The sequence below is a fragment of the Sarcophilus harrisii genome, chromosome 4 (genome assembly GCF_902635505.1).
Source record: "Sarcophilus harrisii chromosome 4, mSarHar1.11, whole genome shotgun sequence".
NCBI lineage: Eukaryota > Metazoa > Chordata > Mammalia > Dasyuromorphia > Dasyuridae > Sarcophilus > Sarcophilus harrisii.
The window spans coordinates 228,606,750-228,750,928 of record NC_045429.1 but is presented as its reverse complement, the minus strand read 5'-3'; the positions used below and the strand labels follow the sequence as shown (position 1 = coordinate 228,750,928).

General features: G+C 34.1%; 1 protein-coding gene and 1 long non-coding RNA gene across 8 annotated transcripts; one reads left to right on the top strand and one right to left on the bottom strand.

Annotated features, from left to right (window-relative positions):
* Nucleotides 1–31,474: 31,474 nt before the first annotated feature.
* LCA5 (lebercilin LCA5) lies at nucleotides 31,475–108,910 on the bottom strand. Of its 7 annotated transcripts, none has more exons than XR_004233657.1 (11): nucleotides 108,665–108,910; nucleotides 97,873–98,095; nucleotides 83,572–84,095; nucleotides 78,126–78,263; nucleotides 77,259–77,355; nucleotides 75,896–76,035; nucleotides 70,972–71,028; nucleotides 64,732–64,846; nucleotides 56,483–57,302; nucleotides 54,748–54,861; nucleotides 31,475–31,774 (listed from the first exon to the last, which is right to left on the bottom strand). XR_004233657.1 is itself a non-coding variant. In XM_031964597.1 (10 exons), the coding sequence occupies exons 2-9, from the start codon at nucleotides 98,033–98,035 to the stop codon at nucleotides 56,503–56,505; spliced, it is 2,076 nt and encodes a 691-aa protein (XP_031820457.1). In that variant the 5' UTR covers nucleotides 98,036–98,095; nucleotides 108,665–108,909; the 3' UTR covers nucleotides 53,981–54,861; nucleotides 56,483–56,502. The 7 variants fall into 7 exon arrangements, 1 of the variants encoding a protein (XP_031820457.1); XR_004233656.1 differs by having other exon boundaries at nucleotides 97,831–98,095; nucleotides 108,665–108,909; XR_004233659.1 differs by lacking the exon at nucleotides 108,665–108,910 and adding an exon at nucleotides 90,556–90,641 and having other exon boundaries at nucleotides 97,831–98,027.
* Nucleotides 84,923–128,775, top strand: LOC116423171. Its single transcript, XR_004233662.1, has 3 exons — nucleotides 84,923–85,089; nucleotides 85,363–85,446; nucleotides 127,851–128,775. It is a non-coding gene; the product is annotated as an uncharacterized LOC116423171 (long non-coding RNA).
* Nucleotides 128,776–144,179: the final 15,404 nt, after the last annotated feature.

Sequence of the window (144,179 nt, the reverse complement as noted above, 5' to 3'; positions counted from 1 at the left end):
TTCCAAATTGCTTTCCAGAATGATTGGAACAGGTCACAACACCACCAACAATGGATTAGCATATTTTTCCATATCTTCTTCAACATTTTTCATTTTTAGTTTCCTTAATTAATACTGATTTGGAGCACTTTTCTGTATAATGATAGATAACTTTGATTTCCAGAACAGGGAAATTTCAAGGAGTATTGCTATGTCATAGCCATGATAGAAATTAAGGGAAACTGAGATAATAAAGTTTCAAATGTTTTCCTTATTAGCAAGGTCAGCCAATAAAAGAGGGCAAAGACTCCTCAGTAGTCAAAATTCTCAAATGAGGGATTATAGAATCTTTTACAATGTTTAGCAATATGACTTGGCAAAATTTTGAGCAATATATTGTTATTCAGTCATTTCAGTCATATCTCACTTTTTTATGATCCCATTTGAGATTTTCTTGGCAAAGATGTTGCAGAGACAAGCCATTTCCTTCTCCAGTTCATGTGAGACAAACATTGGTCAAGTGACTTACCAAGAATCCAGAGCTATTAGGTATCTGAAGCCTCATTTTAATTCCTTTAATTAATTAATTATTTTTTTTTAAATTAAAGTTTTTTGTTCTTCAAAACATATGCATGGATGATTTTTTTTAACATTAACCCTTGCAAAACCCTGTGTTCCAGTCCTCCCCTTCTTTCACCCCCTCCCCTAGATGGCAAGTACACACTAATTTAATTCCTACAGATGAATCTTTCTGACTTCAGGTCCATCCCTCTCTCCACTGGGCTGTGTAACTGTTCCTACTTTTACATATCCTTGAACAAGCTAAGTATGTCTTCTTCAGATGGACTAGATGTTTGTTTCAATGAGTTTCAAGATGGGATAAGTGTCTTCTTTGCTCTTCCCCATTATATCATTTGGAAATGAGTCAGTTCTCAAGTGATGAGATTAGTCCTCAGGTGCTGAGATTAATCTGCAGGTGATGGCATTGCTAACAGAGAAGGTAAGCACTCCTCATCTAGACTCTGCTTAAGCAATTTCTTTAAAATGAAGTAATACTGAAAAAATTTTGCAGTGGTTGAGATTCCCTTTTAAGTCTGATTGAGAAATCTCAATAGTCAATTAGAAACACCCAGTAGAAGTAATTTGATAGTGTACTTATACTCTTTAGAGCTCTGTTTTTTAATAGCTCTCACTAGAGAGTTTACAGACCCACCAGCTCTTTCTAAAAAAACTTATAGATTCCAAATATGGATTCTAGAGATGAATAACATTTTCCTCCTCTGGCTTGGATCATTGTGTTGATCAGAGGAACTGTCTTTCATAGTTGATCATCCTTGCAATATTGCTGTTATAACATATAATTTTTTGGTATATTGAAACTCTTTCTATAAAGAGCTACAGTCTCTTGGCTCAGAAGAAATTAGTTGAGAACCAAGAAAGACTCTGTTCTTAGAGTGGCCCTCGGTAAAAAAAAAAAAAAAAAAAAAAAAAAATTTCTTGGTAGAAATCCACCAGAGTGTCCCAAAAAACTTTGAGGGCATTGTTCCCAGGATCCCTGCATGGTTGCTGTCATTCTACAAATTAAGATAAGCCAAGGCAATAAACTTCTGAGCAGTCACAAAAGAAGTTTGGTAGATGTTTCATTGAGGAGATGGGATAAATATTACCTGAACTCCTTTTTATTATATCAGTAGGAGATGAGATTATTTCTCAAACAGAATTAGCCTGCAACTATGGGAACTGCAGCATACACTGATGAAATCAATCTTTAGACAAATTTCTCCAGAATGGGTTCTAAGTGACAAGGATAGAATTCTGATTCAAGTGACCTGAGGTTACCTAAGTACACTTGCAGGGGTATAGTATTTAGATTCACACAGGAAGGAGAATGTTAAATCTATGCTGATTTTATTAAATCTTGACAAATAAAATTAAAAATCAAATTTCAATTTTATATCCCATATAGGAAATCATAAAATGAGGGAATGGGACATCTTAGAACAGTGTATTTTCAAACAAATATTAAATATTTCTTAATTTTTTTGTTATATTTTTGTTTTTGGTCAAGGAATTTATCTACTTTCGTATTTTTTAGGTAGGGGAGAGGTATATATATATATATATATATATATATATATATATATATATATAACATTTTCTCTTATGCATTTTTATTATTTTTCTTCATCATTTCTGATGTCAAAGCACAAAAAGGAAACTTGATTGTAATGTTTCTTGGTTATAAAACTGAGAGACAAGCAGAATCAGACAGGTTTCTTTCATAGCAATGAACAGAACAACATACAAGCCAAGAGCTAGCACATCTATGGTGCAATCTTTCAAAGCATGAATTAATTCTGTTACAAACCAAAAACAAAGGCATTGTATTTTGAATTTTTCCTTGCAAATCAATAGCTGTGCGTGTTGGAGACAGTGACTGTTACTCATTAGGAATTCTTGCAGCCACACAGCAAGGAGAATTTAGGAGCTTAGGCACTGAGCTCTGCAATACACACCCCTGCTGCATGTACCTCCATTCTCACCCCCTTACTCCATTCTCATCATCCCCCTTTGCCTGCCTCCAATTAGCATATATATACACACACACACAAACCAATACCTGCACTCTAAACAAGACAGTTATCTGCAAAGCAGAGAGCCTTTAAAAAGCTGGAAGAGGGACTGCCTCCTCTAATGGAAGAGTACCCTAGTCAGTCATAAACCACAGAAGCAGGCTCAGCTTCTCCTCTGCCGACAAGCAGCGGATGGCTGCAGGGTGAGCTCTGCTGCTCCCACTGACTGCTGCTCACATTGATTTGCTGCACAGATTGATTCCTTCTGCCATTTGCAACTCTCCTGGAGGAAAAAAGAATTCCAATGGATAAATAAGCCAAATCTCCCCATGATGAATGAATATGAGAAATGAGATTGGAGTCACACTGACTTTGTACAGATAATAGCACAATAGTAATAATAGCTAGATAAAATCTTTGGAAACCTGGGTTGCAGTTTATTGCATACACCTGGACTATAACAGGGGAATTATGACAACATGACGTTAAATTTCAATTCGGTTCACAGGGTCTTAAATTTAAAGCTAGAAGGAACCTTAGGGATCATTTAGTCTAACCCTTTAAGTAAAGAAAACAAGTCCTAGGGATGTGACTTGCTCAGAATCACACAGGTAGTGAGTGATAAATGTAATATTTGGCATTTCTCACACCCCTAATCCAAATAACCTTTCCACTATCCTATACTGTACTCTTCAGACAAAATGTCTTCCAGTTTTTATTCTAATGGGGGGTATAAGATAAATATGAGCTCAATTCAATAGTACTAATATCTAACTGGAGCACAAGCTTGATTTCAAACAATTTAGTATTTGTGGTATGTCAAGAATTCTTGAAAACACACACACACACACACACAGAGGAATGTTTTATTGTCCTTTGTAAACTGGAATGTCAAATGAAAAAGTATATTTACAAACTTTCAAATATTTCCTAACTTATTTTTTGTTAAGAAATTTGCCTGTGTTTGTGTGTTTTGGGTAGGTGTACATATGGAGGTAAATTAACATTTCTTCTTATGCATCCAAATTATTTTTCTTCATTTTTATGTAGACCACAATAAAGAATTTTATTTCAATGTGGGATATATTATGAATATTATATCATACTATAAAAGTACCCATGCATATACATGCATACACATATGTATACATATACATGTATATAATGCACATAAATGTGTATACATATATACCCATATGCACATGTATATACATAGAGAGCCAGTCAAGCAGGCAAACAGACAGACGCACAGATATACACAAGGGGTATCTTGACACTCATCTGCTTTGAAACTCATCACATTCTATCCACAGATTTCAATGAGAAAAAAATGCTTCTGCACTTGCTCAGCACTCGTAGCACTTGTTTGCTGTCTGGATGGACAGTAAGGATGTGAGGATGGCCATCACAGACATTGCAATTGCCTTTGGCTGAGAGCGGCTCCTCCTCAGCGAAGGGGCACTGTGCAGAACTGTCAGGTTGGAGCCCCCAGTGCTGAGGTTGTGCACGTGGAGGGCAGTTCCTTCAGGGCAAGTAACTGCAGTTTATAGTTTACCAGCTCCCAAAACAGTACTGGAAGGGGCACTGAGCAGCCAGCATGCTCAGCAGGAGGAGAAGCAGCTGTGTTGGTACAAGCAGCAGCCACAGAACTTCAGGTGGCAGCAACACTGGCAGCAACTGAGAACCCAGGACTCCTGGTAGCCCCAAATCCCTGGCTGGAGGAAGAGCCCGGGGCAGAAGAAGGCTCAGGACCACAGCTTCCATCTCCACATCCAGATCTCATCCACTCCCATCCCCCCAAGGAACTTGGGCAGAATGGGATGGATGGATGGATGGTGGAAGAATGGATAGGTCCAGGTTCTTTTCAGAAAGTGAGTTGTGTCATGAAGGGAAGAATGTGGCTGGGCTGGCTGGCTTGTTTCTCCACAGCTCTTGTACTTACCTTTTGGAAATTGGTTGGAGAGGAATAGTTAAACTGTGGCTGGAAGTGTACTCCCTATGAGAAAAATCCATTTGGTACTCAGTTTTCCCCCTACTTATTGCGCCTTCTTGAATCAATTTATGATGATAGATTTATGTAGATAGATGACAGATAGATAAATAGAGATGAAGAGATAGAGAGATCTGTGTGTATTTGTATGTATGTTTTATATGTGTATTTATAGGTATTTCCACAAAACATTATTTGAAACTTTATCCAATTTCTAATGGAATGCTTGCTACTTAAAAAAGGTATCTCAAAATCTTGGATGCTATAGTATCATCATATTTGAACCCTGGACATATCTGTAAATGGACTTGGTCTCCTGAATATGACTTGGTAAATCTAATTTGCTTTTTTCCCCTAGGGAGTATTTCCTGAAGTCCAAGACAGAAATGTCAAGCTGAAGGTAATTCAATTCTCTCTTTATCTTCATTTCTCTGTCTTGTCTGTCTTTATCTCTCAGGTTCTTTTATCTCTATCTTTCATTATCTATATGTTTCTGTCTCTTTGTCTCTTTCCTTTTGACTAGGTGGCACATTTTTTTGGCTTTCAATTATTCATGCAATCATGTATCTAGATTTGAAAATGTAGCCCAAGCCCCTCATATTACAAATGAGGCAACTAAGCCACAGAAAAGTGAAAGGATTCCTCTAAGGTAGTGAATAGAAGAACTGGGTTTTGAACCCAGATTCTCTGGTTCCAGATCCAATACTCCTCCCATCACACTATGCTGATACCATCAGGTTAAGACCTGGAATTTGATAAGCTACATTCTTGTAGAAGTTGATTTCCTTGATCCCCTGTAGGATAATTATAAAATGATATTCTAACAAGAAAGCTGATCCTTCAAATCTTCAAAAAGCCATTTCCACATATCTATTGTGATTGGAAAAATAATGTTCTCTGTGTGACTTGAAGGCAGAAAACTAAAGGTTTGTCCCTTCTACTCCTACCCCATGGAAGCTCCTTGGTCAGGAAATGAGTGCCAACCAGTATGGTAACCAAGAGTAAGAGAGAAGGGAAGTCACTTTATCCTTGGCATTCTCATGACACTTGTCAAGAAGCAAATAAAAGGGTAAGCCTAAAACCATTTTCTCCACATCTCAAATAGATAAGATGGCTAACTAAACTCCTTTGCTCTTGGATTTTGTTTTTGTTTTGTTGTCATCTAAAGCTCAGCCACCCAAATCTTTGTATATAATCATCAAACAGATTCTTATTATTCTGACCTTGTATTTCTCAACATCTGCTAGAGCAACAAGCACCTGAAGGGATATTTGTCAAAAGTCAGCTGGAAAGAATTTTTATCTGAAATAGCCTTCTAATACTTCCCCTCAGGCTGCTGAAAATCGGATTTTTTTCTGATTATTTTCAACATTATCTAATAACTTTTATTTTCCATTCCTATACTGTATGTTTGTAGTAAAATAGGCTTTTTATTTTTTCTTTTCCTTTTTCTTTTTAAGCCTGAATGTTTTACCAATTTACATTCCTCAGTGCTTCTGCAACAATATCATTCCCCTGAAACATTGACAGCTACCTGATATTTAGCTATTCGTGCTATCTGATAATTAGCTATTGGTGAAATACACACAGGGAAAAGTTAAACAAGGCAGCTCTCCAAATTTAAACCAAATCATTCCTTAGCTTCTCTAAATGATGGACACTATATCTATATGAGAGATTCTCAACTTGTTGTCTGTGAACTTCTTGTTGTTTTTAATAATGAATTACTTACTTTCCTTTGTAATCCTATGTAGTTTAGTTTATGCATTTTAAAAAATGATTCTGAAAAGTGATCTTTTGGCCACACTGCCAAAATGGTAAAGAACACACAAAAATGGTTAAGATCTCCCTGTTTATATCAGGTAATTTATATCAAGAGCAAAGCATCAGATGATTTGATCAAACCCAATGGACTTCCTGAATATGTGGTTGCATTAAGACTAATATTTCTAGAAGCAAATCAGCACCCAGCTCTGCCTTACATATTTTTCAGTCCTGTCTGATTTACCTGCAATTACATAGATTTTCCCTTCATTTATCTTTGCCTTTTGAAAAACTATCCCTCATGAGTTTCTCAAGAGATATAAGATTTTCTTGGGTTCTGCTTTAGGAAACTCATAAACTCAATCTTAATGCTTTAACTGCTTGAACAAATCCAATTTCCCATAAAAAGGAAAAACTATAGTTTCCACTTTGGTTAACTCTGAGTAGAGTGCCACAATTGTAATATTCTACCTTCCTTTCAGAATCATAAGAAAATAGAATCTCAGATCCTTAGGGATCTATCCTTTAGTTCAACCCCTAAGCCAGTACATTGCACTAATTTTTTTTTTTTTTTTTTTTTTTAGTTCATACCTGTATATAGACAGATGATAATTAAGGGCGGAGCCAAGATGGTAGAATGAAGTACTCACCCAATTTCTTCTTCAAACTGCTGCAAATTCTTTTAAATGGTGACTCTAACCAAATTTTAGCGCATCAGAACATCCAAAAATATGAGTAAAAACATTTTCCAGCCAAAGGCAATTTAGAAGATCAGTAGGAAAAGTCTTTGAGAGATGGTGGTGAAGAAATTCCTTTTCCAAACTAACTGCAAATTAGAAAATTGCCTTGGGGACTAAGCATTTAAATGACTTACCCAGGATCAAATATCTATATGTCTATGTCTATGATTACATTTCTATCAGCAAGACTTGAATCCTCATCTTCATGACTCTAAATCTGGCTTTCTATGTACACGATTCTACCTCTTGTCACCTGGCACATTGTAAGAACTTAATACATGTCTGATGAATTAAATTGATTTGATTTTACAGTCAAGTCAAATAAAATCAAGAAATATTTATCAATGATTCCACTCTAAGGTCTGAAATTACAAAAACAGAATAAAACAAAACAACAACAAAAAAGCAGTCCCTGACTTGAAGGAGCTCACAATCTATTGGAGTGGAAGGAGAGAAGAAACAAACAACTATATACAAACAAAATAGATACAGAATAAATTGGAGATAATCTCAAAGGGAAGGCTAACATTAAGGAATACAGGATTGGTTTCACCTTATAGAAAGTGAGATGAAGACAATAAAGTTTTACAAAGAATTATTTGCAAAATATCCCATAGCTAGTGAGTGCCAAAGCCAGAAGGATGCAAGGTTCATTATCATTATCCCCAAGAACAGGAACTTTAACAGTTGTGTAGAAATTGGACAGAAGTTATGAGATCAATGACAAAAGGAATAGATGCTCCTATCTGGGATCTGTATGGGATTCTCATTAATTATGAAGAGGTAGGACAGAAAATGATGATGTTAAAGAAAGGTATGGTGATTATCCACATTGAACTAACCTTAGTTGATCCCAGTGCTTTTTCATTTTCTCTGAAATTGGTCTTTTGGGTTGCTTATAACACAGGCATAGAAATTATATATTATTCTATATAGAAATTACATTCCCATGTAAATAGAAATATATGTGTAATATAATCTCATTGCAATAGTTCCTAGAGCATATTGTGTACTTTCCCTCCAATTTTTATTAATGATATCCCCATGATGAACTGGTATACACAATGGCCTTGTATTGATTTAACAGATAATAAGTATTGTTATTCTAAACCCCAAAACTATCTCTGTTTGACTTAATTTATTGAGTGAACTTTATAATGCAGTATTATTTTTCTCTGAGTTTAGTTTTAAATTATTTTATTACTCATAATGGTCATAATGTATAAAATCAATATTTTCACAATAAAAAAAGGAAATGTTATGAACCAATTTAAATCACTAAAAAATAGATCGACTGGCTATTCATCATTGGTCATGAAAAAATTGGTGAGCCTGTATCATTCTGCTGTCATATTGGATCATGGGCAATATTGCAGTACTGCATTTAAAAAAATAGCATCACTAACTCCATTTTGCCTTTCATCCACCATTTTGTAAAATTAAGTTTCAATTTCATTAAACCACTTGAAGCCACAAGGTTACTCCCCCTTCCAATTATCAGCTAACTTAAGGAATGTTACAAAATTATCCCATTCTCTCTCACCTCAGTGTCTCCTGATCCCTTCCACCAATAAGAAACCAGGTGTTTCAGTCCTTACATCCTAATTTTCACTCCCTCTAAAATGAATAGTGACTATGGACTATGTAGAAGCCAAGTTTTTGAGTCGTTGACAACCAAAAGTCTTGGACCCAATTTGTTTCAGCACTCTATGCCCTGCTGAATAAATCATTTGTCAGAATAAAATTCAGTTTCTTAATTCCACCATAACTGTTGTGGTTGAGATTGAGACTTTGAATTTCTGTGTGACAAACAGACCTTTATCAAATGCAAACTGTAGGGCACTATTTCTTCCTATGGATCACTTATCCTCGGACTTCCATGTCCTCTGAAATCATACCCGGATGAATCTCCTTAGAGGTAGGCTAACCATCCAGAAATCCTAATAGATGATGTATTTACATTAGTGATCCTGTGAATTGAGAAGCTTAGGATCAAAGTGGGCAATTTTACATTTTTAAAATAGCATAAGTAATTCCATTTTGCCTTTTATGAAATCAATTCTCAGCTTAATCTAAGTTACCTGATTTTGGAGAAGTCACAAGGTTACTTTTGCTTCTATCACCTAATTTAAGGAATGCTACCTACCCCTCTTCCTCTCATTTTAGTGTCTCCTGATTCATTCTATGAACCCTTTCAATCTCACCTTAGTGTTTCTTAATACCCTTCACCAATGAGAAACTGGGTAGCACAATATCTATATCCTGTTTTTCCTGTTTTTCACTCCCTCCAAATTGTATAGAAACCAAGTTTCTGGGTCTTTAGTTACCTAGAACTTTGGGCACAATTTGTTTCTGCAATCACATGCCTTCCTAAATTAATAACTTGTCTGGATGAAATTTCTTTATTCCACTGTGACAGCAGCATAGAGATTAGGTATTAAATTTAGTTAAGAGAGGCTGGGCTTGAAACACAAAAATATACCAAGAAGATATTATGGACTCAGGAAATAAGCAGATCTGGAAGGTGAGTAGCATAATACTTGGTTAAGTATCCAGGAGTTAGGAAGTATATAGAAATCTAAGTTCAGATAGAAGTAGAAGGTCATGACAAGATAAACCTGGAAGAAAAAAGGAGCAGCAGAGATACCTCTCTGTTTTGACTATGAAGGGATGAGCATTTGCAGAGAAAAACAAGACACCCTAAAGACCCTCCTTCTGCAGATAACAGCTAAGGGATATAGGAATGGAAAAGAGAACATGAGCGAGCTTAAAATTATTGAAGGGAGTATGGGAGATTCTCTAGAATAATGTGTGGGACAATTGATAAAGTGGATGAATGCAGATTTAGGACCAACATATTCAAAGCGTTATTGAGGCAGCTAAATGGCACAATAGAGACTGAATTTGGAGTTAGAAAGATGTGAGTAAGAATCCTGCCTCAGATACTTACTACGGGATGACTCTAGACAAATCACTTAATTTCTAATTTCCTGATATATAAAATGGGGATAATAACAGTACCTACCTCCCAGGATAGATGTGAATATCAAATGAGATGATATTTGTAATGTGCTTTGCAAACCTTAGAACACTATGTAAATGCTAAATATTATTACTATTGGGGTGGGAATGGTAACTGGCTCTATGACATATCCAGCAGACAGAGCAGTGTTCTGTACCAGGAATACAAATTAGAATGAGACAAACTGAAACAAACTAGATAGAAGAACCAGGAAATTTGCAATGAGTTGATGTGGCAGAAATCTATAATAGGAATGGGAAATGAAACAGAAGTTGGGATGAAGTTAGAAACAACAGAGAAATGGTTGCCAGAATGGGGAAGATGGAGTTAGAAATAGTGCTTGGTAATTTGGAACTATGCCCAAAAATCTTATAAAACTGTGCACACCCTTTAATTCAGCAGTGTCTCTACTGAGTCTATCCTAAAGAGATTATAAAAAAGGGGAAAAAAGAACTCTTTTGTGTAAAAATATAGCAGCCTTTTTTTTTGTAATGGCAAAGAACTAGAAACTGAGTGGATGCTCATCAGTTGGGGAATGGCTGAATAAGTTATGGTATATGAATGTAAAGGAATTCAGAATGTAAAGAATTTCAGAAAAGCCTGGAAAGACTTAAATGAACTGATGCTAAATGAAGTGAGTTGAACCAAGAGAATATTGTACACAGCAACAGCAAGATTATAAAATGATCAATTGAGACAGACTTGGCTCTTTTCAACAATGAGGTGATTCAAGGAAGTTCCAATAGTCTTGTGATGGAAAGAGCTATCTGCATCCAGAGAGAGAACTATGGAGACTGAGTATGGATCACAGCATCTCTGATTTTTCTTGTGCAGCATGATAAATGTGGAAATATATTTAGAAGAAGTGTACATGTTTAACCTATATTGGATGACTTGCTAGGGAAGGGAGAAAAATTTGGAACACAAGGTTTTGCAAGAGTGAATACTGAAAACTATCTTTGCATGTATTTTGAAAAATAAAAAGCTATTATTATTTTTTTAAAAAAAGGAAAGAAAAAAGAATAATGCCAAGAATAATCTTGGCAATGATTGGCCCAGGTTAAAAGGTATATGACTAGAAGTATACAGGTAGGTGGTACAGTGGCTAAAGTGATGGACCTGCAATCAGGAAGATTTTCAAGTTCAAATCTAGCCATGTGATCCTGGACAAATCACATAACTTGTTTGCCTTAGTTTCCATACTGTAAAATGGAGATCATAATAGCACCGTTGAAGATTGTTGTGAGGATCAAATGAAATAATATTTGTGAAGTGCTTAGCACAGTACCTGGCAAATAGTAAGTGCTTGATAAATGACTAAGCAAACAGAGTAATGAACTTGGGAGTCAGGAAAATTTAAACTTAAATTCCAACTCTGATACTTACCAACTGTGTGGCCCTAGGCAAACACTTCTGTGTATCTATAAAATGGGGATAAAAATAATAAGGTTCAAATAAAATATATGTAAAATTCCCTTAAGTCTTAAATTTTATTATAAATAATATGTAAAGATTATAATAGTTATTACTAGAATCTGGGTTGGGAATCATGGCATAGTAACTATTAAAAAAGGGAGGGAGAAAGGGACCTACTCTTAACAGAAAAAGAAACAACGGAAATTTTACATTGATATAAGATCTGTTGTGGATAATAGGCCTTTTAGACTCTTCCTGTTATATCAGGATAATAATTAAGTTACTAGATTTCCAAAGTACACCTACCTAGAGTCAGAAGATTTAGGCTGAAATTATAACCCAACTTGTGACTCTGATGACCTTCAGAATCTTAGAAACAATAGGATTTAGAATGCTACAAGATCTTAGTTAATCAATAAATATATAAGCATTTATTAAACACCTTTTATGTTCCAAGCATCAGAATACAAAGATTTAAAGGAAACAGTCCCTGCCCTTAAGGAGTTTATATTTTATTAGAGAAGGCAGCATATAAGTATACATAAAATATTCAAGATAATAGGGAGAGGAAGAAGAGAAACACTGGGATATGAGAGCTCAGGAAAGACCTCATGTAGAAGGCTGAACTTGAGCTGAACTCAGACACTATTCTAAGGTAGTAACTGCAACAGATAGAGCCTGATTGATTATCTCTTTGTTGGAAGCTAGGTAGCCTAGCGGCTTAGAGCACTAGGCTTGGAATCAGGAAGACTCATCTCAAGTTTTGGGTTTCCAGCATTTACTGTCACTTAATCTTACTTGTCTCAGTTCCTTATCTGTAAAAATGAGCTGAAGAAGGAAAGGGCAAAAACACTCTTAATATCTTTATCAAGAAAATCCCCAAATGGGGTCATGAAGAGTTGGATATGACTGAACAACAACAATTCTCTCTGTTCCTTTTTTGTTCTCCAAATATACTGACATCTCCTAAAACCCTGCTATGTCATACCTAATCTACTATGATCTTTTTTCTAACATCTGGCAGCAGTCTGTTTAATAAAAATCAGTCCTTTGTAATATAGCAATTATCAATTTTGGGCAGCAAGGGAAGGATCCCAAATATCATATTATCCTAATCAACATAATCTTCAAATCTCTATTATATTAGTCCTGGGACATCAGTAGTGTGGGGAGCATCAGATGGAATAGATGCTTGTGGGTCAATTTGTAGTTCTTGGAAGTCAAAAGAAATAGGAAATCAAGGATTCCGAATGATACAATTTAAGCCACAATTTAAGAGATTTATAAGTTAGGTCAAAACATCATTATATAGTGGATGGCAAGTAAAGAGTTCCAGAATCAAATTCCAGCTCTCATTATTGCTAACTTTAAGCCTTCATCATTTAAGTCCTCATCTATAAAATGGGAATCATAATGATACCCTGTCTCACAGCATCATTAGCAGGAAATCTAATTTTAAGACAAGATCTATGTTAAGTATCATTTTTTAAAAATTCTTCCTACAAAGAAATTTAAATAGTTCTTAGAGATCATTTTGTTCAAGCTCTTCAGTTCCAATGATCTTGTGATGATGAGAGCCATCTACACCCAGAGAGAGGGACTGTGGGAACTGAGTGTGGTTCATAACATAGCATTTTCACTCTTTTTGTTGTTGTTCACTTGCATTTTATTTTCGTTCTCATTTTTTCATATTTAATTTTTCTTGTGCAGTAAGATAATTGTATAAATATGTATGCATATATTAGATTTAGCATATATTTCTACCATGTTTAACATATATTGGATTACTTGCCATCTAGGGGAGGAGTGGGGGAAGAGGAGGGAAAATTGGAATGCAAGATTTTGCAAGGGTTAATGTTGAAAAATTAGCCATGGTATGCTTTGAAAACAAAAAGCTTTAATAAAAAAAAATAAGGAATCCAATACTAAAAGGGATTCCATGAGATTTCCAGGTCATCCAAATAACTGCAGGCCAATTTTCTTTAAATCATCTTCTATTAAACACTTCCATAGATTCACTTTCCTGGGCTGATTGTATAAAATGATTTGGTTGGACTAGAAAATAGAATAGCAGAATCCTGATCTTAGACTAAGGATCTGCCCAAACTCTGTCTATGGTACTTATCATCTTGATCTTGGGCAAATGTCCTCAGTAATGTGGGTCTTACTTCCATCATCTATAAAATAAAGAAATTGGATTCCAGAAGTGTTAAACTTGCTGCCTGGGCCCCATTAAATCTCCCAAGTGCAGCCTGAACTGGCTTGAAATGTAAATAGAAATGCACAACAAAATAAAATTAATAAGGTTAATTTGTGGGTTTTTAAGTCAATAGGTCCCCTGAGGAAATCAGCTTCTATTTGAGTCTAACATCATTGGACTAGATGACTAGCAGTTTCTTCCTATTATATAGATCTAATGTCTATGATCTTGGGCAAAACACTTAACACATAGCTTAGACCTCCATTTTCCTCATCTGTAAAATCATAGGGGAGTCTAGATGATCTCTGAAGTATCTTCTAGATCTAAACATATTATGCCTTTGCATTCATCCATTTTAAAAAATTTTGGTTTCCTAATTGGAAGTATGGATAAAAGAGGAACCTGGAACTCAAAAGTTTTATAAACAAATGCAAAATAAATTGCTTTAACTGGGGAAAAATATTAAAGACTTATAAGCCCCTTCCCCAAATAAATAAAAAATAAAAAATTTCATCATCAAAGTAATTATTTCTCATCTCAATTTTCTCATCTATAAAGTGGAGATAATATTTATACCACTCATGTCATAGGTCTTTTGAAAGGAAAACACTTTGTAAATCTTTAAATACTATCTAAGTATGAGTTATTATTATTAAAATCACAATCTGTATGGAAAAGAGCAAAATGGAAGCAGTTGCCTGGATTTGCCAGTAGATGGTGGTCACAGGTATAGTGAATTAGCATATTTAACTGAGAAGTCTTAGAAAATTTCTCTAAGACTGCTCACTTACTAGGAGATACAAAAGAGACCAGATTTTCTTAACTTGACAAATCTCTTTATTAATAAAATATAATAATTCAGAGCCAAAGGAAGATGAGTTCGAATCCTGCTTTTGCTATTTGACTACTATAATTTCATCTCTCTGTACCTCAGTGTCCTTACCTGTACAATGTGGAGATTTGACTAGATGATCTCTATTATTTCTTCCAATACTAGATCTATGATCCTATGATGTTAGAATGTTATTTACAGTCTCTCAAATGTTTCCTTAGGATGAAATAATAATTTAAAGCACTAGACCTGAAAAATAATAACTTAAAGTACTAGTCTCTTCATCTCTCCAAATGATTTTCTCCTAGGCTAAGACTGGTTATTCAGCAAGTCTTGTTGAGACAGACCTAAGCCTAGGGGATAAAATGGCTTAGCATCAGGATAATAAGTCTTCCTGAGTTCAAATTCAGCTTTAGACACATACTAATTATATGACCCTGGGCAGATCACTTTAACCCTACTTACCTCAGTTTCCTCATCTGTAAAATTGGAGGAGGAAACAGCAAACCACTCTAAATGGAGTCATCAAAAGTAGAACATGACAGAAGGTCTCAGTCATGTTTGACGCGTCACTTAACTAATTGATATGGTATTCATATCAAATCCATGTCATAGTTTATTGACTTTTGCTAAGTATTTGGGCAAGGATCTGGAGTCCATTTCTTCTTAACCACTTTACTAAACAAATCATAAATCATAGCTGGTAATGCATTTTTTCCTTTTCCTACCTTATTTTCTAATTTAATAAGAAGCTCTATAAGTAGAGCCATAACTAGCAATTTTTGTGCCCTGGGCAAGCTCTACAAACTCCAAAGGTGACCAGCACAAACCATACCCTTAATTCAGCCTCTTAAAACTCAGTAGGGAGAGGGGAATATTCGGCCAAAGAGGTGAGGGAAAGGATGTACTACCAATATACCATCTGGTGGCTTCCAATTTTAACTCATCATTCCTACTAACTGATGCTAAGCTCTATTGTCTGGAGCGGGTATCAGGCTCTCTAAATTTGGTGCCCTGTGGCAAAGTCCGGATTATATATCCTTAGTTAAGATTCTGGCAATAAGAAAGCTTCTGGGGCAAGTACTGAATCTCACCAGCTGTTAGAAGGCTCTAAAAGCTGTTATATGTCTGAACAAATCATGGACAAATTTCAGTGGTTCTAAGAATGAATTACCAACCTTGTTCCCTACAGCTGACCCATGCCACTCAGCTAGAAATGGAATTGTTTATGATCAACACAGAACAAAGTCTTCTGATTCTTCTTTCTGTGGACTATAATGACATTGGAATGGATTTTGATTTTCCCCACACCAAACAAATGCTCCAAATGCTGGGTCCGGCTCCTCCCAAGTTCAACACCCTTTCTTCAACTGTTTCTGCACTTTTAGAGACAATATACCACCTCTAAGTAAAGTGACTGGCTTGCTGAGAATAACCTGACAGAGAAGTATGAGGGGAACTCAGGTAGGCACTAAGCTGCCTTCTTAACAATAATAATGGTAATAATAACAACTAACATTTATTTAGTATTTTAAGGTCTTCCAAATTCTTTATATTCATTATCTCATTTGATCCTCACAACCATCCCAGCAAAGTAGAGTCCATTGTTATTATTACTCTCATTTTACAAATGAGATTTACAGTTAACATTGTTAAAAACCTTTGACAGGTCAACATTTTATTGTGTTTCTAGCAGAAGATTGGGGGAGGGCAGTCTTAAATGACATTCCTACACCTTAATGTTTGTTTTTACAACATTTGTTAGTGATGTGAGCACAGAAGGCACCATCTGGGGGAAAAATGGAATGTAGCTATTTCTGGTATATTGGGGGTTTTATGGCTGGACTAACTGCTAATTATTTAAGCGAAAATGTTTTTAATATTGAGCAACATCAGCATGCTGTACACTTCCATGCACATAAAAACAGAAGCAGATTGCCTCATAATTAGGAGGACTTGTATTGAAGTCCTTGCTGGAAATTTGTTAGAGAATTCTGCTACAAATATTAATCTATAAATATTATTCTCACATATCAAATCATTAAAGCACTACCTGAGAACAATAAGGGGGAATACCTTAATTAACTAAATGATTTTAAGTGATATTTCAAATGATTATATAATTGTCTACCTCCCCCACTCCCACCCCCAATTCATTTCTAGATTAGAAATGCTACAGAGGCAAGAAATCTGGAGAAAAAGAGATGATTTCTTTTATCTATTCTTAAAAATGGAAAGATTGGCACCTATTAAGTCAGTTTGGAATAGTATTCAGGTAATATATGTACAGAGGAAAAAATAAATCTGTACTCAATAAATCCTGCAGTCTTTAACCAGATATTCAAGTACACTGACTGAATAAAATGGGTAACCTTGTTTTCATGTTCAGTTTCAGTCTCCAAATGGGAATCTTTCACAAGACATTCATGACTTGCCTAAGCAGAAGGAGTTTCATTAACCCTGCAGGAATATGATAATGAACTAGACATGAACTAATTGCCAGTAATAAATCAAAGGGCATGGATGCCTCCAAAAAAAAAAAAAATCAACCCAACAACATTTGATTATAAAATACAAAAAGGAAAGCAAAGGGGGAGGGTCAGGTGAGAGATAGGAAATGAGGTTAGTACCTGCCAGAATGAGAAGAGTAGAAAAAGTTTGGGGTGAAGGGAAGGGTATAACTGGGGAGGAAAGGATAGAGTGTGTGTGTGTGTGTGTGTGTGTGTGTGTGTGTTGTGCTGTGTTGTTTTTTTTTTTTTTAAGAAAACTTTTATTTAAGAGATTCAATGAATGGGCATTATTCTATATTCTCTCATAAACCAGGATTCTTAGACTTTTGATATCAGGGACTCCTTTTACAATTTGGGAAAGCTTATGGCCTCTTTTTAAGAATAATGTTTTTAAAAGCAGAAAAAAACCCAATTATATTGAAATAAAGATGTAATTTTTTTCCATCCAAGTTCAAGACCCCCTTGAAATTTATCCAACAACCCAACTCTATTGCAAATACTTGTCAACTCATATTATCATTTTCCTTTGGGGAGAGAGTGGGAGAAATTGTATTTTCCTTAAGCTTCTACTGAATTCTTACATTTTCTGTGTGCCCACAAACATTCTTTGATCTTTATTAGAATTTGAAATGGAGCATGAATAATTAATGTCACCTAACTCCTCACTTGTGGACCATAGCTCCTGCCTACAAGTCACTGAAGTTGCAGGCTGCTTCCAACAGGCTGATTTCTTCTTGCTGGTAGAGAGATGCTCTTTGATCTCTGTGAGCACTGATACAGTGAAGTGGACATACATCATTCCACATGGCCTGTGAGATTATTTAGAGTGTGATTTATCTCACCTCTGCTCCTGACAAGCCTGTCTTACTGTCTGATCAGTTTTGTTTAATCTACTGAAGAGAAATAATTTAGGAAACATGTCTTATGTGTGAGCTGAGAGATTTATAGGGCGGCTTCTGTAGGTAAGATAGCAATTGGGTTTAAACAGGAATTTATACTTTCTCCCCCAGGTTGGCATGAATGTTTTATTATCTGGAAGCCTCAAAGTTTTAATTTCCACCCCCCCTTCCACTTCCCTGTGGTTAAAAGAAAGATGATTCTATTATCTAAGTGGCTTAGCAATGAATGATGCATTTATGCCTTTGCAAGCAAGAACTAAATATTTAACAGCCAAAAACCTTTTTTTTTTCCTTTGTTATAAATTACTTCTCTTCCCAAATTACAAAAACCTATTTGATTGATATAAAGTAAACAGCCTCAATATTCAGTTTAAAAAGTCCACTATAAAATGTTAGTGGGCCTTTGGTTGTCTCCAAAGCTATTTTTTTATGTTTGGTTACTCTCTGGCTATTTCTGGAGATCAACCTCTTATGGATCTTGAGCATGAAATGGATTCTTGAATCAGCATGTTAGTCAAAAAGAGGGAACATCTGTTTTTGGAATCTGGTTCCTTTTGTAATCCTGTTTATAGGTGAAAGGATTACATTTGCCCAATGACTAACCTAACATTCAAAGAGCCTTCATATGAATAATATGACAACTGTTGGTGTTAACTTTACTGTTTCTTGATGGGGTGCTGTCTTTCTTGACATTGAGTTATGGTAGAAGGAACACCAGTTGCAAGTTCATAGGATCTGGGTTCAAATTCTAGATAATGCCATTTAAGAGCTCTGTGATTACAAGCAAGTCCTTGAATTTCTCTAGACCTAGTTTCTTATCTGTAAAATGATCGATTTAGACTAGAATCAGGGGACTCTAAACTTGCTTTTTAAAGATATTTTGATAACTTTCTTATAACTGTTTTCCTTTGAAATGTATGTATTTTCTTCAACAACAATACTATATGATGACCAGTTCTGATGGACCTGGCCATCCTCAGCAATGAGATCAACCAAATCATTTCCAATGGAGCAGTAATGAACTGAACCAGCTATGCCCAGAAAGAACTCTGGGAGATGACTAAAAACCATTACATTGAATTCCCAATCCCTATATTTATGCCCACCTGCATTTTTTATTTCCTTCACAAGCTAATTGTACAATATTTCAGAGTCTGATTCTTTTTGTACAGCAAAATAACGGTTTGGTCATGTATACTTATTGTGTATCTAATTTATATTTTAATATATTTAACATCTACTGGTCATCCTGCCATCTGGGGGAGAGGGTGGGGGGTAAGAGGTGAAAAATTGGAACAAGAGGTTTGGCAATTGTTAATGCTGTAAAGTTACCCATACATATAACCTGTAAATAAAAGGCTATTAAATAAAATTAAAAAAATAAAAATAAGGAAAAAAAAGAAATGTATGTATTTTATGCTATTCATTTAAAAATATTCTTTATGAAATTCATAGATTGTCAAAGAGATGTGTGATACAAAAGAGATTAAGAATCCTTAGATTGAGTGATCTAGAAGGTCTTTTTTTAGGTCTAAATCTGTGATCCTAAGATATTTGTATATATATTCACACAGAGATGTTACTTTTGGCCATAGCTTTGACTATGGGAAGCTCTCTTGATTATTTCCCATTTATATTTCCCATTTATCCTGTATGTATCTTATTTGTACATAGCTGTTTATATGTTATCTGCTCCATTAAATTGTGAGCTTCTTAAGATTAGAGACTGCCTTTTGCCTCTCTTTGTATCCTCAGAGTTTATAACACAGTTGACTGACACATAGTAGATGCTTAATATATGCTTGTTAATTTGACTAGGGAAGATGGTCATTTTTTGCCGTATTTGCAACACAGTGGGTTTTGAGGCCAGTTAATCTAAATCAGAAGATTGACAGGATCTCTTGGTTTCCATCATTTATTCACAGTATTTTCCCCAACAGATAAATCTGTTAATAATAAACTGTGGCATTTTGCTAAAAAAAATCAAACAAACAAAACACCCCCAGATATAACTTATGCTGGGAGATGGGGAGGTAGTACACATGAAAAAATAAATATACAGGGAGCATATGGGTGAAAAGAGTGATTCAGATAATAGAAAGCCAGAGGAGGGAATGATTAATTCCTGCTGGAGTGGTCAAAGCAGACTTCAAAGAAATGAGATTTGAACTGAACCCTGAAGGATATGTTGGATTTTGATAACAAGGAGGATATTCAAGCATAGGATTTTGCCTTTACTAAATCTGGCTATAATCAATCAATAAATCCAAAAGTGCTTATTAAGTTCCTCCTGTGTTATACATGTTAGGTGCTAAACATTCCAATATAAAAGTAAGATAGTCCCTGCTCTCAAGGAATTACATGTTTGGGGGTACGAGGTGAAGGAGATAATATGACCATTGAGAAGCAAATAAAGGCTAAAGTGATAAATATTGGACCTCTGATTTCATTGATAAATGGAATTCCAAAATGGAAATTCCTTTTATGAAGATCATCTAAGATGATTAGAGTTTAGAGACTGAGAGGTTAATTAACTTTCCAGGGTCACCCTGGCAATATGTGTCAAAGAAGTAGGACTTGAACTCAGGTCTTCCTAGCTCTGCGGCCAGAATTCTAACCACTATCTGCATTATCTCTCAAATATGAGGAATATACAAATACCACATATAGACAAAAGAAACACAAAGTCATTTCAGGATGATAAACCCTTTAATGAAAAGTTGTTGAGTGAATGAATGAACAATAAATAAATTAAAGCAGGTAAAATATTTTAAATAAAAGCATTAAAATAAGAATTGAAAGAGGAGTTCAGGAGACAGAGAACATTCTTGTTAAGCCATTAAAAAAAAGAATTCACTTAGGTTAGTGTTAGCAGATAGGGCTGGAAAGATAGCTAAGATTAGAAACTTCAGAAGAAAGATTTTGGGCTTTATTCAATAGACAGTATAAAATCACTGAAACTTTCTAAGCTAGGGAATGATTCATTATGACATGAAGAAAGGGTGCTTTCTTACTTAATTTATATCAGATTGCTTGCCATCTTTCTTGGGGAGAGAAAAGGTAAGGGAGGAAAGAGAAAAAAATTTGGAACACAAAGTTTTACAAAAATGAGTACTGAAAACCATCTTTACATATCTGGAAAAATAAAATACTTCTGAGGTGTAAAAAAAAAGGATGATTTAAAAAGATCACTCTGGCAATGATATGTAGAATAATAAGAGACTCATGGCTTGAAGTCCAGTTACTAAGTCATTATAACAGGCACTGAATCATAGTATTGTAGAAGTAAAAGGGATTTCAGAGAGTATTTATTGAAAAATGTCTACACTTTGCTTGAGATGCTCCAAAAAGAAGAAACCTCATACTTCCTAAAGCAGTTCAACTTTTGAATGGTTGTAAGGTAAGAAGTTTTTCCTTATGCAACAATGATTAGGGTGTGTATTTGTTTGGTTTAGAAAGAATACTAATTATTCCCACTTGGGTGATCTACAATTTCATGCGGGAGAATCACTCTCTCAGCTCCTTCCTTCAGGGTCCCAAGAGAGTAACTTTCCCTTAGCTAATGCCTTAATTCTGAGGTAAGAATGAGTTTCCTTGAACTTTCCCAGAAAATGGAAAATGCTAGTAATAAGTTGCCCATTGCTTCTGAGGAACTTAGCTTCTCCTTACCCTGCCTCTGGCCCCTAACACAACAATGACTCAATTTTTGCCCAGGACAATCTGAGGACAGTCTAGATTCATTTTTAACTTTTACCTTGAGAGAATTTATAATATACTTTCGATAAAAAATTCCTTTCACTTGTTTTGATTTCTTGGTCAAGAAACTCCCCAATGATTTCCCCAAAGGAAATTTCCTTCTACATCTCTATATCCCTGAGCAACTATAGCCTTTTGTTCCATTGTTTCTTTTAATTTCCCTCACTCCCAAGACAGTGATGTTGCACTGGATAGAACTTTGGACCTGAAGTCAGGAAAACTTGAGTTCAAATCTTCAAATACTTACTAGCTGTGTGATCCAGCCTCAGTTTCCTCAACTGCAAAATGGGGATTATAAATGTAGATATATCACCCAGAGTAATTTTGAGGATCATTTAAATCAATGTTTTTTTTTTTCACATGATGCTTGGCACATAGTACATACTTAATAAATTCTTGTGATCCTTCCCTTGTCGACACTTCCACACATATTAATATTTTTGAAATACTTTTTTGGAGAAAATTTGGCCAATACAGAAACTGTATAGACTTTTTTTTAAATTAAAGAAATTAATGATTTGAAATAGGTTCAGTGAAAGAACCAGTAGAAAGTAGCTATTACAATAATCCAGAAAAGAAGAGATTTAAATGAAAAAGTTTGGCAATTGTATCCCACAAGTGTAGAACACTCATATTTCCTATCTTTTTATAATGGATTTTTGGCAGATTTCACATGCCCTTAGGAAAATCTTAGGAATTGTTGAGTTTATTTGCTATTCAAGTAACACTCTCTTTCAATTACAGACCTATATAGGGCTTTTAATACAATATTTATTTTTCAGTTACCAAAAAAAAAAATTCTGTTCATAGTTTCTTGCATGTAACAGCTTCAAGGTAAAACCTGCTTTAAAAAAATTACTAGTAGGTGAAATTTTAGTATTTTCACTTTTCCAGCAAAGTAGAAAGTTATGGTAATCCCCCCTAAAAAAGCCTCCTTGATTAGAATCAGCAAGAAAGGAAATTTTTGAGAGAATTGGCATAGTATAATTCCATGGAATCATAGATTTAGACCTGGAAACAATCTCAAAAACCATCTAATCCAACCCTCTTGCTTTATGATTGAGGAAACTGAGGTCCAGGGAAGCTGTATGACTTGCCCAAGTTCATTATGGTGTTTTTCCATGACACTTTTCATTTGAAAGTGTTTGATGTTCTTGTATGTATCAATTTTATTGATGAAAAATCTGAGTTATAGAGAAATTAAGTTCTATATCCAAGGATAACTAGAAACAAAGTAGGGAACAAACTAATGTCATTTTAAAAAATTAAATTTTAGTAAAATTAGCATAAACTAGTCTTCTATTCTTCTCGTCACCTAGACCCCCAATTTTTGAGGGAAAAAACAAATATTCATTTTACAATAAAACCAAATTCCCACATTAGTCATGGCCTAAAAATACATGTCTCAGGCTGCATCCTGAGTCTATCACATTTTTTTTTTAGGAGGTAACATGTTTTATCAGTCTTCTAGCTGAAATTGATAATTGAGTTTATTAGAAATTAAGGTCTTCTTGGTTCATTTCAGAAAAGCCTGGAAATACTTATATGAATTTATGCTGGGTGAAGTGAGTAGAACCAAGAGAACATTGTATACAATAACAAGATTATGTGATGAAAGACTGGATGGACTTTGATCTTTTCAACAATGCAGTGATTCAAGGCAATTTCAATAGAGTCGAAATGGAAAATGATATTTGCATCCAGGGAGAGAACTATAAAGACTGAATGTGGATCAAAGCATATTATTTTCACCTTTTTATTTGTTTGTTTCTTTTCATGATTTTTTCCCTTTTGATCTGATTTTTCTTGTAAAACATGACAAATATGGAAATATATTTAGAAGAATTATGCCTATTTACCACATATTTAATCAGATTTCTTGCTGTCTTGGGGAGAATGGAAGGAAGGGAGGGAGGGAGAAAAAACTGGGGACACAAAGCTTACAAAAATGAATACTGAAAGCTTATCTTTACCTATATTTGGAAAAAATAAAATACTGAGAAAAAAGAAAGTAAGATCTTCTTCATGCTTCCTCAAGCAATCCTATCTTGTCTTTAGGAAGAGCTTGGTTTCTCATAAAATATTAACTGACTTTTTCTTCTGCTGATTATCAAAAATTGTCATGTCAAACCTCTAAGGGTCTGCCAACTGCTCATCAGGGATAGTACCTGTATTGACCTTAACATTTCTTCATATAAATAGAGACTACTCTTTGGGAAAAGAACACAACAAAGGCGTTTTTTAAGGTCACAAAGGCAAGTCAAGGCATGTAGACAAGAGGATGAGTAAAGGTGAAATCCAGAACACTAAATGCTGGATTACACTCATTAGGTATTTTGATTTTGAGCAGCCTGAAATCTTAGAGGACGAGAGAACTGATTAGTCTGCTTTCAAAAAGATTTTTGTAAAATTGATATTGAATAGAAGCCCTTTGTGGCTACATTATGAAATTCATGCATGTTTTCAGGGAAAGTGTGATGTTCTCTGGTTATAAGATCATGAATCTTGAGCTACTAGGGACCTCAGACAAGGGATTACAACCTCCTCACTTTAACCAAGGAAACTACAGGTACAGAACTAGAGGATACCACAGAGACCAATCTAATCTACAGCTTTTTTTGACCTGGGATTTATAAACTTGTTTCTTTTTAAATATGATGGTAACTGTATTTTAATAAAAATTGGTTTCTTTTACTTGTGTGTCTTATTTTATATTTGAATACATTCTGAGAAATGATCTACCAGCCTCAGCCTTCCCAGTAACTGGAATTAGAAGCCTGTATGACCATGATCAGCAATTTCTTTCAATTTAGGAGGTTATAGTTGACTATGAAGAACTTCTTTCTCCTATTATGGAGGCTGTAGACATCAACCCTTTTCTGCTTTTCCCCATTTGGAGATGTCAACCCTGTCTTCCATGAGTGAGTGTGTGTGTGTGGGGGGGGATGGAGGGCAGCGAATTGATTCTGGGTTTCATCAGTTTCAAAAGAATTTGTTGCTCTACCTGTGTATGATGTCCCTAGCTCTTCCATGGGACTTCTCTGGGAGTCTGAATGTCCTGACCTTCTCTTGAATGCACTGAATAAAAGGGCCCATTTGCTTTCAGCTATTAAGCCTCTCTTCTAATCCCTCTGTAAAGAAGATGAAGATACTTCTGGGTGTCTTCTCAGATAGTGTGATTCCTTAAAATAGACACTCAGAAAAAAATGTTGCATTATCAGAACAATGAGGAAATGTAAATAAAAGCAAACTTTCATTCAAAAATTTGCATATTTTTTTGAAAAAAAAAAAAGATAAATCTATGTGGATGAAAGTACTAGCAGTAAAGTAACTTCAGAAATTTTTTCAGGCAATGCAAATTGGTCTTTCTGGAGAGACACCAGGCAATATGCAATCACCTGGCTATTCTCTGACTCAATCATTCCACTTTGGAGAATATAATTCAAAGAAAAAAAAAACAAAAAGAAAACCTAGGTTTATAGCTCTGTTTTTATATATACATACACACATACATATATGTGTATCTTTGTAATTAAATGCACGTATACATGTATACATGCATATGAACATGGCTATAATTGTGAACAACACCAATGGAGAATTGTTAAGCAGACTGTAATACCTTTGCCCAATAATGTAAATATTCCATCACCAACAAGAACAATAAAAATGACAGAACTATAGGCAGAATTTTAATGCAGTCGAAATGAAAGAGAAAAAAAGGAATAATGTATATACAATTATGATAATTTGTGTTAAATATTATTTTTCCCTGACAATTTATGTAAAAAGATAGGTTCCTATAATTGAAAAAAATGGAAAAAAAGTTATAGAAGTCATTATTTTTTGTCTATCGCTAATGTTTAGCAGTATACATTTATTTTTTATTGTAAAGGTGATTAAATAGATAATCATTAAAAATCTGATTAGAGACTGCATGGGCTGACAAAAAGATTATAAACACTATCGTATCTTATTTGCAAATAAAGTGCTTTCTACAATTGCTTCCTCAACAAAATTATAAGGTACAGATATAAAAGGGTTCAATTCACCCATAGCACCATGGTGTTTCAATTGAAAGCCATCTGAAAAATGCCCCTCTCTGTCCACACCTATTTTTTCTGCTGAGCACATTAGTCCCCTTGAATCAAATGTTTTGCTTTGAGTGCACTTGTCTTAGAACTGAGAAAAATAGTGAAAAGAGAAAGTAAACAGTATTATTGTTTTTAAAAAATGCTCACTTTGTGTATACTGGGGGCACCAACCCCCATTTTATTGTTAGGTGGAACTGTAGTTAAAAGAAAGATTTCCCATTCTATATTTTTTCAGGTTAACCTCAGGCTTTCTCTAGCATATTTGGAAGTCTCCATTTTACGTTCATATTATCATTAACATTGATTATGTTAGTGTTCTGCTTTATGTATTTTAATTAAATGTTTTCTATGTTGTACTTGCACCCTGAGGCCATTTTACCCAGAAGGGCACAATTTTATAAATTGAAAAAAGCAAATAAAATGAACAGTGTCCTCGGTGCTATAAAGAACATTCAAAAACCACAGTGCTTGCCTCAAAGTGTTTACAAGATAAGTAGATGAAAGAAAAATGAAGAAATGATTTTTAAAATGTTAGGACTAAGTTATTTTTCTCATTTGTTTTTGCTATTTTCAATATTTTCATGTTTCCTCCATTTTTTTATATTAATCATTAATCTGTATGGTCCTAAGGCTAGACTTTTGGGGGGTGAAATGAAGCAGATTTTGGATATAAAATAGCTGACTTTCAGATATCACATTGAGCTTCACAACATTCCTCTTAGATAAATGAAATGATTATCCTTTTGCAAAGGAGATTGAGGCACAAAAACTTGGTTTGCTCAGGGTCATACAGATAGTAAGATAGTAAACTCTCCAGATTTTACTCCAGATGTCTCCTACTCAATCCCAAAAACTTCATCCCAAAACTTAATTGAATTCCCTAATAGAAAGTAAACTCATTGAGGGCAGGAACTATCTTTTCACTTGTATTTTTTTCCCAGAATTCAGGACTGTAGACTGACTGTTAGATTCTTCTCAAGTAAAGTTTTTTTTTTTTTTTTTGATTATGTAAAAAAGTATTCAAGAGTCCATGGTAATAGTGATTTTAGAGATTATTTTGTTAAACAATTTGCTGAAGATTAACCTTAAGTAAGGGATTAAATAGAGAGGCATTTTTTCCCACTAAAAATGTTGATAAAATTATGGAAAATTCTGGAGAGCAATTAGGAATTCTGTCCAAAGCACTATAAAGCTGTGCATGTCCTTTGATCCATGAGTACAGGATTTGTATCCCAAAGAGACCATAAAAAAGGAAGAAGAATACACATGTACAAAAATATTTATAGCAGCTCTTTTTGTGGTGGTAAAGAACTGGAAATTGAGGGGATACCCATCAATTGGGAGATAGCTGAGTAAGTTGTGGTTTATGAATGTAATGAAATACTACTTAATGAGCTGTAAGAAAAGGTGAGCAGGCGGATTTCAGTAAAATCTGGAAGGATTTGTATGAATTGATGCTGAATGAAGTGAGAAGAACTAGGAAAACATTGTACATAGTAACAGCATGTACTGTACATAGTAGCATAGTAACAGTAACAGCATAGTAACAACAACATTGTGTGATGAAAAGACCTAAACCAATAGTAATCCAAGACAATTCCAAAAGACTTGTGATGAAAAATGTCATCCACATCTAGAGAAAGAATGTAGTCTGAATGCAAATTAAAGCATATTATTTTACTTTTTAAATTTTTTTTTCTTTCCCATGGTTTTACTCTCTTAGTTTGATTCTTCTTTCACAACATGACTAATATGGCAATATATCTAACATGATTGTATGTGTACAGCTTATATCAGATTGCTTGGTGGAAGGAAAAAGATGAGAAAGAAAAATTTGGAACTCAAAATCTTATAAAAGTTAATGTTAAAAACTATTTTTACTTGTAATTAAAAAAATATTATGAAGTGCAAAAAAAGTAATTAAAAACAACGTACAAAAAAGTTCAAATGAAAGAATTTCTGGTTAGTTGTGAGCATTTCAAATGCTCCTACTTGCTGATGACAACATACTATTTGAATTAAGCTCTGAAACAGGATAAAATCCTCTTGGCAAAATATATATCAGGGTAAAAGGGACTGATCTAACCATTCATACTAGGTAACAAAATGGGTGAAAAGCACACGTTGCTCAGATCCTGACAAAGATGGATGAATCATCTGTCAAATTAATCCATCAGTAGGTGCTCCTTAGAAAATTAGCTGAGGACAATTGAGTAAACAAAAGGATCAGACAGTATTACCTATAAAAATCTGTACAATGCTTTCAATAATGCCCAATTATTAGATATTGCAAAGGCCCAATTCTTTAAATTCAGTATTCTTCTGATATTGCTATATGGAATATCAAAGTATAGAATACAATGATTTCAAAATTATTATAATTATATGCCAATTCTTCAAAATTATGAAGGCAGCTCTTATCTTCCCTAACTCTCCTCCAGGTAAAGAATCCCAGATTGCTTCAGTTATTGTTCATAAGATTTGGTCTCTAGCTCCTTCATTAATCCAATTGTTTTTAATCTTTCTAGACCACAAATTTAACTCTTAAATAGAAAATAGTCCAAATACGGTATGGATATTGGAGAATAAGGTGGGAACATTGATTCTTCAGTGAAGTGTTTTTATTAAGCATGTAACCCATGTCTACCTTGACTGCTGGTCAATAATCTTCCCAAGTCCAACTTGCTTCCATGCTTATAGCCCTTAAAGCTTCCTCAGTACATTGTCTTAACTGTCCTGGTCCTGGCTTAGCATTTCTTTCTAATTACTATTTACTAGGTTAGTAATGGTCCCGGAATCAGGAAAACTTGATTTCAAATTTGGCCTCAGATGTTTACTAGCCTTGTGACTCTGAGCAAGTCATTTCACCTCTGTCTGCCTCAATTTCCTCAACTGCAATATGTGCATTGTAATAACAACAATCTCTAGAGTTCATGTAAGGATCAAATAAGATAATATTTGTAAACCCTAGGAAAAAGTTACAGGTTCATTATTCTACTGAAGCTGTCCAGATTAGTATCTAGCATAGTAAAATATACATATGAATTATAATAAAAATGTTCACTGATGCTTATTATGATATAAAAAGGAATAGAATATATTTTCACTTCCGTTTTTTCTTGCCTAACAGACCTTTTGACTTAAAAATGTTTGTTGATTTAATGGAACAAAAAGAATTTTTGAGGGTTCACATTGGTTTCAGATCCTTATTATTTCGAGAGAAGACTTCAGCAATGAAGTTCCAATTTTCCCTCTTTATATGTCCAAATCTGTACCTGTTGATTTCAGAGAGTGGAATATTTAAAAGGGAAAACGATTTCCCTCAGACACCCCCAAAAGTTATGCTTATTTACATTTTCTGTATTGATAGCAACATTGAAATTTAGTATCAAATTTGGAAAGAACTCTCCTTGGAGAGAACATTTTAGACTTACTGTAAATATTTGGATGAAAACATCAAAAAGATGGTTCTTCCTACAGGATCTCACTCATTTTGTCTGTTGTAGAAAAAAGCCACTAAACAGACTCCAAAAGTGAGTTAAGTATTCCATTTAAACACAGAAAATAACAATTGAATCAGGTTCAATGTAAATCTTGGACCAACTCACAAAAGGAGTTTCCAACTTAATAAGACACCCAAGAACAAATGAATCAGGCATGTTCTTTACTCCTACAACTTTCCAGAAGAGCTTAAATAATTGAAGGCCAAAGTTAGTTTCTAATTCATTCTGTGCTTTCTGAAATGGTCAACTTTACCAAAAAAAGAAGAGCAGAGGTTTCCAGTGCTTCAGAGAAGCCAATAGTGCCCTCTAAAGGAAAGCTGCAAGAGGTATGTTTTGCGAGGGTTTATTACAGCATTTCTGCTGCCAAAATTCCACATACAGTAGGAAAAAAATTAAAAAATATATATATATATATGCATATATATATGTGTGTATGTATATGTATGTATATATATTTGTATGTATACATATCTATATGTATATCTATGTGTATGTATATACACACACACACACACACATATATATATATGTAAAATCTTATTGTTTGGGTCATGAATTATAAAAAGAAACAGAGGTGTTCCTAAGCATAGATGATATAAATGGCTGATTGTGTAGATCTCAAAGTCAGAAGAAGGCCCAGAAAACCACTAGAACCTCTGTCACCAGCTGCTCATAGAAAATTTGTTTTATATAATTAAGAGAGTAGGGAGTCCAGAGGGTTGGGAGACTGAGATCTTGACAAGAGAGTGACAGGAGATGGGAAACCGAGGCAGGCCCACCTGAGTGGTCAGCTTGTAGAAGGCTATTGCACTGATAGGAAGAGCATACCCAAGTGGATGTGAAGAGAATGGGAGTATGTGAGACGGAAAGTTAGGGCAAAATGTAGCCTGGTGTGTGTGTGTGTGTGTGGGGGGGAACCCAACCCTCTATATTGAGAAAGTTGCCTGAGCAGCTGTCTTATAAAGAGACAGACAGTAGATGAAAAACCAAAAGCAATATTTGATAAAATATATTCAGGGACTTTTATTTGTTTAATGAAAGCTCCATTTATTCTTCTGTTTTTCCATCTATCCACAGTGTGTGTGATACTTCTAGAGGTATCAACAAATTGCTTGATAACATTACAAGAAATATTTGGCACTCACAGGTATTGTTGTTATCGATCAGGCTCTGGGCAAGTCTTGGAGATTAATATCTGCCTTCAAGACACAAAAAGTCAATAACTACAGATGGCTGTTAATCCTGGATGTAAATTGCTGCAGTGAAGTTATTATTGTCATAATTAGATTATCAGTTACAAGTTTTAAAATATTTAATTACTTCTTTATTAATAATATTACATTCATAGTGTGTCAGTTTGTATATCTGTGTATATATAAGAGGAGGGGGAAGGGAGAGAATTTAAAGTAAAAGGGAAAGGAAAACAGAGGGAATGAGAGTAGAGAGACAGACTGAGGGAGAGAAAAGGATATAGACCCAAGAATTGAAGAGAGGCAGAGAGGGAGATTGAGAGACAGAGTTTTTGTTCTTAGAAACTCCTGATCTCTTAGAAGTATCTGTTTGGTTGGGTTCAATACAGTAAAATAATATGTAACATTTAATAGGATCAACATTTATAAGATCACCTATGAAAATTAAAATTTTTATATATCCATTTTACTATATAATTACTTGAATCTCATGATATCCTAAGATATTTCAGCTATATTAATGTAACTTGATAGGGTGGAATAGCATAGTTCCCAGTGATGCTCTGACATGATGGTCAGAAATAAGAAAGAGACACTGCATAGCCATCTTTAGAACATACTGACAATTTAGAAGTTTTTAAAAGAATAACTTGGTGATTGAACATAATACCCCTTTCAAGGCAGGAGAAGAAATTATGGTGATAACAAGTCTTTCATTCATTCATTTAAGAACCATTCATTAAATATTTCTTGTATGCAAAGCACTGTGCTAAGTGCTGGGAATACAAAAACTAGATCTCAAGGAGCTCAAATTTACACTTGTTTTCCTGACTATATAATAAAAACAATCTACTATGTCAGTAATTTTTTGTTTAAAACAAGGTAGCAATAAAATCAATTAGTAAATTATATTTGGGTTTCAAAAAGGGGGTTGCATTTTGCTCTATTGAATTTGATATTGAGAAGTCAGGTCTAAAAAATAATTTAATGTTCTCAAAAGACAAACGACTGTTTAAAATTCAATACTTTAATACCCCAAGTGACTGAGTTGTTGAAGTGGATACTCTCTTCACTAAGACATGGATTGTGACTTAATAGATGAACTTTGAAAGTTGTAAGGCTTGAAAAGTTGGTCACGCAGTGAACAATCTAGTGATAAACTTCTTTAGCTGATCCAGGTTTATCCTCAGATGGCACACATGGCTGGCCTTGTTCTCAGGCCCCGTCCAGCTTTGTAGACCTTTCCAGAGCTCACATGAGTTCACCTCCAGGAACCAAAGTAGGATGTCAGTGGAGGAAAGCTTTTCTTAAATAAACAACAAAAACAAAAAAATTCTTATCAATAGATTTGTAAACAAAAACACAATTCATCAGTTTCTCAGTATCCTTCCCTGCTGTGGTCACTGGCCACTCTTTTTTGTACTTTAGCTTTAAGATACTCAGACGAGCTTATCTTCATTTAAAAGCTACCCTCAAGTCATTAGCCAGACGTGTTGCCAGTGCATGCTATCCCACTGATATCACCCTCCTGAAGTTGAGCCATATTTTGGGGGAGCTGATTGCTTTCAAGTCTGTTAAAAATCCTTAAGGTAAGAGGTAAAACAAGTCTAACACCATAGTTAGATAATTCCTCCTGTTCTCTTCCTTAGGACAAAGCTATCTTTTGCAGTATGCAATTGCCAAACAACAGGTATGAGTTTTTCTTATAAGATCTGAAGAAATAAGACCCCCAAGCTGCCCAAGACATGCCAGAAAATATTATCTATTAAATACTTTCCACACCAGAAAATAGCAATCAGTATTCAGACCGACAGCTCAAAGGGCAAGTCCTACCATGGTTTAGGGGATATTAATTAAATTAGCAAAAAAATATCACGTGACAGAAACCAGAGTTTTCAATTGTGGTAGAAATTTGAAAATCAGATTTTTTTTTCTGCTTCTTATATATGTAGGTTAAAAGACACAAAGGAATGGTCTCTCTAAAATATAAACAAAGCCTAATTCTGGTCTGCTAAATTGATATTCAGCTCACATTCTTTGTGAATGTACCTCAACACATTTCTGCAATGCTAAATGCAGTTAAAGATGCATTGCGTTTAAGCTGCTTCTTGCTCTAAATTTATGTGCAAACCTGGACCATGTTTTTCCAAATTAATAAAAATGTTACTTAGGCAATCGAGGTTTTGCAGCTAATCAAGAGAATTGTGTCTTTAAAGGAGTATCCTAGCAACCTCTCAGCAGTCAGGAAAGGGCCGGGCTGACAATGTACACTGATTTCATTGTGCTCCTGGCCGCCATCAAACTTTGCAGTTAATCAAAAAGAGACTTAGAAACAGACACAGAAATTCAGCCTGAGCTCACAAAGGGACCAGCTTGTAAGCAGGGAGAAGAAGGAGTTTACAACCCAAATGACAGTTGCCTTTTCTTTGAACTTGCTTGTTTGCCTGGTAAATGAAAAAGGTGGGAAAGAATGGCAAAGGCAGAAGAGTTCAACGTGGGCATCAGAAGCAGGCTTCTCTCTTCTGCCAGGTCATAGTACACTCTCAGTGTTCACCATTTCTTCACCTTCCTCCTGTCCCCCATACCTCCCTTCCATCTTTGAAAGCTCAATTCAAATATCACCTCCTCCCTGAGTCCTTTCCTTATCTCCCCCGCTGGTAATAACATTCCCCTCTGGACTTCGTATAATTCACTTTTAAATAATTATATAATAATTGCACTTTTCTAATACCTTTTTCTGAAATCTGTAATATCAGTGAGAGGCTGGGCAAAGCTGCAGATAGACCTCTGGACTTGAGAGTCAAGAAGATCTAGACTGAAATCCTGCCTAAGATTTTCACTGGACTGGGTAACCTTTCAAAGACTCAATTTTCTCATTTATTGAACTCATTTTTATTAATAACAGCATAGATCTTACATAATCGTTGTGAGAATCAAACAAGATCGGGAATGTTTGTAAAGAGTTGCAAACCTTAAATATAATGTGAACTGGAGCTTTTATTGATAGGAATATTGTATGATTATAAGTGCGACTATGATTCTGTGCATTGAATGGACATAAGTACTTCCAATTCAACAAGTTTCTATTAAGTACTTAATATGGGCCAGGCACTGTGCCAAGTGTTGGGAATGCCAAAGATGAAAATTATTCAGAAGCTATCTTCAAAGAGTTTGCTAGTTTTCTTGTGCTTATGTCTCTTCCCTCTGCTAGTCTATGAGTACCATGGTAGCAGAGACTGTTTTATTAGAGCTTTGTATTTCCCATAGCATTTAGCATACAGCAGGATGTTTATAAATGTTTATTGTTTGAATGAATGAACTATATGAAATACTTATTTCAAAGGTTTATGTGGGAGTGTGGGGTTGGGGCACTCATGCACTTGGATATTTCATTTGAGCTTTTTACAGCTTAATATATATTATATATTATAATACTATTATATATATGTATACTAGTATATATTATAATACTATATATTATACTTATATAGTATATTATTATACTATATATTGTTTTCATTAGCCCAAAGAAAATTTCAGATTTTCTTTAATTGACCACTGAATGGATTGTGCCATTACTTTCAAGAACATCAAAATCTAGCCTGTTACCATTTTTTTTCCATCCCACATAGTTTGTAAAAATGTCTATGGCACGTATTGTCAAAAGGTAAAATGTCCCAAAAATTTTATGTAGTTGTAAGCTATTAAAGCTTAATATTGGAAGGTGAAAACCATATTAAAGCTTTTGGAATACCTTGTACAATGGGCAACATTGTTTGTATTTTCCAGATATAATGTAGGACTTTTGGAGGAAAGGAATAGTTTTGAGTCCCAGGTCTCTCACCTGTTAACTATATGTTTCAGACTAGAACATATAACTTCCCTTATCTTTATTTAAACATCCTCGTCTATAAAATGGAGATAATAACATTTGTTAATTCTGGCTCACAGGATCATTATGAGAATCAAATGAAATACATATGTAACAAAATAGATAATATATACATCACATATACATGATTTATATATACATATGTTTATGTATATATACACACATATAAACACAATGATATTAAAAACAATTGTTTTATTATAAGCATCATGTACGGGGTATCACATATTATATATACATACAGAACTCAGAGTTGAATGTGACCTTATAGTTCATCCAGTCCAATGCCTTCATTTTACAACTGAGGAAAATAAGGTTCAGAGAGCAATGACTTGCCCAAGCTCTCATGAGTTGAAATTTGAACTCTATTTCCCTGGTTCCAAATCTTTATGCACTATATCACCTTGCCTATCACAAAATCCTGTCCTTAAGGAATTTAATTTAATTTAAATTTTTGTAAACTGACAATAAAAGCAAGAAAACTTAGAGAAAAAATACACAGAGCTCTGCAGTGAACTGAAACACAGCAGTAAAAAATCTAGTCTCACTTGAAAAATCATCAGGAAACCAAGTTCCCTGAATTTTTCCTTTTCATATCTTTAATTCTTAGAATTAATTTATTGAATGGAAGGTGTGGTATTTGGTGGACTTCTCATTTTTTTATGTTGAATTTTTATTAACAGTTCCCATATCATTTGATTTTTCTTAGCAGAGAAATTTGTTCCTAGACGCTTAAAAAATGAGGCATTTCTTCAGTTTTAAAAATTCTTGAATTTGAAATTTTCTCCTAATTTTAAATGTAAAGGAACTGATTATTATAACAATACATTTGCTAGACCCTTAAACATAATTTAGCTGGATCGTATTGGTAATTTTTTAAGTATAATGTTTTTAATGCACTTCTGGAAGTTTGAAAGACAGTATTGTGATTTATATGGTGGGAATCTGTCTTCTTGCTTTGTGAAGGCACCCAGAGCTTCTAGAGGTAGTTAATTTTACCATTATTCTTAGAATGAAGATCTAGGTTAAATCCCAAATTCTGCTATTCACAAACTATCTGAGTCTGGAAAAGTCATTTAACCTTTCTGAGACAAAGATTTTCCTCTGGGGGAAAATGGAGTTACCATAATCCCTCCCCTGCCTCATCAACAGGCTAATTATGAAGATAAAAACAGATAACATATGGAAAAGGGCTTTGTTAATGGTAAAGAACTTTACTAATATAATTTCTGAATGAATGAAAATTGCATATTGAAGCACTTACTATGTGCCAAATATACTGTGTTAAGCCTTTATAATACTGAGAGGAAAGAGAGGGGAAGGAGGGAGAGAAGGAGACAGAGAGAGACAGAGTTAGTTCCAGCTCTCAAAGAGCCCATACTAATTTGAGCAGGCAACACACAAAAAAAGAAATTTTTTCTGCAGGTTGAATAAAATGGCCTAGAAGCCCTAAGCATTCATCTACATCTATATCTAAGACCCAGAGGGGATTTAGTTCACATTATAAGTCATATCATTAAAGAAGTTTGGGGGGCATAGAGGCAGGGCAATTTGTAATGTCTAGTGATTTTCTATCTCCCTGGAAGGAATAGAATGGATAATTCCCATTTTATATAAGTGATATGAAGAATCAAGAATCCTGATGGGTTCTGAGCAACCTTTGTCCAGAGGAGGAGCTGAAGAAATGAAGGAAGGAAAGGCATTTTTATGGGAACCCTACCCCCACCCAAGTAACCCTTTTATCCCCTGACCAGATAGGGTCTTAGGGTTGTTATTTTAACGTGCAATATTTTAAGCAACTTGGATATATGTTAATAGTAACAGAACAAAGTGGAATGCAGAGGGAATAGTAAAGACAAAGAGACTGTATAATGGAATGACATTGACTTGTTGAAAGCACAATCAGTCGCCTAAAATCTCAGTTTTGGAAGTTCATCTTGATTAAGCCATCTGGTCTAATCCATATTTCAACAAGAATGACTTTTATATGATAGCTGACAACAGCCATCATCCCACTGCTTGAAGATCTCTAGTGATGGGTTTGCATATCATTTTTCAAGTTCTTTCCTTATATGAAACCGAAATTGACTTTTCCCCTATCAGTGGTGCAAGTCATACCTTTTTGCATAATAAATACTTCAATCTAATACTTCAGGGAACCATGATTTCACCAGTATGGAATGTTTTTGATGGATACAGATCTCAAGACCTCTCAAACATACTTGTCATTCTACACCTCCATCCCTTAATTACTTATTGGTCACACTTTGGTACTAAGACTCTGATTTGACTAAGCTAGTTTAGGGTGCAGCTAGGTGGCTCAGTGGGTAGAGTATCAGGTCTGCAACAGGATGATTTCAGAAAGGCCTGGAGAGACTTACACAAACTGATGCTGAGTGAAATGAGCAGGACCAGGAAATCATTATATACTTCAACAACAATACTATATGATGACCAGTTCTGATGGACCAGGCCATCCTCAGCAACGAGATCAACCAAATCATTTCCAATGGAGCAGTAATGAACTGAACCAGCTATGCCCAGAAAAAGAACTCTGGGAGATGACTAAAAACCATTACATTGAATTCCCAATCCCTATATTTTTGCCCACCTGCATTTTTGATTTCCTTCACAAGCTAATTGTACAATATTTCAGAGTCTGATTCTTTTTGTACAGCAAAATAACGTTTTGGTCATGTATACTTATTGTGTATCTAATTTATATTTTTATATATTTAACATCTACTGGTCATCCTGCCATCTGGGGGAGGGGGTGGGGGGTAAGAGGTGAAAAATTGGAACAAGAGGTTTGGCAATTGTTAATGCTGTAAAGTTAGCCATGCATATATCCTGTAAATAAAAGGCTATTAAATAAAAAAAAAATAGAGTATCAGGTCTGGAATTAGGTAGACTCATCTTCTCAAGTTAAAATTTGGCCTTAGAACCTTATTAGCTGTGTGACTCTGAGTAAGTCCCTCAACCCTGTTTGCCACAGTTCCTAATGCATAAAATAAATGGAGAAGGAAATGGCAATTTGGGCTGTCCATCTATTATCATCATCTTCTTGCTACATAATCTGCCCATGTCTTTTTCTGATCATACATTTAATATCCCTTATGATACTTACTAATCAATGAAAATTTTCTACAGCATACCTGCACCCAGAACAGAACATAAAACAGAATATTTTATGTAGATAATAAATGTAGATTTACCTGTATTAATTTTCTGTTATAGAAACTTGGGTTGCTTGTACTTTTTCTCTCAAACTATCTTTTATTTAATTTCTTTGTACTTGTATCTTCTTTTATTAGCTCCATATATATTTATATATGTCCTTTTTTTTTTTTTTTGTCTTCCCCTAAGCTTTTTGTGAGGAGGGATCAGTTCACTGTGAGACAGGAGGTGTAGTGTAATGTTACAGTAAGTAAGCCAATATAACTGATTATCATAGCTGTTCAAGGTGTCTTTCAGAAAAAGACATTGTTATTTAGGATGGCAAAGCTGTGGCCCTGCTCAGATATCAAAGTCAAGAAGCTACTGATGATGTATCAGCACAGTCCCCCTATTCTCTCTAGTAGGTATCAAGACTGCTCCTGGACCATCTCATGTAACAAGTTGAATAGAAAGAATTTTCATGTTATAATCTTAGGAATTACAAGCCATAGAAAGAGAATAATCAATTGTAATACCCAGAAGCTCTCACACAGGAAGCTTTGATAGACAGATATGCCAGGATTGTTTGATAAGGATTTTTTACTGGAATTTAGATGTCCTTGTGGGTCACTAAGTAATCGTGGCCCAAACTTTTATCCTCCTATAGCAGGACACAACTGATGAATAAAAGCAAGGCGTGGAAACATCTCCCTTCTTGACTATATTCAAGGAAGCATTTGTAGCAGGTGAAGTTCTAGCACAAGATTTCATAAAGGCTGCTCTATAGGACAATATCATCAATCATTTGCACTTAACCTGCCCGGATGTCTGTGGAATTCCCTCTTCTGATCATTGAAGAGTTCCTAACCCTTTTGGACCCTGTGCTGCTCTGAAAAGTAGTCCTGCAATATAACATCATGGACCTGATGGTATCTAGATAATTTATGTCATAGAAGGCCAGGTTCCCAAACCTTTGGATCCTGAAACTGCCTAATAAAAAAGAATGGCGATGGCTGATGCTTGTATTGTGCCAACTTTAAGTACTTTGCTACTGAACTAAGCTAGTTGAGACCCCTCAAAGAAATTTCTATATGCCATTTTCATCTTTCAGGACAAATAAAATTTCTGCTCAATGGACTACAAGGCTCCCTGGTAAGCCTTGAACTGCCATTCTGCTATCAGAGACCTAATCCACCTGACTGAAGAGCCACCATAATATCCATCTCAGGAAAGTAAATTCTCAAATTAAGACTCCTGAAGGCAGTCTAGGATTCATTGACATAATTGACTGTGACAGAATTTAATCTTGAGAATATCTACTTTTTTGTGGCATGTAATTATGATAGAATACTGTTGTTCTATAAGAAATGACTATCAGAAAAACCTGGAAAGACTTACCTGAACTGATGCAAAATTAAATGAGCAGAACCAGAATATGTATATAATTTATATAATAATATAAATAACATATAATGTTTATAATAAGAGCAATAAATCATGATCAACTGTGAATGATTTAGCTTTTCTCAGCAATACAAAGATCCAAGACAATTCCAAAGGATTCATGATGAAAAATTCTATTTACCTCCAGAAAAAAAACTGATGGAATCTGAATGCAGATCAAAGGATACTATTTTTCCATTTCCTTTATTTTTCTGGGTTTTTAAGATTTGTTTTCTTTCACAGAATGACTAATATGGAAATGTTTTGCACATATACAACCTATATCAAATTGCTTGCCATCATCATCTGCTTAAGTGTTTTATATGTAATTGAGAAAAATGAAATGTTAGAGAGAGAAACAGAGAGACAGAGAGAGAGAGAGAGAGAGAGAGAGAGAAAGAGAGAGAGAGAAAGCATCTATTTTTATGACATCCTGCCCTCATCTTGTGACTGTACTAATTTTGAATGCAAGGGAGTCTGGAAGAAGTTGGTAAATGTAGGAAGGAGCCAGATTATAAAGAGCTTTAAATTACAAGCAAAGATCTTTGTATTTGTTCTTGGAGGTAATAGGGATTGACTGGAGCACATTAAGCAAGAGTGGGAAAGATGTGTGTGTGAGATATGACCTACATTTTAGTAAAATCATTTTGGCAGCTGAGTATTGGATACTTTTGGATTGGTGTTGGAAGAGATTTGAGACAAGACCACCAGTTAAGTAGGCTCTTGAAATGGTTCTGGTGAAAGATGACTAGGGTTGTAGCTGTGAGTGCATTAGTAAGAAGCATGGCTGAAGATAGGAAGAAAAGGATCTGGCAATGGATTAGTATGTGAGATGAATTAGAAAAAGGAGTCAAAGGTCATAGTGTGGTTGCTGGTGTGGGTGCCTGAAGATGAATGAATGGTGCCTTCAGAAGAGGGAGGTTTGGAAAGGGAGAATGTTTAAGGAGAACGTGTGTTCCGTTTGGGGTACGATGAGTTTGAGATTAGGGTTGGACATCTAGAAGTGAGAACCATCTGCATAAAAGTGATAAATGAATCCATGGGAGCTGATGAAATCATCAAATAAGATAGTATGGAAAAAAAAATAAGGGAGCCCAAGACAGAGCACTGGTGACATCCACAGTTAGAAAGCATGACATGGAGGGAGAACCAGTAAAAGGAGACTGAGAGGAAACAGTTAATCAGACAAGGAGAAAAGTAGGAAATAAGAATATAATGAAAATCTACAGGGGAAAGAAAAGCTAGGAGGTGATAAATAATGTCAAATTCTGCAGAAGAGAAGGATGAAGATTGAGAAAATACCATTTAATTTGGCAATAAAAAAAGTCACGGGCAAATTTGTAGAATATAGTTTCATCTGAATGGTAAAGTTGGAAGACAGATTACAGAGAGTTTAGAAGTGAGAAGAAAGATAGTAGAACCAGGATAGATGACTTTTATCAACTTTGAAAAAGCAGGGGGAGATTTAGGACAGCAATTTTGGATTAGGGTTGGATCAAATGAGGTTTTGTAAGGATGGGGAGATGTGGCTATATTTGTAGGCAGCAGACAAAGAAACAGTAGATGGGGAGAGGTTCAAGTTTTGGGGGGGGGAAGAGTGAAAGAATGGGGGAAACAAGAAAGGGCAGGAGAATGAAAAAGGTAGAAGTAGAATAGATTCAAAGGTACAGACACAGAGGCTGGCCTTGGCAAGGTATCGGACCATTTCTTCATTTGAAACCAGAGTGAAGAAGATAATGGAGAAAGACATCTCAGGGTTATGAGATGAGGAAGAAAAAATAAAAGTAAGTTCTTAAATGGTTTCAATTTTTTAATTATGACTTAACGGGTCTTGTAGCAGCCCTTTTTGTAGTGCCAAGGAACTGGAAACTGAGTGGATGCCCATCAGTTGGGGAATGGCTAAATAAGTTTATAAAAGTTATGGAATATTATTGTTCTATAAGAAACAATCAGCAGGATGATTACAGAAAGGCCTAGAGAGACTTACATGAACTGATGCTAAGTGAAGTGAGTAGAACCAAGGAAACATTGTACACAACAAGAAGATTATGTGATGATCAATTGTGATGGACATGGCTCTTTTCAACAATGAGATGATTCAGGCCAATAAAGAGAGCTATCTGCATCCAGAGTGAAGATTGTGGACACCGAATGTGGATCACAACATAGCATTTTCATTTTTTTTATTGTCATTTGCTTGCATTTTGTTTTCTTTTTCATTTCTTTTCCTTTTTGATCTGATTTTTCTTGTGCAAACGTGGTAATTGTGGAAATAAGTATAGAAGAACTGTACATGTTTAACATATTGGATTACTTGCCATTTAGGGGAGAAGATGGGGGGAGAGAGGAGAAGAAAATATGGAGCATAAGGTTTTGCAAAAGTGAATATTGAAAACTATGCATGTTTTGAAAGTAAAAAGCTTGAAAAACTGAAAAAAATGAATTAACTGTCAGGAACCAGCATTTATTAAGCACTTACTGTGTGCAGACACTATGCTAAATTTTGGAATAGAATACAAGCAAAAAGATATTCTTGCTCTCAAAGAATTTATGCCTTATGGAAGAAGACAACACATAAAAGGAAGCTGGGGAAAGGGAAAAAAACGAAAAGGTCTGTGGCTAAGAGTTGAGGGACAGAATGCTATAAGAGACTTGATGGGAGATGAAGTTTCAAACAGCTGCTGTAGAAGGTGGGATTGTGAGTCAATTAGAGAGGAATACAATGTTTGTCTGATACAGTGAGAGCCTGGATGAGATTATATAACATGAACTATACTACTCAGCAGAATTTAGTGATTTCCTCCAGCTACACAAACAGCTTCTCAATAAGAATGGTTGGCTCACTAGTCTGGTTAATTCTTTACTACTTCAGGTAGGTTGTTTTTTTCTACATTTAGGGGAAACAAAAGAGTTTAATATGTGTCTAGGCTAGCAACATAGTTAGCCATCAAATAGTTGAGCTCTGTGGGGCAGGAATGCTGACAATTGATATTCAGGTCAGTTAATCAGGAGCTTCCTTTAGCTATGTTAGCTGGATGTTTTTTTTTTTTTTTTTTTTTAATTCCTGCTGGCCCAGGAAGATTTTAAGAAGCTCCCTCCTGAATCCTAATGCATTGCCAAGCAATTAGACTGTCAGTTTGTTAGGAAACCCCCATAAAACAAAGCTATGGGATGTTTTAGGAAATTATAACCTACCTTAGACATAGTAAACCTTTTACAAAAGGTGGCAAATGAGGAACTGTGAGAACACTCCTCAGGTTTCAAAATTAATTCTTTTTGACAATTAAGTACTACATCTTTTTGTTGTTTTTCTTGGAAAAATGCCTATGAGTATGGATTGAAACTGAAAACAATCCATCATGTTTTTTAAGAGACAGGTCTCCTTCTGTTTAAACTTAAGGATGTGTGGACACTAGCTCCAGTTAGTTTGAGAGCCAATTGTTAAATTTTCAATGTTAGCAGTTATACCTCAGAAATACCTATTTATAGAAATAAATCAGGACTTGCTCTATTCTGTTGTCTGGTCTTAAGAAAGTGATAAAGAAAATGTTAATAATGCAGATTAAATTTAAGGATACACTTTCCTTTGGAGTTGCAGGTTGGTTCCCAGCACACACTTTCAAAATTCTGGTATTCTGGGTAGAAATACTAACTTTGGAATCAGAGAACTTGAGTTTACAATCCTAGCACTGACACCTGTTATCTTGGACAAGTCCTTTGATTTCCTTGGGCCTCAGTTTCCTTGTCTAAATAAGGGGATTGGTCTAGATGAGCCAGCTCTAGAGTCTTATGTATTATGAGGGCCTTATTCTATATTCTATTTTCTCTCTATGCTCCCTAACACAGTCAGTGTGATTGTCTTATGTTTTACTTGTTTTGTTTGTGCAATGGGGAATTCATACATTAAATATTATTGGGGGAGGGAAAAATAGTTATATAAACTCTATCTTCCTGAATCCCTAGCTTTCTTCAAAACTAAGATGAAGCACCACATTTTGAATGAGTCCTTTTCCTGGTCTGCTCCAGCAACTAATGCTTTACTTTTCTTTCAACAGGTTACTTTGCATGTTTTGTATGTGTTCTTAACACATGTATATATACCTGTAAATGTTTATGTTAACTCCCTTATTAGAATTTAAACTTCCTATGAGCTGGAACTGTTTCTTTTTGTCAGTGTCCAGCATCTAGCACAGTGCTTGGAACATAATAAATTCTTAAGTGGCATGTAATTATTATATTCCAATTTGTATTATATTTATCTACATACATCTCATAGTTCAAAGTAGGTTGCAAGATAGCTTATAATCAGAGAACAGTATTATTCTTGCTTCCCTCAGCATACAGCTTAATTCTTTGTAAATGATAGGTGCACCATAACTACTTGCTGAAAGAACAAATGAATGATTCTTTACATTATGCACAGACATGAGATCTTTTTCCAGACACGACATGTTAGTATGCATCCCTACTAAAAGTAAACAACTAATGTGTACATCTGCCAGAAAAATGTAGATTTGAACTTAAAACAAAGTGAATTATGGCTCTGTGCATGCCTTAACAAGTTTAGACATATGTTCCTCCTCCCTTGATGTTATTATTAAATTTCTTTTGTGCCCTCTTCCACTACAAATTCCCATTGGCAGTGAGCAGATGCAAATCAGCAGTCATGTGGATATCATGTGGAGTGTATAAGTTTAGTTCACTTTGAAATTTTATCCAATCACAGTCAACCTTTATAAGATGAAAAATAAACATTTAAAAAAAATCAGCTTCCCTTTTTCTTAGATGATTTATAATAAATTATTTCAAAAGCTCTCATAATTAAGGCAAACACACTTTTAGGGAAAAGTATTCTTTTGTACGTGATCTTTATATGCATGTAGTCATCAGTGTAGAGACTAATAGTTATTATTACGTTAAGACTTTAGTTTCTAAATTTAACAGTAAAGTGTATCAAGTTAAAAACCTAAAAAAATGTACATTTTAATCAAGATCTGAACATCTCCTTTTCCCTTCTGCCATAAACTTATGACATCACTGAATTTTTTTCCACAGATCATAGACTTGTAAAGCTGGAAAGAATCTTAGATCTAATCTAAATCAAACTTCCTCATTTTAATGCTACAAAAATTGAGGCCCACAGAGGCTAAATGACTTGCTCAAAGTTACATGGTCAGCTAGAAGTTACCCTGGAACTGGAACCTCAAATGGACTTTCTGCTAGACCACTGTGGCTCACTGGTGACACTTTATTTATCTGGTATCCAATACTCATTCAACAAATATTTAAGTCATTGCTCTGTGCCTTATTTCAGGTAATGTATAAGAACGAAAAAAAGAAAACAATGTCCACCCTCAAAAGGGGATTAAGTTCTATTGGGGGAAATACAAAATATACACAAAGGAAATACAAAGTAATTTCTGGAAGAACAAGAGCCTAGTAAAAAGAACATTCTAGCGAAACTCTTCAAATATTTCTCTCTAAACAATTTTAAAATAACACTTTCAAATCAAATTCTAAAGTGGCATAATCTACAAAAGGTCAGGGTGAGACATTTTTTCAATCCAGGACAATTTAAGTCAGAAGCTTAGGTTTGTGGCTCCGGGATAGGGAGCATGTCTAGGTAGCATGGCTGTGACGTACTGCAAACCCTGGAAATAGTGATGGTATTCGCAACTGCTGCTTTCAGCTGGAGCTTCCACCACCAGAGTGGTTAAGGGGACTTAACACCCCATTAGAGGGATTGCAAGGCTGGATGCCATTTGACAATTCCATTCCTCATTACCCTGTTCTAGGTAGCAATTCTAGAATGGAGAAAAGTGCTTGCAAGAGAAAGAGAGACCTAAGGAAGGACAGAGTGAAAAAAAAGTAAGAGAAAGAAAAACAGAAAAAAATATAACGGAGGGAAATAGTTAACAGTCATAATTATGTATGAAAATAGCCTATGAATACACCTATAAAATGGAAGCAGATAGCAGAATGGATTAGAAACCACAATCTAACCATATGTTATTTATAAGAAACACAAGTGAAATAGAAAAACACAGAGTTAATATAAAGGGCTAGAACAAAATCTATTGTTTTATCTGAAGTAAAAAAGGAGGTAACCATCATGATCTCATACAAAGCAAAAACAAAACTAGATCTAATTAAGAGAATCAAGGAAACTATATCTTGCTAAAATAATGAAATTAAGACAATGAAACAACGTCAATACTAAAAACAAATGTGCCAAATAGAGTCTGTTGCTGTTTTTTCAGTTGTTTTGGTTATTTCCAACTTTTCATGATCATATTTGGGTTTTCTTGGCAAAGATACTAAAGTGATTTGCTGTTTTCTTCTTTAAGCTCATTTTACAGATAAGAAACTGAGGAAAAGAGAATTAAGTGACTTGTCAGAGTCACACAGTTAGTTAGGAAGTATTTAAAACCAAATTTGAATATAGGTTTCTAATCCCAAAGCCAATCAAAAGACTAATGGGTTATTTTATAGAATTACATGTGATCACAAATATGTATGAATTAATCAGTATGAGTCAGGAAAACTCCAGGCTCAGCATTCTTATCTACTGAGTTACTTACCTGTCAAAACATCATAGCTTCCAAATTCTTCAATGAAAAGTTAAATAAATTACTGGAGGAAATAGTAAAACTATACTAATGGGGAACCTCAATTTACTGCTCAGAACTAAATAAATATAATTATTAAATGAATAAGAAAGATTAAAAATGAATATAGGGGCAGCAAGGTGGTGCAGTGGATAGAATACCAACCCTGAAGTCAGGAGGACCTGAGTTTAAATCTAGCCTCAGACACTTAACACTTCTTAGCTGTGTGATCCTGAGCAAGTCACTTAATCCCAATTGCCTCAGCAAAAGAAAAAAAAAATAAAAATACTATTTTAGAAAATTTAAACATGATAGATCTCAGAGAAAACTGAATGGGAATAGAAAGAGTATACCTTTTCTTCAAATATATAATGACATCTTCACAAAAACCGATTGCATATTAGGGCATAAAAACCTCACAACCAAGTGCAGAAAAGCAGAAATTTTAACGTACTTTTAAAGATCATAATACAATTAAATTACACTAAATTTAAGTCCATGGAAGAATGGATTAAAAATTGAAAATTAAATAATATAAATCTTAAAGAATGAGTGAATGAAAGAAGTAATCATTAGTACAATTGTTTCCTTAATGATAACAATGAGAAAATAGCAAAATCTGTGGAATTCAGTCAAAATAAAACTTAGGGGAATATTTATCTTTAAATATTTACATTAATAAAAGAAAGAACAATTCAATAAACTGTGAAGGTAAAAGAAAGACATAAAAACTAAGACAAACAAAATAAAAATGCAATCTCCAAAACACCAAAATAGGAATCCTAAAATTCAAAGAAAAGATTAATGATAGTGAAAGTTTTAAAAAATGAATTTATAAATAAAAGTAGGGATTTGTTTATGAAAAAGAAAAAGATAAATAACTGACTTAATTTAAAAAAAGAAAGAAGAAAACCAAATTACCATCAAAATGAAAAGAGTGACAAAACCAAATTACCATCAAAATGAAAAGAGTGACTGTGTACCACCAAAGGAAAAAAAAAAACAACAAAGCTATTATTGGGAGCTATTTTGTACAATTATATGCCAATAAAGTGACAATCTAAATGAAATGAATGAATATTTAGAAAAATATAAATTGCCCAGATTAACAGAAGAGGAATTAGGACATTCATATAATCCTAACTGAGAAAAAAAAATTCAACAAGTCATCAATGAACTCCCTAAGAAAAAATCCCTGAACTAGCAAATTCTACCAAACATTTAAGGAACAACTAGTTTCAATACTATATAATCTGAGGGATAAAAAAGTAAAAAAGCTCTCTCAAATTCTTTTTGTGACACAAATATAATTGTGATAAATAAACCAGGGAGAGTAAAAACAGAGAAATAAAACTTATCAATGTTGATGCCAAAAATTTAAATAAAATATTATCAAAAAGATTACAGCAATATATCACAAAGATAATATACTATGATGAGGTGGAACTTATACTAGGGATGCAGGACTGGTTTAATATTAGGAAAACTAAAAGCATGATTGATCATATCAATAACAAAAACAAAAATAAAAACAACACACTAAAACCATGATTAAATCAAAACATATACAGAAAACTATTTTGATAAATTTCAACATCTATTCCTATTTAAAAAAAAATTGGAAAGTACAGGAACAAATGGAACTATTCTTAAATTGATTAGGAGTATCTATCTAAAACCAAAAGCAAGCATTATTTGTAATAGGAATAAACTTAAAGACTTCCCAATAATAATGGGATAAAACAGAGATGTCCAATATTAACAGTATTATTCAATATTGTATTAGAAATGCTAACCTTAAAAATAAGATGAGAAAAAGAAATTTGAAAAAAAAAGGAAATGAGGAAACAAAACTATCAGCCTTTGCAAATAATATGATGGCCAATTTAGAGAATCTCAGAGAATGAATTAAAAAGTTGAAGCAATTAACAACTTTAGCAAAGTTGCAAGATATAAAATAAACCCAAATAAATAACCAGCATTTCTACATATTACCAATAAAACCTACCAGGAAGAGACAGAAAGAGAAATTCCATTTAAAATAATTATACACATATTTGGAAGTTTACTGCTTAGATGTACCTAGAACCATATGAACACAGTTACAAACATTTTCTACACAAATATTGAGCTAACCAACCGGAGAAATATTAATTACTCATGGATATAATTAGTCAACATAATAATGACAATTCTGGCTAAATTAACTTATTCATACAATGTAATACTAATCAAAAGAAAATAATAAAACAGAATAGAACAGAAAGTCAGAAAGATCAAGAAAATAAATGGGAAAAACAAATGAAAGTGGTTGGCCTAGCAGTTCTAGATTCCAAACAATACTATAAAGTGGTAATCATTGAAACAATATAGTTCTGAATAAGGAATAGAGTACTGTATCAATGGTACAGATTAGGTACGTATTAAATAAAAGTAAATGACCATAGTAATCTGATTATTTGACAAACCAAAAGATCCAAATTTTGGTAACAAGAAGTCACTTTCACAAAACTTAGTGGGAAAATTGAAAAGCAACCTGCTAGAAAATAGGCCTATACCAATAGCTCATAAAATTATAGTAAGATAAAGTCAAAATGGGTACATGGTTTAGACATAGAGGGTAATATCATAAGCAAATTAGGGGGACATGGAAAAAATTACCTGTCAGCTATGAAAAATTTATGAACACAAAATAAAGAGAGAGGACTACAGAGGATAAAATGGTTAATTTTTATTAGTTTTTGAACAAAGTAATTCAATACAGGTAAAATTATAAAGAAAGTAGGAGGCTGGGGGGAAAATTGTAGCAAATTTCTCTGATAAAGATCTCATTTCACAAATATTTAGGGAATTGAGCCAAAATTATAAAAATATGAGCTACTTCCTGTTTGACAAATGGTCAATGGATATTAATAAGTTTTCAGAAAAAGAAATCAAAGCAATCAATAATCATATGAAAAAATGCTCCACATCACTAATAATTATACCTATAAGATTGGCCAATATGACAGAAAAGGAAAAGACAAATGCTGAAGAGAATATGGGAAAAACTGGGACACTATTGCACATTGCACTGGTGAAATAGTAAATTGGTTTAACCATTCTGGAGTATGATTTGGAAATATACACAAAGGGCTATAAAACTGTGTGTACTCTTTGACCAAGCAACAGGACTAGTAGGTCTATATCCCAAAGATATCAAAGAAAAAGTACAGGATTCATATGTACAAAAATATTTAGAGCAGCTCTTTTTGTGGTAGCAAAGAACTGTTAATTGAAGAGATGCCCATCAATTGAGGGAGGGCTGAACAACTTTTGGCATATGACTATGATAGACTATCACTATGTTGTAAAAAATGACAAAGGAGATGGTTTCTGAACACCCTGGAAGACTTACATGAACTGGTATGAAGTGAAGTCAACCAAACTAGGAGAACATAGTACACAGTAACTGGAATATTGTAAAAATAAAAAAACTGAAACTTAGATTAACTGATTATTACAATGATTCATGACAATTCCAAATAACACATGATGAAAAATGCTATCCATCTTCAGAGAACTGATGACCTCAGAGCAGACTTAAGTATATTTTCACTTTATTTTTCTTGCTTTTTGTTTGGGGCAACCTGGTTAATATGGAAATGCACTTTGCATGACTTCATATGTATAATGGGTACCATATTGCTTGAATGGTTGGAGGGGAGGGAGGCAGGGAATTTCAAACTCAAAATTTTTAGAAATGTTAATAAATACTTTTAAAGATAAAAAAATAAAACTGAATAGGGAAAAACATTTTAAAACCCTAAGTAATTTCTAGAAGGGAAGAATATTAGCAATTAATGGAAGCAGGACAAATTTTCCATAGAAAGTGGAACCTGAGCTAAGCCTTAAAGAAACCCAAATATTCCATGAAGTGGAGGCGAGGCTGGAAAACAGTCTAGTGATGAGAGACAGTCTCTGCCAAAGCACAGAGATGAAAGATGGAATTCTCCATCTATTCAATATTTATTTTTCATGTACTGAGACACACATACATACACCCCATATTCTTTATTAATAAGAATGGAAGTTTGAAGGGCAGGATATATAGCATAGCAGTAAACACTTAATAATTGACTGATTTTTTAAAATTAGGAACAGAAAATAGGCCAGTATTGCTGACTTTTCGAGCTCATGAAGAATAATGTATAATAAGCCTGGAAAGATAGGTTGAACTCATATTTTGAGGACCTTTAAAAGCTAAAAGGGAATTTGTATCTTACTCTGTAAGCAAGATATGGAGTCACTACTTGTGAGTAGGAAGTCACTTGGTCAGATCTATGTTTTACAGAAGCTGCATGGAAACATTGGAGATGGGAATGACTGGTTGCAGAGAGACCAATTAGGAGGCTATTCCAACTGCACAAGTGTCAAGTGACAAGGACTTCAACAAATGAGAAGTTCAAATGGAAACATGGAAATATAAGGAAGAGATCTTCTAGAAGTAGAATACATGAGATGTGGTACCTAAATAGGAGATCATAAGAAGTCAAGAATAACTTGGAAGTTGGGAGGCTAAGAAAATAGATTTCTGATGTCCTCATTAGGAAGAAATAGGGGAAAATAATGTTTAAATATATTGAGTTAAAAGTGCTAATTGAGCATCCAAATAAACAAACAAAAAAAGCATTTGGTAATCCTACACGGGAGTTTAGGGGAGAAACTGGGAGCTGTCTGGATAGGTAGTAAGATTACAGAATGTACAGTATTTATAAAAAAAAAAAAAAAAAAAAAGGTCCAAAACAAAACCCTGGCCATGCATAATATGGGGGGAGGGGAAGAAACATGGATGATGCATCATTAAAGAGACTGAGAAGGGTCCAGACAGGTAAGAAGAGAGCCACAAAAACTTCCTCACAAATACTTGAGAAAGGAAGAATTATCTAAAAGAGACTCGTCAAGGTCTAATGCTGAAGAGCCCATCAGATTTAGCAAGTAAGACTTCATTAGGAGGAAAAAGAGACATCATTGGTATCCTTGGGGAGAGCAGATTTTGTGAATGATGAGTTCAGAAGCCAAAATGCAAAGGGTTGATAAATGATGCGAGAAATTAGAAGCAATAAGAATAGACTACATTTTCTATAATTTTAACTATGAAAGGGAAGAGATGCAGATGGATAAATGACCGTTTCCTGGCCATACAAACTGCAATGTGGCCATTATTTTTATCCGTTGACATCTTCCCTATCAGCACCTTGGATTCCACTCCAATGATATTGGGCTTTCATAAGTGGGGCACTGCCTTCTCTTGTCGGACCCAGGTCTAGGCTAGAACAAGGGAGGAGAATGTAGAAGACAATACATACAGAGAGATGGGGAGAAGAGTACATTAATGAAAGATAGCCTCAGTTATTTCCCCCATGATACAATTCTTTGCTATCAAATTTGTAGTGCACCCATTCAGAACATTTATATGATTTCCTCTAGCTGCTGGTTAGAAAAGAGAAAACTGATGGAAGGGGCAATTTGGGGTTGGGACTTTTAAAAAGAAATAGGTGGTAATACTAAAGAAAAAGTAAAGGATTCAAGTTCAGAGGTCAACATAAAAAAGTTGAATTGGTTAACTAAGGGGTAGAAATGTTGAAGGACTAAAAGTGGGACCAAGTGCAGGGTGGTCAAAGAAATATGAATTACGGGTAGTAGAGCTAGAGCACTTGTGAGTAACGATGACATCAGGAGTATGGCCATTTCTGGTATGAGTGAGATGAATGAAAAGTGCAGAGTATGGGAGGTGAGAATGCCCATTAACTGGAAAGCACGTGTATGTGAGGTGACATCATCCTGAACATGGAATACCCTAGAGTATAAGGATAGGGTTTGGGGCAGAATTAAGACTATGAGCCAGGAGGAAAGGAGAAAGAACTTTTACTAAGTAGTAAAGGGTGGCCACCAGACCTGGACTGGATGTTATCTGTATGGAGTGAGTGCCAAAGGAGAGGTCACTCCCATTAGGGAGAGGATCAGAAACAGCAAAAGGCAGAATGTAGACCTATTTCTCCCTTTGTCTAAAGAGGCCAGGGGGAATGACAAAATGCATCCAAGAGCAGAGGGCGGCCAATCTTTGTGTCTTCGAGGGAGGTCCGTTTTCTTTCAATGCAGGGAACTAAAAGGTACTTGATAGGAACCAGTCCAATATGAAGGGCAATTTGCTAAGAACAGAACAAGTTTCAGGAAGCACAATGGAAGGGAAAGGGGCAGAATGGATAGACTGAGGGAGCAGAGAGCAGTAATAGAAAGGGACAAATAGTGTAGGGTCAGAAACCTATGTATTACCTTTTGTAGTAGTAAAGGCACTGTTTGTTTGTCATTCCCCAAGAATGAAGTAGAAAACTTTGGGGTAGGAAAGAAGTTCCTTTCTGGGCATTTCTCTCTTCTGGTCTAGAGACAGCAATCTGGCGGGGTGGCTAAGCAGATGGTGAATACCTCACCCTGCCCTCCAAACAATAACAAGCCATCAGGAAGTGCCAGGAGCACAGAGAGTTTGAGTGACTTGCTTAAGGTTTCATAACATGTGGGAAGTAGAACATGAATCCAGGTCATCCAGAGTCAGAGACAAAACTGTCCATTTACTGTAACATTCAGCCTTTCGCACACCTTGGAGTGGATGCTTAATAAATTCCTATTGATTAATATATTCTACCTAAGTGAATTTTCCAGAAAATGGAACCTCCATTAAATGATAAAACTGAAAAAAATAACTTGCCCTGGGTCACAGTCAATTAGCATTTATCTGAGGCTTGAACTCAGGTCTCAGAATTCTATGACCAGTTCTCTTTCCATTGGACACCTGGATTACTTCAACAAAGGATATCAAGCATGCTGAAATTTAACCATTTCTTGATAAATACCTATTATGAACAATCATTCTTGTATTGTGTAGGTATGGTTTGGTATCTGTCAATCCTGTAGTTCTCCTGTCTCTCCCATTTCCTTCTACTTATCTCTTTCCAATTTGCTACTGGCCTTAAAAAATCAGATAATTAAACTCCTTGAAAATATTAGTTGAGTAAAATAGAGTCTTATGACTATAAAATGGGAGCTCACAGATTTCCCATCACTTTCAAAGGGGACAGCTATGGTTGGATGGACAAGTAGGTTCTTGCTCCATGAAAGAATTCACCCCTCCTATTTGTAACCTGAAGTTTCCTCATCTCTTTGGAACAGATAGTGCTACCAAATCAGGCACTACAACCTTGAAAAAATGTAGATGAAGAATAGGAAAGGGGGAGATAATCAGAAAAGTCAGGGATATAGGTAAAAAAGCATGAAATGTTTGTTTTTATTTTATGAATCACTTTAGTCATTCATTCTTTGCTATTAAAAGCAATATGTGCTATTAAGATAGCTCTTTAGGGTGAAAGGATTAATTAAAAGTGCAATTATCTGATAAGACTAGCATATGGTCTAACCTGTCTCTAGGCAAATCCTTCTATTTAAATTACAAAATTCTCTCAAGTATAAGAAAAATTAACTCTATGGCTTCTGGTTCAACAGTATATTTTCTGTGTAATTCTATGATACTATTAAATAAGGGACCATAACATTCTTTTAACTTTAGTAATAGGAATTCAGAGCATAAGAAAAACACTTGCTTCTTGGGGAAGGAACTAACTTGTCCATTCTCAATAGATCTGTTCATAAGATGTCTGTTCTTTAAAATTTCCTATCTGATTCTTAATATTTTCCTTTTTTAAGATCAAAAACTGAATTTTAGGGTTAATTTAAATAATTCTGCTGTCTTTGAAAACTCTTACAATGAGTAATTAGATAAGAAAATGTTAAAAATAAACTACTTTTACACAATAATGATCTAAGTATAAAATCTTTACTCAAATTCTTAAAAAAAAAAACCACCTTAAAAACTAAACAATAGTATAATTAGTACATTTGGGCAGAAAAATTAGCAGATATGCACAAAATTAACATTACATAATATTAGATTCATTATATACCAGAACTGTATTACAGTAATTATTTTACAAATGTTAAAAATGATTTGTAATATATTAAATGTTTATCTGTTAGACATCAATGTCTCTTTATTAAGAAAGTGAGGACTATTTAATGTAGGTCAGTGCTATTTTGCCCATTTTTAATATCTAAAGGATCACATTTCATAAGATGATAGGGAGAATATATATTAGAATCTCAACTAGTTAAGTCTTATCAAACTAAGTGAAGAGGTATTGTGCAGATCCAAAGTTAAAATATTAGTTTGAGGTCCCCTAGTATTCCTGTTATTGGAAACCAAACTTGTATAGCCAAATTCATGAATAATACTGATGGAAGAATAAATCATTTATCAATACATGTACAATACTTTCATTCCTTGTTATAACATTTTCCCTCATTCTTCATCCAGACTTGTTTCTTTTTTTTTTTTTTTTTAATCTAAAAAATCATGAGTACGCTCATTGTATATACAGGACATTCCTGCTACAGCTGATGGTCAATTACAACATTCACAGGGACACTATCTGAAAAAGATACCTCTTGTCCACATCAACTTGCCAAAGCAGAACTACTGTCTTAAAGAGCCCATACTATAACTCAGAGATTCAAGGCAACATTATACTGACGATATTCCCTTAATGTCTATTTGAATGTAGATTCAGATCTCTAATAGCATATTAAAATTTCAAAACTACATTAAACAATTTTGAAACAATTTTGAGCTGACAATTCTTTTCATTGAATGAGTCGAGAAATATACATGCCTGTAGGTATAGAAACATACATACGTTCCTTTTTCTGCGTCCTATAAATGAACTGCATTTAAATCTTCATCTATTGTTTACATTTCGGACGTTCAATATATTTTATTTGGCTATTTTACTTAAACTAATAATGCATCAAAAATTACATTATACAAATAAAATTTACTAATATAAACTAATAAATAAAACACTAAGTTAAAATGGAAACATTACTGTGCCTGCCAAAATTAAATGCACACCTCTCTTACTGGGGAGATATTTGTGTTGGCAGGTCTTTATTGGTGTAATGATAGTAATTTTGCTGGAGGGATTGTCCTTAGAACTGATCTGGAGTAGTTCTAATGTAAAGGCTCAGTATAAAATCTCACACCTGGTTAAAGAGTACATCAGTAAGGAAAAATTAAGGGATGGTGCTACATACAAGTCTCTGGGGTTGTGGCAGCAATGAGTTGTTTACATAGTGAAATATCTTCTGACTTCACCTCTGAATGTGCCAGGGATTTACAATCATCATGGTTGCAGAAGTCTTCAGAAGCTGTGTTAAGACAAGCCATAGCAATCAAATTTGCATGAGGAAACGAATGGAGAGAGTCTTCAGGTCAAGTAATTAGGGCTATTTCCTGCATTAAATCTAATAAAAGCAAAACTCTTGTGTTAAGGAGAAATGGAAACAATAAGAATCCAGTAGTTTTAAATTGTCATAAACTTTCTTTGTACTAATCTCTTTCAGAAACTTATGAAATAAGTTCTAATCATCAATAGGTAACATCACCAATTTCTGGAATTCCAGCATTATCAATCAATATTTCTTAAATCAAAGACAGTGGCACCTCACAAAAAGCTGACTAGGGCTGTTATTTTAAAATATTTCTCCATCACTAAGATTTTGAAACAGTTTTTAAAATATATGGCAATATATTTTATTCTAAAGTCTTACTGAAAACCAAAATAAGTCTGAACTACATGGATTTGGGGCATTATTAAGATCAGAATCTTATGCTGTAAAAGCATTTTCCTAAAATGCAAGTTCAAAACTTGACCTCAATGTGTGTAATACTATCATTATTATTTGCTAATCTATAATCTTGAGGCATATACATGGTGAGGGCACAAAAGTATCCTTCCCCAATAAAACTTAGATTTCCTAATCAGGATGAAACTCTACCATTATAAGGCTCATTAAAGCTAGGGCCTATGTACTCTTTCCCTGAATTTTTTCTCCCACTTTTAGTTCACACATTTTATCTGAACTTTGGTAGTCTAGCAAACAATGCTAATAAAGAAAACCAAAGATGGCTGACCTATTGAAAAAGCTCTTTCCTAATTAAAATTGATAGTGAACATGATTAAAGGGCTTACAAAGATTCTTCTTGGGGAAAAAAAAGTTTTGTTTAACTCTCTTTTCAACTAGCTCTAGGAAGGAACATCAGTAGATGTTCTTCAGAAAGTCATTCATTAACTTCTGATAACATATGGGCATAATGGAGGTTAACAATAAGGTGGATTGCACAAAATTAAGCATTCTCTCTGCTGCTCTGTTGGTTATAGTTCAGATGCTGAGGTTGCCTGACAAGACAGTTGAAGAGAAGGGCATCCTGACGTTGCCCCTACTTACTGAAGCAATCTTGCCTGTCTACCTCAAAGTGGGAATCCTGACAAAGTGCTATTTAGAAGCCTCATCACTTAGTTTGATCAGTAGAAAGGACTCCTTTCACCAATTATTCCTTTCCTTCATAAAGGAAAACTGACTATGTTAAGTATTATGATGATGACAGATGTCAAGATGGTAGAAGGCTAACAAAGTGGAACCTGAATAGATGAATGAAGTCTCCAAAGCCATAAAATTTGAGCTAATTTAAGAGACTATATATATATATATATATATATATATATATATTTATCAGTTAAGGAGGGGGAAAAAAGAAAAAATCAAGAAGAAAAAATTTAAGCCTATTTCATTCAAAATAAACTTTACTCTTGGCAAATTTTAAAATGACATCACATAGCTATTTTGTATAAATTACTTTTGCTTGGGCTAACTATTTCCACTGTTATTTGACTACTTAGATAACTCCTAAATAAGGAATTTCTGAATATCTCAATTGGGTAAATTCTTTATAATAAATACTATATTTAGGTGTTTTAGTAATATTTACAATTTGAAAAATATGTATAGTCATCTCAGCAGTACTTCTTCAATTTCTTCTTCCAAAGAATCAACTGCCTTTACTGCTGGTCGGTTGTTTGTGTGTTTTAACCGGTGTCTGGGGTTAAAATTTCGCTCTTCACTGAAGAAAAAATCATCATCTTCATCTTGTCCTTTGCCTCTGCTACCTTTTTCATTGAGGAGTACATTTAGATGGTCAAAGTCTCCTTTATTATTAGTCAGAAATTCAGAGGTAGTATTTTTAGTAGAAATGGCGCTGTTGGCACGAGCACCAAATAGTTGCTCCATGAGATTAGTTTTTTTCTCCTCTTTTATACTTAAATCTCCACTATCTTTAGTGCTTCTTGACAAATCTACAATGCCACCTTTCTGATTAAACACACTCGATCTCCCTGACGTTTTCCCAAAAGAAGGCACATAACTACCAAATGTGAAATCAGTGGTTGGGCTCCAAATATTTCTTTTTTTCTGATCATCATTAAATGTGGTTGTGTAATCTCCATCTTGACGCCCACTGAATAATAATCTGTCAGTGGCTTCTGAGAACCTGAAACTTTGGGATCTTTTCTCTGGAGAGAGTAATTTTGGGTGTGACCCTCTTAAGTTCAGGGAGGTTTGTATTTCTCTATCAATTTCATCCAATTTAGCAAGTAAAATCTCTCTCTTAAGTCTGTCTTCTTCTTCATCTTCAGACTTCTGATCCTTTAAATTTTCAATCTCGAAAATTGATGTTTCCATTATAGGTTTTTCTTCTTTCTTTGTTAAAAGCATATTTTCTGTTTGATTTTTAAGGTACTCTTTTGCCCAATCTACATGGAATCAAATGATAAAACAAAAACGAGAATAAGTTTCAAAGAGTTATAAACTATTAACAAATAGGCTCAAATATCATTATTTTAATCTGTAACTAACTTCTTTCAGCTTCACCACATCTACCATTATTTCTCAACTCAGTATTATGGTTTGAAATAATATTCTCTAACAAATAAACTAAAAAAGTCATTTTAACATCTAGAATTTCAGTGCTGTAGATGTTGTGTCACAGTTCTCTTTTTATATCCTGACCCAGTTTTCCCAATTGTCCTATTTAGTTACTCTGCCTCAGATTATAACCATTCCCTCTTAATGTTTGATAGGATAAAGGTCTTATATCTTAGACCATAGGCTATACTTATTCCTTCTTAATGTTTGATGGGATAAAGGTCTATAAAGACCATTTTAGATGTCATTAGAATATCAGGAGTCTCTCTAGTACCTCCCATTATATCATCCTAGGTGCTTCCCCCCATTAGGTCATCCCCATCCAGGTACCTCCCCATTATGTCATTGTTTTTGTTACCCTATAAAAGAATCTTCTATCTGACATTCACTGCTGGACTCTTTGAGATGATAGTCTCATTCAGTCCTGGGACCAACCATAGATCCATTTGGTCTCAGTAAATCTCTCCATTAAATAAATTATTAAATTGTTCTCAAATCTCTATCTTGCTCAGTTTCTCAGGCACTACATTTTAGAGCTCCCCAACTAGATGTTAGAAAATGAGCAGGATTAGAGATAAGAGACTTTTGGGTCTCTGCCTTGGGCATCAGGGTGGCTGCAGATCTGAATTCTTGCCCTGGAGAGGCTGGGGGCCCCCAGAGCCTCCAGGAAAGAGAGCAGTTTCTAGCCACAACAGCCTGATGATGGTAAACATCCCCATTTTGGCCACAGGAGAGTAAGGCTGTTGGGGTACCTTTTGGGGTACCATCTTAAGACCTGTTCTCTTCTGTCTGTATAAGACTTATTCCGTTCTGCATGCTAGCATCTGGATTCCAAGAATTATGAAATGCTGACGGGCATAAATTCTGGGAGTAGGGTCTTCTGGACGCAGGGGACCCTACCTGGTGCCCCAAGACACATCTGTGCCAATTGGCCCAACTCTGGGCATTCCAGAGTATAAATCTGGGTGTCTTTTTTAAGACACCATCTGGCTTAAAAAAAAAAAAAAAAAAAAAAAGGCTCCATTTGAATTATGGGAGGGAAGATTGGAACCGCCATCTTCCCTCAAGGGCTATTTTTTCCAGATAGCCCCTGGTCTGTGTTAAATGTTTTGATTGCGCAGTCTATGTGTGTTCTGTGTTCTGTGTGATTTGTTTGTCTGTTTTGTTAATTTAAGAGCTCTGTTAAGTTTAAGAACAATGGTCAAATTTGGGAATTAGTTATTTCAATGTACTTAGTATAATTCTGAACTCCAGCTGGAGAAAACATTTGATTAGGAATTTTAGGATGATTCTAAATTTGGGAAAGAATTTTACTAGTTTGCTTTTGCATGCCAGGTTTGTTCTGAGTATTCTTTTGGGCAGTTTTAAAATTGTGGGAAATAATTTTACTGTTGCCTATGCTGGCTAGATTGAGTTATCTTTAAGTATAAGATCTTAAAAGAACAATAGCTTGTTAAAGAAGTTCTGTTAACTTGCCTCTAAGGGGTCATGTGTCTCTAATTAGGTAAACTATGTAGCAAAAAAGATCTGACTTTTTTGAGGGCTTCAACTCTGCCCAAGTTAGAGCTTGGGAAAAGTCCATTGGGAATAATGGCCACATGGGGCCAGAGGGAGAGAAAGAAAAACTATGCTGTTTAGTAAAATTCATTATTTGAAATATGATAGGAAAAGCAGTTTTGTATTATTGGGAATTTAAAGCTGTATTTTGGATCAGAGTTTGTTACCTATATAATAACATTGTAAGTTATGCTTTAAATCCAACCCTGCTGGACATATATATGGGTTTTATGGAATCTTCCCCCTCTCCTCCCAATGATTTCTGCTACTTTAAAGGTTGGGTGGGGTAAGGATCTTTTGTCTTCAAAGGTGAAGATTAAACTCACCCCTCACTGCTCTCTGCTACTTCAGCTATGGAGTACCTAGTTAATCTGGGTTCCAGTTTAGTTCGATTTCCCTCCCCACCTCTTTAGAGGTAGAGTCGGGGAAAGGGCAGTCATGTGGAATCCTCTCCTCCCCCCTCCCTCTAAACTGTTCCAGACGTTTTTGGTTCTTGGCTAAAAGGAGCAAACTGATTTGTATAAATATAAGATTATGGTAAATATCTGTTTAAGATTTATCTGAAACTTTGGTTAATGGGAATTGTTATTGGAGGTAAAAGTTCTTGAGTTTGTAGTTAATGTCACTGCATTTTTTCCTCCTGTAACTGATTTCTATAATCAGAACAATGGTCAATAAGAAACTGTTAATGCAATTCAATTATGTCATACCTTGCTGTTTTCAATCTGATTATCTGCAATCATTATACCCTAAAGACTTGAGCAAATAAGTATTTAGTCTGATCATCTATCTGTTACTAGATATTGTGTCTGGATATTCAAGTTTTTTTTAAGGTTTATAACTAATGGGAGGCCACATCTTGTAGCACTCCTTGGGGACCAGTCTTTCTATCTCAGACTCTGTTACTCTTTGTTACTCTCAGACTTTCTATCTCTTCTTTGTTATATTTGTTTTTGTTTCTAGATTTGGTCTAATTACAGATATACTGACTTACTCCTGGGACCTAGAGCCGAGCTTTGATTGTCAAGCATGCCATACCATACCCATCCCCCTCCCTGGAGTGAGCATCTCCGTCCATCTTCAGCAGGAAGCAGTTTGAGAAAACCATCGCCCCTGTTCCTGATGTAATTTGGGCTGATATGGGGGAGTGGGAAAGTGGCTGAATTGTTAGAATTGTTATGGGCTGAATTGTTTTAACTGTATTACTATGTTTAAGACTTGGGATAACTATTGCTGTTATGTTTGAGGGAATTTTAGTCTGTTATGTCTATGATTTATAGTGGGATGGTTATTTGCTAATTCCTTTCAGGGAGGAAGAAATAGGAAATCGGGGAAACTGGTATGTTTTCTTAGGTACTTCTGTCCCACCCCCTATCTTACTAGTTCAGATTTAATTGGAAGTCCTTTAAACAGTCCTTTTCATTTTTTACTTCTTGCTTAAATTTACTGGACTATGATTTGCTGGTTATGTTTTAACTTTGAAATCCCTTATTCAGTTGGAATTGCGCTGGCAGACTCAGTTTTTGGGATTATTTTTTAGAAACAATAAGAAATCAAATACCTGTCTTGGGACTGGCAGTCTCTCTCATCTGTTTCTCCATTCCTGTTACCCCAGGTCCTTAATTAGTATTTCAGCATTCTTAAAAGGACATTACAGTTTGGTATTGAGTCTCTAAAAAGTTTGGGATTTGTCTGCCTTAATTGTCTGCATAATCTGCTCAGAAATCCGATCCTTTCAGCAGCCCTGTCAGTTCCTCTGGGCAGGGACAGGTGGAGCTACTCCAAGTCTCACCCTTCTCTCCTAGAGCGGGTTGCCCTTCTGAATGGGCAGCATAACTGTCTTGAGCCCTTCTGCTCTGTAAGCAGAGGCTGAATCATAAATGACCACAGACCTAACTCACAGTGAACTGTCCATATACTCCCCAACTGCAGAGGATCTGACATGATTGCAATAAGGACCTTTGTGTATTGCTGATTAACTCTGGGGTTATCAGGGAGAGACTTGTCCTTGCCATAAGTCCTTGCATTGTCCCAGCTTTATTTTGATTTTTATTTGCTCTATTTACTTCACATAGTTCACATACTTCAAAATTATGGTGCTAAGACCTTCTAGAGGAAGGTAATTTTCAAAGATTTGAATAGTTAGAAGAGAGAGAGAGTGTGTGGAATGTTTTGCCACAGTTCTCTTTTAATGTCCTGACCAAGTTTCCCCAATTGTCCTATTTAGTTACTCTGCCTCAGGTTATAACCATTCCCTCTTACTGTTTGATAGGATAAATTATATCTTAGACCTTAGACTATACTTATTCCCTCTTAATGTTTGATGGGATAAAGGTCTTTATCCATTTTAGATGTCATTAGAATATCAGGAAAGTCTCCAGTACCTCCGATTATGTCATCCTAGATGACTGCCTCCATTATGTCATCCTCATCCTAGGTTCCTCCCACTCCATTAGGTCATCCCCATCCAGGTACCTCCCCATTATGTCATTGTTCTTATCACCCTATAAAAGAATCTTCTATCTGACATTCACTGCTGGATTCTTTAAGATGATAGTCTCATTCAGTCCTGGGACCAACCATAGATCCATTTGGTCCCAGTAAATCTCTCCATTAAATAAATTATTAAATTGTTCTCAAATTTCTATCTTGCTCAGTTTCTCTGGTATTACATGGGCAAATTAAACAAAATAACAATTGATGTGTCAGTGAAGAGATTTTTCCAAACATGGAAACAAACTCAAGAGTACTATAAATTTTCATGTTATCACTCCATTAAGGTATTCCCCAATTTTAGCCCATTTACATTTTACACGACAGTAACTTCTGACATCAGAAAATCATTCTACAGACAAGCTTGAGGACAAGAAGTGAGTAATTTTTGGTTTATTCTCTTGAAATATGCTTTTCCTCATATTCTAGTTGGATAAGATAGGGACAGGGATTGAACTTGTGATTTCATTGGAATAAGGAACTTCCATTTGAAAAATCTTTCTTTACCAGTGAAGACTAGCACCTTCTCTATAACCTGTAGTCTTAGATAATTGCCTAGAGTAGGATCCAACATGTGGGCTGCCTATGACATTCCCATGAAGCCCACACCAGCTTAAAATAAAATATTTAACCGAACAAATAAAAGTATAATATACAATATAGATAACATTATATTTTAAAATTAAGTCAATATGAATCACATTAGGATCCTTATATAGACCAGTGGCTCTTGCTTCTGAGTTTGACAATACTTGCTTACAGCACTAAGAGATTAAATGATTTGCTCAGGATCACAGAACCAGTATCTGTTGGAACTTGAATATATGGGACTTGAATTTATTTTTCCTGGTTTCAAGGCTGGATTCCTTTCCACTAAGATACTACCTATGCAATTTACTATTAGTTTCACTTATTAGTTTACCATGTGACAGTATCTATGTGTGTGTCAAAAGCTCTAGAAGCAGAGTTTTTATTTCAATACCTTATTTTTAAAATGGGTAGAGAAATGTTAGCATAAATAGGATCTAACTCTGCATAGTTTTTTTATCTCAAAAAAAGGATTTTTTTAAAAAATAAAACTCTTTTTACAAAAAAGCAAAAATAACAGGATATTAAAGGTTTTTCTTCTCTGCGTTCCATCTCCAAGTCATTTTTTTTTACAAAGAAATTAGAATGCAAATTTTAAAATTACCCTTGATTTTCATGTCTTAGTATTTGAAATTTTACTTATTAAATTAGCAAGTTAAATAATTAACACTGTTACAGGTGTCAGTTTAAGAAAGAAATAGGAACAGAAATTGCAGGACTACAAAGACCTACTGTCTCAGCAAATTTAATGCATTACATCAGTGGTCTCTAATCTCTGGCTCTAGGACTTCTGGTGATCATAGAACTACTATAATGGGTTCATGAATCGATGTGTAAACAAAAAATTTTCATTTGGCTCTTTTTTTAGTTCCAAGAATTTATATATAGCATGACTTTGAATAATAAATACACAAACTTACTTTCTGTGGATTGGTTAAAATATATTTTCCATAAATGTATAACTATTTTCAAATATATTTTCAAACATATTTTCAAATATGCTATAATTATTGTTAAAATATTAATTTATTAAAAAACATTACTGAATCGAAGTTTTTTGATGTGTTTTCTTAACTAGCAGATAATATAAAAAAGTACTGGAAAGATCTATAAATAACTAAATTTTAAAAAGGAGTACTCAAAAAAATTGGGAATTACTGCTTTAGATATTTGTTAGCACATCATTTAATAGTACAGAAAACAAGGACTAATGCTTGTTTGAGACATAGTGTTAAGGTAATAAATATAGCATTAACTCCTAAATAATGAGTTTTAGTGAACATATGTAGGATAGGACTCATAAACAGATACAAATATCGCTTCCATTCATCTTTTTCTCAAGGTGACATTCATATACAGTGAATTTTATCACCTTTCTGAGGATGGGATGTGTGTGTGTCTGTGAGATACTGAATTCAAAGGTACTCTGATCCTTTACAGTAAGGCATGATTACATTCAAACCAACCAAGAGGATGTTTTTTTTTTTTAAACAATTTATTTTGTGCTAATGTTTTATAACTCTCAAAAAGCTCCTGAATAACATACATCTAATTCTACCTATTCTATTCCTCGTTTTGTCCTCTTATAATAGAGAAAAAAAAAAAAAAACACTTTCCTGCAGTATCCTTTCATTTATATTTTTTTAAAAAAGCTTTTCTTTAGGTTTCTTTCTAATACAACCAGATTTAAGTTTCTTTAACCTTTCTTTTCAAAGGAATGACTTTCTAAAATTTTCATTATTTTCATTCCTTCCCTCTGCTTCTAATACTGTGCTTCTATTACAGCCCTCAATATTGAAAATGGATATTGAATTAAAATTCTAACTAGTGATGTATATATAGGGCAGAAATACATGTATGACATATAATTAGAAAAACCCTAATTTCTACCTTCAAATTCAGTTCCTTGATTTTCTTTCACTTTAGTTTCTACCCTAGTCCACTTAGAGTTTAATTTCTAGTTCACTAGAAACTTTAAACTTTGAATTTAGTTCAGTACTTCACTAATTAACACAGTTGTACTTCTTTTCAGCTGTGGTTCTTGGGGTTTCTACAAAATGGATAAGATTGGGAGCATCCTAAAAAGCTGCTAATAAGATTACTTAATAGGTGTTTGCTGATATCAATAATGAGTGAACTTTTAAGGAGCAAATGTACTGCTGCACTTAAGTCTGACCATATTCCAAACAACTGTTAATAGCTTTAAGTTTTGAGTTACTTCTAAAATCATTTTAATCCTGGGGCTAGAGCATTTATATTTTGAAAAATTACCATTCAAAATGACCATAACCATGCATGATTTATCTGATGTTTCTACAGTTCTGACTTTTTGGCTCAGAGCTGTTCACTTAAGCATCATGGATTAGTTCTTTATATTGAACAACATTTCAGCTTCCTTTTTTCTTTTTTTTTTTCTCTCCATATTACAAGTAGTTACTAAAGAAATGATTTTAATTTCTACTTTCTTTATATTGTTCCTACTATTCATATTAGCTATAAATTAATATTATCTTCCCTTCATTCCGATTTTGTAAAACCTTATATAAAAAAAGAAAGATATAGAAAATAAAAATTTCCATAAGGAATATTCTTCTTTTTTAAGTAGTTTAATTTTCTTACCCTCTTTAAGATTGTCAGTTCTTTTATTTAAAAGATATAGTTCTTCATCTTTTGTAAGTTTTTCTTCTCTTTCTGAACTTGGAGACTCAGCTTCTCTTTCATCCTTTAGGTCTCCCTGTTTCAATTAATCAATAACAAATAGTTATTTAAAAAAAAAATAAAGCCTACTAAAAATGTGGAAAATCTTTCCTTATGATAACAAATATAATTTCTGCTATTATCATAGGAAATATTAAAATCTAACATATCTAAATACATAATTAAGGAGACCAAATCTCATAAATGACTTCTACTGCTCTAAGCAAGTTAAAAATTAGTAAAATTTCTAATTATACAGAAAGAATACCTAGAGGCATTTAATAAGAAAGCTTAGCAGATTTCAACAGCAGAAGACATATGTACTAGAGTGTTTCAAAATTAGATTAGTAGCTGAACATGTGAAGGAATAAATAATAAAAATTCCAGAACTAGGCTTTAAATCAAAACCAATCTGATTTTAATTGGTTATCTAAGTCCTAGGCCAAGCCCATTTGCTCATTGTTCCAGTCCTGACTGATTCAAATTGAGGTCATTTCTGCTTTGGCCAGAAACTCTGAGGGTCTTCCTCTCCCAGATTCATTTATTTATTTAGATGGCTTTTTGGACTAGGTTAAAGAAAAAGATTCTTCATCTCAATTGCTACCAACCTCAATTACTGAATGGGCATTGCCTCAGTCAAACTAAGACCTGATGAAGACCTTAGTTTAAAAAGGCCAATATCTCCCACTGCATCCTGGGCCATCTCTAATCATCTTCTAATCTAATCTAATCTAATCTAATCTAATCTAATCTAATCTAATCTAATCTAATCTAATCTGTGTCTGACCACTGAATCAAGACAGCTCTGGACGGGAAAGTGAGGCAGGAGACCTTGCACAGCTCTCTCTCATAAAAATCCAATTCACTTGCCTGTAATGGCATCACTCCCTGAAGTCATGGTCCTCTTCCAAAATGAAGGACAAACTACTACAATATTCCACTTAACCTGCACTCAGGCATATATAGAGGCAGCGGAAAATATAGCTTCCCTAAGCACTCTTTAGGTTTAAAGAAAACCTAAAGGCCTGTCATTCTAAAGCATTCAGACATTACTTACACCAAATCCCTCATCCCCCAACCAAACAACTTAGAGAAGTCACACTGACAAGGTGGGTCTAATTTTACTTCATTAGTTGTGTGATCTAAAAGGCAACTAAGATTTATATTTTTACCAAGCTTTAAAGGTGGTTAATTTAACAATTTAGCAAAAGTTCAATTGATTTTAACAAGCACCTCTAGTTTCTAACTTTATGAATTGATTTTTAAAATATGTATGTATATTCCATGTGGCCTTCTTAAGTTTTCTGCTTCCTAGATTCACTATGGAGGAAAGATTTTTTTTCCCCTTTAGAATTTATATTCTTTAGCTTAAAGCTAGTGATAAATTTAGCCTCTGTATTCATTTTGAAGCATCCCTTAGTATGTTGAGCATTAGGTGATGATATCAATTAAAGATATTTAGTTGGAAAAGCAAATTCTCAAGATTTCGAGAGCAATGATTAAGGAGTTTAGCAATTAGTCATTTTAAGATAAAAATTCTAAGACATTGGAGATAATATCAGAAACTTACTCCATTCTGAAAGGGAGTGAAAAAAAAATTAGAAAAATTAGGTAAATAGCAAATTTTTGCTAATTCTTCCTTGTCTCCTATTTGTCTGGAATTCCCTTCTGCTGAAATGGGAAAGCACCCCAGAAGGTCCTAAGGGCATCTCAGTTGTGGGGATTGCTAACAAGATTGACATTGTCAAGTTTCCTGTTTGCTAATCCCTCTCATCTCAGATCAGATTAAGAAAGGAGAATGTTAAAGAATGTAAGGAAACTTAAATTCTGCCTCACCTGTAAAAGTGGAGGAAGCAGGAACAATTGTGGGGACACCACACACCTTGCCCAAACACCCCACCAACCCAACTTTGGGGAATGGGGATGGAGTGGGGACAGGCTCCATGGTCAGCATTCCCTGAGCCCTGGCACTTGAAACAGTCATCAAAAGGAAATCTTGGCACCAGTCACCTTCAGTCAGCCTTCGTCAGGTTCTGTCCAACAACTGCCTGGGAAGAATCTGGGTGACCCTAACAGCACTCAGCATGGCAGTGTGAGGTGAGAAAGCCAGTCAGCCTCTGCATTTGGGTAGCCCACCATTCTCTGTTTCAGCCGTGGATGCGTATTAGCTATGTAATTTGTGGCAAATTATTTTATCTCTGCCCAGTTTTATGATTTGTAAAGAGAAATCACAATGACTGTTGTTATGAAGATCACATGATTGCAAAAGTGCATAGCATAAAACAAATGCTATATGAATGTTAACTGCTTTATTGGATGTTTAATAACTTTATATGGGTTTTTAGATATGATTAACATACAGTATCAATGCTGAAATAAATGATTTCTCTGTGTGTGCATGTAGAATAATTTGGAAGCACATTTGACTAAATTATGTCCTCCCCAGGACTAGGAGGATAGTGCATAGAGGAAAGAGAGTCTTTTTCTTCCCCTTTCCCTCCCTTCCCAGACTGCAGCAGGGATACACAGACGAAGGGGTGAAAGGGAGAAAAAGAAAATATGCTCAAGTTCAATAAAATTTGTTATTTAAGCTATGATAATAAAAACAGTTTTAAAGAAATTCTAATCAAAATCCACTAAAGAGATAAGTAAATTGTAATTTATTTGCATGGATAGTGTTAATAGAAGATTTAAGCAGCTCACTTCTGCTTTTGAGTTATCAGTCAGATTTCTGAGACTGTCAGTAAAAACTGGTAACCTTAACCCTTTCTTGCCTCACAAAAGAGAAATGGTTTAAAAACCAAATGGCAATTCAGTTTGTCTGCAACATTTAATTAGAATGTAGAGAATCTCAGGAACTAAAGTTAACTCCATTTTAAAATCTTCTTTCTATCTCAATTTTAATAATTCTTATTTTCTCACTAAAATAAAAGGGAAACTTATTTAAGGGAATAGAAATCCTCCCTGAGAACTTTCAAAACTACAATAACTTGGGGACAGAATAAACTAAACAATTAACAGAACGGGGAAAGTTTATTTAGTCTTGCTAATTCCACTTTGTAATGTTTTATAAATGTAATTTGTGTGGGATGAACTGAATGAAGACCCTCTCATGGGAATATGACCTAATTATGAGCTGAGACTTTATAATAACAAGTTGACTTACAGCTAAAAAGCTGCAAGGGTTCAATTCCCATTTCTCACCACCTCTAGATAAGCATTTAAATACTTCCTTTAAAGGTAATGATGGATTTGAATTCTCTCACCTAGGATATCTGCTTGCATAGCAGTTTTCTAGGGAAATTTAAATTTAGAGTTTACTATTGACTTGTATTCTTTTGTTTCTGGGATAGATTTCTGGATTTAGGGTATAAACCTAGACTCCTCCAAACAATGGGAGAAAAAGTCAAAGTGTTCCATTTAATTTTGTTTTAGAGGTTTTTTTTTTTTTTTGCATTCCTTTTACTGACAAACATCTTGTCAGAAGGGAGATGCCCTTTCTTGCAAGATCATAATAAACCCCTTTTTATTTTTTCTTACTCTGAGAGTTTCTGATTTTTGTGAATGATAATGTCCCCCACACAGTTTGGGGGCTTATTCTGGGTTATTTCCTGTTCATGAGGAGTCTCTCAGGTACCGAATCCTTGGGCAGACCTGCTTTTCTCCAATGGTTCTTAAATTTGGCTCAGGAACTTCTGCTCCAATCAAGTAAACTCCAGAAGAGAGACCCTCGGAGAAAGCAAAAACTGAAGTAGGCTAGCAAAGACAGAGGATTAATTGGGGCCAGGAGATAAACCAGCTGAGAGAAGTTTGAAGTCAGTCAGTTAAGTTATGCAGCAGAGCCTAGATGAGCAAGAACCTGAGTGACTGGGAACGGGAGAATTAGGTGGTTAGAGTCTGTAAAAGACTCCCAATTCCGTTTGCTATTGGGAAAATCCTAGACGGGTTGAGTCTGTAAGGAGTCTCCCAATTTTTTTTTGCTAAGAACGGGTGAGTCCTCCATTAAAAAAAGAATAAGACACTGTGAACCTTGGCAAAGGAAAGTAGCTGGTTCTAAACCTATCTAAGGATCAGAGGAAGATAGCTCTTTAGGAAGAGTTGAGATGAAGTACCCAAATGAATAGGGACTATTTACTGTTTTTGGGCAGATGCTCTGCTCACTCTGAGAAACTATACATCCCCTGAAGGTTGGGTGTGAATTCAAAGGAGCCTTCCATATGGCCAACTAGCTCCTAAGACTTTGGCTCCAGAACTCTCCTAGCAGCTTCCACTCCAAGGTGAGGCAGAGAAAGGGAGCTTGATTCATTTAGAAAAGAGTTTGCCTTTTGTGTGTGTGTTATGAGCCTGTGTTCTGTTTCTCAGTCAGCCGAATTACAAAGGGAAAGATCTAGCTATTTGGGATTTTAAAAGTGCTTGTTTTGTACATAAGTGACTTATGCAAATAACTTTTAGCTAGAGACAGGAAAGACTAGTTCTGAAATAGGGAAAAGTTTTTAACTGCCACACCAAAAAGGGGGGGAAAAAAGACATATTTCTTTGGATTTAGAACTGGCCAATTTGAGTCTACAGAAATAGTTAAAATTTTCAGAACTGTTAAAAACATTTTAGCAGATTCAGGGGGTTTTGAGACTAAAGTTTTAAAATTTAAGTTAGGCTAATTTACATGATTAAAAGCCTTAAAACTTGAGGCTTACAGGGAACCAAAAAAAACAAAAACAAAAACAAAAACAAAACAAAAAAAACATTCCTCTCTGGGATTTTCCTAGCTTCTCAGGTTTATGGAATCTACTCTGGCTAGTCTCAAAAACCCCAGCCCTGGAGCCGAAGCCCTAAGATGCGATTAATAAAATTTGCTATTAGAGATAAAAATCTGTTGGGACTGTAATTGATATTCTTTTGAGTTTTGAACTTGATTACCTGATCATTAAGCCAGTAAACAGGGAAATGTCATAAATTAGGTGGATGTCTTATCTGGGCAAGAACTAAGAGGACACCTTTAGCCTCTGCTCAAGATCAGATCCTTTTGACTCAATTTCCCAATTCTATTCCTTTGTTTCCCACCTGATTATTCCTGAGTCTGGCTATGAAGTAGAATTGTTATTGCATGATTGGTTGTCAGACAGAGTTATGCTTTCTCCTGTCATGTATATGCTCTCAGGCCAAAGCCTGAAGGACGACCTGTTTTGACACTATTATCATCATGCCCCTGATTTTTCCTCTTATAGCAAATTTCTATAATCAGAGCAAGTCATCAGTAGGTCAGGAACACAATACAAGTATGTAGATGATATTTTGATCTGTAGCTCTACCCTGGAAGATTCTCTGGCTGCTACCATAAAATTTTTTAACTTTCTGGCCTCCTGGGGTGATAGTTTCTTTGTTTGAAGACCCACAATGCCTATATCAGTCGGTTAAGTATTTGGGCATGAATTAACTCCTATCTCCCTTTTGCTCACTGCAGAGAGGAACCAGACAATCCTATCACTACCTGAACCTTCCTCAAAGAAAGAACTGTGAACTTTCCTGGGGCACGGATAGATTTTGTAGACTTAAAGAAACTTGGTCTTTGGAGTGACCTCCTTTTCTTAGAACAGTGGCTGCCACAGCCCTTCTAATTGAGTAAGCCTCTCAACTCACCTTAAGCCAACCATTGGAGATTCTAACTCCCCACTCCAAGGTTTAGAGCATCTTTGCCCTCACCAGAGCTTTAGAATTGAGGAAAGGAATGAGAGAACATCTGTACTGATTCCAAATATGCCTTTCATGTTTTGCATGCTTGGGATATGAAAGAAAGGGGACTTCTGATAGCAAAAAAGACTTCCCCTATTAAGTACGCAGAACAAATTCTACAATTACTGCAAGCTGTCTACAGACCTAGAGAAGTTTCTATTGTGTCTTGTAAAGGACACCAGAAGGGGGATTTACTTCTGGCCAAGGGAAACAGGCTTACAGATTCAGTTGCCTGTGCTGCTGCCCATTTGCCCCTGACCATGGCTCCTTTAATTCCCCAACTCCCACACTCTCATATAGCTCCTAGAAAAACAAGCCCTTGTTAAAGAAAGGTACACCCTTTCCCTTTTTGGGTGGTTTCAAACATCTTCAGGCCAACTTCTAACCCCAGAGACCAGCCAGTGGAAACTTGGCCTATATCAAGCTACTCACGTGGGGGAAATTAATGCTCTCCAATCCCTTTGGAAACCTATTTTCACCGGTCACAAGCTAAGAGAAACAATTAAAAAAATCTGTCAGGTCTACCCAGTTGTTTCCAAGTAAATCCTGAAAGGGCTTTTAAACTTCCCCCCACCCTGAAGCCCATCCTGAGGAGAAGTATATACATAGGGAAGGACTGGCAGATAGATTTTACACATATGCCCCGTCTCAGGGGCTTCAAACTGCTTTTGGTTTTTGTTGATACCTTTACTAATTGGGTAAAAGTATTCCCTTTTGAGACTTAAAAGGCTCAGAGGTTTTGCTAAAGGAGATCAAATCCATTTAAAATTATCTCTACTCTGCCCGTCATCCTATCTACCCAGTAATTAATGCCTTTTAAACATTATGGTGCTTGCACCCTTGGCCACCTGAGCTCCCTTCATTGTGTATAACACCATACTCTTTGACCAATTGCCCCTACTCCTTTGAGGAAACAAAATCAAGGATTTGGGGGAAATGTTCTTTAGTATTTATCCTAGGAAAAGTTGTCTGGATGTGAGACATTCATGATAGCCTCATCTCCTCCCCCGCCCAAGTTTTCTTCAGGGCCAGCTTCTATGTCCCTTATTAGACTAAAGCAGCTCCAGAAGATGAGACCTTCCTTCCTTTGTCTTAATAAATTTGAGGTTCAAACTGCTTAAGAGAGGAGATGATGAGAGGAAACATAGCAGTGAAGCTCTGACCTTAAGAGTGCTTTTGTTCTAACAATTTGTCTGCCAATGATTCTAAAGTCTGGCTTTAGAACCACGAGATCATTATATACCTCAACGATACTGTATGAGGATGTATTCTGATGGAAGTGGATTTCTTCGACAAAGAGAAGATCTAACTCAGTCTCAATTGATCAAGGATGGACAGAAGCAGCTACAGCCAAAGAAAGAACACTGGGAAATGAATGTAAACTGTTTGCATTTTTGTTTTTCTTCCCGGGTTATTTTTACCTTCTGAATCCAATTCTTCCCGTAAAACAAGAGAACTGTTCGGTTCTGCACACATATATTGTATCTAGGATATACTGTGACATATTTAACATGTATAGGACTGTTTACCATCTGGGGGAGGGAGTGGAGGAGGGAGGGGAAAAATCAGAACAGAAGTGAGTGCAAGGGATAATGTTGTAAAAAATTACCCAATAAAAAGTTATAATTATTTAAAAAATAAAATAAAATAAAAATAAAATGAAGTCTGGCCTTAGGATAGTCCTACAAACATTACTGACTGTCAGATAATCTGCTGGTTGGTGATAACCAAGTTCCTGAAACAATAGTGAATAGACCACTCCTTAGTTCTATCTCTGGGCTACAAAATTAGCATATCAGTGACATGAAGGACTGGATAAATTTGTCATCTTATTCCTGGTTCCTTGCTAAATCCTTTTGGAACTTAAGTCTACTTTTAATTTACAATTATAATAAACTTTGCCCCTTAACTTGAAAATGGGTTTGATGGGGGGAACACTGAAACTGACTTTGGGGGGAAGCCACGGGGAAACTCTTGAGAAACTCTCCTCTGGGAGAGGCCCGCCTCAGGGAATCAAGATAAAGTGGCTTCATTCTGTTATTTTGGTGGGACTAGCTGCACCCTCTATTGAGTTAAAAATTAGTCCAGGACCAAAATGGTGTAATTAGGGAACCAAATAATGCGGTGAGAGTTGGGATGTGAGAATCCCCTTATGGTTGGCTCAGGTTTAACGTGAAAGAATTCACAAACCCGAAATATTAGACTGGCAAAAGAAAATTTATTGCTGGCACTGCAGAAGTCAGCTTTTGCTAGGAAAACTGACTCTGAGTGACAGAGAAATCCTGGCAGAGAGATAAACAGAGGTGTTAACACTGAGAAGAGAATGTCTTCCTAGCAAAAATTGACTTATGTAGTGCCAACAATAAACTTCCTTTTGCCATCATTTTGGTTCCCTGACTGCATCAGGTTCAAGCCTGCAAATTCTTTTGAGATACCTTGCAAAACCAGTTTGCGACCCCAACATTTTGAGGTCTCCTTTTGAGCCTCAACAATTATCTTATTGATTGACTGAAAAGTTCAACTAAATAGGATATATAGAGGTAAAATAGTAAACTGGTTTTGGCTGGAATACTGACTTTCCTACTTCTTACTGGTATGACCTGAGCCACATCCCTTCTCTTTGGACCTCAAATTCCTTATCTCTAATGTTCTTTCTACCTCTAAAATTTTATAAAAATTAAAAACTATTTCCCAATTACAATCATCACCTAAAATGTTATGGTGTTAGTGTGATGCAAATAGTATCAAACTGAAAAATACATTTGCTCAGACATTTAACAAATTTTATCTCCATGGTTTTTTCCAAGATATAGCATAAAACAAAAAACAAAAAAAAATGTAGAAATATGTGACATAGCACAAGAATTGCATAGTCATGTGACACTAAAACCATGTTTTAAAAAATTGTTTTCCAACTTAAATAATTACCTTTCCATTGATGGCCTATATCTTTATTGTTAATCTATCTTGAATGTATTTTTCTCACCAAAAGTTCAGAAGTTTAGAAGACCTGGTTGATCTACTTAACAACCTTGTTGGGTAAAAACAATCCAGGGTACATGGAAGTAGAGAGAAAGATCTATACTTTCCACTCCAATAAACATGAGATTTAAGAGTATCAAGTAGACAGTAGCAAGTTTGTAAAGTCCACAATTATATGAAATGCACTCAAATTTCACTGTATTGAACTATGTAAAGGTACAATCTGTCGAACTTTTTATAAGTAAAAGCATTTTATAATTTTGTCATTTTATTGTACCCACAACTTAATCCTACTGGATATAGTGCAATGTAAACCTACTGTATCCCACTTAATAGTGACTATGAAAAAATCCAGAATGCTTTTTTATTCATCATGTTATTAACATATTAAATTTAAATGTACGCAAGGCTAGGTAATTTAATGGTATGGATAGAACTAAAAAAAATGTCTAATAATATTAGTTGTAGTAAACATTAGAGGCAATGATAGTTACTTAAGAATGTAAATATTCTTCCATTTCACTTAACTTGTTAAATTTATTGGCAAATAATTGGGGATAAAAACTCCTTATAACTGCTTTAATTCCATCTTCACTGGTAATAAATTTATCCTGTATATAAACAGGCAATTTTCTGATGAAGAAATCTAAACAATTTATAGTCATATAAAAAATGTTTTAAATCATTATTGATTAGATAAATGCAGGTTAAAACAACCTTAAGATTACACCTATTTGATTGGCTAAAATGATAGAAGGAGAAAGTGACAAATGTTGAAAATGATATGGAAAAATTGAGACACTAATTCATAGTCAGTAGAATTGTGAAATGATCTAACCATTCTGGAAATCAATATTGAATTAGGTGCAAACCTATAATCTTTGACCCAGCAAGATTACTACTTGGTGTATCTCCAAAAATGATTAAGAAAAAAGATAAAGAACGGTTTTTATTCTAAAATGTTTACAGCAACTCTCTGGTGGCAAAGAACTGGAAATTGCCATGATGTCCATCAATTAGAAAATGTCTGAACAAGTTTTGAACAAGAATGAAATGAGCAGAACCAAAAGAACATCATATATAGTAATAGCAATATTGTTTTAAGAATGATTGTGTGTGAATAAGTTGCTTTATCTATTATGTATACCCAAATTAACTATACAGGACATAAGAAGAAAGATGCTATTTTTATCTAGAAAAAGAGCTGATAAATAAAAGTATGCCTAGAATAATTTTACATATATACCAATTTGTGTCTAATGGTAGCCATCTGTAAGGCATGAGGTACCTCTTAATCTTTCTTCCCCACCCCCTTTTCTCACTGGCAGGGAATAAAAGAAAAGAAAAATAAATTTTTATGATTTCATTGTATACTTGAAAGGAATAGCAAATTATACCTAACAGATCTGTACTTTCCCGTACCATCATCTTTTTTATTGTACTATGGTACTATGTTCCAGAAATGCTTATTTTATTTCATAGATTAAACATAAAATTTTTTAAATTTGCATGAATTTTCCATCATCTGAATATCTCTGAATATCATAAAAATCCTGTGTGATCCAGGTATTATTTGCCCTATTTTACAGAAAAAAAAAAAAAAAAAAAACAACTAAGGCTTGTCACTGGAATATAAGTTTTCCTAATTCCAAATCCATTCCTCAATTCATAATACCACAATGCCCCTCTAGAAATAACTGACATATATAAAGTAATTTGTAAACTGTTCTACATATATTATTTCATTTAAGCCACATAAAAATTTGGGGTGAGAGGTATTATATGTAATGCTTTTATCATTTTTCAAATAAGTTAAACTGAAACTCAGAAACTGAAATGATTTGCCCATTGCTCATGCAGTTAGTAAACACTGATCACATTCTTTAAACCCAGGTGTCTAAGTCAGAAGTATTACCTTGTGGCTCAGAGAGATTTAGTGATTTGTCTAGTGTCATGCAGCTAATTTAAGAAAAAGCCAAGGTAAAGCTCTGAATTTAAGTTTCCTAATTTCAAATTTAGTGATTCCCCCCCCCCCCAAACTATGTAAGTCATCCAAAAATTAGTTGCACAAAAAAATAAGGATTGCAGTTTAATTTTACAAAGCACTTTCTGTAATCACTAGAGGGAATAAGAAAAGTAGTATGGATTTTTAAAACTGGTTCAGAGCTACATTATCTGAAGTAGAGAGACTATGGTTAGACTACAAAAATGCAGTTAAAATTTTAAAGAGGAAAATAGAGCCTAATCCCTATTTAGGGCTAGAAAGCCAGAAGTAATACTGACACTGTTTTTTACATTTCATGAAATTTAACATAGTCTTTATTTTTAGGAAAGAGTAGGGACTAAAGTTTGATTCTAGAACTGTTAAACTCACCAGACTAAGAAATTCCTCTTCTTCTGGTCTGGGTGTGTCTTGAGAAACAAAAGGTAGTGATGATAGGTTGTCTTTGAAATATTCAATGGTTTGAACTCCTTTTGTCCTATGTGGTCTTTTAACACGATGGCTGAAAGATGCTAAAAAAAAAAATTAAACTCTGTTAAAGTTGGTATTCCCCAGGTAATGTACCCATGAAAATACTATGGGGCTTAGACTGGGCCTTAGACTTGGGCCTAGATATGTGATTTCATCAATATAGAGAATCACCAGTGAGTAAATACCTCCCTCTACTCTGCACCACACTGTGGACACCAAATACTCTTCTGCAATACATAACCATAAGAGATCAGTGCCTAAGGCATTAGGCTTCCCAACATTAACAGACTGATAGATATGTCAGATTCAGGATGTGGGCTCTAATCTTCCTCACTTTGAAGATGACTTTTTATCCATTCTACTGTTGCTTGAAATATATTGATAAACCAATGTCTAGAATTTAAAATTATCATTGGGATAAATAGAAAAGTTGAGCATGAGGAAACATTATAATGGAAAAAAAATAACATTTTTTCATATTTTTAAACCAGTATTTTTGATACATACAAAATATTAAATTGCATTAATAAGAATAACATTATTATCCCTTCCCCCACCCCATTTCATGGAACTCTTATTGACATCACACAGAACACCAGGGTTTTGTGAAATAATTTGGTGATGTATGAAACTATTACTCAGAATTCTGTAAAGATAGGCAATTCCATTAGATATTCAGCCCCCAAAGGCTTTTTGGAAGGTATGCTTGGGAGCAGGGGGCAGGGAAAAGGGGGTGTTGGGAATTGTGAAGTGATTAATTCAATTCATATTTTATGCTTTTCAATTTTCAGTGTTGAGAGGGGAAAATATTAAAATTTTTGAAAATAAGGTATGTAAGTTCACTTTGATGAATTTTTGTGAAAAACAGAGAGAAAAGTTAATAAGCCTCCAAAATATAGGAAGAGTATATATATATATATATTATAACACAGAATTTAGGACTTTACTAATAGCAGCAAGAGTTCAACCTTATATTTGAATAGAATTTCAAAATTTCCAAGGACTTTCACATATATTATCTCCTTTGATACAATCCTGTGATGTAGGTAGGACAGACATCTTAACCACATTTTAAAATTAGATAAATTGATTTGCAGAGAAGTTAGGGGCCTTCCTTCTGGTTTTACAATACTTAAGTCAGAGTTTCTTCTTTTTAAGTTGAACTTTAAGGTTTTGACATGGCTTTGTATTCACTTTGGAATTAAGATTTACTCTCATGCCCTGTCTAGTACTATCAATACATAATTAATAATATTAACTGTACCATTTTTTCTTGGAGAAGCATCTTTGTCTTTCTTAGGAGTTCTCTTCAATATGCGGTTAGAATATATATTTTTTACATCCAGTTCTCTCTCTTTTTCCTGAAAATAAAGCCAGCACAATCAGGTGAGGTTTTGAAAACGCTATCAGTTGTTCATAATAAATTCTTTCTAGTCTGGCATTTGGTTTACTTAGGCTCACAATACTCAATACAAGTGAATATTCAAAGAAATGAAAGAAGAGAATATTTCTTCCTTCACCTTCCTCCTCCTCCCCATTATAGATCTCAGGACTTCCAACATCCCCCAATTTTTTTTCCTTGCCCCATGAGCTTATGACACTGGAGTAAATAAACAAGCAGCTCTTCCCAAATTTAAATAAATAGTTCTGTAAGAGAACCAAATATTGAGCTTAGAGGAAATAGTTTTGATTCATAATATCTGTCTAATATAATAGTAACTCAGCAGTCAAAATGATATTTGCAACAATTCTCTAGCAAAAAAAAAAATTCTGTATAGGAATGGTACATTATTCATAAGAATCTAACACATCTATGAAACTGTTAAAAACAGACTAGGTATTTTATTTTTAATATCTTCTAAATTTTCTTAAAGTTGATTATAGTAGCATAGTGTAACAGGGTATTTAACAATTTACTATTATGAGTGCATTACAAGCATTATATTATGAGAATTTTTACTCTCAAGAGCCAAAAATAATGAACATACATATATATCCTAAAATGTCACATAACATACAAAGTACAGCTTTTTCCAAATGAAAATATAGCAATTACTACTAAAAAGTCAAGCAGTTCTAAAGTAATAATATATTTTTAAAAATTACTGCAGTTTAACTTTTTTATGCTCACCCTCAGTTTTTGATATAATGTTTGTAGTTCCCTTTGGAGAATTTTATTTTCATCCTGCACATCATGTGCCCTTTTCTTTTCAGCATGTAGCTGTCGTTGGTAACTGCTAGCATTCAGTTCAAGATTTTTTGACAGCTCCTGTAATATGTGTAAACAGATGAGAAAAAGAACAGTTTATTTCAAAAGGAATCTCTTAGTGAATTACTATTTTTAACATCACCTTAAAGTGGCATATTATATCTGTTGCTTGTCTACCTATACAAATCATCTTGTGTCTACAGGTTGTGGTTCTAAAAGAGATCAGGGAGGAGCTATCCAGATTGAATCAGTTTTGTCTATTTTCTTTTTCTTTAAGAATTTATGTGCAAACATGTTATCAGCCTGAAATTTATATTGTTGGAATAATAGGAAAGACTAACATTGATAAAAGTTTTGTGGGCTAGTAAAAATTTGGGAGGTAGGGAAGAAAAACATTTTGCTGAAGCTATTTTGAAGACCAAAAAAAACCCAAACAAAACCAAGCACGACAATAATACTTTGCATTCAAAATGTACCCAGAGTAACTAAAATAACAGTATTAAATAATGCATAATTAAAATAATAGAAAAGAATTGATTCATATCTTCTAAACTGGTTTAAAATATCAACAAAATAAGTTGCCTTTCTGTTAAAAAAAATTAGAAATATAGTTAACATTCACATTCTTCCTAATTTCCATTTTTCCTTAAGTGAGTAAACTTCCTGATCAGAACTTCCATTTTTTTTTTTAAGGAGACAAAGCAATGGAAGGAGACTCAGTATTAGATCCAGAGAGAAAGAGAAAGAAGTAAAACTGGCAAAGAAAGGGATATTCAGGGAAGGAGTCAAAGAAATAGGAAATTATATCATGAAAGCACACAAGGTGGAAGTTTAAGTGGAAAGATTTTATACAGTATCTAAATCAGGAAGATTTGCTTGCCTTCACTCTTCTAGATTACAAGAAAAATCATTATATATGATTGCATATAACAGATAAAAAAATTAATATCTAGATTGCAGCAAGATATATTTCCTATAAACTATCTTTAAATTTTAGGATAATTTGGACATAAACTAAGCTGAAGAGCAAAAAGCTTCTTTTCAGTTTAAACAATTGCAAAAGGCATCATTAACTACTAATTTGAGAATTTTTCAAGTACTTTGAAAGCAATTACTTATAAAACAAGCTATGTCATTTATGCTTCTATAAGTACTTTCTTTATTGCTCACTGAAGGCCACACACTCATCCCACGAACAATCTTGACTCTGATAATCTCCATTATCAAGACAAAAGAAAATTAAGACTCAAAAAGATACCTGTAAAATAAAATATAAAAAAAAACAATCCCCTTCCCCCCCCATAAAAAAACCTAGAGTTAAGAGTGAGATTCTCCATTAGAATTCTAGCTAAGCCTCAGTTTCCTGATCTATAAATTAAGAGCACTGGACCAGATTATCACCAGAGTTTCTTCATCAATTTTTAAATTGATGATTGGATGAAATGACTTCTAAGATTAGGCAGTCAGTAGGTGTTAGGGGGAAAAAGAAAAGAACAAAATATTCTGAATTCCAAATGACCTATACAGATTTTCATATTTCATCTTAATGTAATCTTCAATTTTTTTAATTTAGAAAGCATGCAATTTAAAACCAACTTACTTTTGAATGATTTTGACAAAAATAATTTTTTATTGACCTTAGTTGGGGCACTATTACAAAAGCCCAGCATTACATTATGAATCAGGTGATCTAGGTTCCTTCTAGTCCCAATTGTGCCACTAACTCACTCTCCTATTAAGTAAGTCAAGCCTCAAACTTCTTGTTCTGTTAAATCATTAGGTTTTATTGGTGTTCTCAAGTCCTGCTTTTAAAAACATGAATAGTCTTCCTCTTTTAGTCTTAAAATTCCAGGATTTAATTAAAAAGGATTTTTACTTTAAGCCCTGGTACAAAGTGATATTTAAGTAACAAACAACTGATGATTAAATTTGTCTGAAGGATAATTTTATAAAATTATTCTATTGTTAGATAGAATCACTTTTAAAACATGCCACCAATAAGAACAAATGCAGTTTTATTAAGACTGAGTGGATTTTTAAATGACAAGGAAATAATAACTCAAATACTCAAATTATAAAATATTTCAAAAATTAGAAACAAAATTCTAAACTGAAATGCTTAAATTGTGCTATTATAAATGTCACATTTTAATTTGTTTGCAGTTCATTTTTACCTTTGGCTATATTTTTCCCACTAAAACATTTGTGAAAACCAAATTTTAGGATATTACTGCCATTTTAAAAATAAGCTTTTCACATACATGCGTTTCAAATCCATCTTACTCAAAAAGATTGAGAGGAAGATCAATTTCAATTAGTAAAAATCATCAGTTTCAAAATATCTTAAAAGGATTTGAGTTCTTAACCTGGGGTCTGTGAACCTGTATTACATTACTGTAACTGTATTTTATGTTATTGTTTTCCTTTGTAATTCTGTGTATTTTGTTTTATGCATTCAAAAATTTTATTTTTAAGAAAGAGATATCTGGACTTACCTAGACTGCCAAAAGAGTCCATGACACACACAAAAAAATCAAAGACCCTCTAATACCATAATTGATGTCAAAAAAAGACCTAATATCTCTTTCTAAATATGTGACGGGGCAGCTACTTGATGCAGTGCATACAGCAAGCACCAGCCTTGAAGTCAGGAAGACCTGAGTTCAAATCTGGCCTCATACTTAATACTTGCTGGCTGTGTGATCCTGGGCAAGTCACTTAATCCCAATTGTCTTGGCAAAACAAAGAAAAGAAAAAGTAAAAATGTGATAAAATGTGGTATCTAAAGTTCTATTACTGAGGTAATAGAAAAAAAAATGACTACCATAATACTCTGTACATTTATCATCAGGTTCCTTATTTTCTTCTAAAGTTTACCTGTAGTGCAATTTTATATTTTTTATCTGTACACAATTATGTGTGAACTAAATAAAAAATGTTTTTAAAAGTTAAAAAAAAGGATTTCAGCTTAATTACTTTTAAGCACCTACAATTATTAAAACTAGATTAGTAAAGTACTATTTAATAGTCCTTAGAAACTCTCATAGTTTAAAAGTATTTAAAATTGCTTAATCACTAGTTTCCAAATAAATGAATATCTGGGTTTGACAACTCTAGTCTTTTAAGCAATGTAAATGATTATTTTTAAAAATCACCATAAAACATCTACGGTTTACTTTGTTAATTTGCTTAGGATCTGAAAGGGACCCTAGGAAAGATTTAGTTCAACTTTTTCATTTTAGAAATAAAGAAACTGAGAGTTAACTTGGTTAATGGTCACATAGTAAATAAAAGAATCAGGATATGAATCCAGATACTCTCCTTCCAAATTCAGCATTCTTCAGTTGACTTTCAGGGTTTAAATTAATAAGATCATAATAGTTTTTTTGTACAACCCTATCAGAACCTGTTGTTCATTTTCTGTTGTTTTTCTTGATAATTTGGTAGTTTTTTCACAGGAAGAACAACAGAACATTAATAGATGAAAATACTTCTTAATACAATCTGGAGAGTTCTCAGAGTTTGATTTTTTTTTTTTTTAATATAGTTGCTTTTTAAGTTTATATAGATGGCCTGGTAATTATGGCTTCCAAATGAAATTCACATTAGCAGATTGTCATATACCATTTACAAGAAATGTATTTCCTTATTTTACACATATTCTAGACCACAGTAACTAGTTGTTTACTAAGCTTTGGGACATTATTAATTTATTGAGTACCTACTATATGCCAGGCATAGTGCTAAAAGCACTAGGGACAGAGAGAAAGGTCAACTCCCTTTCCCCCCACATACAAAAAAAATAATAATCTTGTGCTATGTTTATTTATTTCATAAATAATTCAGTTATTTATGAAAACCCTAAGAGGTTAATACAACATGAAAAAGTGTTACTGAGTTAATAATACTATCCCGAATATACAACATTTTTCATTAAATGAGCTTAACTAAAGCCAAATAGAATTTGCTATTGCTTACTGTCATTCCCCTCCAACTGAAAAGAAAATGAAATCTCCTCCTCCTTTTATAAATTTTGGAATTTGGAAAAATTTTAAAAATCTGAAAAATATAAGAATTTGTAGGAAAGGTAACTTATTATGCTACCTGATCTCTAACAATTTTACCTTAGAAAGGCAAAAAGTATGGGAACTGTTATTAGAGCATTGAATGCTGTTCTTTCAGCCTGACAAGAAAGATGCCCTTTGCTGGAGTAGTAAACCAGAGCTGAAAATTTTCTTGTTCAGCTGACACAGCTTTCATTACTGGAAAGTAACAGACCTAATCACTTTTTCTTTTTTTTTTTTTTTGGGGGGGGGGAGTAGTGGGGGCGAGGGGGACCAGACCTAAGCCATGAGATTAGAATGTGTAAATTCCCTCTACCAATCCAGATCAGTATCTGTTCTGCATTTTATAGTTCTAGGATTACTCGTGGTCCAGAGAAATTAATGACTCACCAGAGTCAGTGTGTCAGTATATGTGAGGCAGGTTTTGAACTCAGATCTTCTCTCTCCAGGGGAGTAAGGTGTTGGGAATTTCCAGTTTGTCAGGCTGTCTTTCAAGCTTAATCACAATAAGTAAATACTGTGTGATGTTCTATTGAAGGGACATTAATTCCTTCAGGTTATTAGAGTATCTTTTAGTAAAGTGCTGTTTTTATGTGCTAAAAATCTTAGCATAGCTTTTCCTATTATAATATTATATAAATTCTATTTTATGTTCTATTTAAAGAAACTAATTTAAACATTCATAAGAGTGATAATAACAAGCATTTCTATAATAGTGCTATAATGTTTTCAAAGCATTTTACAAATACTATTTCATTTTATCTTCACAATAATCATAGGAGGGAGATACTATTATTATCTCTATTTTATAGAGGAGTAAACAAATGGTTAAGTTATGTGACTTGCACAGGGTCACATAGCTTAATTTAATAAGTGCAGGAACTCAGTTTTCCTGATTGCAGATACAGTACTTTAGCCACTAATCCACTTCATTTACTCAAAGGTTTTTCCTGTGGCACTTTCTTCCTTAAAAGACCAAGAACTAAATGCATGAAAGATGACTACTTTCACAGTAAATTAATAAACCACAAAAAAAGGTGAAATATATTCCAAGAATAGCTTAACAGAAACAAAAAGTAATTTACTTCTAACAACTGATCTACTATTAACATTTTTGACAATTTAATTCTTCACATTTCCCTTATGTTTACCTAAGATTTACAAAACTACTAAAAATGGTTTCATTTATCAAGGGATTTCAGTAAAACAGAAACTGGTTTTAAACAGAGCACATTATTAAAGTCCTAATGAGAGAGCAATACAAGACAATACAATATCATTAGAAGAGGTTCTTTAAAAATCACCTTAATTTTTTTCTCAGTATCATCTAATTTGTTCTCTGCTAAGACTAGTTTCTTTGCTAGATCTTCTCGTTCAGGTAGATGCTTAGCTTCAGAGAGTCTTTTCAGTTGCTTTAAAGAAGTTTTTGTCTTATAAAGTTCAGACTCTGTGTCTTTCACCTTTTTATCAGTTGCCCGTTCTTTCTCTTGAGATTTTTTTAAGCGCTCTTTTAGTGCTTTAATCTCATTGTTATGTCTGAGTATAAGTTGTGAGATTTCATTTTCTGTATCTTCAAATTTATTCAGGGCTTTCTCCTGTCTGTGCTGAAGCCTTTTCAAAGCCTTGTTTTCTTTTAGCAGCTCATCTAATTTGACTTGGAGTTCAGTCACTTCATTTTGTAGCTCATTGATTTTCAGCAGTCTCGCAGAAAGAACCCGTTTGGTGAGAACATCAATCTCTTTCTGAGAAGGCTCCCTACCAATGCGGCGACATCCCATTCGGAATCCTCTTCTGTTTGGTGGAAACTTGGAGATTGTTCTTCTAGGGGCTAAAAGAAAAAAATAGTTATATAAGTATATACTTTTATAGAAAACAGTATCACACATAAACTATATACTTCTAAAACTTTTTTCTCTGGGAAGGATGAACTAAATTTCATATTTTAGCATAGACAGATGTAGATTTCTTTCCTTTAAACAAGGCTTGCTTTCTTTTTCTTTGGCTACAATTACATAATGATGCACTAAAAATGGTATTCAAATTTAAAATCAATAATTCATTCTTAAACACAAATGTGTAATTAGTATTTTAAAATTTTCTAAGAGAACTATTATTTTACTTATTATTATTCTAGCAAAGAGAAATAGCTCTAGATTTAACCAGCTTGTAATTTAATTATAAGATAAGAACCAAATATCTGTGTTTTATACATCTCACTTCTACCAGAAAAATTAAGGAAAAAAAAAAACACAGAAGCCATCAGAGAAAATTTTATTTTTTATAATTCTGTATGAATTAGTAACTATTTTTCCTAAACAGATACTCAAAAAAGCACATCATTCATCAATGATTCAAAACTGAATGGTTTTTCTTAAGGTTTCCTTGCTGCAAATCCAAGCCAAAGACATCCATTTATCCACCTATCTATTCTACCCTGTCACAAGCTAGCCAACCAAAATGCCCACATTTAAACAAAGTTTAAATATACTTTAATCACAGCATATCCTAATGGATCTATATAATGCTGACAAAAATCATCAGGTCAACCATAGCAAGATAGAACCAAGATATTTGAATTAATACCAATTAAATAAAAAATCTCAGGCCTCATTCTGTGATGTATCTATCTCTTTAAGAGGCATGTGTAAGACTGCTATGGTTTAGAATCATCTCCAAGGTGATCTGAGTGTTTTCCAAAGGGAAACACACTCTAAGCTCCAGACCATTAGAAAAAACTGAAAAAGCAAACCTCTCCTACTTCCCTGGGTCACCTGGGATCAATCACTACATCACAAACCTGGAATCAGATACAATTTAAACACGTAAGTAGGGGCAAAGTAAAATGATAGGAGTTAAATTATGTAAGACTACATAATACTGATTTTAAAAAATTATTTTAATAAAACTTTTTTGAAAAGTCTAAAACTGAATCTAGGTTCCAATTCTGTTTATGTGTTAATGTAAATGGAACCAATGATAGAAATAACTAACAAAGCAAAAAACCAAGTAACTTCTCTTTCATTTTTAAAACAATTATATCCATATACCCAAAAATAAAAGAAAATAAAGCAGGGATACATTTATTACTGTTTCAGATTATGGAAAATTATAGCCCAGATGATTACTTCAGTATAGCCATGAAGAGACAGAGACAGAATGTGACAAGAATATTTATGTGGGTAAGATTTAAAATTTTAGTACAATCCATTTATTGACATATACCTGAAAGATACTAAGATCAAATGGAGAATAAACTTTAAAATCAGGAAAACATGGTAAACTGGCTGTTGAAATTCTGTGCAAGTCACTGAATCTCAATTCCCCCTGGCAACTCTGTAAGATTCTCTTTAAACAGCAAAGAAGGTGGGTACAATTCTGCTGTGGTAAAGGGAGTTTCCCATTAGGTGGTCCCTTCTAATAAAATCTCAGATCTGATACTCAAACTAAATAAAACTATATACCAAGAAATCTGAAAAAACAAAGTTTATTTTCCTTAATAAACTGATAATTCAACTAGAGACAATACACAAGAAAAATTGATTTATTTAAAGTTACTGGACCATTTTTTCTAGCTCTCTTGGTATCTCTTCTCTTTTATAAACAAAGGCAGTCTGTAAAATAGAAATTAAAGGGAAAAAACCCTAAGAAAAATACCAAAGCTTAGTTTCTTTTAAATAATTTATACTAAATGTATGTGGAAGGTCAGAGGAGGGTTTAGACCCTTCTTATCAGGGAAAAATTTTCATGCACAGCACTGTTGTATATATTTATATACATTATATAAAACATACCAAAAAAAATTTTAAAGGATAAGAGAAAGATGAAATATTTGACTGTGGAATAAAGAATGAACCACCAGAGCTTACTGAATAAGGGAATAAACATATATGGCCAGACCTGTGTTTTTGAAAAATCACATTGGAGGATGGATTTTGGCAGGCTTTTGTCTGCCAAAGGAAGGAAGACCAATTAGGAGGCTGCCAGACTACACCAGAAGTGATCAGGTTTTAACTAATGGATAATTTTGTTAGTTGAGAAAAGCAGGCAAAAGGTAGAGATGTAGATATGTCACATGATTATATATGTGAAGTGAGTGCAAGTGAGAGGCTAAGGATGAAACTGAGGTTGCTGTGTGATAAGGATTTCAGGGCCCTTCACAGAAAAAAAAGTTCAAAAGAAATCTGGATTTGGAGGTAAAGATAACGTATAAGATCCTTGAGGCACACTGCAACCTATCCATATGTGCTCATCCCATGTGACCCATTGTCCCACTCAAAATGAAAAGGGACAGGGCAAAGAAAGATAAGCCTAACTGCTCCAGAGCCCTACTCCAAAGGGACACTTGGAAGCCAGTAAGTGTATAAACTGGGAGTGTATAAGCCCAGGGGTTGGAAGGCATTGAGGAGTCAGTGTAATTTTTCAGTGGTATTTGCTGCTATAGGGGCTAGGGTTATTATTGAATTGAACCTTCACTGTAGAGTTGATGAAAGATGCAGAAGGGAGGGGATTAGAAACTCAGCACAGTGAAAGAAGATGCTAAGTGAATAGTGTGTGATAAAAGTGATAAAAGAAGCATGGTTGTGTTGGAGATAAATCTATTGACTGAAAGGGACCATAGGATTCACCATTTCACAGCCTGAGATTAGTTGATCCTGTGGGGTCAAGACTAAAGCCTTGTGCTCAGAACCAGAAAGGTCCGAATTCAAACCCTGACACAGATACTAATTAGCTATGTGATCCTGGTCAAGGAACTTAACCTCTCCTGGCCTCAATCTTCTCATCTGTAAAATGGGAACATCAGGGGTGCCTGCCTTAGAGAGTTATTGTGAAGATTAAATAAGAGAAATCAAATGAGATAATATGTGCAACACCTGCATTTTTAATTTCCTTCACAAGCTAATTGTACAATATTTCAGTCTGATTCTTTTTGTACAGCAAAATAACGTTTTGGTCATGTATACTTATTGTGTATCTAATTTATATTTTAATATATTTAATATCTACTGATCATCCTGCCATCTAGGGGAGGGGGTGGGGGGGGGTAAGAGGTAAAAAATTGGGAACAAGAGGTTTGGCAATTGTTAATGCTGTAAAGTTACCCATGCATATATCCTGTAAATAAAAGGCTATTAAATTAAAAAAAAAAAAAAGATAATATGTGCAAAATACTATTTGCTAGCACTACATACTAGCAATTATTAGAATGCATAATCAATTAATTAGCATCTAGTGATGTGATCATAAAGGAAATGTTCAACTCTTAGAAATATGTGGATTTCCCATATGCTCCTTTCTTCTTGGTTGAGAAACCACAAGTATTGACATATATACATACATATTCTGAATTGTCCAAACAGAAGGTAAGGTTTTGAAGTAATTTTACTAAATAGTACTAATCAGAGGATAAAAACTGGGCATCACATTTTTATTTCCAATTATTTTGGTTAGGTAAAATTGAGTACCAAAAAGAAAAATCTTCAAACCTTTCCCCTCTTATAAGTATGTAAATATGAGACTGTATATATTTTTATATATAGCTATAGATATACACACACCTTTTAAACAAATGAATTGATTTTTTAAAATCTTTATTAAAACTACCCTTTGCTTGAAATTCATTTTTCCTCAGAGAAATAGGGAGAGGATGCTTTGGTTCAACCTGAAGATGTTCTTATTATGGGAAACATTCTGGGTTTTCTTATATATAATTTACTAAATTTTAAGTAATGAAATAGGAGATAAATGTTATTTATGATGGAAAGAGAAGGCAGAATGGCTATGATATATCTTAAATGTATATGTACATACATATTATGTGGCTGCATGTGCCTAAATGGCTGGATTGAGGGACAAGGAGGAGTACATTCCCTTAAGCTCATATTGTATTCTAGCATGTCAGATGAAATAAAGATCAGTATTTCGCTATTATTCTCTGAACTATTTATAAGTTCTCTGAACTACTGTTCAGTGTTGACATTTTTGGACAAATAACCAAGAGGAATGTTTAATGCTGATGACTTTTCTTGAAATTCTATTTTCAAAAATATTAAAATAGGCTTTTATTCATTTTTGTGAGGAGAAATAGGCTTTTATTCAAAGTCAGTGATGTTGAATGTTAAGAAAAAGAATTAGGGGTAGCTACGTGGATAGAGTGTTGGGTCTGAAGTCAGTAACACAGAGTTCAAATCTGCCCCTAGATACTTACTAGATATATTATATAGGGCCATTTGCTTAAAAACCCTTGCTTGTCTCAGTTTTTTCAACTATTAAGTGAGCTGGGAAAGGAAATGGCAAACCACCTTAATGTCTTTGCCTTAAAAAACTCAAAAAGAGGTCATGAAGAATTGGACACAATGAAACCAGCTAAATAACAACAAATATAGAAAAGAAAGAATTTAAACAATCTTATATTACAATATTCTTTCCTTAATTCAGCTAATTCCAGTGATTGCATTTAAAGCAACAGAAATTAACTTACTATTAATACTTGACAATTCCAAATGAAGTTAGTTCTGTTATTTATTTTAAATTAAATTAAATTTAAATTAATTTAATTTAAGTTTCTAAATAGTATAAGCCAAAGCACAAGTCAGAAAATAAAGAATATCTCTGAAGTTAAAGATAATATGAATGATTTTCTCAGCAATTTTTTGTTGTTCAATCGTTTCAGTTACGTCTGACTCTTTCTGGATCCTTTTGGGGTTTTCTAGTCAAAGACACTGGAATGGTTTCAACAAAAAAATAGAGTATTAAAACCACAAATTCTGCTTTTTAATTAGGGCAGTACCCAATGCTTCATGGGAGGAAATCAAAGAAATGTCTGACTTCAAATAAAGACTTTCCATGCATAAAAGTTCATCAAGTTCAACTTTGAAGTTCAAAGAATCATAGGATCACCAAATTGGAATAAGATTTAGAAATCATCTATTACAATTCCCTTTACAAAAAATACCTAATCTCACTCAGAAATTTTTCAAAGCAGCCCATTTTGTTTTAGAAATGCTCTATTGGGTAAGGTAGTTTTTAATATTAAATCAAACTTTGTGTTCCTAGTTTTTACCACTGGCCTAATTTCCCCCTATGACCCAAAAGAAATAAGTGTGATGAAAACCCTTCAGACATTTGAAAACAAATCAAGTTCCCTAATCTACTTGGGATTCTTTCAGTCATTTTTTTTCCTCCAAATTGAAGTGCCAAGATGCAGAAATTAAATGTTCTTACCTTTTAATACTGCAACTGTGATATATTAATGAATTACTGGTACTTGGCTGACATGAGCAACAAAAAATCCATGAATGAAAATATAGAAATTATTTTTATTTAGTAAAACTTTGAATCACGGACATTCGTATCATCAGATAGATGCTTAAGTATCTGGTTTACAAGTAACCTAATCAATTCAATGTTCTCCTACTTTTAATCTATTACAAAAAAATTCATCACAATCTTTCACTATCAGAGCTAATTTCAAATTTTTTTCTATTACAGTTTTAAATTTACTATTCAAATGTCAGACATCAAATGTGTTGTTTTCAACTCAAATATTTAAGCAACATGTTTACTATATTTTTATCTTTGTATTCCCTAAAACCAACTCACTGTAGTTACATGTAACTCATGAAGTTGAATTATTTATTATCAGAGGTGTTAGAACATATGCGGTAACTACTGTCCAAAATTTAGTTGTAATTCTGCTACATGTGTTTTCAGAGTTTGTTTTTTTTTTAAATACAGTGGAATCCTACATTTAAAGAAAACTTGGCATAATCTTGTTATTTTTGTCAGTTAGTTAGCATAAGTGCTTATTACATGCCAGGCTCTGTGCTAAGTATTGGGAACACACACACAAAAGGATAAAAAAACAGTCCTTGTGTCACCATGGACCTTAAATGACTATTAGAAATGCTACCAAATAACATATGGTTAATTTTTTTAAAATTTATTTTTTCCAGATAATTTTTCTTCCAAATTGAACGACCACACAAATAGCTTGCTTAATATAAGGATGTGATGATCCTATCAATGTTTTATAATTGGGAACACTGGAAGTGATAGCTTATTTGTTAGATGTCTTAAAATAATTTTAATTTTCCTCTTAACTTACATAAGTCAATATCTATGCCTAAAGATCTAAAATTTTTGTTTGTAGATACCTTTGCAATTTTGCAAGAATCATGGATCATTAAAAAAAAAAAATTGATACAAGATAGCAAAATTTAGAACAAGTAGGGCAAATAGAGTCTGCATCTCAGGTATAATCACTTTTGCATTTATTCTATATTTGGTACCTGAAACAGGTTCATAAATGTTTGTTTCATTATCAGTCTTGGCTATGAACACTTTTGCTTTCTCTTCAAATTCCCCATAATGAGTGCTGTCATTTAAAAAAAAAAAATACAATTCATAGATTAAAAAACCCCAAGCCTTTATGTAGACACTGATTATTTTACATTCCCTATACCAAGAAAGGCTTAAGTATTGTCTGCACCATCTGTTACTGAATGTATTCAATGAATAATACTTTTCTATAATGAAATCTTTTTGGTAACATAATAGAATTAAACTAATGGTTGATGGTTCACTCCTATCAGTTGAATGCATATATTGTATACAAGTGAGACAACAAAACTGACAGGTTTACTTTGTCTATCACTACAACTTTTTTCCTTCATGAAATCTCTCTGGTTGCTCTGTAATTCAAGGTTCTGTGAAAGGAAATTTTGAGAATAAAGTAAAAACTATATATAGCCTGACTTTTGAGGTCTCCAAAATTTACCTGACCATCCCTTATAAATTACTATTAACAGAAATTTAAACTCCAACCACATCCATCTACTCACCAATTCTGTAAAACGTTATTCAAATAAACACAAAATTGAAGGGGACCAGAGATCATCTTAGTTCAACAATATATGAATAGGAAATCTTCCATACAATATCCTATATTGTGGTCATTCAACCAACTCTTAGGGACCTTATGTAACAAGAACTCAATACTATGAAGGAAACTCATTTCACTTCAGAGTTTAATTGCTGAAAATTTATTTTAATAAACAAATTCATACTACAAACTTTTACTGTTCTATTCTCCACACCAACCTCCATTTTTTTCAACTTTATATTGCATGGTATTAAATCCCCTTATCACAATTAATTTCTTCTAGAGTAAAAGTTTGAGCAAGAATCCCTACAATATTTCTAACAGGTGATCATGCAGATTTTCTTAGAAGATCTAGGAAGAGGCATTTACTAATGAATGACCAAGGCAACCCATCATTACATGACAGTCCTTCACATAACTTCTATCATCTCTCCTAAACCCCCAAGACTTATTTCCTCAAAATATAACATCCTAGATTCAATCTAATGAACCCTCTATGGCAGGCAGAGCCTTGACATCTCCATCAGCCTAGCCACTTCCTTCCTGGAAACTGTCAGCCTAATGATATCATCTGTAGAAGTTGGCACCCAAAATGAATATAGTATACTAGATGTGGCTAATGGGAAGAATATAGCAAGACTATATTCAAGGACAACCTTGAACAAGGTATTATGTCTTAAGAGTCCTAAAAGAAGAACTTATTTGGCTGTACTGTTGTACTGCAAACACTGCACTATACTTAAATTCACTCAAATTACTTGGAACACTTTTCCCAATGAATTGTTATTTCCATCTTGTACTTATAAAATTGAATTCAGTGAACTCAAGTTCATTTCCCTTTATGAAATTTAATATAATTTGTTTGGGACTTCTCATTCTAGCATGTCAGGATCTTTCTGTAATTCAGTATGTTAACTATATTCCTTCCAGATTTGTATGTATATGTGTGTGTATATTGCATTATGTCCATCCTGATCTAACTATGAAAAGAAAAATAAAGTTAGAATTGACAATTAAGTACTTAATGTATGCTAGGTGCTACAGATACCAAAGACATAAATTAAATTAGTCTATTCTCTCTAGTGCCCACATTGTGTGCACGATATTGTGTCTTCCACTTTCCATATACCACCTCTTATTATTATCTGTTTCTGTACACCTTTCCATCCATACAGATTTTTCTTGCTGGGAGATAACTATCTTATTATTTGTATTTCTTTCCCTCACTCTCACAACGCATAACATATAGTAGTGCTCAAAAATTTTATCTGTTATTTGATCAGTACTCTGTAAAATCAAATCTTTTTGAAAGTTGATATTTGGGGGCAAAGACAAGGTGACAGAATAGTAAGAAACAATGTGGCAATCTTCCTATCACAAGATTCTGCCAAACAGATCTAGAAAATGAACCAAACTGATCTTGATGGGGAAATCTGGAAAAAGATATAGTGAGTCAGTGGTGGGAGACAGATCTTTAGACACTGCAAAGAGCAGGAACACTGCCGTGTTACTCTGGGAAAGACTGCAAAGGAACAAAAGGAAATCCCAGACAATACATGGAGCTTCACAAGAACTAAAACCAGGTGCCAAACAACAGCTTTGTGAATCATTTCCCAATTCCCGGTCACACATCCAGAGTAGAATAAGAAAAGAACTTGCCAGTAAATGCTATTTCCTAAGAAGGCCTTAAGCTTCAAGTTTGTAGAGGAATAACCAGAGCAGGAGTTATAGACCAAAGGGTTTTATACTTCTGTCAGAGTCTTCCAGCAGTTTGACAAGGGCTGGTCCAGTAGCAGTCTATTCTTACTCAGAACAAAACCCAAACTTGCAGAGCTCATACCAGAAGGCAGCAATTAGATTTTGCTCTGAATTAGCACTCTGGGAGCAATGAAAGTTTGCAGTCCTTAAGATCCTGGATAACACAATACTCAAGAACCCAAGAAAGTAGCAACAGTACCAGCCTAGACTTTTCCTCAAGAAGTGCCATATAGATGACTCCAGACCTAATATCAAATCTAAAATCAGAAAGTAGGATGGAAGAATGAGCAAACTTAAAATTAAACTACTCACATTTCTTAGAACCCAGAGAGAAATGGAACAAATTAAAGAAACCCCAAAATGAATACTCCCTTGAACATCATAGAGCTTCTAGGTCAAAGGAAAAAAAATTATCAGCATAATGACCAACCAGTACTCAATGCAAAATGAATCAAAAAAATTTTTTGGACATGGACAATGTGGAAATACTTTGATTAAAAATGTTTGATTTTGGTTTTACTTTTCTTGAGATCTTAATTAGGAATAAGAGATTGGGATGGGAAGGTATGAAGGCAGATTGTGAATGATTCAAACAAATTTTTTTTAAAAAATTAATTGCCATTTGGATTCTTTTCTCCAGAGAAGTGGCAATGGGAGACTAATTTTCTATGCTACAAATTTTAAAGTCACTTTCACTGTTCTTGTAAGTTCTTCAAAGACACAAGATTTAGGTATATAATAGAATAATCCCATGATTCCTTTACTTTCTATTCCTTTCCAGATTATTTTCTTTATGCACACATGACCTTGTTTAATTTTCTACTGTTTTATTTACATTATAGATGTACTAAAATTTTTTATTATGTACTATAGTTTTCTCATTACCTTAGTTTATTTTATGGTATACTTGCCTACTTTACAGGATCTGGACTCAGTGTTCCAGACTCTGATATTTTCTTCCTAATAATCTTCTATTCCATTAGGATGTGATCTCATTCAAAGACTAAATTCTATTTCTGGATTCTGGTTCTGATTCTCCTTTGGATAGACCTATTCCATTATTTGGAGCAAGTTATTTTACCAATTTATCAAATAAAAGGCTATAACTGACAGCATTAATGACATCCTTCATGGAAACTGAATTCTATTATTCAGAGGGTCATTAATAGAAAAGGAAAATGGTCATGGGATTAGATTATTCACATCTTCATGATGTCCACAAATGCATGAGAACCATTCATATATATATAATATATATATATGTGTGTGTGTGTGTATCTGTGCGTGTTTTTTAAGACACATACAGATCCCACTTAATAACTAGTTCTGCAAAAATATTAAATTAGGTTAAGTAATATTATAAGGGAACTACCCTTACAATAACTACAGAATCATTGTTCTAAACATTAAGATACATTCCTTGGCCACCAGCATTCAAACTACAAATGCTTAAATATTCTTAGATCTCATTTGATTTTTGGTTCAAGTAAGATAATGAATGTAAAATCACTTTGCAAACTTTAAGGAACCATATAAAATGCCAGCTAATTGGAAAGGCACCATAGAGCAAACATACAGAGCTCAAAGTTCAGTCAAATCACTCAGTCTCTCTGACTTTGGAGTCCTCATTTGTAATAATAGCAACCACCTTACAGAGCTCTAGTGAGGAACAAATAAAAATATAGGTAAATCACTTTGTTAACGTTAAGAGCTATATATATGTAAACATTTTTAAGCCATTTATGATATCAATGTTCTGCTTCCCAAGGTATGCAAAAGTTTCTAACATAGATACAGCCTGCATGTTCATACTACCTTTAACTGAAGCCATAGACACAATTTGGAGGAACTCTACTCTTCTCCATGTTTACTCTAATTTAGTTCATTTAAGCCCTAGCCCATCCTAGCCCATTCAAACCTCTATTCATTTCTTTTAAAATTTTGCTATATTCAACTTTTCAACCAATAATCTTTCTACCTTTTTTCTTTACATTGAAACTTAGCTTTCTCTCATGTTCCAAGATGCTATATTTTGAAATGCTATCCTTCAACTGCTTTCCTGCCCTTCTAATTGTTTCATTCCCTCATATTATATTTGATTTCAACTTCTCTTATAGTCTCTTATCTTCAGCTTCCATTCTCCTGCTCTCTTTCACTGCCTTTACTTTTCTTCTCCACCTTTGACTATAAGGTTTATTATCTTAAACCATTAACCTATAACTATAAATTCCCCTATGCTTGTTATTCCAGACATATTCATTTTTTATTTTTGGATAGATGTGATGATCTGATTTATCCAATGAACTCTTGATGGGAAAAAAAAAATCATGAAATAAGTCATCATTGGTGGTCAACAAACTTTTTATTCTTAATTATTCCTTGCAACAACTGTTCCAAATTGTTCTTGTGCTTTAAGTACAGTTCTAACCCTCAGAGCAGATGACTTAAGTCTTCTGCTTTACTAAGATTGAGACCACATGAAGAGAATTCCCTCAGTTTCCATCCTCTATTTCTCACAACTTCTCAGCAACATCATGTATTCTCTCTTCCTCATCCTGTCAGAAGTTATTCCTTATTAATCATTAAGGCTGATAATTCTGCTTGAGTACCTATTGCTAACCATCTTTTCTAGGAACTTATTCTAGCAATTATCCTTTTTCTCTTTCATATATCTTTAATGTGTCTCTTCAGTAGCTCCTTCCTGTCTGCCTATACACATGTTCTCCAATATTGAAGACATACATATCCACAGAAGCCTTCTATTATTCTACACATGACCATCTGGTTGCCATTCTTTCTTTTTTCTTTACTATTAAACTTCTCGAATTAGCCAAGTTCCTACTCGCTCAACTACTTTTTTTCATGACCTTGCAATCTGGCTACCTCTCCGCACTACTGTCCTGAAGAACTGCACTCTCAAAAGTGAACAATAAACTTTTAAGCACCAGATCTGAAGTATTTTCTTTGGTCCTCATTCTTATACCTCTTTGCAGCAGGTAGACACCTCTTCCTTCTAAAGGTAGTGTTTTCTTCCTAAGTTTCAGAGATGTTTTCTTGAATCTCTTGTCTAAATACTTCTTCTTCTCTAGGCTTTTTCAGAAAACCTCAAGGTTTTCTGTGTAACACTAGAAGCAATAATGTATTGGGGAGAGTTCTGCACATGTCATCAGGATACTTGAGTTCATTTCTTTCTGACACTATTATTAGCTATGTGGCCATGACAAAAGTCACTCAGCCTCTCTGAGCTTAATTTACTTATCTGGAAAATAAGAACATCAGCTACAGCAGTATTTCACAGGGTTGTCTGAAAGTTCAAATAAGAACATGTAGGTATAGTGTTACATAAAACATCAGTCAACAAGTATTTACTGACTGTTCAGCATGTGCCACCTTTTATTATTCTGTCAATCTTATTCTCATTGCTTCAACTATGATTTTTAAGTAGATGACTTCTAAGTCTACCAGTCCCTCTCTTTCTCCTGAGCTCCCATCCCATATTTCTCTATAGAATATCTCTGTACTGAATGTTCTAACACTTTACATACAATATATCCTCCTAGATTCTCTTCAGTTCTAAAATTCTATGCTTCAGTATGTATTATTTTATTGTTAAGTCTGTTTCCCTTCCATGATGTTACCACTTCTGTTAGGAGTACTACAATTCCCAGCAGTACCATCCAGTACTCCTTGTTCAAAATAATAGTGTTCCTCCAATTCTTCCCTGTCCCTCACTTCTTACAGGCAAAATTAATAAGGCCTGGCTTGTTGGTTGTTATACCTCCATACCACATGCTCTCTTTATTCCCACTACCTCAATCTTAGCACAGGTTCTTATCACCACCTGCTGGTCCTATAACACTAGTTTTTCTGGTCCGACGTCTTGCCAATACACTCTATCCTTCATCCTGATGTTGCATTAATCTTCTTTACAAAACTGGTACTTTTCCTAAAATATTCAGTGGCTCCCTATTCAAACTTCTTCACCTAGCATTCAAACATTCTATACTCTGGTATTCTTAACTTCCTTTTTAGTCACATATTCTCTATAATTTAGCTAAGCCAGACCATATGTCCTATGCATACCTGCCTAATCATATTTTTGCTCATGCTGGCACTTATACATATCATGTCCTTTTCCCCACTTTTGACAAATGAACAACTAATTATACACCTTTTAAAACTCGACTAAAAAGAGCTCTCTGAGATGGTCTTGCCTGATCCCACAACCTGAAATTATCTTTCCCACTTCAGTCGCATATAATATACTTGTTCTGTATCTCTTGAATGTATATTATCTGTGCTTTACATCCATCTATTAGACTGTAGGGCTGCTAAGTGGCACAGTGGATAGAGCACTGGGCTTGAAATCAGAAAGACTTCTCTTCCTGAGTTCCAAGCACAATTCTGTTTAATGTTTTATTGTATTATGCAGAGAATAATATATTATTCTTGAAATGCCATAGCACTCTATCTTGAAACCAACATTATATTCAATCCAGAACAGATTACAAAAGACTTCTATAATCCCACTGTCAGACATATATACATATATGTATTTTGTACAAACTTAGAGCTAAGGCAAGGTACATAAGGGTCCTTGGTAAGATTTGAAAATTTTTCTTCATATGCATTCCTGCCTAGAGACTGAATTTTAATTGTAGGACACTGAACTTAGGTTAACACAAAATAAATATCTACCCGCCAGAGAGTAATTTGTTAACACTAAAAAGATACACGTTTAAAAATTAAAATTTAATTCCCACTTAGCCATCCTTGATATTGTTCCTTATACTGTACCTCATCCTCATATTGTACCCCCAGCTCTGAATTTCATCCAAAGAAATCTTTATAAAGTAATCTTTATTTAATTTTTCTTGAAAATTAAAAAATGAACCTTTCTTTTTTTAGTAGACCTTGCACCTACCTTGGTGATGTACTTGACTATCTGAACTGTATATCTTAGTACCTTTCTTCCTTATTGATGGAGTGCGGTAAGTCTTCTGGGTTGTTGTTGACAGGGTAGAAGCGAACGAATTTTCAAAATCATCTGAACAATAGGTATCACTATATTGTTCTTGTTCTGAGTATCCGTCTTGATTGAAATCTGGGCTTCTTGCTCTTTCTCCCATTGTTTTGACATATAGTCTGTATTCACATAATTTCACGGATCCTTTTCTCCAGAAGTGTCCCTGATAATAGGGAAGGATATTTTAATAGTCTTCCTATTCTGGTAAAAGTACTGTATTGTTTGTAATTCCAATTTTTCTCATGTTCAAATGGTCCAAGTTTCATATTAGTAATCAATGTTATCACTCAATACTATTCTTCTGTACTTATAAAAAAAATTTCCCTATAGTTAAGAAACTAACTATAATTTAAAAAAAACTATGATTAATAATAGTCTTAAAATAGCCTACTTTTAGGTTTTGTTAAGTTAATGTTAGCCAAGGGCTTTATAGGGAAAACGCAAACATATTCTGCTTTATTTTTTCTAATGGGCAAAGTAGTGTATATTTCATAGTCTGAACTAAATCTTCATACATAAGAACAAAGTATATCACCATTTCCTAATTGTCAGTTTGTGCTACTTTGATTTTGAACTTTACAAGAATTCTCACTTCATATAAATTAAATTCACCTTTCCTTAAAGGATTCTGAAAAAAAAAACTGAATGAAAATTCAGAATGAGGATATGATTAAACTGTTAGCTGCAAAGACTGCAGAAGAATGAAGAGAAGATTCAGAACCCAAGGTCAAACCAAAACACAAACAATAAAACAATTGGCAGGAATACTGCATCATTTAACTGATTTTTTTTTTTTGTTATACTGAAAACATGGATCCAAATACATATAATTTTTAAAAGCTATTATTGTCAAATACACATGGAAAAAGATTCGCTGTCCAAACATCTCTCTACAGCTTCATAAAAAAAAAAAAAGTTGCTCAGGCAACTACCAATGATAAAGATTAGGGATATCATACTGTATACCTATGTTACCTTTACTGTAATTTCCATATGTAAACATTAACTTCACTTTTCATTTCATAAATCTGTGTATCATCATGGTACAGCATTTATTACTAAGTCTATATTTTATGTAAAAGCTTTTATTTGGTATATCCCTTTGTTATATAAGCTAATTTTAATGGAAGAGTAAGGAATAATTTGCATTACATAAAAACTGGTATAGGTAAGAGGTCTTCAGAATAGTCCATTTATGTATATTAGGATAAAAAACATGTTTAATAAATCTTAGCATAATGAGAAGCACCACAATGTGGACTGCTACATAACATAAATAATAAAAAGAGAACACAAATATATTTTATAAAAAGGCATTAATAAAAATTCCATCTCTAGGCATATAAGAATAGTGCATATAAGAAATTTGCTACCTTAATTTTTATTGGTGAAAATGTTATATTTTATAAAATTAAGTTAAATCTACATACTATTTAAATACTATTAACAGCAATATAACCTTATTCATCGTTCACTTCTACCTGAAATCACCTTTGGGTCCAGATAAATTCCACAAATATAAAGCAAACTGTTAAGAGTCAATCAGGGACAATTATACTTACATACAAAGATTTCTTTAGTCTGGACTTTTATTTGTGAGTTGGTTGGTGAATAGTGAATTCCTGGTGAAGAAACTATCATCAACTGCTCTGAAACTTAAATAACTAAAAAAGTTACCTTATTTAAAAAAAAAAAGCATATGTGGAATTTATTTATGTATATATAGAAAAAGAAAGCAACAACTTCTTTTCAAAGATTTATAACCAACTACTTATACCATAACATGTACAAGAAAACCTTGGGAAAGTCTTAAATATATTTGTTGAATGAATTATCTGTTGTCGTTTTTTATATAACAATAATATTCCATTGCTATTATACACCAAAACATATTCAGGATAATTTTTTAAAATTTATTTATCTGTGATTCTATGCTTAATTTTATCTCTACAGGAGCAATTCTCAACTACTTGTTTTAGCAAGGTCCAGACTGGCCCCTAAAAGAGAAAATAGCTATTATAAATATTTTTACATAGTATGCTACAAAGTTTCATGTAAACACAAAATCTTTTAAAATGATTTGTTTTTGAAAATTTTACTAAGCACTAAGTAACTAGCCAAAAACCCATGTGGTAGTAAATTCAGGGATTGTCTTTTGAAATATGGGTAACTTGGAATTTTCTTTTTTTTATTTTAGTACTTCCCCTGCAAAAATAATTTATCACATTAATTTTATGAAACCCAAATTTCCTTACAAACAAAATCCACAGGGAAAAATGAAAACAGTATTTTCTTACATTTTGTGACAATTTTGAGTCTATAAAAACTAATTACTATTTCCAAGCTTGTTTTATAGTTGCAATCTCATGTTAAGTTAGGAATAAAATTCCTAATTGTAGACTGATCCAACCATTCTGAAAAACTATTTGTTACTATGCCCAAAGGGCTATAAAACAGCAGTGTAACTACTGGGCCTCTATCCCAAAGAGATCTTAAAAGAGTTTAGGACCCACCTAGGAAAACAAATATTTGTAGCAGCTTTTTCTTGTGGCAAAGAATTGGAAAATGATTGATGCCCATCAATTGTGGAATAGTTGAATAAGTTATAGTATATAAAAGTAATGGATTATTATTGTTATATAAAAACTAATGAACACACCGATTTTAAAAAAGCCTGAAAAGATTTACATGAACTGATGTGGAATGAAGCAAGCAGAACCAGGAAAAGATTGTGTGATGTTCAACTATGATAAGATTTGGCTCTTCTCAGTAATTCAAAGATACAAGGCAACTCCAATATAAACTTTGAATGAAAAGTGTCATTTGCATACAGAGAGAGAACTATGGAAATTGAATATAGATAATAGTATACTATTTTCATCTTTTATTTTCTTCTGGGGTTTTTTTGGTAGATTTTTCCTTTTGTTCTGATTTTTTTCTTCCAATATGATTCATACGGAAATATGTAAAAAATGAATGAATGTGTGTAACTTAAAAATAATTTCCTATGTATATATACATATATATAAAATAAAATTCCTATTCCTTTGCAAAGATAATTCCAACTCATGTTCTTAATATAAAAAATTTTTATTTTAAAAATCTATATCTTCACTAGAATGTAATTGATCTGGCCACTCTGCAACTTTACTTCAAGAGTTACTATAATCAAAGAATATGTCTAGTGATGTAATTTCCAAATGAGGTAATTCAGGTTCTAGAGTCAAAAGTTATCTAGCCTTCAATTAGACTTATAATTATAGCCTATTTAGATTTGTAGGAAATGCCGGAGCTAACCCTGCTAGCACAATCTTCAAGGACTTTCACACCCAGATGGAATGAGATTTTAGAATAGAGAAAGTTTCCCATGACTAGAATATTTATTTTTAAAATATTAGTCTCTGGGAGCAGCTACGTGGATAGAGCACCAGCCCTGAATTCAGGAGGACCTGAGTTCAAATTTCATCTCATAACACTTAACATTTCCTACTTGTGTAACCCTGGGCAAGTTATTTAACCTCAATTGCCTCAGCCAAAAAAAAAAAAAAAATGCAGTTAAGAAAACATGCAATTTTTTAAAAGATGGATTTTTTTTTTTTTTAAATGCAATGGGAACCTAGTTTAAAACAGTTCAGGTTATTATAGTATTTCCATTATGACTGAGTGGATCATCCCTTATTGGCATTTTCAGTTATCTTTTTATAGCATTCTTTTACTCTCCACTTTGTCTTTTTACTTTAATCCTAACTTTTATAAGGCTTGCTAATAGTATGTAAATGAAGTGTACAAAAGATGTTGCTGTCCCCATGGCCCCAACAAGGTTGTTTCTCTCTTTTCTTTTTTTTTCTTTTAAACTATTAAACTAGTTACAGTAAATTTAGTCATTGGCAAATGACATAAAGAGCCTTTACCTTTTATGAAAAACAATTATTTAGGGCTTCTTTAAGTACTAAAAATTTAGATCCCATTCAGATTTCTGTTATTGACCTGTGATAATGGAGTAACTAGTTTGGAAAAATAAATAATTCCACAGCATCCCTTCACAATAATATTCTTTTTATGTTTATTTTAATTTAAATCAACAAGCATTTCCTTTCCCCTTGCAGCTAATAAGACCACAATATTCTTTTTTCAATTTCAAATGCTAAGAAATAAACTACAGATTTTCTAGCAAAGACCTATAGGACTCCACAGACAGATAAATGTCAAAATATTTCATAGATCTAGAACTTTTTTAAAAAGTCAATTATTGTTCCTTGGGGTGGAAGGGGCAGGGAATCACTGGAAAGGTCAGGCACCATCCAAAAAAAAAAAACAAAAAAAAACCCAAAAACCTCCCAGAACAAAAATGCTTTCTCTGTAAAAAAGTAGAAAAATTTGAAATTGATTAATCTGACTGGGAAAAACCTTTAAGAAAAGATCTCAAGGAAAAAAAATAACAAAAAAAGTAACTGGCAAAAAAAGCAATTGGATATTTTTCTAAAACCTGTTGCTTTACTTTCTTGATTAAAAAAAAAGACAAAAGAATGATGTCCTGAAGAAAATTCAAATCAAAATGCAACTAGGCAAGTAAATTAAAAAAAACCCCAGAAAATAAAGTCACAAAAACAGAGGGGGAAAAAAAAGGAAGCTAGGCCAAATATATATATCTTGAAGACAGAGTCAAAATTCATATAGCAATTTCAAGAGAAATGGTTAAGTTTTCAAAAAGACAATAAAGTTGAGATGGCATGACACATCTGCAGTACCCACCATCAATCAGAAAGGTGTTGCATACATCTCACTATAATTGCTCTAAGAGGTCTGAAGCCATTTTCTTCCCTCCTTAAACATATATCCACATAATACCCTTATTCCTCCTAAAATAAAGGTGGCACTCCCAATTCTGAAAACTTAAAATTTATATGAAGGTTCTTGGAGCTTCTGCTGGTCATTTGCATTTCATGCTTCATAAGCATTTTTTACAGTTAACAAAGCAAAACCAAATGACTTCTTTTTTATGATCTTTAACATTATAAAAATTAATGTTAAAATTTAAAAAATCCAATGTACAAGCAATCCAAAGGCTCTGTGATCCAAATGTCAATATCATAAAACACAAGCAAGCTGTGCTAAAACAAAAAGTCACACTGGCTTGGGAGGTGCAACAAATGAAATTTTGGAATATAATCTGTGGTTTAATCACTGTTTATAAAGTAAAACCCGTATATAAGTCTAGGTTAAGAGATAGGACTACTACCAATTCACACCTGGCTTTAACTACAGACATGTTTTAAGGGATATGTGTTGATCTATGTCAGTCAAAGCAATGTTTTAGGAACATAATCTTATGATTAAGACAATATTTAATTAGCTAAGCAATTGTTCCTTAAAAATACAGAATCACTGACATTTAGATTTTGATCTCTCCCATACCTAATGGTTCAGATACCTTAGAAAAAGTGAGACAACCAAATACTTCACACAAATGTTCTGTGTAATAATGAGTTGTCAAAATTCTACTGTACTTTTGTTTTTGACCTCATAAGGGGAATTTTTCAGGGTTGGTATATCACTAGTTAATAGAAGGATATGCAGATAATTCATTCTTTTAAAGTTGCTAATTCTCCATACTTGAATAAATACTTTATTTTCTTAGGGAATCAAAATATAAACTAATTTACATAAATGTCTAATACTGATGAACAACACAAAGAAATCCGAATATGAAATTTGCCTAGTACTACATAATAGAATATTGGAAAATAACTGATAGCCATTTACATCAAAACAATAATAACTGCTTTTTGAGTGTTTTATGCATAAAGGTCTTTTTTTAAAGAAAAGAAAGGTTTAAAAAAAAATCCCCCCAACCTTATTCTTATTCCAAGTCTCATTTTTTCTATAGTTTGCATAGAGATAAAAGAAAAATACAGATACACATAAACATATACACCTCTCTCATTATCTGATTCCAAATTAAGTATTAGATTATTAAAGCAATTGGTTTTTTTTTAAAAAGTGACCCCAAAAGATTTAATTTGATCCTAGTGCTCTTAAAATTCTTCATGTCAGAGATATTACAGATAATCTGAAAACATACACATTGCCTTTCAAAAATACTGCCCTTTCCCCCAGTTAATGTGGAAGGAAGAGCATCAGATTAGAATAAAGAGAAATGGATTCAAATATATGGCCCTGATAATTTTGAATTGCATCATCTTAGATAAATCACTTAACTTCTTCAAATTTGAGTTTCCTTATTTGTAAGATAAGTGATAATAAAGACTCACACTATATAGCTCATGGGATAATTTATAAGGCATATACTGTATATACTGTAAAGCATCTATTAATGCAATAAATGAAGTTAGAATCATTTTCTATTTCCTATGCTTGACCTCACTGAGAACGCTGTTTTTCATTGAACAATTAAAAGACAATTAAAATTACTTTGAATCCCATTTTATTAAAAAAAATAAACACAAACATATAATTCCCCCATGTAACTTTTTTAAAACATTTTTTTCTTTATCACAAATTTATTTACTGAAACACAAAGAAGAAACTATCTGAAATTGTTAGAAATGTTTGTTTTTTAAATAACAAGGTAATAATAAAATTGTCCTGTTTCTGTCCCCTTTCAATTTTTTTTTATGCTTCTTTTTGTATCTAACCCTGGGCAAGTCATTTAACTCATTTGCCTCAGTTTCCTCATCAGTAAAATGAGTTGGAGAGGGAAATTGTGTAAACCATTCTATTATCTTTGCCAAGAAAACCCCAAATGGGGTCTAAAAGAGTCGACTTGACTGAAAATGAATGAACAGAACTGATACTCCTCTGCCCCTCTTGTAACAGCTTAATCAAACTAAACATATCAATATATTGATGATGTCAGGAGATATCAAATTCACCTCTAAAGTCTATCACTTCCATGCAATTAAAAAAAAAATCCCTTCCTTAAAACACCCCCAAGTGCATTCATCTTCCTGTATGTTATATCATCAAATCCAGACTGGATGGAATTTTCTAAATCACATTGTGAGTCCCTGCTATGTATTTTTATATATATATACTTAACAATATAGAGCAGATCTTACAAAGTCAGAATCATAGAATCTGATGATTGGAAGTGACCTCAGAAATCATTTAGAACAACCTTTTATGCAAAGGAAAATCCTATTTACATAGAAGAAAATTAGTCATCATCTTATTACCTCCAGCAATGGCGAAACCTGTTCATTTTTGAAAATGCCCATTTTTTATTTTTGAATAGCTCTTAAGTGTTAGTGACTTGGAACTCTCATTCTATACTTCTTAAAACTATGGGGGGGGGGTGTTCGTGAAATGTATGACATTATCAGTGAATGTTTAGTTTGTATACTTATTTTATATACCTATATTCCTGGAGTCATGGAAAAATTTCTTGGGCGAAAAAGTTGAAGAAGCCAATTCTATAGAACAATCTTTCAAATATCCTGTCTTCACCATTCCAGCCTAAACATCATCATATAGCATTTCAAGTTGCCTGTATAGGCTGCCACCCCCTGTCAATATCTTTTCTTAAATGTGAGGCTAGCTTGTTAGTGTCCTTTCAGGAAGCAGTATCTAGAACTGTACTTAATATTCCAAATGCAGCTTGGCTCATATTTGTAACAACAGTATCATCTCCCTTGCTAGGAATACTTAATCAAACTGCTTTATTTTTATTTATTTATTTATTTTAGCTACCAGTTCACTGTTAAGTTTCTCTACTTAGAAGCTTCTTTTCAGCTATCATAACCTCATTCCCGTGCCTTCAATCTTTTTCCTCTCCAAACCATCCTTTACAAAGACATTAAAAAAGACGTTTCTAAAGTGAGGTCTACCCAGGCATTTCCTTGTCCTACAAGTTTCATATTTCTATGGTGCCTCAGATAAAAAATAAAATCTTCCCTTTGACATTGAAAATTCTTTAAGATCCCCTAAACTTTGATTTCATGAAATACACATCGTACAATGTTTCAGCTGAACTGGACTATTTTTCATTCTCCACATATGTAATAACTGCATCAGTTATATTTTTATATAGGGACTGTAATATTCTTCCTCTTCAGTGTCACTCACACACACACACACACACACACACACACACATCCTCTTCCCCTCCTCACCAACAGAACATAATCTCTTTAAGGAAAGGCAAATTTCATTTTTCTCTTTATATACCTAAGGGCTAACAGTATCTTGTTTATTCTACTGAACAGTGGCCAATAAGTCCATTAAACACGTAGGTTCTTTGAGATGTTTTTGAATTATATTCTTCCATCCTGTACTAGGGTAGCTAATTTATTGAATACAGGTGCATATTTATGTTTATCCCTTTAATTAATGAACACCATGGAACAGGGGAAAGAGTAGTGTGTTTATAGACACAGCCTACATTCAAATCCCACCTCTACCAATTAAAATGACTTTTAGTTGTGTCACTTTTCTGGATTTCAGTCATCTGTAAAATTAGTGGACTGGCTTAGATTAAGAGTGTCAAAATAAAATAGCAATAGATTCCTGTTGGCAGCATATAAACTTAGAGAACTACAAATCAACACCATATTGTATTAATATATTTTGTTAAGCATTTCCCAAAGACACTTTAATCTAGTTCAGACTCTTTAGGAAATTCTGTCAGCTGCTTACAATCAGTTTGACACTTCAGTAGATAATCTCTACAGATCTCCCTCCTGGTCTTAAATCTATGATTTGTCCTCTAATAAAATTTTCATCATAGTAATTTTTGACACAGTCTAGTCAAATGAGATCTTTGGGGCTTTCAATAACTTTATCCAATTATTAACTCTACTAGTTTCAGGATCATCTACAAATGTGATAATGTATGTATGCCCAGACATTTTCATCTAATATTTGATAAATCCTTTTTGAGTGGAAGTAAAAGCGGAAGATATGGAGCTATGTAAGTTAGCTTGGCCTTTCTTAAAAGACCAAAATACTAACTGGTAGAAAACCAAGGAAAGAGTCATATAGATGCATTAATTAAATCTTTCTGCTTTCAGATAATCAACCAGAAAAGAATCTATCTAACCATCCTTTCATGCAACATTCCTTATCTTTTCACCTTGCCTATAAGAATAACACATAAGCTTACTAAAATTTATGAAGACTATTTAAATAGAGTAACTGCTGAGAAACAAAAATGAAATTAGTCAAATGTAAGTTTTAATGAACCAGTGTTGGCTCTTCCTTTTCTAAGAGTTCATCAATACTTTATTCTAGAATTTCCAAGAAATAATAATGCCTCACATTAAATAATTAACATTTACAAAGTAGTTCCCCCTCCCACAAATCTGTGATAGAGGAAATATATTTTACGGAGGAGGCAACAGACACTGAAAAGTTAAATGATCAAGAATTTCAAGTATTTTCTTAAGCCTTTTCTGAAATTAAGTCATTTGCCTCCAGTTCTGTACCATTTTCTCTACTATTGATAATTCAAAAAAAAATTCTCAGGCACTAAGGTTAACTGCAATGTTGTTTTCAATATCCTATCCCTAAACATTCCTCTTATTGGTCAGAAGTAAAAGAAACAATGTAAACATATAGGCTCCTCAAGAGCATCGCGGCTTGGTGTCGGGCACACGGAAAGCATTTAATATGTGCTTGATGACGGATGATGGAAAGATGGAAAGAAAATTCCAATTCCAAATAAGTTCCATACTTTATTTTTTTAAGTTACATATAAAAATAACTCCATCTCTATCATATTCATCTGCATTCAAGAGACAAAAAAGAAAGGGGAGAGGATGGGGAAGAGAATTCATAAATTTATGTGAATCTGGAATGCTCTTAATTTTCAGAGAGCACATCAATTATTCTTGAAAGGCACAACCTTCAAATCCTCCCATCTCCTTAATTCATCTAATCTTTCATTTTGCTGATGAGGAAACAAGAGACCCTAAATAGTTTAATTAAAAGATTTGCTCAGATCAGTAATGCCCTCACGTTGAATTCGAATCCAGATCCTCCAGACTCCCAAATCCCAGTGCCCATAGTGGTGCCACCTTCTGTTATTTACATCGCAACACAGTGCCTCCGGACACAAAATAAACACTTAAATGTATGCTTTTTGATTGGTTTCATATTCTGAAAACCTAAGATCTGAAATAAGAATAATTAAAACATTATCCTCTCTAAAAGGTTTCTTTCCACCCCAAACACCTTCCCTAAGCCTCTGCCTTCTATTTCAATTCTATCAGGTCCAGGGTGCCTTTAATACATAGTTAACAGAGGTTTGGGGGCGGAAGGGACCACAAGACTCACGCTGTCGCGCACACACACCGCGGGACAGAGAAGAAAATTGAGTCTCAAAGGAGCGTGTCTTAGAGCACATCACAGCGGTAGAGGCAGGATTCAAAGTCTGGATAACAGCTTTCAGAGCTGCTCTCCAATGCCCTTCTTATTTATCCCTCCTCACCTGCCCGTTCTCTGCGCTCACTCCATCCTCTTCCGGAGGGCCATCGGGAGGAGCAGACCCTCCCCTTTCTCAAGGACCGCACATCCCTCAGGGGTTACCTCCCCCTCCCCCCGCACTCCATCAGGAAGGTCTCACGCCTCCCTTTGGAAAGCTTCCCACGCCCCCACTCCGGCATTGCAACCATCCGGAAAGTCACATCCCTCTCACATCAGGGCCCCCCCTCCCCCCACAGACACGCCCTCCCCCCGGTCCTCCCAGTGCCCTCGGTCCCCGGGCTTCCCTCACCAAAGCTGGACCGTCTTCTCCACCTTCCTTTTCACTAAGAAGCCTCCGGGCCCTAGATCCCCATGTTAGACCACCAATGGGCGGACGCCCGAGGGCGGCGGGGGAGTCCCTCCCCAGGAGGGTGCGGGGCTGGCTATGAGCTGCGGTTGCCAGGTTGCGCTGTGTTTGAACCAGAAGCCGGGGGCGGGGGCGAGGGCGGGGGCAGAGGCTCTAGGGGTAGCGACTCGGGCTCCAGGGTAACGGAAGCGACGGCCCAGATTGCACTGCGATACAGCCCCAGCCAATGGCGCCGCTTCTGCTACTCCCATTGGGTGGCGCTAGCGGTCTGCCCTTCCTATTGGCTACCACGCTAGCAGATGATGCGGAGGGGGCGGGACGATTGGGGATGCGGGGGAGGGTTAGCATTGGCTGGCTAAACAGCTGAACCCTCGGTGGAGTTCTCTAGGGGGAATGTCTGAGAGACTCTTTTGTTTGTGCTTTTGCGTCTACCTCTTGAAAAAATCCCCTTCCAGTTTCTTTGGAAGCTAAGCTGAGGGATTCGGATAAGGTGGCGATCCCAGGAGGGGAGGGGAGGAGGAAAGGCCGTGTGGGGGTGGGGCGGGAATTGGTGGGATCTGTCAACAAAACAGTGGTGAAATCGGAATACAAGAAGCGGAGGGGAATGGAGGGCGTCCTGCGCTTGGGCCCTTTCAGAGAATGAACCCCTTTTCTTGGGATCGGATTTTTCAGTCGTTGAAAGAAGTTCTATCGTTTCCAGGGTGAAAAGCTCAAATAAAGATTGTCTTCCAAAAACGCTGTCATTCTATTTATTTTGCAGGGATTTTTGTTTTTTGCATCCTGGATTCGGTTGGCAGTCTGGGGGAGCCTTTGTTCTCCCCAAGAGGGTTTTAAAATACTTAAAGTAAAATGCATAGGATTACCAAGGAAATAATTTATTTTGCAAAAAAAAATTTTTTTTTTTCCTTAAGTTTATGTCCTCCATCTCACCCCTCCGTCAGGAAATGCTCTGTCATTCTATTCTATTTATTTTGCAGGGATTTTTGTTTTTTGCATCCTGGATTCGGTTGACAGTCTGGGGGAGCCTTTGTTCTCCCCAAGAGGGTTTTAAAATACTTAAAATAAAATGCATAAGATTACCAAGGAAATAATTTATTTTGCAAAAAAAAAAAAAAAAAAAAAAATTTCCTTAAGTTTATGTCCTCCATCTCACCCCTCCGTCAGGAAATGCTCTGTCATTCTATTTATTTTGCAGGGATTTTTGTTTTTTGCATCCTGGATTCGGTTGGCAGTTTGGGGGAGCCTTTGTTCTCCCCAAGAGGGTTTTAAAATACTTAAAATAAAATGCATAAGATTACCAAGGAAATAATTTATTTTGCAAAAAAAATTTTTTTTTTCCTTAAGTCCTTCACCTCACCCCTCCGTCAGGAAATGCTCTTTCTCCTTATCTCCCGCTTTCTGTCTTCAAGTTGCAACTAAAATCCTACTTTGTATGAGAAACCTTTCCTGACCCCTGTTAATTCTAAAGCCTTGTTTCAGATGATCCGCGATTTATCTTCTTCTAAGCTATAGCTTCTACATAAGTTTGCATCTCCCCCCCAGTTCAACTAAGTTTATTGAGACCAAGTACGTATAGAAGCCTAATTACAATTAAATAATTCATTTTAAATAGACTTTCAGGAAATTAAGACGTTCCAAAAGAAGCACGCAACGCGTATTATTTATATGCTGTTCTTAAGTAATCTGATTATTTAACATTTGTACCCAAGGTCCATTTCTACAAGCATTAATTAAGCACCTTTTTGCTAGTAGCTGGGAAGATAACAAATTAATAACCTTAGGTGTCTTTGCCTCGGACATAATTGTTTTCATACTCCAGACCAGATGGTTTGGGGATTTTTTTTTTTTTTTGAGAGGGAAAGTTAAATTCTCTGTATTATTATATGTTTATTATTACAAAGAGGTAGTTTTTGGAAGAAAGTAAGGGCAACATATAAGTGATAAGTTGAAATTGAGTTCTGAGAATAAAATAAACGTTTTTTGATGTTTTTTTTTTTTCAGAGAACTGCATTTAAGAGATTTGTCGTTAAATGCCTTTTTATTTTGCCCTTCTAAAATATGAAATAGGGTAATGTTTTTTTGACTGAGACAAACTTTGCAATACAGGAAAAGATGATAACTTGTGCAGATCAGTATATTTTTACTTGTAGTAACCATGCCCACCAAATCTGAGATATTTGAATATACTTTGTTTCATGAGAAGTATGTGTAGAAAGTGATCCAGCATTACAGTGGAAAGTAAGATGAATGAATCCTTGAAAAGAAAGTGAAATGATGAACACCAATCTATTGAATTTTTATTTTCTCTAAATTCACTGTGTAATACAAAGATTAATAATGTTGCCTAAAAGAAAAACAGTCTGCATAATTTTATTTTTTAATTTAAATTGAATTGTTGGTTGGATATTGTTAATCACTTGGAAATCAATGGCCAAAAAACCCCCTGAAATATTTTACTTAAACATAAAAAGCATCATTCATTGTGATCAAAAAATTATTGATCGCACAATAGAAAACTTTGATTATATCAAATTAAAAAGCTTTTATACAAACAAAACTAATGCAGATAAGATTAGAAGGGAAGCAATAAACTGGGAAAACATTTTTACAGTCAAAGGTTCTAATAAAGGCCTTATTTCCAAAACATATAAAGAATTGACTCTAATTTATAAGAAATCAAGCCATTCTCCAATTGATAAATGGTCAAAGGATATGAACAGACAATTTTCAGATGAAGAAATCGAAACTATTTCTAGCCATAAGAAAAGATGCTCCAAATTATTATTAATTAGAGAAATGCAAATTAAGACAACTCTGAGATACCACTACACACCTCTCAGATTGGCTAGGATGACAGGAAAAGATAATGCTGAATGTTGGAGGGGATGTGGGAAAACTGGGACACTGATGCATTGTTGGTGGAATTGTGAACAAATCCAATCATTCTAGAGGGCAATTTGGAACTATGCTCAAAAAGTTACCAAACTCTACATACCCTTTGATCCAGCAGTGTTACTACTGGGCTTATATCCCAAAGAGATCATAAAGAAGGGAAAGGGACCTGTATGTGCAAAAATGTTTGTGGCAACCCTCTTTGTAGTGGCCAGAAACTGGAGATTAAATGGATGCCCATCAATTGGAGAATGGCTGAACAAGTTGTGGTATATAAATGTTATGGAATATTATTGTTCTGTAGGAAATGACCAGCAGGGTGATTTCAGAAAACTCGGGAGAGACTTACATGAACTGATGCTGAGTGAAATGAGCAGGAGGTCATTATATACTTCAACAACAACAATACTATATAATGATCAATTCTGATGGACATGGCTTTCTTCAACAATGAAATGAACCAAATCAGTTCTATTTGTTCAATAATGAATAGAACCAGCTATATCCAACTAAAAAACTATGGGAAATGAGTATGAACTATAACACAGCATTTCCACTCCCTCTGTTTTTGTCCACTTGTATTTTTGATTTCCTTCTCAGGTTATTTTTACCTTATGTTAAGCCCGATTTTTCTTGTGCAGCAAAATAACTATGGATATATACACATATTTTGTATTTAACATACACTTTAATATATTTAACATGTATTAGTCTACCTGTCATCTAGGGGAGGGGGTGGGCGGAAGAAGGGGAAAAGTTGGAACAGAAGATTTTGCAAGGGTCAATGCTGAAAAATTATCCATGCATATATCTTGTAAACAAAAAGCTGTAATGATAAGAAAGCATCATTCAGCATAATTAAATTTAATTTATGGATAGTATAGGACAGAAAAGATAGAAAAATAATATTTATAGGCAAAGGCAATTGAGCTTATTCCTGATAATTTTTTTCTTCATATGAAATTTATGCTGAATTGCTAAAAAATACAACAATTGAGATATGACTCCTCTTGTTGCTCACTCTGGTAAAATTACTGCTATTGGATGGGTGAGATAATTAAAAATATGGTAATTCCCCAAATCAATAAGAATTACAAAACAATTGATTACAATAGATGGTTCAATTCACACCACCACATAAAAAAACAAATGTTTGGTAACCTATATATAAATAAGGTATTGATGATTAGAGAAATGCAAATTAAAGCAACTGAGATCATCTTATACCTATCAGATTGGCTAAAATGATAGAAGAGTACAGTGACAAACGCTGGAGAGGATGTGGAAAAACTGAGACTAATACATTGTTGGTGGAACTGTGAACTGATCCATCCATTTTTGGAGTGTAATTTAGAATTTTGTTCAAAGCATTATAAAACTTTATACCCTTTGACCCAGCAATAGATATTTAGTTCTTAGAATGACTAAGTCATTTTGAGTATTACAGATACTCAAATCAAATACAAAGGACCTGTGATGGAAGATGTTATCCATATCCAAAGAAAGAACAATAGAAGTATGTATAGTCTAGATTTATATATGTATATGTGTCTGGGTGTGTATGTGTGTATATACACACATACACACACATATTTGCGTCTAATAGTAGCCTTTTCTAGGATATGGTAGGAAGAGAGAGAGAAAAAAGTGCACAATAGAGAACAAAAGAAAACTTAGAAAGAAGTACAGAAAAGCAGGATAATCTTGAAAATGATGTGTAGAATTTATCACATAATTTTTCCCAAAAAAAGTAAACAGAGTAAAATGGAAATTCATGGTTTGATATTGAATGTTTATGTTGTACTGTGTACATGGAAATTTCTTTTTTTTTTTTTTTGTCTTTTTTGCATTTAAGTTCAAAATGAATAAAAACAATTTTTTGAAAAAAAATAAGTGATTGAACTGGTAAAAAGAAATAGAATAAATAAGAAAACTAAGAACCTAACTATAAAAATATGCTATGGTGAGAGATCGAGATACAAACTCAGAAGACAATTGCATCAAAACAGCTATAGGCAAAGCCTCAACGATAAACATGAATTGGATAATAAACCCAGTAAGAACTTTGGAAGAGCTAAAAATTATTTTAAAAATTTAATAAGAATGGTAGAATAAAAATTGGCAAAAAATGAGAGTAATACAAGAAAGTAATCGATTAACAGATTGATAAAAGAGGCTCAAAAATTTAAAGAAAATAACACCTTAAATCCTGGAAATGGAAAAGAGGTTAAAAAAAACTTAATTTTTAAAAAATTCCTTAAAATTAGAATTAGGCAAGTGACTTCATGAGCTATCTAGAAATAGGCAAATCATAAAAGAAATGAAAAATAGAAGAAAACTTGAAATATCCATCAGAAAAATAATAGACCTGATAAATAGATCAAAACAAGATCATTTAATAATTAGTGAAGTGCCTAAGGTGATCAAAGAAAAAAAATCTAGATAGCAATTTCAAGAAATTAAAAAAAGAAAAGCCTCTCTAGTATTCTAAAAAACAGGGTTCAGTGAAATAATAATTGAAAGAATCCATTAATGACTTACAGAAAGAGATGCTCAGTGGTGATTCAGGCCAATCCCAATAGACTTGTGATGCATCCAGAAAGAGAAGTGTGGGGACTGAATGTGGATGACAACATGTATATATGTATATATGTATATTCATATACTAAATTGAATTCTGAAATTTATCTTAGTCAATAGGAAAGCATAAGAGAAAGAGGACGAAAGTGATTTTAAAAAAAAAGGAAGATAAAGGAAGTCAGGGATCAAAAGCAAAGCAGATATTAGAGAAGCAACAGTATAAAAAGAGAAAGAAGAATGAATAGAAGAAAATAGGATCAAGGGAAATACACAGTAATCATTACTGTGAAATTAACAGGAAGAATTAATTCATAAAATAGAAGCTGAGTGCAGAATGGATTAGAAACCAGAATTGAACATTATTGATGGAGTTGTGAACTGATTCAACCATCCTGAAGAGCAATTTGGAACTATGCCTAAAAGGTTATCAAGTTGTGCATACCCTTTGATCCAGCCATGTTTCTACTGGACTTATATCCCAAAGAGATCATAAAGCAGGGAAAGGGAGCCACATGTGTAAAAATGTTTATGGCAGCTCTTTTTGTAGTGGCAAGAAACTGAAAACCAAGTGGATGCCCATCAACTGGAGAATGACTGAATAAGTTATGGTATATGAATGTTATGGAATATTATTGTTCTATAAGAAATGCTCATTAAGGGAATTTCAGAAAGGCCTGGAGAGGCTTATATGAACTGATGCTAAGTGGAATGAACAGGACCAGGAGATCATTATACACAGCAATAACAAGATTATAGGATGACCAATTCTGATGGATGTGGCTCTTTTTCAACAGCAAGGTGATTCAGGCCAATTCCAATGGTCTTGTGATGAAGATAACCATCTGCAACCCAGAGAGAGTACTGTGGGAACTGAATGTGGATCACAACATAGCATTTTCACTCTTTTTGTTGTTGTTTGCTTTCATTTTGTTTTCTTTCTCATTTTTTCCTTTTTGATCTGATTTTTCTTGTGCCACATGATATTTGTGGAGATGTGTATAGAAGAATTGCACATATTCAATGTATATTGGATTACTTGTCATCTAAGAAAGGGGATGATGGGAAAGGAGGGAAAAAAATTGGAACACAAGATTTTGCAAGGGTGAATATTGAAAATTATATGTTTTGAAAATAAAAAGCTTTAATAAAAAATAAGCAAATTTAAAAAAAATCAGAATTGAATAATATGTTATTTACAAGAGGTACATACAGAGTTAGAATAAGGAGTTGGAGCAGAATCTATTGTGCTTCAGCTAAAATAAAAAAGGCAAGTTAGCAATCAATATCTGACAACACAAAAGCAAAAGACACCATAAACAGTGAAGTGATAACAATATTAAATACATATGAACCAAATGACATAGTTGTTGTTTCAATTGTGTCTAACTCTTCATGATTCCATTTGAGGTTTTCTTGCAAAAATACAGGAATGGCTTACCATTTCCATCTTCAGTTCATTTTACATATGAGGAAGCAGAAGCAAACAGGGTTAAGTGACTTGCTCAGGGTCATACAGCTCCTAAATATTTGAGGACAGATTTGAACTCATGAAGATGAGTCTTCCTGACTCCAGGCCTAGCATTCTATTCACTGTGACACCTAGATGCTCCTAAATGGCCAAATGGGTCAAAGGAGCATATAGACAGTAAAACTATGCTAGTGGAGAATCTCAAATTTCCCTTCTTAGAGCTAGAGTTGACCATAGAATAAATAGGAAAGAAGTCAGCGAGATGAATAGAATCTTAGAAAAGTTAGCAATGATAGGTCTTTGGAGAAAACTAAATAGGAAGAGAAAGGAGTATACCTTTTTGTCAGTTATACATGGCACCTTCACACCAAAAAAAATATATATATTAGGGCTTAAAAATCTCACAACCAAGTGCAAAAAAGCAAAAATATTAAATGCATATGTTCAGACCATAATACAATGAAAATTACATTTTTATGGGGTTATAAATAAAAAATTTATCAGTAACTAAATAATCCAATCCTGAAAAATGAGTGGGTTGAAGAACATATCATAGAAACAATCAGCAATTTCATTAAAGATAATGACAACAATGTGACATGCCAAAATTTTGGAGATTGAGTCAAAGCACTAATTTAGGGGGAATTTCTATCTCTAAACATATACAAAAATAAAATAGAGAAAGCAAATCAATGAATTGGGAATGTAATTTAAAAAACTAGAAAAATTAAATTCTAGATTTCTAATGAACATCTTAAAAATCAGAGATTAATAAAATAGATATAAATCATTGTTTAATTTTATTTAAAAAAAAGAAAACCAAATTACTAGTATCAAAAATGAAAATGGATTCCAAAACTTTTGGAATTAAAGCAATTTGGTGCTATTTTGTCCAATTATGCAGCAGCAAAACTGAAAATCTAAGTGAAATGGATGAATATTTACAAAACTAAAAGTTTCTCAAATTATAGAATGGGAATACAATACTTAACCTTATTTTAGGAAAAGAAATTGAATGAACCATATATGAGCTTCCAAAGAAAAAAATCTACAGAACAGGATGGATTTACAAGTGAATTCTTCCATACATTTAAGGAACAATTTCTTTTTTTTATTATAGCTTTTTATTTACAAAACATATGCATGGGTAATTTTTCAACATTGATTCTTGCAAAATCTTCTGTTCCAACTTTTCTCTTCCTTCCCCCCCATCACTTCCCCTAGATGATAGGTAGTCCAATACATGTTAAATATGTTAAATCCAATATATATACACATATATATACAGTTATCTATGCACAAGAAAAATCTGATCTAGAAAACCTGAGAAGGAAAAAATGCAAGCAAACAATAATAGAAAGAAGGGAAATACTATGTTGTGGTTCTACACTCATTAAAGAACAATTAATTTCAAATATATTATAAACTATTTGGAAAAATAGCTACTGAAGGAGTCCTATAAAATTCCTTCTATGACATAACTATGTTTTTTTTTTTTTTTATCTAAATCAAGGAGGACAAAAAAGAAAGAAAAGTATAGGCTAATTTTTCTAATGAATATTAATACAAATAATTTAAATAAAATATTAGCAAAAAGATTAAACAATGTATCACAAAAACCATACACTATTACCAATTAGAATTTATATCAGATATGCAGGCTGATTCAATATTTTTTAAAAATCAGCATAATTGAATATATCAGTAGTAAAAATCACCCTCTAAAATCATGATTATATCAATAGATGGCAGAAAAAGTTTTTGACAAAATGCAATACCCTTTCATATTAAAAATAATAGAAAGTATAAGAACAAATGAAGCTTTTATTAAAAATGATGAATAATATCTCTCTTCTAAAGCCAAAAGCAAATATTATCTGTATCTGAGATAAGTTAGAAACCTTCAAAGTAAAATTAGGAGTGAAGCAAGGATGTACATTATCACCATTATTTTTTAATATTGTACTAGAAATGCTAATTTTACAATAAGACAAGAAAAAAATAGGTAATAAGGAAACAAAACTTACTCTGAAAATAATATGATGGTAAACGTAGACAACCATGAGAATCAACTAAAAAACTAGTTGAAACAATTAATTTAACAAAGTTGCAGGATATGAAATAAACCCACATAAATGATCAGTATTTCTATATACTACCAACAAAACCCAATAGGAAGAGATAAAAAGAGAAATTCCATTTAAAATGACTGCAGATAATATAAAATACTTGCAAGTCTACTTGACAAGACAAACTTGGGACTACACAAACACAATTCATAAAACATTTCACACAAAGAATGGTTCTAAATAATTGGAGAAAAAAATAATTTTTAATGGGCAAGCAGAGTCAACATAATAAAAAAGACATTACTACCTAAATTAATTTACTTATTCAACACCATACCAATCAAAATACCAAAGAATTTATAAGCTAGAAATAATAATTGGAGGAACAAATTATCAAAAATATCAGGGAAATCAATGAAAACAAATGTGAAGGAAGATGACCTAGCAGTATCAGTTTTCAAATTATATTACAAAGTGGTAATTATGAAAAACAGACTGTTACTGGCTAAGAAATAGTGATTTATCACTGGAATGGATTAAGCACATAAAATACAGAAACAAATAACTATAATATCTAGTGTTTGATAAACCCAAAGAGCCAAACTCTGAGGGCAAGAACTCACCTTTTCACAAAAATTTCTGGGAAAACTGGAAAGCATTTTGATAGACTAACATCTTAACAAGATAAAGGTAAAACATATAAATGAATTGGACATAAAGATTGATATCATAAGCAAATTAGGGAGCATGGAAAATTTTACCTGTCAAATTTGTGGATAATGGAAGAATTTATGAGAGAATCATCACAAGTAAAATGAATAATTTTTTTAAATGAAAAATTTTTAAAATTTGTATAAACAAAACCAATGCAACCAAAATTAGAATTAAGCAAGAAACTGGGAAAAAATATAAAGTTCTTTTATAAAGTACTCATTTCTCAAAAATACAGAAAACTAAGCCAGATTTATAAAAATAATAAAAAATAACAATTAAAAATTTGCCAAAGAATATAAACAAGCAGTTTTCAGAAAAACAAATAAAGGCTATCCATAATGATATGAAAAAAAAATGCTCTAAAACACTACTAATTAGAGAAATGTAAATAAAAAGAAGTCTGAGATACCACCTCATGTGTATCATAATAGATAAGCTATCAGATTAGCTAACCTGGCATACAAGAAAATGTGCTGGAAGGTCTGTAGAAAAAATTGTACACTAATTCTTTGTCGGTGGAGGTATGAAGTAGTCTAACCATTTTGGAGAACTATATCAAATGCTCTATCAATCTATGCATACCCCTTGACCTAACAATATTAATGCTAGATCTATATCAAGAAGAAACTAGAGAAAAGTAGAAAGAACTTATTTGTACAAAAATATTTATAGCAGCTCTTTTTATGGTAGCAAGGAATTGGGAATTGAGGGGATGCTCAATTGGATAATAGCTGAACAAGTTGTGGTATATTATTTTGCTATAAGAAAGCAAAATAATGATCAGAAAGTTTTCAGAAAAATCTTAAAAACTTTATATGACCTAAGGTAAAGTGAAGGAAGAACTAGCAGATCATTGTGCACAGTAATAGCAATATTGTAGTAAGGAGAAGCTGTATAAAACATAGCTACTCTGATTAATATAATATTCTGCAATTGTTTCAAAGAATTCATTATGAAAAATACCAATTTCACTTTCACAGAGAGACCTGATGAACTTTTGCTATAGATTGAAGTATACTGTTTTCACTTTCATGTTTTATACTTTTTGTTTTTTATTGAGGGGCTATTTGGGGGGGGGCATGGTCAATATGAAAATATTCTTGCATGACTTCACATATATGCTTGATGTTATATTGCTTGCCTTCTCAAAGATAGAAGTGGGACTTAAGGGAAGGAGAGAATTTGGAACTCAAAAAAAATTTAAATGAATGCTTCAAATTAAACATTTTAAAAAGCAAACCTAAACAAGACTTGACTAAAGAGTTATTGGAAGATATTGCACCATTTTCTGAAGATGGTAAATACAATACACAGGGTTATAGATTCCTTCAATGTATTGGTCAATTGTATGAACTTTTTTCTCTCTAAAAAATATTATTTGTAAAACAAACAAACAAACAAAAAACAACTTTTTGTCATAAGGGATGGCTCTCTGAGATGGTAAGAAATATTTAGAACATTGAGATAACTAAAGTAATGTAAATGGGAAGGGATATTTGGGATAACTAGAGAGATGCAAGAAACAGAAAAATGTAAATAAAAACATGAAGAAAAAAAAAGACTTGGACCTAAATTCCATATCTAACACCTATTGATTTTGTGACTATATGCATATTTCTTCATTGTTTAAAAGAGGATAATATTTGTAATATCTATTTCACTAGTGAGTGAGACTCAAATGAGAAAATATGAAGGATATTACAAACTTGTCAGTACTACATTAATTAACTTACTACTATTATGCTAATTTCTCATTGAAAATAAAAAAAGAAGTATATAAGAAAAATCTACTTTTCTTGGAAGGAAAATGAAGCTTAAAATCAATAGTATAATCAGAAAACAAAATGTCCACTTTTACCTTATTCTTTTTTTAACAGATAAAAGTCCCCTACGTGTCAGAGCTAGCTTGGCATATGTAATTTCCCATAATTTATCAGGTGGTATCAACTCATCTATTTCTATTGACTCATTCTTTGGAGTCAGTCAATCAGCTAATTAATAAATATTTATTAAGTGTTTACTATGTGTCTAGACATTGTACTAAGTAAGTGTTAGAAATACAAATAGAAGTAGACAGTCCTTGCTTACATTCTAATAGAGGAAGACAACATTTAAAAGGGAATTAGAAAGGGTGATTAGTGAAAGACAAGGTCCTTGGCATGGATTGTGATAGAGGAAATTCCTGTGGAGATGACTCAGCCGTGCACCTGGAACAGGATAGAAACATCAGCTGGAGTCTGGAGATTTCAGCCACTTTGGAGGATTTTGCTTATTAAAATTAAATTCTGATGTTATAGAACAGTTAATCCAAGGCCTTTTGTAATGCTACTTCAAATTATGTCATGGGGATAAAAAAATGATAGGAAAATGAAAGATGCTTTGGGAACCGGAGTTCTAGTGAGTAAGATATGAGCAATTCCATTCTGTGGTTCATTTTTCCTTGAAGGTCTATTTCTGGCTAATGATAAGAGCGAACAAGTGATATATAACCATCAAGCCTTTGAGTTGGCCTAAAACAACAATTTTACAATACATTTACAATAATACTCTTCCACTTGATTTTTTGACTCATCATGCTTAACTGTGATTTTTTTTTATTCCGTTAAAAAAAAACCCAACTGTCTATCCTTTACTTTGCTGCTTTTCTTTTTGTTATTATGGATTATTCATCCATATTTGTACTCTCTTTTTGGATCTTGTCTGCTCTGTTTCTGATGCTATTACTTGCCCTTCACATTTCCTTTTTTTTTTTTTTTTTTTGTATCCTGGATTAAAAGAAATAAGCTGCTTTGAGTTGAACTTTAATCCATCCAAATGAAGTCTGTTGTACACACAGGTGATTATTTCTGATAACTCCAGTTCTCTGAAATATTGAATTATTAGAAGGAACATTTTTACAGGTTTAAGTATGTGTGACATTCCAGGCCTTATGCCATTTTCAAATATCTCCATTTGATTTCATCTCTAAAAGACATATTTGTTGGCTTGCCACCTACCATAGATCAGCATGAGGTAGTAGAATGAGTGCTGGAGATAGCAGTTCTCTGGAGAGACCTAGATTAGAATCCTGCTTCTGATGCTTACTAATTATAAGACTATGGGCAACTCAGTTCAGCTCTCTAAATCTCATTTGCCTCATCTGTGCATAATAATACATAATCTACCTATTTCAAAAGGTTTTTGAAGTAACTTTGTAAACTTCAAAGTGCCATGTAAATGTGAATTATTAACATCTTTCTTTACCATTCCATAAATTTCCTCATTTTAAGACAGTAACTAAGCTCTTTCTTTATCTCTCTCATCTTTCAGTCTGAACTAACTCATTGACTCCTTGGCTTTAAATTATTTCCACCCTTTACCCTTTCCACTTCCTACCACACTGTAATCAATTCTTTCTCTCCATTACTATTCTTTTCTCTTGTTAATATCTTAAAACTAGTTCACTGGCATTATTCTGAGATTAGTGCTACAAAAAGACAGCTCATTTTCCTGGAAAACTCCTGTAAATTGTGATCTCACATGAGATGTATTCCTGAAAAGACATGTGTAGAGTGATCATTTGCAAAACAGATATTTTCCAGTCTGTTTTATTATATTATAGTTTCAAACATATTCCCATAGAAAAGAAAAAACTTATTTCATGTAAAAAAATAAAAATGCTAGAAATGTTAACATTCTCTTCAAGGAGAATTATGCTCTTTGTTACTGTGAAATGAAGGCCTACGACAAATCCTACCTCCATAATATAGCTGTCCTTGATGTCCCAATTTATGGCACTATTGTAAATTCCTATAGCATACTTTTATGATGGGTTTAGTAAATGGGCAGATTGTACCAACTTGGTTGATGTAACCTCTCCACATAAAGGAACAAGGGATCTTGCATCTAGAAGAATTCTGATCTGTATAAAAGGGGATGGATCTGGGATACAAGTGTCTGAACTAGCAATGGGAGCAAATATATCTAGTGCAGTTTGATCCATAGGCAGTAATAAAGAATACTTTAACTCCTCAGAGTATATCCTTAAATTGTGAGAGGGAATATGTGGCCAGACTGTGACTTAGTGAGTGAGGCTGAACCTAATGAGATTACATTAGGTGATTATGAGTTTAACACTGAATACTTGGGTTCAGAAAATAGTAACACAATAATCAGTTAGTCAGTAAATGTTTATTAAAGACTTATTACTGGGGATATAAAAAGAGGTAAAAGATAGTGTTTGACCTTAAGGAATTCAAAATATAATGGGAGAAATAATAAGCAAACAAAGATGTACAAACAAGTTATAAACAGGCTAAATAAAATAATTGAAAAAGAAAAGGCACTGTAATGAGGAAGGGCTTAGAAAGGCTTCTTGTAAAATGTGGCATTTTAGCTAGAACTTAATAGCCAATAGGGAAGCCAGAAGGTAGAGAGTAAAAAAGGATAGTATCCTAGAAATGGAGAATAGCTAGAGAAAATACCTGGAAATAAGAGATGTAGTGTCTTGTTCTTAAAACATCAAGGAATCCATTGTTATTGGATCAAAAAGTATGTAGCAGAGTAAGATGTAATGAGACAGAAAATGTAGGTGGGACCTTGGTTATGAAAGACTCTTAGGCCCAAATGGGAGTTGTGGTTAGATATCACTGCATCTGAAAAAGATCAGGAAAAAATGATGTAACTTCATTAAAAGAGGCAATTTCTAGGATTAGGAAGGTGATAGCACCACCATCTTCATCAGATCACATTTGGAATACTGTATATAATTTAGATACTACATTTTCAGAAAGGCAATGATAATAAGCTAGAAAGTGTATGAGAGAATGACTGTGCAATGGTAAAAGGCCATCATGATATAAAAGGATTAATTGATGGAACTTGGAATGGTTCACTTAGGAAAGAAAAACACTTGGAAGGGAGGGGTTATGATGGCCATCTAAAAGTATTTGAAAGATTGTCATTTGGAAAAGGGTTTAGATATGTTCTGTCTGAGGAAGAATTAGTAGCAATGACTAAAGGTGTGAAGAGAAAACTATTGGCCCTCTTCCAATAAATTGTGTCCCTTGAATATTTTAAAAATATTTATTTATTGATATTCTTTGCTTTTACATAACCCAATTTCCCAATATATTCTTTTTTTCTTTATCCTTTTCCGTCATGGTGGAGAAGGGGGATTATATCACAGAGGAAAAAAAATAGATGAGAAAAACTAACCAACTCATCATCTAAGTCAGTCATTGTATGCATTGTTCCATAGCCCTAGTTCTGAATCTCAGCAAAGAATCTCTCATGTATATGCTGAAGTCATAATATTTCTTAATAAATTATTTAGAAATTCTCTGATTACCAATACTGAGCCAGTCATATGACAGAAAAGGTACTTGCCACAGCATAAAGGAAGTAAATACAAATAGAAGTTAGATTTCCCATAAATGGTGATATCCTTCAGCTGATTCTGTTTGCAGAGAACATGGGGTTAATTGCCTCAAGCTTCATAATGCTATATAGTTTCTAAAGTGAGGTATACAGTTGCTCAAAAATAATCTAATATTCTAACTGGAGAAAATGGATTAGATTGAGAATGTGTGTCCATAGCTCAGACAATATTGCACAACTAATCTACTGAGTTTCTTATACCAATGAAATAACACTTATTAAAAAAAAGTGTCCCTAATTACACTCTATTATTAGAATGTCATGAAAAACCATATTCTCTGATGAATGAAAAGTGCAAGTGGCCCCAAAGGCAGTCAAAGTTCCAGTATTATTAGCAAGAAGCATGGTCATATAGTTTGCAAAAGATAGGTTATCTACATAAAGCCCAAGTGTAAAGACAGGTAACCATGAAGTATTAAAAGATCAAATGACAAAAATAAATGTTTCAAAATTATAAAAAGTATTATAAAGAGCAAGCTTGACCCCTAAAAAGATATAAAAATATTTTTTTCTTAATTTCTTTGCAGAACCAATGCTTATGAAACTGCATATACAGCCAAGATCCCACAGGTGAATAATGAATCCCATGAATGTCCTATATTTAAATGAGCACTATTTGTTGTCATAATTAAGTAAAATTTGGTCATTGGTTCTAGTCCAATGGAAATATGTAATATGACTTCAAATAATGCAAACACTTCAAGGATATTCTTTATTCATACCCATTAAGGATCTAGGCATATAGTCAGACTTTTTTTTAATGTATTAATTTTTTTCTGAATTTTTTTTTCTTTTAAAAAATTCTTTGCTATAAGGGATGGTTGGGGAGGAAGAAGAAAGGAGGAACATAGACAGAAATTTATGCCATATTAAAATAAAAGGTATCAGTTAAAAGTTATTTTTAAAAATCTAGTGGCTGTGCTAAGGAGGATTTGTGGGAGGACATGGACAAATCATAAGGGATGAAAAAGTGGCTGCATTTTCATCTGCATTACTGCATCCATAGCAACAAGATCTTGATCTATCAAAGGATTAAAGTATTTTTAAATGCTCCTTTTTGTACTCTCTCTTAGTTCTCCTAAATGTGTTTTCTATCAATAACCATTTATCCAATGACCAATAGCTAACAAATTCTGCATAGATATGCAGAGCTTAATTAGCATGCAATTTGTGGTGTTGACTTAACCAGATTGAATCCCTGATGATGGTATTATTTGATTGATAGTAGAATCTGAATTCTATATTAGTCATCAGATCCAGTGCTGGAAAAAGTATCAGGTAGCTATGTTCCCTGGGCCATTAAGGTAGAAATTTCTCTGACCTATTCTTCCCCCTGTCATTTGCTATAGGGTCAGGTCACAATCTAATGGTGATCTTAAGGATTTTATAATTTGAGAATCAGTGATCCAGCATCAAGAATAAGATTACAAAAAGAAATAGAGGGAGAATTCTCAGTTTGGAGGAATAATACTGGTACGCTAGATGGGTTTTGAGGTCTGAATAGAAAATCTCTATATTATTAGTAAGTTCATTTCAAATCATTGTAAGAACCTGACTTTCCCCATGTGAACCTAATCTCCATCTGAACCACGTGAACCCAATCTCCATGTGAATGACTTTCCCCATGTGAACCCAATCACCATGCAAACCATGTGAATCTAATCAAGGTATGATGTGACTTCTGTGAGAACTTGACCGTTCTCTCACCCATAGGAGTATATGTTTTAGCTCCTTCTCCCATGAGATCTTGACCATTTTTTAACCTATAAGTTGGGAATGTACCACATGTGTTTTAGCTCCAACTACATGATTCTGGGAACTCGCCACTCCTTGGAACAGTTGTCAATAAGTACTGGCCTCCTTGTCGATGCAACACTTGATCACAACCACCTGGAGTCCTTGTCGGTACTTCCCTGTCTTATATGATGTCTTTACTTGGCCCAAAGCCTTCTTTGTCCTGATTCCTATAAAAGGCAGGTAAAACATTCTCTATTTGAAAACCTCACCTATGGAGATGACGATCTGCCTAGAATTTTCCTGTTCGGGACACAAAGGCTGAACTACTGGGGTTTCCCAGCCAATATGAGTCAATTAGAGTCGGAGCTCCCCCGATCGGTGAAGTATTCTCTCTATCTGCTATCTTAATCATAATTCTCATTATTCTTTGTCTTTTATGTATTATTTGCTATATTAGTTGTTATTGTAAGCATTCTATTCTGTGAACTGTGTAATTAAATTTTACTTTCACTTTGACTGAGTCTGAGAGTGTCATTAGTGGAAGCGAATCCGAACTTTTCCCTAAAATCACACAACAAGGTCCAATATTCTAATACTCACTTAATTGTATGCTTTTCATTTAATTGGGATTCCCAAAAAGCAATCTCAATATTTTAACAGATTCATAGCTATGTCAAAGGAAAAATAATTGTTCATACCAATGTGGAATAGGATTAAAGATAGTGTCCATTTTGGACAACCATGTCAAGGCAATTAACATTAATATTCCTGTATTGAAGACTACTGGAATGTTTGCTTTATTTCTAAAATGAAGATTACTAGTAGTATGTATAATTCAAGAGTTGTCATCTAGGCATATTTCAGCCTTTGAACTTTTACAATTCTGAATTGTTATGATCAAAAATAGGCTGAGGCTATCTATATTTCTAATACATTTGGCCAGAGAATCGGTAAAGCATGGAGCTTTAATAAACAGATTATGGAAACTATCAGCAAACTTTACAGACCATTTCACTTCAAAGTGATGGTGAACTGAGGTGGCAGGAAATATTATCAACCTGTAGAAATACACAATGATTGCTGTGAGTCATGTTTTAATTTTTTATTAAATGTATATTTTTGATATATGCTTACCTGTAGCCTAATTTTGCTTATATCTGGGCTCCTGCTAAATTTGCATGTTCATCCACAGGATTAAAAAGCAACTGTGATTATCGAAGACTTTTTGGGTCTTCTGAATTATATTTCAAAATTATATTTAAATCCTTAAGAAACATGAAAAAATCCAGTATAGATCCCCCCCCCTCCCTCAGGCAATTGGGGTTAAGTGACTTACTCAGGGTCACACAGCTAGGAGCTATTAAGTGCCTGAGGTTATATTTGAATTCAGGTCTTCCTGAGTTCAGGGCTGGTGCTCTATCTACTGTGCCACCTAGCTGCCCCCCAGTATAGTTTCTTAAGGAAAAACTGAAATGAATAAAATTTTAGAGCGCCATTAATAGAAATGTGAAAACTGAAGCCATTGCATTACATTAGGAATGACCCTAAATTGTGGTAATTATTGTATTGTATGATAGCCTCCCAGTATAATTGTGTTTGGTACACTTATTTACATTTGGACTAGTTAAAGAAGGAAAGCTGTCATTAGCAGTATTAAATTAGCTTGCTGTGGTACCACAGAGCATTGACTGGCTAATAATATTAGAAGTCCTGAGATGCTGCTTTCTCCAAAACTAATTTAAATTTCACATGTTGTAATAATCCATCTATAGCTCCCATTTGACCTGCTAAAATTTTTCTAGCTTATTTCCAACTTTGATAGTGAGTTTGTATTCATGAAAGCTGGACAAGAAAACTTTTAAGATACAGTATGATTTATTAATTTGAACTAATAAATTCAAATTTATGTTGAATTTTGAATTTGTAATAAACACAGGTTGGGCTAATGTTTGCCTTTGTACCCTCTAAGAAGAATGGGCTTAATACCATTAACTGGATTGAGGATAGGGAGAATGATGCTTAATCTACTTAAAAGAAAAACAGTTTTGAGGGCCCAATTTAGCACAGGGCATGGCTTTGTTCCCTGCAGATTTAATATTAATATGAGGGTCAAGAAAGTTTCATCTGTATATAAGGAAAAAAATAGAGGCAGGGTAGAATAGCACTCTGCTATTTTATCTTAAGTAAGAGCTATGGGAGAACAGAACATGGAAAAAAAGAAATAATCTTGTCAATTTATTTCCCCTTCTAGGAAAGAAGGCCAAGTGGAGCACCCTTCAAAAGGAATATTTATTTTGCCAAAACACATGCAATGAGAACATAAGAGGCAGTTAGTCAATAAGTATTTGTTCAACAATCAATCAATCAGCATACATTATTTATTAAAAGCCTACTATTTTCAAGCAGTGTACTACATTTTAGGGAAACAATATGAAACAATCCATCCCTCTCTCTTTTATTCCTCAAGAAACTTAGACAGCAAAGATATATAAATATATATCTACTTTATATATGAATTTAATTCAAATAAATTCAAAATAGTGAAATAGAAGGTAGTTAAGGAAGAAGGAATCCAATGGTTGGGAGAAATCAGTAAAAGTTTCATGAGATATTGAATCTAAATAAACAGTCAAAAAGACAATATACATAATACAATAATCTAAATGGAAAGAACAACTCCATTCATAAAATCAAAAGTGAATGTTGTAAAGTTATAAAAAGCAAAGCTGGCTCAGAAGCTAACTAATCCCTTTGCAGAGGCGGGAGGTCCACAAGAGCTGTATATTGCACATATTTTCAGGCTTTTTCAATGGATTGATCAATTATGTTGATTTTTTTTTTTTCCTTTTTCGAATCATTTTTAAAATTACTATTTCTTATATGGGATTACTCTGGGAGAACAATTAAAAGGGGGACAGGAAAGGATATTAGGGAAAATTGGGAAGTTAGTCATCAGTTTAGGAGCCTATGATGAGACCAAGTAAGGCCAGCCACCCTACCCAAAAACACATCAAAAGGTGAAATCTGACATATACTCACAAATCCCCAGATCAAGGATTAAAACTTGAGAGCTGATTAAATTAAAAAATACTGACCAGTACAAAAATTATCGTATATTGTAACGTCTGGGCTAGCTTTCTGGAGGTCCTCCTAAAGGGCCTTGATCTCAGCAGGATAGTCACCACGAGGATAGTCAGGAATAGAGTCTAAAGTATTTATTCCCACAGTCTGTCTCCTTCACAATCTGTCTGTTACAGTCTGAACCAGTCTTGATCTGTCTTGATCTTAGTGGAGGAGCACAGGAGGCAGGAGAGCCACCAGGAGGATGGTCAAAAATGGAATGTTTCATTTCCAGCCCTTTCAGACCTTAAATACCTTGGTCTGATTACACCATTACAGTACACTATGTATGTGTGAACTAGAGAACCCTTATATCACCATACTAAGTACTAAGTATATGTGAACCCAGAGAACCATCATCTCATCAATCACACTGAGTTAACACCTTGTTGTTAAGTATCCTTGTTTCAAGTATACTTCTCCAGAGTTCCGGCCCTCTACATGCAGGGGTCCTCAAACTTTTTGAGTAGGGGGCCAGTTCACTGTCCCTCAGACTGTTGGAGGGCTGGACTATAGTAAAAACAAAAACTTTGTTTTGTGGGCTTTTAAATAAACTTCATAGCCCTGGGTGAGATGCTGCCGCATCTGGCCCATGAACTGTAGTTTGAGGACCCCTGCCCAGTATATCTATAGATCTCTCAAAAGAAGAAATGATTAAGTCTGTAACAACTGGAAATAGTGTCTCAAAGAGAAAAAGATGGATTTTCCACAAAGACTAGGTGAATATTTAGAATAAATGAATGGAGAGGGGAGCGGAGAAATGAAATAAAAGCTCTTGAGGGAAGAATAAGTTGCTGTGACACTAATACATTGTTGGTGAAATTGTGAATGGATCAAGCCATTCTGGAGAGCAATTTAGAACTATGCTCAAAAAAGGTATCAAACTGTGCATACCCTTTGATCCAGCAGTGTTTTTATTGGGCCTATATCCCAAAGAGATCTTAAAGGAAGGAAAAGGATACATGTGCAAAAATGTTTATGGCAGCCCTTTTCGAATTGGCAAGAAACTGGAAACTTAAGTGGATGCCCATCAGTTGGGGAATGGCTGAATAAGTTATGGTATATGAAATGGAATATTATTATTCTATAAGAAAGACTCAGTAGGATAATTTTAGAGAAGTCTGGAGAGACTTACATGAACGAATTGATGCTAAGTGAAATGAGCAGAACCAGGAGATCCTTGTACACGGCAACAACAATATTATATGACCATTAATTCTGATGAACATGACTTCCAACAATGAGATGACTGATGACATTGCCAATGATCTTGTGAAGAAGAGCGCCATCTACATATACCCAGAAAGAGGATTGTGGAAACTAAATGTGGATCACAACATAAAATTCTCTCTTTTTGTTGTTGTTCGCTTGTATTTTGTTTTCTTACTCATTTACTTTTTTTAATCTAATTTTTCTTGTGCATCAAGAGAATTGTATAAATTTACACATTGGATTTAAACATATATTTTAACGTTTAACAGATACTGGATTGCTTGCCCTCTAGGGGAGGAAGTGGGGGGGAAGGAGGAGAAAATCTGAAACACAAGGCTATGCAAGGACAAATGTTAAATTATCCGTGCATATATTTTGAAAATAAAAAGATATATATCTATATGAATCTTCTATGTGCCAGGTACTGGACTAAGCACTGGGAATACAAAGAAAGGAAAAATCTAGTACCAGCATTCAAGGAGCTCACAGTTGAATGAGAGACAACTTGCAAATAACTATAAGAAAAAAAAAGAAAATATACAGAAGCATGTCACTAGAATAAAGAGGGATAGGAAAGAATTTCTGTAGAAGGTGAGATTTTAGATGGAATTTGAAGGAAGCCAGGAAGTAGAGATGAATGGAGAGAGCATTCCTTTCATGGGGGACAGTCATAGAGAGGAAGTGTTTTGTTTGGGGATTAGCAAAGAAACTAGTCACTGGATTGAAGAGGACCTGGATGAAGAAAGGATATAAGATTTAAGACTAAAAAGGTAGGGAGGAAGCAGTTTGTTTTGTTTTTATAGGTGTACACCACTGTGCCTAGCCTGAATTCTTATAAAAATTTTCTCACTGAAAGAAAATGCTTGGTTTATATACTGTCTTTTAAGCCACAAATAAACATCTTTACCACTACCCAGTTCTTGCCATTCTGGTAATTTTCCAATTTTCAAGATATTTTTCCCTTATGAAATGAAAAGAGAAAGGAAAGTCATATTCCTATTTTTAAAATTTTGCAAAATTTTTTCTGATCAGATATTCACTGGAGAGTTTCAGAAACTAGTGATAGAATGGTCCATAAGAGAGGAAAAGCTATACTATTGAGGTTCAAAAGGAGACCCCAAAAGGTTCCAATCACAGACTGGTGTCGTCAGGTATCTCAAAAGAATTTGCAGGCTTGAATTCATCTTCAAGGGAAAAAGTTTATTGTAATTGTAACACCAGTTGAATTGGGCTAAATTCCAAAAATTATCAGGAGCAAGAAGACAAATTTATAGGAAAAGACAGAGATTTAGTTTTTCATGTCACTGATATGCTAATTTTATGGCCCAGAGGTAGAACTGAAGGGTGGTCTATTCACTATTGTCTCAGGACTTGGTTATCACTGACCAGCAGATTATCTATTTGACAGTCAGCAATGGATTATCCTAAAGCCAGAAGACTCACTGACAGATTGTTAGAACAATAGCACTCTAAAGTCAGGGGACCTCCCGATAACTGCTAAATGTCCCCTAGAAGCTTTACCCTATCAATAATATTGGCTGTTCTTTTACCCTTCCTAATTTGGTAAAACTGAAGACAACTCAATCTTGAATCACTTTTGTAGCTTGTGATAGACTTCTCAATCCCCAGATAACTTTCCCCTTCTTTTTGCCTTCCTCCATTTCTGTGTTCTCTGGAAAAGGGCCCACTAGGATTTTTATTTTTTTAATCTTTTTTCCCCGAAAAATGCAGCATTTAGAATCATGCAATGGAATTTTCCTTGGCAATTGAACAAGGGTGAGAGGAATTTTTCAATTGCACAGGAAGAATGTAGATCAAATTTCACAAATTAAACTAAATGCAAAAGTTATAAGGGACAGGAGCAGATTACCAGTTAGGTTCTTGTGTTCTCTCTGTCTCTGTTTCTGTCTCTCTTTCTCTCTTATACACAGGAATACACACACACACACACACACACACATGCACTTACTTGCCCCATCCCATTGTAAGGCTACAATTACCACACTGGTATTACTTGTCTATAATGGTTTGAATGTAATCTTCTATGGAAGCAAAGAATACATTTGATGACCTTTTTTAACTCATTGATTTTTTTTTAAATCACATGACTTGTTCACTAATTCCTTCTTTGCTGGATTCTGAGGGGAAAAAAAAGAAACATTTCCACCTCTTTTTGAGAAGAGTTCAGTGATAAAAGGTTTATAATGATCTCTAGGGCATAGGAAAGTAATTCTTTGGGGTTTGTTTTGTTTTAGCATTTTTCTCAGTATTAAATTGTGAAACATTCAGTGAAGTATGGGACTTCTAACTTCCCCATCATAATATAATACAGTGCAAAAGATGGATTAATTTAGCATGTGATTACTTGGTGGATTGGGAAGTACAGATCACTATCCTCAATGAGTTTGTTACAAATAACTACAACTTATGGTAGTACATGATATTTCATAGGGGAGCTAGGAACAAAGTATTGTAAGAGTTAAAAGGAAGGAGGGAGAATTCATTTCCAGCTTGGGGGTTGGGAGCCTGTATCAAGAAGGCATCACAGCAGTGGTGGCATTTGAGCTAAATAGGATTTCAAAAAGCAGAAACGGCATTATTCTAGGTAGAGGCATTTGTAAGAACAAAGGCTCCAACGTTCAATAAATGCTGTTGACTTTAAATATAATCCCTCCCAGCTCTCTGGCCAACACAAATTAGAACATCTTTAGTGACTATTCTCCAAAGTGCCCTCCAACAAAAATTATGTACTTATTGTCCAACCCATTATCATAAGAGACTTGAGCCATACATTATTGCTACCAGTTTGGGATAGGCTCCTTTAAGATGAAGCCCTGCTATTAAGCTTTCCAGAAGGCAAAAATGTTGAACTCCTTTTTCCTTTTATCCTTATAAAGTTAGTATTCAGTTTTTGTTTTCCACCATTTCTCTGGCATCCGCAAATCATGATAACAATATGCTTACTTCTGAGTGGTACTTAAGGATGAAAGTTTTTGACTGGATGTGTCCTCTGTGATCATGCTGAGATCACTCTGGGCAAGTAGATTAAAGATGGCTTATATTTCCTTTTTTATGTGACCTTTTATTTATTGTTTTTCATCAGTGTCCAAAACCAGTTCAATTATCTGTTATCTCCCCATATACATGTCTTTATAATCCTTTTTCATAACTGTTAGTACTCAGGCATTGTCAGCTAAAAGGGACAGCAAGTATATAATTAAAGTTTATTATTTGACCAGGAAATGAAATTGATATTCTAGTGTTCATATAATACTCACTGCCTTTTGTTGAAGTGATTTGTTGAAGTTAAGAACTATCTTATGCATTTTTGAAACTTCTTACCCAGCCGAGCAACAAATTATTAATCTAAGTAAGCTGATAAAATGAAAGTTGCTTGAGGGCAGGGACTGTTTCATTTTTGTCTTTTCTCTAAAACCTAGCATGGTTTATAAAAATCTTTTTACTAGAAGCCTTCCCCAACACCTCTTAATTCTTGTGTCTTCTCTTGTTAATTAATTCCTACTTATCCTATATGTAACTTACTCTGTTTATATTTGTTTTCATGTTGTCATTCCCATAAGATTGTAGGTTCCTTGAGGGAAGGAACTGTCTTGCCTCTTTTTGTATCCCTAGTGCTTAGGATAGTGCCTGGAACATAATAAGTGCTTAACAAAAGTTTATTGGTTGAATGATTGATGTAACACAGCGCCTATATCACACCTAACACATAATAGACACTTAATAAATGTTTGTTGATTGAATAATTGGTTACAGTGGTGATTATAAATTAAATGAATATACTAAAAATCTATTTTTCCCCTTCTGTCTTTCACATACATAGATGACTTCACAGAGAATTGTAACAAGGGTTTGGCTCCCTTTTACCCCAAACCAGCATGAAGCAGAAAACACACATCAAATGTAATGGGAATTAGCTAATGAGCCCAGACTTTAGGAGTATGTACAGAGTGCTTGGTAAATACAGTTCCTACATTAGGTTCCTACATTAGCTTTAGAGCTCTCTTAGACATTCTGTAATTGGTTTCAGTATGTCAACCATATGGTGAATAGAAACCTCTTTATGGGCTACAGTAGTGTATCTTGGAAGAAAGAGAGAATGTATTAAAACAGCATTAGCTGACCTTGACTTTTGTCTTTAGCTGTCTTTTTCAGACCTAGCTATATCTGATAAAAAAAAGAGCTAAAATGCTATGAAGAGAGAAGCCTTGAGCTCGCCCCATCCACAGCCAGGTGTGACCCATGAATATAGGATTCTTTGCTAGGTGGGTTTTTTTTTTTATTTGTTTTAGGAGAAGGGGATTGGAAGCTTCAATCTTCTAAGTTTTGAAAGGTTAGAGGAGCAAGTTACCAAGAGCTCCCAAAATAAAATCTTTGCTTTAGCTTTTAGATCCCTAGGAAAGTCTTTGGGAGGGAGACTTTCCAGACCCAGCTGAGATAACAGTTTATCTACTAGTGATGCTCTATTTGGATATAAACTTGGTGAGAGCAATGCTACAAAACAATTGCACAGTGTGAATCCATTTCCCCCAGAAACAGAGGTTATGTTGTAATGCCGGAGAAACTGAGGCAGGAGAGAGAGTAAGAGAGCTTTTAATATTTTATTAATTGGAGAGCATAATTGACTGGACAGGATCTCGTCTCAAATTATCCAGTCAGACAGAGATAAAGATATACTGGGACCAAGGGATCCATGTTGGTCTCAGGGCTGGAGGAGACTGTCATCTCAAAGAATCCAGCGTCCAGCATCTAGGATCCAGTGTCCAGTGATGAATGGGAGAATCTCAAACCCTTAAATACCTTTTTGAAACAAAGAAGAAGGAAAGGGCAAAACTTCTGTCAGGATAGGGGAAGCCATAAATCCTAAAAACCAGAGACAGGACGTCTGAATACACAGAAATAAAGATGTGAGTGAGGTATCTTGGAATATTTTAGAGGGATATTGTAAATTCTTGAGGACAGAAAAGAGTCAGGAGGTCTACTCTCTTGTTTATCTGGCTAACAATGTATAACCTTAGAGCAAATAGACCTCAGTCTTAATGGGTCAGAGGGGGAGTTTTACAGCTTAGGGGATTGAGACAGAACAGTTAAGGAAACTGAGACAAGGGAAACTAGTGCAGGGAAACTGAGTCAGGATAGTTAAAGAGAACTGTGGCATAACAATGTAGGGAGAGTATATTTATAAAGTATAGGTAGGCAGTGAGTATTTTTACTTCTGAGCTTGCTATATCTTCAAAACAAATGTCCCTTTACAAAAACAAATTGTTAGTTTGTTAATTAGAGCTAGAACTGACATAGTAAGAAGGTTAACACTGGCATATCTCCTCAAGATTATGACATTAGAAGAAGACATACCCTAATAATACCTGAGGGATTTCCTTAGGGAGATATGACTGGTTTTGCTTTGGGAGAGTGTGACCAGAGTACTTGCTCCTATATAATATAGTGGAAAGAGCATTGAACAAGGAATTAGGAGATCTGAATTCTAATTCTAGATCTTCCACTAATTTTGTGTGATCCTGAGTAAAACTTCATCTTCTCAAATTTCAAGTCTACACAACTTTAAAATAAAGGAATTGATGAATACCTATATCACTAGGATTCAGTCTGGGATTTGTTGGATTTGCTGTTTTAAAATTCTCTTAGACAAACAGCTTACTCACTAGCACAAACCTTCAAAATCCTAAAAATACCACAATTTATTGTTATTTTTCAGTTGTGTATGACTCTTGGTGAGTTCATTTGGGGGGGGGCAAAGATACAGGAGTGGTTCGCTATTTCCTTTTCCAGCTCATTTCTACAAATGAGGAAACTGAGGTAAACAGGATTAAAATGACCTATCCAGGGTACCACAGATAGTAAGTGTCTGAGGCTAGATTTGAACTCAAGAGGATGAATCTTCCTGTCTCCAAGCCCAGTAACTCTATCCACAAACTAGCTAGCCACCTCTAATACAATTTTATATTCACATAACTTTTTCTTTCACCATCTTAGTATTTTAGCATCTTTGGTCTTTGATTGTATGACTTCATTTATAACTTAAATGATTTGTGACTTTTAAATTTTATTTATTTTAATCAAATTTGACTTCTCACCTGTGTTAAAGTCTCATATTAACAACTGCTTTTACAATATCCCTGTCATTCCAAAAACATCATGTCTGAGAACTGAACCCTTCCTTTTCTCTACCCATAATTAAGTTCTCCTCCCCAATCTGTCAGTAGTGCTATCTTTCTTTCAGATTCCAAGTTTGCTCAGGAACACACTGTAAATGTCAGAGGCAGGACATGAAATCAAGTTTTCCTGGCTCTCTGGCCAGCTATCTATTAATTATTTTTCCTCTGTGAGAATTTAACATAAAATAAGGTCAATTAGTTAAAACCAAATTAGAGATAACTCTAAAAGTGTAGAACAGTCGAGTTCAGGTTGTTAAAAAGCAATGTTTTGTGTATGCTTTCTTAAATTGTATTTGAAAGCATCTTTATAGGCTAACTCTCTGTTGGAAGCATCTTTATAGGATAACCATGGGATCACTATAGGGATTTAAAGGAACTCCCAAACAAACCCCAATGAATATTAAATTCTGTGTTATTCTATATTTTCTTCCCATCTTTAATGTGTGTGTGTGTGTTTTGCATAGTTATAATTGATATACATGTACTGTTTGGTTATATTAATTTCATTTAGAATTCTTCAGACATATATATGTACACACACACACACACATATCTATATATCAACATAGTCCCAAACATATAATTGTCATTGATAATAGCAATATAGGGTTTCATTAGTTAGCATTCCATGTTTTGCTTAGTCAGGTAAAAGCTTTGAAATAATCTTCCCTTTTTTATATTGATGTTGCCCATATTTTCCTAACCAAAAATCAGAGTACATGGTTTTATTGTAGATAATTAATTTTGCAAATCTATATTAGAAGCACACTTTATTTTCTTGAAATGGGAACTATCTAGAAAATGTGGGACATATGGTTATTGTATTCATAGCAAATCTGTCACCACATTCTGTTCTTTCTTTCTTGGAATTATTTTTCAGATTTTCCCTGTATTCCCATTTCCATTGCTGCTATTCTAGCCTAGTGTTTCATTACCTAATGCCTACATTAATGCAAAAATATTCCTTCTTCTCTTCCCTCAAATATGTATATTTTGTATTAAGACTAGATAGATCTTAAAATTCTACTTTCATTAAGTCACTTCCTTGCTCAAGAGGATACTGAGAATCCTTTTTTGATTAACTTATAAAGTCTATGTAGTCTACTGTCTGCTTTTCAGAGTTATTGACACTCCTTTCAACCTACCTAGTTGACTTAGGCTGAAATGGCTAGAGGACCTGGGAAGCAACATCAAAATTTCCTTATTCAAAGCATAGCAAAAATTCAGGAATTAGATTTTAAAAAAATCCTTTGTGGTCAGAGATGGTTAAGAAAGAAACTTAAGAAAGTTTAAAAAGTGTTCCTTACCCCTCCCTGCTACAGTTATTATGTTATGGCCTCATCTTATTAAATTTTATTTTTCTAGGGGAAAATCAAATCTCATTATATCTAGCAAATATTTACTAAATAATAAGCATTTATTAATCACTCATGGGTGTATCAAGTACGGTGCTATATAGAGAAGATACAAACATACAAATAATACAATCTGGGCCCTCAAGAAATTTACATTATTGTATGCAAATAAATAAATACAGAATAAATAGAAGGTAATGGGGGGCGGGGGAGTTGCATAAGGAAGGCACTAGCATCCAGGGAGGTGTAGAGTGTTGAGCAGAGTTTTAAACAAAGCTAAGGATTCTAAGAAACTGAGGTGAGGATGGAATGTGTTCTAGGCACGTTCCCTTACAAAGGTACAGAGACAGAAAATAGACTATCATGTGAGGAACTAGAAGAAAGTCTGTTTGTCTGGACCATAAAGTGTTTGAGGTAGGGTGATGTATACAAAAAAATTGGAAAGATCTACTGGAGCTACATTGTGAAGGGTTTTTAAAGTCAGATGGAGGAATTTTGTATTGTATCCTAGAGGCAATAAGGAACCACTGAGTTTAATGAAATTTAATGAAATGGTCAGAATGATGTTTTAGGAATATCACTTTTCACAGCACCTTGGAGGATAGATTGGAGAGTAAGAAGGTTAAAAGTCTATTTCTGTAGTCTAAGTGAGAAGAGATGAAGGCATGAAGACTCTGTATATGAAAAAAAGACAAATTCGAAAATGACATGAAAGTAAATTGATAAGGAATGATGAATTATTGAGGATGACACCAAGGATGAAAACTTGATTGGCTTGGAGGATGATGGTTCCCTCAGCAGAAGTCTGGAAGGTAAGAAGTAAGAGTTTGGGGGGAAAGATGAGTTTTATTTTGGATTGGTTGCGCTTGAGGTACCTTCTAAACATCCAGTCCAAAATATGCAATAGACAATTTGTAATGTAGTTCTGGAGCTTGAGAGAGAGATTAGGATATGATATATAAATCTGGAAGTCAGCCATACCTATCTTAGGTACATATGATGTTCAAGGCACTATAGGAGGCACTTAGATGTGCAAAATGAAAAATATAGCCCCTACCTTTAAGAAGTTTACAATCTACTGGAAACTTTTCCAAATTACTCCAGCCCATAAAAGTCTAATTTTTGATCTGGAAGAAACTAGAGATCATTTATTTCTACTATACTTAGAAAAAAATAGGCTATAAAGTTAATGCTTTATAATTAAGTAATTTAATTATTTTTTGTTATTTCATGTATGCTAATCTCTACGCCAAAGAGATTGTATGAGAACAGGGACTTTATAATATATTTTTGGTACCATTTACCAGCCCAAACATAAATACTTAATAAATTCTTTTTGATTGATTAAAAAAAGGAAGCATATATACTTCAGAGATTTTACAGAGAATCAGAGTAGTAGGACTAGAATACATTGGAGTTCATCTCATTAATCTTGGGTGAATTACTATAGGCTATTATGGTAACCTGAAATCAGCTAATGACTGGTTTGTGCTTTTAGTTCTAACAGCTAATAGGATTGTGTCAATTTAATTAGGTTTTTAGAATTGAGGTGATTAAGTGCTGAAAATAATAGAAACATAGTTACCCAGCCTTATATCTGTTCTAGCACTCTTATAGCACTCTTATAGTATAATAAACATTATAGAAGAAAAAAATTAAAGAAAAACAAAAGCTGGTTTAAAATATTATCCGAATTTATGGGTATTAAATAAGCCAACTCCATTTCCTATTTGTAATTCTGATTCTCAAAGTCATTTTTTATTTTCTGGCCTGATGAATGTCTATCAGATAGACTGTCAAATTTCCTCTATTTTTCTACTTATTTCTACCCTACCCCCAAACTGTAAGTCCTCTTTATCCCCATCTTATCTTATAAATGATTGTGCCTCAAAAATGCCCAGGACTTAATCATTCCCTAAGGTCTTTTGATATGGCTGATGTAGATACTAGATGATGGTAGGCACCAAAAGTTGGAGTTCAGTCATGTGAATAACTCACAATGGCCATTCTTGTTGGCAAAAGGCACACTTATTTATTTACTTTATCTATCTATCTATCTACCTATCTATCTATCTATCTATCTGTTTATTACAGACAAAAAAAAGGGATATAACACACCAGGAATGGTAAATTTGAAATTCGGAGAGCATAGAAAGGAGTTTTAATAATAATAATAATAATAAATTATTAATTAATAATGGCAAGGAAAAGTTCCCTAGTGGAACTTGCCATTCACCGGGAAAAAGGAAAAATCCAATGAGGTTGGGGCATGCCCTTAGCTGGCTGGCTAAATACTGAAAGGGATTTATATAGCATCCCCAAAGGTTAGCTAACCACAGGGAGGAGAAATGGGGTCAGGAAGAGCATCACAAGGCATGATATGGTTAGGAGAGACCACATGACATGGAAGAGAGATAAGGGGGAAGACACTATGAGACAGAGTGCCATGGCACTGACCCAAGGCAGACAGACATGTCCCTAAGTATATTTTATAGGGAAAATTTAACTTCAGGGACATGTCTGGGATTCCTGACAGGACATGGCAAGGTGAGACTGCCCCAAACCCCTATAAAGGGTGGGTTTCAGAGGTTTGATATAACTTAGATTTCTGACTGGATGACCTTCCAAGAGTATGGGACCATGGAACTAAATTAATCTTTATCAGTGCCTTCTCCCTGCCTGCGTTAAGGATCAATGCTCCAGTTTCTGTTTGTCTAACATCCCCACGACTCAGGACCTCATTACTTATAACCTATGAAATAGAACCAGGATTATGAGGTATTTCTTTTTTATTGAAGTTGTAAGCTAAATTCAGAGATTTTTTGGGGGGAGCAACTTAGTTTTATTTGATGAGGGAGTGAAGGGCAGTTTAAAGTCTCTTAAGAGCAGAAACTTTTTACCTTTCTTATGTTTCTAGCATTTAGCACCTTGCCTGGCATATAGCAGCCTTTTTGGTGAATGCCTACTGAATGCCCACAGTCATATAGCCAATATATGGCAGAGGCAGAATTTAAACCCAGTTCTTTCTGATTGTATGGCCATTTTTTTTTTCTATTAGGCCATACCACCTTTCAAGTACATTGATCTTTTGTTAGATTTCTGCCTCATTTTAGCCTGTACTTGTACATATACACATGTTACAAATATTTTTAAAATCACATTATCTAGAAATCGTTTCATTCTCACAAATTCTTCTCGAAACTAAGTATTTTAGGAAGCATTGTATGGTTACCCAGAGAAAAAGCTGAATAAACGCCTGAAACATTAATGTGTTTTGCTGTTATTAGCACAAAAAAAAATAAGGAAAACTCAGACTCAGGCACACTTCTGGAATAACAAGTCCTGCCTGCCAAATGGTATTATAAAAGAAAGACAAAGATGGTTGCACATTGACTAAGCAGACAGATGGAAGGTGTGAGTCAAAACACTCTGGGAGTCTTTAAACTCAATTCATTGTGCTGGACTCACTGCCCAGGGAGAGATTGGGAGGGTGGGGAGTGGAGAGGAAGGAGGGGTAGAAATGAAAACAACATCAATTAACCCATTGGAAGAATTATGAAAGGGCAGACAACCCCTACTAAAGGATAGGGAATTTCGAAACATAAGGGAAACAGCTGAGGTTTTAAATGTCTTCTGTTAACACTAAAGAAAAAATATAAATTGTCTTAACAGTTTTGTAACAAAAGCTCTTTCTCCTCCCTGATCATATTTACACCTTCTATTCTTGCTTAGTTCCCGGCAATGCCCAGTGCACAAAAAGGTAATTGTTTTTATCCATTAGTGCATGGTTGGGTTATCACTGAACTAGGACCACCTGTTACTCCAGTTAACCTGGCTGCATTCCTGTAAGGGAGGGTTCCCAAGGAGACAGGTCTCCACCCTAGATAAAGTTTTAACTGTATCCTAGCTTGGGATCCATAGCAGGATTTTGCTAACTGCCTCACTTTTGAATAATGAACAAAGCTGTCATTGTGTTGGAGAGACCCCAGTTTAAGCAAAACCAAGTCAAATAAATTCTCTTTTCCTTCAGTAACTTTTTTCTGTATTTCAATCACAAAGAAAATGAACTACAATTAATATAAATGTAGTTATAGAAAGAAGCCCTAGGTGGAGCCTCAGTACTGAGTGGCACAGGAGTAGCAAAATACAAAAGCAAAATGAAGCAAAAATATTCTCAGAGCTTAAAAAAAACAACCCACAATAAAAACATCCTTTTCCACTCTGTTCATTAATTCGACATTTATATTGTTCTAGCATGATTCTAGGTATATGTGGAGAATTTAAAAAAATATATGGGATATGCTCCCAGTCTTCAGCTGATTAAAAAAAGTAGTCAAATTATATTTTATACAGTTTTATAAAGTATACAAATTGTATTTTAAGAACAGCTTTTATTTGAGAAATTTCTCTGCTTTCTAAACTATTTACATAAAAGCCACAAATAGGTATCATTTGGCAAACAACTATTAAGCACTTAGTATGTACTAAGTTCTGTTTTCAGGGCTAGGTAGAGATATCAAGACAAAAGCAAAGTGTGTCAGGCATTGTGTTAAGTTAACAGTAGGGGTTACAAAAAGTAAAATTGAATACCCTTGCTTATATGATATAAATATACAAGGCATACATTAAGCAGATAAAAGGTTACCTTGGATGAGAAGATGTTAGTACCAGGAGGGACTAGGAAAGATCTCTTGTCAAGTTAGCCTTTGAACAAAGTCATTAAGGAAACCAAGGATTCTAAGAATTGAACATCAGATGGACTAGCATTGAAGCACAAAGAATAGACATTATAATCATTTCCATACAGTTAATGAAGTACCTAGATTGCACAGTATTTTGTCTTTGATGATAATAATGATAATAATAAAACTCATATATAACACTTTCAGGTTTTCAAAGCACTTTCATCTGAAGTAGGTAATATATTACTATACTCCACTGAAGCCCCACGGTTATTCCCTGCCCTTAGCTTCACTACTTCACAAAGGAGAAAACATATTTGGATAGCTAGAGTGACTTACCTAATGTCATATATATAGTAAAGTATCTGAGATAGGATTCTAGCCTCGATTGCTCCAGGTACATCATCTCTCAAAAAAGGAATGCTTTTTAGGACTAATTACAATTGTTGATTCATTTCAACAAGCAATTAAGCATGTACTGAGTGTAAGACATTGTGCGAGGTGCTGATGGTACAAAGATGAAAACTTATATGAGATCTGCCTTTGAGGAATGTACAGTCTTTCAGAAAGAATATACCATTAGTCCATTGAGATAAGTGACCCAAGATACCTTTCTCCACTAATGGAACTACACCTAAAAAAACAGAATTTTTTTTCCCCAAACTGGTCAAGATATTTGCTTACCTGAATGTGGACGAAAAATAATCCTTTTTTGTTGTTCAAATCTTTTTATTACTAACTTCCTAATTACTTCTCTTATTACTATATATTTTGTAACATGTACACATTTATAATATTGCATGTTATTTAATATTACAGAAATATTTTTTGAAGGATATAAAGTTACCAACTCTGAGATTTAGACCTTGTCAACCAGACTGGAGCCAGGCTCTGGTTGACTGAAGCTGAACAAAGCTTGCTAGAGACAGGAGAGTCAGGAATTAAATAGAAGTTTAATGTGAAAATTAAGAAAATTCTTTCAAACAAAAGACCTTCTGAGAAGGAGGCTTATATGGGATAGTGGTAGGGTTTATATCCTGAAAACCACAAAAAGGCAGAATCCAACATAGTCATTCTTTGTAGAGGACTGGAACTATGCCGAAGTATGCTTGAAACAAGGTGTTAACTCAGTAGTTAATGAGATGATGGTTTTCTAGTTCACATATATACTTAGTACTTAGTATGGTGATGTAATGGTTCTCTAGTTCACAGGTATTCAGTATGCTGTAATGATGTAATTGTACTAAGATATATAAGGGATGAGAAGAAAAGGAACATTCTATCTTTGACCTTCCTCCTGGTAGCTGTCTTGCCTTCATCATTTCTCTGGAAAGCTAGCCTGAACATTACATTTTGGCGGCCAAATATGGGGCCCTAGAAACGGAGGGTCTTGCAAAGCAGGGCACAAAGCAGTTTGATTGAAGCAATCATAAGTTCAGTAGAGAAATCCCTGTGATCAGGAAATAGGGTGAGTAAACTAGTCACTTCCATTTTTTTTTTCAGCTGAAATAGGGCAAATACTAAGAAAAGAACCTTCCTCACCTCAAGGAAAGTGTGTAGCAAGCAAGCATAGTTAGGTTAATAAAGGAGCAAGATTTGTTGGTAATTTGGGATCAGATCATTGGACTCTTAGATACATTAGAGTACACGGTTCTCTAAGGAAGAAAAATTAGAGCCAGATAAGTGGAAACTAATGGGAGAGCAACTAATTGAATATTACAATGATAATGATCCTGATTCAATTCCTGAGGAAACATTCTATAAGTATAACATAACACAATTGGCTATAAGGAATTACATATGTTCTAAAATAAGGAAAAAAAGAGAAAAAGCAGGTCGGGGATGGGTACTGACAAAACAGCTGAAAAGCATGAAGAATTAGACAAGAAAGGAGTTAAGTACAGTGCTGATGAAATTAAGGAGTATGGTGCTTCTCCATCAGCATCACCCATGCAGCAGCTTTGTCCACCCCCTATGACACAATTACAAAAGGCATTAATTAAAGCTAAAGATGAAG

What these genes read in the sequence shown, in the direction of transcription:
- LCA5 (XM_031964597.1), bottom strand. Translation starts at nt 98,035, where the DNA reads ATGGGAGAAAGAGCAAGAAGCCCAGATTTCAATCAAGACGGATACTCA. An exon ending in ATACTGAGAAAAAAATTAAG is followed by an intron (nt 78,264 to 83,571) that starts GTGATTTTTAAA and finishes CACATATTACAG; the next exon opens with GAGCTGTCAAAAAATCTTGA. An exon ending in TGCTTCTCCAAGAAAAAATG is followed by an intron (nt 76,036 to 77,258) that starts GTACAGTTAATA and finishes TTTTTTTTTTAG; the next exon opens with CATCTTTCAGCCATCGTGTT.